The sequence below is a fragment of the Epinephelus lanceolatus genome, chromosome 5 (assembly GCF_041903045.1).
Source record: "Epinephelus lanceolatus isolate andai-2023 chromosome 5, ASM4190304v1, whole genome shotgun sequence".
In the NCBI taxonomy this organism is placed as follows: Eukaryota; Metazoa; Chordata; class Actinopteri; order Perciformes; family Serranidae; genus Epinephelus; species Epinephelus lanceolatus.
The window spans coordinates 46,655,185-46,777,080 of record NC_135738.1 but is presented as its reverse complement, the minus strand read 5'-3'; the positions used below and the strand labels follow the sequence as shown (position 1 = coordinate 46,777,080).

At 41.6% G+C, this 121,896-nt stretch overlaps 1 protein-coding gene and 1 long non-coding RNA gene across 2 annotated transcripts; both read right to left on the bottom strand.

The window, feature by feature from the left end:
* Window positions 1–3,411: 3,411 nt before the first annotated feature.
* smpd3 (sphingomyelin phosphodiesterase 3) lies at window positions 3,412–109,808 on the bottom strand. The gene is made up of 10 exons (XM_033634064.2): window positions 109,678–109,808; window positions 71,211–71,919; window positions 65,437–65,688; window positions 64,350–65,307; window positions 36,715–36,790; window positions 22,146–22,304; window positions 20,306–20,395; window positions 17,001–17,064; window positions 15,523–15,691; window positions 3,412–5,037 (listed from the first exon to the last, which is right to left on the bottom strand). Exons 2-10 carry the CDS (start codon window positions 71,510–71,512, stop codon window positions 4,936–4,938), a joined length of 2,172 nt encoding a protein of 723 aa, XP_033489955.1. The 5' UTR covers window positions 71,513–71,919; window positions 109,678–109,808; the 3' UTR covers window positions 3,412–4,935.
* A 4,919-nt stretch (window positions 109,809–114,727) lies between these two features.
* On the bottom strand, window positions 114,728–118,405 carry LOC117261584 (uncharacterized). Its single transcript, XR_004502058.2, has 3 exons — window positions 118,170–118,405; window positions 117,756–117,849; window positions 114,728–117,659 (listed from the first exon to the last, which is right to left on the bottom strand). It is a non-coding gene; the product is annotated as an uncharacterized LOC117261584 (long non-coding RNA).
* Window positions 118,406–121,896: the final 3,491 nt, after the last annotated feature.

Genomic DNA, 121,896 nt, shown 5'->3' with positions numbered 1-121,896 from the left:
GATTATGTGTGCAACTTCCGGTGAAATAGCGGAAGTAGCAGTAAGCTAGTTAGTCCCATAGACTGTCTGGGGTTAGTCCCAGTGGCTACTCTTGGTGGCTAACCGCCAACGCTGGTTCTCTTCAAAAGTAATTTGCCTTCAGTTAAGCAAATACTGATTTATTTTTTAACAAATGATTAAGTAATGTTAACTTAGCATTTTCTAAAATGTCTTTGCGGAGCTCTGGTACCTGTTGCACTGTCTGTGTCTGTAATGACTAGCAACCAGTCTAAGCTAAATCTTTGTCCTCAGCAACTGTGTGTTGAACATGTAACCAGAACAAAAAGGGATTGTTCCTGTTGCCAAAGGTACCATTAATATGAGAAATAAGACCACAAGAGTTTCATGAGACATAGCGGAAAAATTATTACATCAGAATTTGCAAAAGAGAATGACACCTAGACCTAGACAGGTCCGTCACTCAACGTCAGTGCGATATCCCTGTCTTTCCCCGTCTGACTTCATTCTCAAAATTGATAGTTATAAAATAAACTCAGCAACATATCTTGAAATATGTATTCAGTCATTATGGCTGAGAATATGTTACTTATTTACCATACTTCCTTTATATCATATTTAAAAAAATGAATGACCAAAGTTATTTCTTTTACTACTACTTTAGATTACTATTACTAAAGTCTGCTGCTAAATTCGGTATCATATTTCACTCAGAATACATTTCTTAATAAATCAGAAGTTACAAAAACATGTAAACTGCGTCATTAATGCAGACGAGCGGAGGATTAGCTGGGAAACATCATATTTATTCACTTTACATGGAGCTACAGTTAATACTGAATTATGTTAAATGTTTGCCGAATGTGTTAGTATCTTTTAATAAGTCATCAGAAATCAGAAATCATCTTTAGAAAGAGCAGATGTTTACCTTAAGCTAGCTCGGGCCATGTTAAAGTTAACAATATTTTAATGGAGCAAGGCAAGCTAATTGCTGGCGTGCTTGGTTGAAAAGAGGAAAAAAACAAAAAACAATGCTTTGAGATGTCTGTCAGAGATGGGAGGGATATAATCACATTATCCCATTTGAGCTATAACAGGTGGTGTGTTCCACATTTTATTTCCCAGTTGCGCTTGGAAAGAAGAATAGAGTACTGTAAACAAACTGTTACCATTGGAAATCGCTAGTTTCGGTTCAACACCAGAAGTTGCACCTGTAATTCACGCAAAGTATCATGGGGGCTAGGAATAAGGTGGATACACTTGTCCAACCAGCAGCAGAAGCAATGTGTCAGTAATGTCCTACATGGACAGGTAGACTGAATGTGGAGCACCTTTGTGCTATTTGTCTGAATTTGACTGCTGGACTGTTTGTGTTGTGCCTCAATCAGCCAATGTATGTACTGTACAGAAATGTTAGCTGAAGCTGGCTAGCCACATCTGTACAAAATATGACTTCTCTCAAAATCTCAGCCCCGGTTCTTTCCATTCTTTTTTTTTTCTTCTGTTTTTCTCATCTTCATATTCTTCTGAGTTGGAGTCATAAAGCCTTAAGATAAATGCAAAGTTTTTTGTTTTGTTTTTGAAACTTTTAGGTGGATACATCTGACTGCCCCAGTGCAAAATGACATTCACTTGTGTCTATGTAATTACTTTCTGTACAATTGCTCCACCTCTAAATATTGTTTTGCTTTTAGTCTGAACACACCATAAAGGGATAGTTCAGAGGTTTTTGAAGTGGGGCAGTATGAGGTACTTATCTATAGTCAGTATACATCATACAGTAGATGGTGGTTGGCGTGCTCCCTGTTTGGAGAAGAAGACGGGACTAGCACCTCAGAAGCTCAGCAGTGCATTACTATGAATGGGGGTTTTATATTTTCAGGGCTTTACCTTGCTGTCACACAGCACTTTCCATGGCACTACATTTTCTCAACCATAGAACTTCCATATTCCTACGCAAAAGTCTAACTGTTTCATATGCTAGCCCCTTTTACACTGGGTTTTCAAGGTATGAATTTTACTCCGTTATTCCGCCTTGCTTGTCTGTATAAACAGTGCAAACAGTGTTTTACTGAAAGCCCTAATCCACAGCAATGCACTGCTGAGCTTCTTCTCCAAACAGGGAGCACGCCAACCACCATCTACTGTATGTTGTATACTGACTATAGATAAGTACCTCATACAGCCCCACCTCAAAGACATCGGAACTATCCCTTTAAGGTGTGTTCAAAAAATTCTTTTTTTTTTTTTTTTTTTTTTTTAACGTTACTTTTTGGGGCTTTTCTAAGAGTACTTTTTGGGGCTTTTTTGCTGGTGGGGGGTGCCTTTGTGCAACTATCCCTTTAATTTGTATTCCTTTGTAGTGTTCCACTACTGTACTTATGTATTTCTGTAGGTTGTGTGTGTGTTTTCATTAGCATTTGCATTGCTTGAATTCTGCAAATCTGTTGTTGGGCTGTCTAAATCTTCTGGATTGTTACTTCACAATATGGCTGTCATCAGGGTGATCCATTGGACAACTGGCTGTGCTCAAACCAAAAATTGGGTTGCTCTCTCTCTCTCTCTCTATATATATATATATATATATGTATATATATATATATATATATATACATGTATATATGTATATATATGTATATATATCATTATTATCAAGCTGAAATTCCTTGAAAGTCAATGACACAAGTTGAACCTTTGACCCCATCGTCACATTTGTCACTGACGTGGAGGACTCCAGGGATGAAACTGAGGCCGGAGAATGAGGTGGCAGCCTACATTGAGTTCAAGACACTCAAGGAGTATCCTTCTGAGGTTTTATGGTGGTGGAAGGAGCATGCTAAAATGTTTCCTAACCTGGCAGTGATTGCACAGAATGTTTTCACCATTTGATCTTTTTTCTCTTTTTTTGTAATTCAAGAACGGAGAACTCAGCTTAATGTGAGTGACTGTAGCCTGTGTGTGTTAAATCACAGGTGCGGGTCAGGTTGCAAGACTTTTATTAACGGGTGCGAGTGTGGTTTTGACTTAGACATAATGACAGGTAACGGGTTGGTTCTGGTACTGAGCTTTACGGGTATGGGCAGGTTTTGAAAAATGGACCCATGCAGGACTCTGGTCACTGAAGGGTGTTGTGCAAAGTACAACAGATGTAAACAGTTGCAGGGCTGGAAATTAGCAGCAACCATCAGCAAAATGCTGGTAAAATATGCAAGTGGCTGCTAGATTTTCTTCACTCACCAGCCAAAAAGACAAATATAATCTACTGAGTGGCTGGTAGATTTGGAATCCACCAACCCCATTGGCAGGTGTACAAAAAATTTACATTTTACGTTCGATTACGTTTGTTCTATTATTACAGATGTTTTTACCCAAAAACAAGTATTGATCAACTGTTAATGAGGTCACTGGATGTTCTTTTGTCTGATGATTTCTCACTTGACATTGTTGCCTTCTCCATCCTTCTCTTTCCAACCTGTAGAATATGACATGCCCACTGATGTCATCACAATTCACACTTCAGGTCAAGAAAAACCTGCTATTTGTTGGTTAAAGCTAAGAACCAACTTTTCAGGTTCTGGACCAATATATCTTTGATTAAAGTGCTCTGAACGGTTCAAAATTAAAAGTGGGAACCTGAACAGAACCAGTTCCACATCGGTGGAAAAGGGGTTAAAGATAGCCAAGTCACATGTTTTCATTTGCAGACCTCCAATATGGTCATTTAAAATCCCCCTGTACATGATGAGTATGGTTGTGTGCCTGCTTTATGTGTCTGTGCATACCTTCATGTGTGTTCAGTGTCATCAGCAAGGTGGAGTCTCACATGCACAAATGTCACACTGGTGTACAGGAAGTGTGTGTTTCAGGGCAAAATGCTTCTTGACTCATCAAGCAGCCAGACTTAAGCAAGCAAGTGTATCAAGATGCTGTATTAATGTTGTAAACTGATACCGATTTCCATCATGCATTCCCAGTATTCCACCAAAAATGTCAAGACTAATTTTCACCAGTCATGGCTGGAAAACATGCTGTAAACATCGCAATGCATCTAACAAATCACTTTTCCCCCTCCAGTTTCATGTCCCTTTATATATCTTTTTAGAAACATACCATATAGTATTAAACAGGCTTGTAAAAAGTGGTGTGGTAACCATAGAAATTGTATCATATTTTAGAAAGACTAGTTCTGTTTTTTAGAAAAGAAAGACACTTGTTGAGGTTCCTGGGACTGACGTGGGAGTAGTAAGGTGAATGACTGACAGCAGAACTGACCAATAGCCATTCAGGGACGAGCGCGACACGAGAACACACATGGTCAGTGTAAAGGCCAGTCAGTAGTTGTACACTTCACTCTCATCACCTAAATGATGTTTTTCATTTTATACACAGTCACTAAAAGAAACCCAACTGTCCCTGAAGGTAGAATCATGAAAAATAATACTTAGACTTCAGCTAAAACAGATCCAATAAAAGAAGTGTGTGGCTACGTAAAACAACTGCCTGTAAATAAAACCCTCTGCACTCAGATCAGCAGGGAGTTATGGAGAAGAGTAGAGAGGCCAAGCAATATTTAACAGTCAAAATGTCCATCCAAAGTATTTGTGTGTTAGGTGCTGTACTCAGTGTGTGTGGGGGTGGTTTACCCAGGAAGATGAATGTCTTTCTGGCTTTCCAAACTGAATTCCCCTGCTTATCTCCCCCCTCCAGAGTCGTTCTCTTTCAGACTTCTCCTCTGCTGCCGCTCTCCTCTACCTTCTTTATATCCATTCATCCACTGAGCACTCATCCAGTCATTCATTCTTCTCTCCCTTTAATCAGTAAAACTGCATTTTATCTGTCAGGCAGCTCCATATCTGTAAACTGTTAATCTCCTCTTCTCTTCCTGGTCATCTGCCACTCTTCCATGGCAGTATTTTCAAAAAGTTCAGGGGGCTCACTCTAAGGCTCCTCTTCCCCGGTGGAAACAGCCAATCGCATGGCCACAGACAGGTGGTCGGTGAGGCCAGCCAACTGGGTGACGAAGCTGAACTCCTCGATTTCCTGCAGGAGGAGAAGAGAATGACATCAAGCCATAATGAGCTCACCTTTTTATTTTTCACAACTTTAAAGCTGCCCTTATTTATGTTTTGGCCACTTGAAGGCAACAGCTCAAATATCAGCATATAAAGCTGTTATAGTGAAGGTGTTAGCAAACAGTCATCTATTTACTCATCCAACAGACACACAGCAACATTAGCATTTGTTTTCTGTCATATGTCTGGTCACTCTACTGTCTCAAAGTGTTTGAGACCATAAATAAAGAGATTTTTAGCTTTTCAAACAATGATTAGTAAAGGCCGATTTATACTTGTGCATCTGCTGTATGCAGAGCCCACGCCATTGTGAGCATTTATACTTGTGTGGTGGTGTCAGTGTCATTCTGCAGTTATACCTTCACAACACTAGAAGGCCGTGGGGTTTCTATGAAGTGCTATAAAGTTTAGTTGATTCAAAACAAACCCAAAACACACATTAAACATGGCTTAATAGAGACAATTTAAAACACAAGAACACAAATCGGCATCATTATATCTCACAGGATTCACAGACAAAACACTTTGCAGGGAAAATGTGTCCAGCAAAAGACAACATGCTAACGTTATTAGCACAAGCCTATGGCATTTTACATTTTATAAATTAGCCTAGCAGCTATAAGACTTTTTGCTGTATTCATATAAAGCCAAGAACAATAGCAACATTTAACAAAGGTAAAGTTACAAAATTGGCCGCATCACAATTCACAAGATTCACAGACAAACCAACTTTCTTATACTAAACATATTTCCAAACAAATACAACATGCTAATATTTTTTTAGCACAAGCCTATGGCACTTTACATTGTAGTTATGCTATGTAGCGTGTGAAATAGAGTATGGTGAATGTGCTAGTAAAGGTAGTATCAGCATTGCTTCTGCCTGGAGCTCGCATAAATGGAGCCTGGGTTTGGTTGAAGGTGGCAGTGCTGTTTGGGCTGAGATCACTGTCTAGCCTCCTGGAGGTGTCATTGTTGTGAGGGCTCATCTTGGGGAGGTAGACTGTACAGCCTAACCCGGCGGGGGAGTGTGATAGCCTAACAAGGCTTCCTTCCCTGGGTCTACCTCCTCTGTGGTAGTATAGGTAAGGTAAAGGAGGTTGTTCGGTTAGTGTGGGGAGCAGTGAGACCTGGCATTAGGGGAGTGTCTCTGGGACGCCAGAGATCACTGTCTAGCCTCCTGGAGGTGTCGTGGGACCAACTAGACGAAACACCGGTGAAAGGAGGTTCCCACCCGATGACCCCAAAGACATGTTAGTTATCACTGCTCACTGGTCTGTATAGTTAAGCCTTGCCATAATAGCTTATCGTAGGGCTTAGGAGGTTATTCACTGAGTGCTGATCCTTTTTTTTTTTTTTTTAGAGCACAAACTTCTTGTGTTTATTTGAATTCAGAACTAGCCCAGCTAGTGACTGCTGTGAATAAGGCAGCTGACAACAAGGGAAAGACCATGTGACCGCTTGGAAAAACAGCTGACAGGAGGGAAAAGACCCCAACGGTGCTGGCATGGGTTAGCAACCCATGGTAGCAGTGGTGAGGCCTAGCAGCCTTATTACAACCAAAATTAGCTACAGCCAACATAGGAAAAATACCCCAAGAGTCAGCGAGAGCAGGGGTGGAAGATGACTCACAGATGGATTACACGGTAACAGACATTGGAACGGACACGACTATGACTTGGATCTGTGACTCAGTGAAGGATAGGGGCACGGACCTATCCACCAGGGCTAGAATTAGCAGCACTCAGGGCAAGGTGAGCGCATCTGTAGAGGATAAAAGAAGCACACTTGAGAACAAGATGCTTCAGGTTTGTCCTTGCAGCTGGCAGAAAGTAACATCAGTGAAAGGCCTCAGAACTCATCAGGGAAAGAAGAAGTGTGTGGCAAAGAAAGGGCAGAGTAGCCGCATTGATCAGTACTTCCTAAGAAGTCAGTCGAGTCAGTCGGATGAAGTCCAGCGGCAGGTAGAAAACCACAGTTCGCAGGATATCAGTAACACTGCCACTGAGGAGGAGGGGGTAGTAAGAGAGGATGCAGGTGACACTGAGGCCAGTATGCTAGCCAGAGAGAGAACCATGGAGCAAAAGGTTAGAGTTAGATGGCCTAGAGCAAATGACAGTAAAGAATGGGAGATAGTTAATAGAGATTTGTCAGTAATCTTGAGTAGGCTTAGAGGAAATGCAATAGAAAGGTTAGAAAAGATGGGAGATATAATGTATTCATATGGTGTAGAGAGGTTTGGGGTGCATGAGAGAAAGAGGAGTGAGAGGGTACAGTCAGGTAAGTCTAGGCGGCAGAGAGAAATAGAGAAGTTAGTCAAGGAAAGGAGACAGTTAAGAAAGCAGTGGAAAAAGGCTACAGAAGAAGAAAGGGAGGGAATTAAGGTGTTGCAAGAGGAGTTGAGAAGCAGGTTAGCAGTTCTTAGAAGGGCAGAGCATCTCAGGAAAAAGAGGAGGAAGAAGGAATATGCTAGGACAGGTTTTTTCAGGGACCCTTTTAAGTATGTTAAAGGATTGTTCAGCCAGGAAAAGGGAGGGCAGCTTAAAGCAGAAAGGTTAGAGGTTGAAGAATATTTGAGAAACACATATTCAGATTTAGAGAAGAATAAGATAGTAGGTTTCCCACCTGATATCCCTCCATTAGGAGGGATAGAGCATGAGATGGATGTCAGGCCACCTAGGTGGAAGGAAGTTCAGGAGGTGGTCAGGCGTGCAAAGGCTTCTTCGGCCCCAGGGCCTAATGGAGTCCCCTACCGGGTTTATAAAAGTGCGCCTGATACCCTTAAATTTTTGTGGAAACAGCTAAGAATAGTTTGGGAAAAACAAATTATACCAAGAGCATGGCGTAGGGCAGGGGGTGTCCTCATTCCTAAGGAGAAGGAGTCTGTGGACCTTAGCCAGTTCCGGATGATTTCTCTCTTGAATGTGGAGGGGAAGATTTTCTTTAGTGTAGTAGCGCAGAGACTAGCTAGCTACTTAGAAAGGAATAGCTTAATAGATACCATGGTGCAGAAGGCAGGAATACCAGGTTTTTCAGGGTGTTTAGAGCATACTAGCATGATCTGGCACCAGATTCAGGCAGCGAAAATTATCAAAAGGGACCTACATGTAATATTTTTAGATCTTACAAATGCGTTTGGTTCAGTACCGCACAGCCTCATTTGGAGTGCGTTTGACTACTTCAGAGTGCCACAGGTAGTTGTTAACTTAGTGAAAGCATATTTTCAGGATATTAGGTTGTGTCTAAGTACAGCAGGTTTCACAACAGGTTGGCAGAGGCTAGAAATAGGCATCATGGCAGGGTGTACAATTTCTCCATTAGCATTTACTATGGCAATGGAAGTAATCATCAGGGCTTCTAAGTGGGTGGTAGGTGGGGAGAGACAGCAGAATGGGTTGCATCTTCCACCAGTTAGGGCTTACATGGATGACATGACACTGGTGACCACAACAATGCCATGTACAAAGAGGCTACTAGAGAAGGTAAATAAGAACCTCAAGTGGGCCAGCATGAAAATCAAGCCTAGTAAATCTAGAAGCATCTCGATATGTAGAGGGAAGTTAAGTGATAGGAAGTTTGTCATAGATGATGAGGACATCCCAACAATTAGGGAAAAGTCAGTAAAGAGCTTAGGTAGGTTGTACAATGTAGAGTTGAATGATAAGGAACAGGTGGTGAAATTTAGAAAAGATGTGGCTGAAGGATTGGATAGAATAGATAAATCAGAACTTCCAGGAAAGTTGAAGTTGTGGTGTTTGCAATTTGGGCTATATCCTAGGTTAATGTGGCCACTGTCAATTTATGAAATTCCAATATTTGTTGTGGAGAGAATTGAAAGGTCGGTTAGCTCCTACATTAGGAAGTGGTTGGGCGCTCCTAGGTGCCTAGGTAGTGTTGCATTGTATGGAAAAGGGATACTTCAGCTGCCAGTATCTAGTTTAACAGAGGAATTTAAATGTACCAAGGTCAGGACAGAGCTCTTGTTATCTGGGAGTAAGGACGTGGTAGTTAGGAGTGTGGTTCCAAATCCAACCAAGGGGAGGAAGTGGAACCCAAGATCGGCAGTTCAGGAGGCAGAGACAGCTCTTAGACATGCAGAGATTGTAGGTAATGTTCAGTTTGGCCGGGGAGGCCTGGGGCTTGGCTCAGGTAAACCGGTATGGAACACAGCAGGCCTCAAAGATAAAAGAAAGCTGGTTGTAGAACAGATACGCAGACAGGAAGAGATAGTAAGGGGTGCAAAGGTAGTGGCCCAGGCTAAACAGGGACAGTGGTTGAATTGGGAAAGTGTAGAGAAGAGGAAGCTTAGTTGGAGGGACCTGTGGAGTATGGAGGAGAATCGTATTAGATTCCTGGTAGGGGCTACATACGATGTCTTACCAACCCCCCAGAACCTAAAACTGTGGGTAAATGAGGACCCATCATGCCCATTGTGTTCACGTACCGCAACTTTAAAGCATATTTTGTCAGGCTGTAAAGTTAGCTTGTCACAAGGCCGATATACATGGCGACATAATCAGGTGTTGAAATGTTTAGCTGCAGGCATCGAAGGGAAACGAAGACAGGTGAATTCAGAAGGTGTTAAGGATAGGAGCTTAGTAATTCAGTTTGTCCGTGAGGGAGAGAAATACAGAAGGGATAAGTTAGTGAGGAGGCAAGGGTGTGGCCGCCTAGAAGGTGCTTGTGATTGGGAAATGCAAGTAGATTTAGGGGGAAAGCTTGTTGTTCCTCAGGAAATAGTCTGTACCAGGCAGAGGCCTGACTTAGTGTTGTGGTCAGTGAGTCAACAGATAGTTTATTTCATTGAGCTGACAGTTCCTTGGGAAGACTCAGTGGAAGAAGCCTATGAAAGAAAAAAGCTTAGATATGCAGACTTAGGAGCAGGAGCTGAGCAGCGAGGATGGAAGACTAGGATTTGTCCAGTGGAAGTGGGGTGTAGGGGATTCATAGCAAGATCAACTGTCTCACTCCTGGGGGAACTCGGAGTGCGGGGACAGAGTTTGAGGAAGACAGTGAGGGAAATGTCAGATGAAGCAATTAAATGCAGCCAGTTTATCTATTACAGAAGAAATAATGTCAGCTGGGGGCCAGCAGGGGGAACTACTAAGCAGGGCACATAACTCCTTGAGATCAGGTGGAGAGATCCACTTCCTGTCAGGAGAAATCCAGGAAGAGGAAGTATTTAAGTGTGGGAGTGGCCTATTGGAATCCATTTTGTTTGAGGCCATGCAGCAAGGTGAGTGTGCTTGCTGATCCTGTAAGTCCAGTTAGCTCCTTTAACTTTAGCTTATATTGTAGTTATGCTATGTAGTGTGTGAAATAGAGTATGGTGAATGTGACAGGAAAGCTAGTATCAGCATTGCTTCTCCCTGGAGCTCGCATGTATGGAGCCTGGGTTTGGTTGAAGATGGCAGTGTTGTTTGGGCTGAGAAAGCCATGTGTAAGTAAGGAGGAAATCCAGGAAGAGGAAGGTTATTTAAGTGTGGGAGTGGCCTATTTGAATCCATTTTGTTTGAGACCATGCTGCAAAGTGAGTGTGTTTGCTGATCCTGTGAGTTCATTTATCTCCTTTAACTTTAGCTTACATTGTAGTTATGCTATGTAGCGTGTGAAATAGAGTATGGTGAATGTGCTAGTAAAGGTAGTATCAGCATTGCTTCTGCCTGGAGCTCGCATAAACGGAGCCTGGGTTTGGTTGAAGGTGGCAGTGCTGTTTGGGCTGAGATCACTGTCTAGCCTCCTGGAGGTGTCATTGTTGTGAGGGCTCGTCTTGGGGAGGTAGACTGTACAGCCTAACCCGGCGGGGGAATGTGATAGCCTAACAAGGCTTCCTTCCCTGGGTCTACCTCCTCTGTGGTAGTATAGGTAAGGTAAAGGAGGTTGTTCGGTTAGTGTGGGGAGCAGTGAGACCTGGCATTAGGGGAGTGTCTCTGGGACGCCAGAGATCACTGTCTAGCCTCCTGGAGGTGTCGTGGGACCAACTAGACGAAACACCGGTGAAAGGAGGTTCCCACCCGATGACCCCAAAGACATGTTAGTTATCACTGCTCACTGGTCTGTATAGTTAAGCCTTGCCATAATAGCTTATCGTAGGGCTTAGGAGGTTATTCACTGAGTGCTGATCCTTTTTTTTTTTTTTTTAGAGCACAAACTTCTTGTGTTTATTTGAATAAATTTAGCCTTGGGACTAGCAGAGATTTCCACTCTGAATGAATGAAGCTAGGATAAATCACACACAAGACTTAAAATGCTATTATGTGGGGGCTTTATTGTCTTCACAACCTATTGTTTCTTATCTGTGAACTCAAAAAATAAAAGCCTCATTTCCACTGAAGGAATGGTTTTCAGCTTACAAAAAAGGCAGGAGGTCTGCGTTGCTGCAACGGTGGTGTGCGTCAGGCTGTGGCATAGAGAGAAAGATGGCTGCAACAGGAGGCTCAGGTGTACTCCTGACACTTTTAGCTAACTGCCTTCTTTTAAAGTTTTTAGATACAGGGCCTAAACTTGTCGACACAGGGCCTTATTTTAATAAGTGTTTTTCTAGTGAACGGAGAAAAATCACCCTCAAACATTTTGGATATGGCAGTTTCGTGCTGCTGTCCACTTTCCTGTATCCAAACTGGCATATCTACTCGAAACGTCACGGAAAGGGAAATGTCAATGTGTTATGTAAAGGACACAGTTAGCTGTAATGAAATCAAATTCACAAACTGTGAACTGGAATATCTGGGTCTAAATATTGTACTCTCGCCAGAGATGTCTTTTACTCTAAATGTTAGCTTCTATGAATAATTTAGAGATCTATTGCAACAGTGTGATTTTAATAGAGAAGTGATAATGATTGGAGATGTGAATGTGAACTGGGAAGATAAGTCCTCAAGAAAGCAACTTAAACAAGTAACTGACAGCTTTAATCTAACACAAATAGTTAATGGGCCAACCAGAATTACCAATTCCTCTAGCACCCGGATTGATCTAATTTGTAGCAACATGTCAGACAGAATAATCAAATCGTATAACATGATAACTGGGCTGTCTGATCATAATTTGATCCTAATGGCTAGAAAAGTGAATGGAAAGAAATGTATTCCTGTTCAGAGTACAGACTTCATGAAGATACTTAAGAATAAAAAGGAAGACTTTAAAAATGCTGTCCAGAGTATTAAGTGGGACGACCTGATGAAATCAGATAATTTGGACTATACTAGTCAATGCTTTATGGACAAATTACACACAATTATTAAAGATTTTTTCCAAGAAGTTTAAAAATAAAAATAAAAGGGCCTCCCTTTCAGGGATAAATGAAACTATATTTCAAATCATGAAAGATCGTGATCAGACCCTAAAAACAACATTGAAGTCCAAACTGACAACTGACACAAATTTACATCATTAAGAAACAAAGTAACAAGAGAACTTAGGAAAGCCAAGGCAAACTACTTTCTTGAAATAATAGTAAATAATAAGGGAAACTCCAAAATTATATGGCAGCAAATAAAGAAATTAACTGGACAAAATAATGCTAGAAAACAGATTGAGCTGAGGATTAATGATACTTTGACAAATGAGCCGACGGATGTAGCTGAAGCCTGTGATGGAAAATTAGGGTATTTAAACATATTTAACCTATAATGTGTTGTATAAGATTACTTGTTTTGATGAAACTGAACTTCTAGCCTAATGATATGTGTTGCTCATTTAACCCCTACTGTGACAGCAGTGAGAGACACCAAGGTCACGAGCCAGGGAGGCTCAGACACCAAGATTATGAGCCAGGGAGGACAACAAGTGTCCTTGTTAGTCTCAAGAGATGTTGTGTTTTAGGAATGTCAAGGCGCCACATATTTTGACTGTTGATGTGCATGTGTTACGGGAACTATAAAGATAGCAGGGTGAGAGGACTTGCTAGGCATTCACTGACTAACTGTTCATGCTGTTGTATGTGTGAGTGTCTCCATTCATGAAAGCTTATTAAAACTCAAGAAAGACAGCCAACGTGTGAAGACTTTTCTTTAAACTGTTCATTAAATAGTAGTTTTGCCACCACAAGCCCTAAATGGTTATTTTGTAGAATCTGTAGCTACTATTACCAACAGTTTTCCCTTACACCAGCAGTACAGTGTCACGGCACCAAATCCTGCTGCGCCCATCTTCAATTTAGAAAGAGTGTCTGAAAGTCAAGTAGTGAAGGTGATTGACTCACTCAAACCCAAATGGTCAAAGGATGTATATGAGATGGACTCTGCTATGATCAAGGATCTTGCCTGTTTATTGACGAAACCTATTACACACATTGTTAACATTTCATTTACTCAGGGCCAGGGGAGTTTCCCTGAATACTGGAAACCTGCAGCTGTTGTTCCCATTTTTAAGAATGCTGACCCTTACTCTGTATCAAATTATAGACTAATTAGCATACTTCCTGTAATGTCCAAAGTTATTGAAAAATTGGCAGCAGAACAACTAATTGACCTATGACGTGTATTTCTGTTACTGTAATTTGTTTTGTTTTTTTACCAGGTCACTTAGCCGTGTTCCTTCTGGCAGGGGGACTGCCAATGGAAATTAGCCTTTTGGCTACAATTGGGTGCATTTACATTTTATTTTTAAAATGTTCATTAATGTACATTGTCCCTCTACAACAATTAAGGATAAATTAAATTAAATTCAATTCAATTAGGTTATGCCGTCGATTAAATGCAGAAATCCCGCTTCATTGTGTGCTCATGAATCACCCTTTAAACCTGTCAACAACTCTAATGGAGAAATGCAGGTTTGGATGTGTGTAGAAATTATTTGTGGCTGTAGTGAACACTTATGCCTGAATTAAATTTTCATACAACCTGTTACCTTGATATCTGACACCTGTATAAATCTAAATGAATTAGTTTAAAGAGAATAAAAAACATTTTTGACTAAGAGAAATGACTAAAAGTTGACTATAATTTGTCAATTGTAGTTAACTAAAACTAGACTAAAACTATGACTAAAATGTGATTATAACTTATATGTATTTTCATGTAAAGACTAAGACTAAATCTGAAATAGCTGCCAAAATTCACACTGTTAATCAGGTGACAAAATTACATTTAGTCTTTGCAGAGTGCCCTCAGGTGAATTAACAGATGGCCAATTCATGGGTAAAGAAATGGGATTTGAGGTTTGTTCTTGAGGAGGCAAAAAAAAAAACTATATATTGAATGATTTTCACGTGCCAATCAGTGTCAAGTCATCAGTCCAAGTGTTACAGTAACTCCATTCTAACACAAGGTGGCATAAGGTGGCTGTAGTTTGACAGACAGAGCAAGTCAGAGAGAGGACAGGAGACAGACATGCTCTATGGAAATGATGTGATTTGGTTTTCCAATCCTCTCCAATCCCTCACACAGACAGGCACCCATGACAGTGCTGCCCTCGTCCACCCCCCTGCAGTGTAGCTGTGTTTTATTATTCTCCTCTCTAACTGTAATATCTTTAAATCTTTTTATTCGTTTAATAAGTAAAACATTCTTCTGTTGTATGAGATCACTTCACTGGTGTGCAGTCATGTTTGACATGGCTCAGGAAAATGAGCGCTGACGAGTGTCCTGTCATCACAAAATTAACGGGGGCGGAATAAGGCAGATCACCGCCTTGCTGACAAGAAAATGGTACACAAAATTTAACACAGTTCCTGCATTAATTTTCTGTGAATGAAAACACAATATTTCACCCTTTTAGTTAAATTGATTGTTTTTTTAATACATATATGATGGTAAAATGGGAAATCTGATTCCAAACCAGTGTTAGGATCCCTTGTCTGCTGCTCCTGACTTGTCGCACACTATGCGCCTCATACTGCAAAATAGCTTCAAATTCCCAGTCTGGTCTCTTTGATGTGTATCTAAGGTTTTATATTCATTTTATCCACAAAGGAGGTCTTTCAACCCCTAGCTAGCTACTGCACAGAATGCAACCAATGTGCCATGTTTGATTTCAAAATCCATTTTGCTGTCTTCATGTTTCTGCCACATACTGTAGTACATGCACGGTAAGATTTTCACCAACTAACTGGAGTAGCCCTGCTGAAATTTTTGACATACATTGCCACTGGAGATACAGGCTATTTCAGTACACTAATATCAAATAGAGCAGTTGTTTTTTGGTTTAGAATAGTGGTTCCAATTCAAAGGGGGTAATGAGAACAATCTGAAGGGTTGTGAGATGATGTATAAGATGACAGATAAAAAAAAAACATGCCTGGTATTGTGCTTATTTTTTCAGGCATTGCTAATAAGGAACTATTCTTTACTTATCAGAGGAGGAGGGTAGCTGGTGTGTGACTTTAAAGTTCTTTAAAGCTTCTCAAGGGAAACAAAAGGGAAAAACTGAATGATTAAAGGTTAAATAAATTTTACATATTTGGTCTTAATGTTTTTATTTAATTTTCCCATCATCCTTCACCAAAACATACCAGTTTCCAGTCTTGCTGCAGGCCCTCATCGCTGTAGAGCATGTAGTCAATCCGGCGTCCGTTGCCCTTCAGTGGGATCTTCCTCCCCTTCTGACTGCTGGCAGGACACTGGCTCTTACTGGGAGGAAACACCAGGTACTCCTTTCTCCCCTCCTCGTTCTCCATCACTCTGACAGACACAAACAGAAATGGGAAGGGATCAGAAAACCGATGGTTTGACAAAGGATGTAGCCCTGGAATTGCACTGCAGTCAAAACACAGCTAGTAATAAAACAACAAGCGTTCAAAGGCAGTCAGATATATACTGTGACCATCTGTGGTAAAAAGAAGAGACCAGAAATAGTGGAGTGGAGTGCTTATGTCAAAGGTCAGCTATCGGCCAGGATGTAGAGTTGCAATGTTACATTCTTGTGGCATCCACAAACATCTTTTGCAAACTAGTGGAAGGCACTGTCAGTATAATCCCTACACATTCACTTCTGGTAGAATGCAGCTCCTGTAATACAGCATATACAGCATAATGTCAGAAATGGTTAGGCAATTCTGCAGCTTCTGAGTGACATCTCATTTCTGTCAAAGATATTACAATCTGTTAATATCATTACAATAATTGAGTTAGAGATGCTACTGTTGATGTTAAGTTAGAGAATGAATGAGGGACCCACTCTAAATCTAAATCTTAGGGTTAAGACATTTGAATTAGATAAGGGTTGGTCTAAAGCCTCCTACAGACTGTGAGATTGTAGCAATCTTATAAGTTTAGTGCAGCTACACTATGCGACATGGATCTAATACACTTGGGTATGACATCAAGTTTGATGTATGCAGACTGTATGACAACAGTGCCTACTGAATTCCATGCCAGGACGTACGTCCATGATCATCAATATGCAAGAACAGAACGTCATTGTTGTGCATCATCCATGTACGCTGCTGTAGTGGTAAGAGAAAAATAAAAACAAACATGAATGAAGCCCTTGCTATAGTGGCATTTATGTGTTGAAAAAGTCTGAAGAGGAAAAGGGGGAGGAGAATGTGGATGCGGTTGTGGTTGTGCAACAAGAGCTCAAAGTATGTATTTATTAGCATGTACTAGCATTTCGCGCTGTCATGATAATCAGTGCGTCATTTCATGCTGCATTTCTGTTGGTCAGTAGACATAGATTGTCACCATGAGATGGTCATTACAAATTTTCGACACTGTCAGAATTTTATCCCAGGCTGTCTTTGATTGCAAAACCATGACAACAGCCATCCTTGAACCTCTCTCACTGTGCGATGTAGGACCACTGTTTTAGAGCCACGACCAAAGATATCGCCACATTTCTTTGATGTTGGTCATCTTTTGTCTGGGACAGCCCAATATAAACAGTGTATACCGGGATTAAAGCATGTAGTGGTTGAATGTGAATGAGTGTAAGTCAGTGCATGTCAATGGTATTCTAAGTGAAGAAAACAAGTTAGTGTATGTGACTTACTTCTGTAAACTTTCAGGTGAACTGACCTCGTCGTCATAAAGGCCACTGGGATCCAGTAAAGTACCTGTTGAATGACACATTAAAATGCATCACAGTGCAGACAAACTCATGTTTCTTATCATTTTCACCGATTAGTCTCTGGCTCCACTTCTTTGTCATCGCCTTTGGTCGTAATTTGCTGTGCTACCTCCACGATCTCCGGTGGTGCTGCTCCATGTCATCCGTATCTGTAAGCTTTTAGAAAAGGTGCATAAATAGTCCAAGCGGAAGGCTCGGTTCATCTCTGTATTTGACATCGAGCATAAAAGAGCCCTTTCAATCAAGAGTCATTCTTACAGTCCTACACAGGTCCATTTTTAAAAATCCACGCCTGCCACACCTGAAGCTCAATACCAGAACTGACCCTTTACCCTTCATTATGTCTAAGTCAAAGCCATACCCACCTGCACCTGTTAATAAAAGTCCCAAGCCCCGACCTGCATCTGTGATTAAACACACACAGGCTATAGTCACTCACATTAAGCTGGATTCTCAGTTCTTGAATTACAAATCCAGCAGAGGAAAAGTCTGTTTCACTGGCTGCACTCGATGCCAGGATGGCAAAAACATTTTGCACATTTACTGCCAGGTTAGGAAACATTTTAGCATGCTCCTTCCACCGCATCAAACCTAAATAGGATCCTCCTTGGGTGTCTTGAACTCAATATAGGCTGCCACCTCATCCTCGGGCTGGAAAATTTAATAGCTGAAGTCCTCCATGTCGGTGATGAATGTGACTATGGAGTCAAAGGTTCAACTTGTTTCATTGACTTTCAAAATAAAAGGAATTGCGGCTTGATAATAGTGTACCCAACCCAGTGCAGGATTCTTATACCTCCTCTCATTTTACAGTACTAATACAGGTTGAATGAAGAACCAACTATATCTAACTAGTGTCAAGTGAGAACTTTCTTGAGTTCAGTGAAGGACACCCAAAGATAGAAGTGCTCTTCTGTCAGGCTGAGGGCTCATTTATGCTCGACGTTAGATAAAGAGACAGACAGAGCCTTCTGTCTGTACTCTGAGTTGATTTCATCAATATTTGTGCACCTTTTCTGAAAGCTTACAGATACGGACGAAACTGAGCAGTGCCACCGCAGATCATGGAGGCAATGTATCTTAGTTTAAGCGAGCTATGACTGTAGTAGGACAAAGAAATTTAAATAAAGGTGAAAGAGAACAAATTGGTAATATAGTGAAAAGAATTCACCAGCCACATGTTGGGATGGATTTAATGGCCTCACAGACCACTGCCTGCTAAATGCTACCTCTGTTAAAAGGTACAATATTATGTCCTCCTCCACCTTCACCTCATTTGTTGTTCCAGAAAACTTTTGAGTCCACCCTCTAATGCCATCTATTGGCTGTATCTCTACCATCATAAAGGAAGTATGGAAGGATGAGGGCAGTGACATCTACGTTTCAAACAGATCTATGGGAGTATTAATGAGCATTGAAAGTGGTGGGTGGGTCTTAATGTGACTATCCAACAATCATTAAAGATCTCTGCAGTGATTGGCCAGGTGAGTAAGTATAAAAATGGTCAGAGTTCACACTTCACCCATTGCCTGTTTTCACCACTGAAAAACACCAAACTTCTGAGCCATGCTTTCACAGAGATGGGAGGCATGTGACTGTAATCTGGGTCATCTTTTGAGCAATTGTTGGTACTAATATTCAGATAGATAACCTTATACTTCATCTCCATTACATGTTTTTTTACTTGCAGCAACACACCTGCTAATATAGCTATAGCTGTTTTACATTTCTGTATATTTAGTGATCTATCTTGTATGCTTTATGCTTTCCTCCTCCTCACTGTGACGACCAGCTTTGTCTTGAGGACAGCTGATCTAAAAGTACAGCTTAGCTTTTTTTTAGTGTGGCAAAGGAGGCGTGTGCACACTTTGTGGTAAGAGCATATACTGTACTGTATCTCTGTCTTAATGGTCCTCAAAACACAACTGTTAGCCAGTGAAATATAACAGCCAGAGAGAGATGGGCACTCAGAGATCCTTTTGACAAAGAGGATGTGAGGCTGTGGGCAGGATGTGTGTAAAATGCTCCATTTGAAGGAAGCAGCTCTCTGAAGTTACTGCAGCCAATTCACAATTGTTGGGAGCTCTTCTCTGGAAAAGTATAGGTATACATGAGATTCCACTTCCACCATCACCGACAAGCTGTAGCACATGTGTAGGCAAGAAGATAAATATTTCACACCAGCCACAGTTACTGCACTTGTTGGGTTTTTGGTTTGTGGTTGACATGTTTAATCTGCCATCAAACATGAACTCGAATGCATCACCAAAAGAGCTGTGTCAGTTATCAATGGGAGAGATGATCAATGGTGAGAGATTTTGACTGAAACCTTTAATTTTCACAGCTTCAAAGGTGCGATTTTAATTCCATCTCGCTGCTTTTTAACTATCAAGTGGCCCCAGGCTAGCCATAATTCCCACATGATTAAAATACAGCACAGGCCCTCAAGGTTGTCTGTGTGTTGGGCTGGCTGGGTGGTCAGCATTAGAAGATTCCCAGAGCTCTCAGAGTTCAGCAAATATCATGAAATGTATCCACACACTCCGAACAACATGTGACAGTTACTGGCAGCCTGGCTCTCTCCCTGCCTTTCTAAGCCTTGCTATTGTATTCATTTAGGTCTAATCTTCTTTGGATAAGCTTTATGAAATGGGATAATCTGTCTATCTTTTCTTTCATTGATCCATTCTTCTTTTCTTGCCTCCGTCTTCTCCTCCTGTCTAATAGCGACCAAATGGGAGGTGCAGACCTGTTCCCCTGGCTAGCCACGCAAAATGTCCCTGTCCAAATAAATAAGCCCTTCTCTCAGCCCTTTCACTCTGCCCTGCCCACTCTGTCCCCAAAATACCGCTGGCCTAAATAACGCCTCACATCCAGACGAAAACCCTCCAGTCTTTACGTCACTAATGCCCATGTATCAACATGCTGTACTAGGTGCATTTTAATTCATACAGTGGGTGCATCCTCATTTAGCCAGATCGAGCCAGATTAGTCTACTCTACTCTGTGTACACTGTATGGATCACCACTGAGCTTATGTGTGTAAAGCTTTTAGAACATAATGTAACAATACTTTTTGAGGATCAGTTTTGGTGTTGGTGTCTATGTTCCTAAAGTTTGATCTGTGAGGGCATGCATGTATTAGATAGATTAGAACTACAGGATATGTGATGTCCCTCTGTGTCCCTAGAGGAACATGTGACTGTGCTTGTGTGTGCGTATTGTTACCCAGAGCCCATGGTTTGTCCTCCCCTGGCCCCAGGCGACATGGGTCCTTGTAATGAGTAAAAAGTGCATGCTGCTGTTCCAGCTTGTCCTCTAGAAAAACATAAGAGAACACACACAGTAGAATCACAGCTTTAGTCTATACATTAGAAAAGCGATCCAAACATATCCCTGAGTCATCTTTCTCACTAATCACTGCCTGACAACAGCATGTAATACTAAAGCAAACACATTCCTCTCTGGATAAAATTAATATATACTTTCACTTCCAATATTATTCTCAGAAATGAAAAAATAAAATAAATTTCAGCAGAAAGCCAATATTGAATTTTTTGTTTTCTTTTTGACGTGCTATTGCTGATTTTACCTACAAACAAACTATGAAATGCATGATAATTTTACCTAAATGTGGTACTGTATGACAACATGGACAGTAAGAAGTCTCCTTCAGATTGTATTAGAAATACAAAATACAACTGTCATTCTCACTGGTAACTGAAAGGGAAATTAATAACCCTCCTAAAAAATGAACACTGACGGAATTCTAACATGGAGAAAAACAAAAAACAAACAAAAACAATCAAAATGCTAGATAATACTTAATCCACTTTAATCTTATACACTTAATTTCAAGTAACTGAAATTTGTCTTTTATCTAAAAAACATTTTCATTGATTAGTACTACAACTAATGAAGCCTCTTGGATGTAGGACAAATTTCAGGACTACAAGATATCCAGTGACTGGGACAAAAGATAACCTTTACAGAAGGTGATACATAATAATGGGTGATTCTTAGCATGTGAAATAATTGTTCCATAATTCCAGTGAATTTAAATGTTAGCTGATCCAAGCAGCAAACCATATTAGATAACAACTGACAAAACCCTGTCTCTCACTTTGGCCATTAGATGGCTCCTATCAGTGCTTGTGCATTTCATCCTGCCCAAGAGAGAAGTTCTACCTTGGGGCATTCCTGAAATAAACATTAGCCCCTAAGCAGCTGATGGCAAATTTAATCAGTTAAATTAAAAGTGTTTTGTCACTGGCAGTGAGTAAGAAAAAGCATAGTTTGTGTAAGAAAAATCAGTGATGTTGGAGAGACTGGTGCATTTATTAGTGGTAGCTAATGACATCAACTGTATTTCTCACAGAAAGGTTTATGCTGTTACCAGGCTGGCTGAAATATTAAAACAGTCATCACTGGAATCATACCATCATGCTTCTGTCAAAAACAGTATTACACTTTTCACTTTCAGATATATCAATGAATTATCTCCCTCACAGAAAGGTTAGCACACTTGTAGCTATGGTATTAATATGAACTATATTTCTACAAGACAGTTGTTTCAGTTATCAGTGGTTACTAAAGGGTAATACACACAGCAAACACACACAATTTTCAGACATGCACCACTATTTGCTCCTAAAGCCAGAAGCCCTCCAACCACTGATAAATGCACTGACACAAGCTATTGTAACCTAACATCACTCAGGTTTTTTTTTTTTTTTTACAAAAACATGGTTAATCTTACGAGCCACCAGCCATAAAACACTTTAACAACGGCAGACTAAATTTGCCTTCAACTGCAAGCAATTCTCAAGAAACACAGGCCAAGTAGTCGGCCGCTCTGAACAGGCATGTGTTTGAATGGGCGCTGCACTAATACTTTTATAAATGACACATTATAGACAGGTATTTACTGCTTCTTGGATTTCATATGTCATCAGGATGGAAGAGTTATTAAGAAACGAAACGTTCACCATGTTGGTGTTTGGACTCATCAGCATAAAATAAACCGTAACGTTTGGAAAATATTTATTAAGCCCAGACAACATCATACCTGAAGAGCAGTTATCAAAGTTGAGGTCTCCCAGGATGACATCAAAGGCAACCAGCTCTTCCTCCTTCTCTCCTTCAGGTGTTTGGGATGAGGATTGGCGAAACTCAGCCCCCCACTGGAGCAACAGGTCGAGCTGCTCACAACGCACAGATGCATCACCTGGTAGACAGTGCAGTGTGTGTAGTGGTAGAGAGAGGGTCAAAGCAGGGGAAAGGAGACAGAAAGCAAATGAACACAAAAAGTTTCCCATAAAGTCATTCAACCATGTCTGAATGAAACTGATGTACAAAGGAGGGAGAGGATAGAGTGCAAGCCTGGGTATTATTAAAAACTCAACTGCATGTTTCACTGTGTGAGAAACTGTGAAAATAACATATAATATGCTATGATATAACACCTCTGGATAGGATACAATATGGTATGACAGAGTATAGAAAGATATACTGTATAATACAATACAACAGGACACGTGTAATTTGAGAGGGGTCACTTGTAGCAACAAACCCCACAGAGAATTATCATCAACTCTGCAGATCCCTACTGTTTTGGTTTATTACACTCATCATTCTTATTTTCAGCAACACCAGGCAGCTGTTGGCAGTGAAAAGGCTTGGAAAGACTCACTGTCCACAGCAAACAGCAGACAGACGCAATCGGAGACTAGCTGGTGAACGTAATGAAGGATTAAGCAGCTAAAGGTGTGGCCAGAAACACAACCTCAAGTGAATGCTAATGTTGGTTTCTTGTCCACTGGATGTTTGAATTGCTGTTTGCCAACATGTTGATGGTTCACTTATTACCTGTAACTGCTTATCCTGATACAGGGTCACAGGTGGGCTGCAGCCTAAAGCGGGACAAATTAATGCTGTACCTACAGAGTAGGCTCTGTATAATTGCATACCCTATGGTGTAGCCTGATGTGCAACTCCCCAGAAATGTAACTACATGTCATGGCAACGCAGACCTCCTGTCTGTTTTTGAAGGCTGAAAATTATTTCCCTTAATGGAGATGAAGATTTTATTAAATTTTATTTCACAGATGAGAAACAATACATTGTGAAAACAATAAAGCCCCCAACAGAATTTTAAGTCCTGTGTGTGATTTATCCTGACCTCATATGGGTAGAGAAAAACTCTGCTAGCCACTGGGCTAATTTATGCAATGTAAAATTTCATAGTCTTATGCTAATAATGTTGGCGCTGGGATTTACGGGACTACAGATGATTTAGCATTTGTCAAGCTGTACATGTAAAGGTTTCTTCTCTGGGCCTTGCCATCAGAAAAGGTGGCCAAAACCGCATGTTCAGGATGGCACACATCTCCACAGGATGCCTCATTCTAACATTGAAAGCCCCTTTTACACTGCCAGATGGGCTGTTTTGCCAGCAAGCTGTGAGCGTTTATACACACAGAGCCGGATTGGTGAGTTGATCCGAGGTGCCCAATTTTCCGCCTCATAGGGTAGTCATATTGGCGGAACCCTTTTAGTTTAAACAGACCGAAGCAGCCCTCCGCAACGGGAGGGGCTGTTGAAGACTTGTGGGAGGAGCTGTTGATGACAGCGCACGTGCAACCCACTGCTGGTAGATAAAGAGGAAACAGGTGATAGCAGGAATTTGCGAGCAGCTAGTAGCAAGAGGAAAACGCAAACCTGACAGACACTGTAAAGATAGGCAACTGAGGAGACAAGGAATTGTGCGCTGTCCTTATCCTCGCAAACGAAGAGGCCATTAACCATCAGATGACAGGAACGGTAAAGAATGGTCCGACTTACGAGAGAATTGCCGAAGGACTGACCAGCTGCGGCTTCCCTCCCACGTCACTGTTTACGTCACATGCTGGGCTATACGTTTTGTTACTTGCTCACGCCCCCCATTGCCCCAAAAAAGGCACATTCTGTATAAACAAAAGTAGGTAGGCGGTATTTTGCTGCACTCCCCGATTTTGTTTTTATACTGCCAATGCTGAAAAAAGACTGATTGGGTTTTCCTGCAAATTTGCACAACTCCTATCTAAAAAGGGCTTAAAGAGGCAACAGATAGCATATTTTCCTAAATATATCATTATGAAAATAATGTGGGTTGCACAGGGTAGTGGCCACAGTAAAATCAGACTATCAGCGTTTACATTGGTTACTTAGTGGCTTTGCAGTCTTTGCAATAAGCTTCTGGTCAGCCAATCAGGGACTGGAGCTGGTCCTTATGAGGAGTTGGGCATGAGATAGTTCAGTCACGAGCACAATGGCAGACGGGCAAAGTTTGGAGACAAGTGAAAAACGGCCTAGCAAAAGAAAACAAGCTCCTCTGTCTGAGGAGGCAAAGAAGAGCAAAAAGGAGAGTGATAAAAGAAGAGGAAAAACAAGAGTAAACCTCAGTCAGGCGTTAAAGAGATGTAGGGAGCTCCGTGACCAAAGAGGCTTCAAAACGCCTATCGCAGCGGTGCCTGGACAGCGTGACGTGTGTGGTTGTGCTGCTGCCATGGTCCTGCCAGATGCCTCCTGCTGCTGCTGCCATCATTAGTCATTAGTCATACTTCTACTGTTATTATACATATATGACTATTGTCACACATGTATACTGCCAGATATTAATACATACTTTCAACATATTGTACCACAGTAGCCAGAACTATAACTATAATATTATTACTTTCAATAATGTTGTTGTAAGCTACTGTCATTACCTGCATCTCTCTCTTTCTCTCTCTCTCTCTCTCTCTCTCTCTCTCTCTCTGTCTCATTGTGTCATACGGATTACTGTTAATTTATTATGCTAATCTGTTCTGTACGACATCTATTGCACGGCTGTCCGTCCTGGAAGAGGGATCCCTCCTCAGTTGCTCTTCCTGAGGTTTCTACTGTTTTTTTTCCCCGTTAAAGGGGTTTTTTTGGGGAGTTTTTCCTTATCTGCTGCGAGGGTCATAAGGACAGAGGGATGTCGTATGCTGTAAAGCCCTGTGAGGCAAATTGTGATTTGTGATATTGGGCTTTATAAATAAAATTGATTGATTGATTGATTGAAAACCAATGTCCAGCTAGCTTTCCTTCTAGTGGATCAGTAAGTAATGGGAACTGCCCATTGTTCCGACCATATTAAACTCATTGTTCCGAAGTCCGTTCCGAAATCATCATCATGCCCTGTGGTTAAGGTCTGGTTAGGTTTAGGCACAAAAACCAATTGGTTAGGGTCAGGAAAAGATCATGGTGTGGGTTAAAATGAAAAAGAAAGTGACAAACACATAAGCCGTGAGCCTGCTCCGCCTCAAGCTGGTCACGGCGCACCATACGCCCGCCGCGAGCCGTTCAGCACCGCGGACAGTCGGACTAATGGGATGTTGGACCAATGGGCTGTCGAACCAATGACATGGACCCCAAGTAACACGGCTAAATGTTAGCTAGACGAGAGAGGACTGTACTGTACTGGCTGCTAGTTAATTCCTAGCTGGTCAGCATTGCAAATCGCCGCAACCAGGGACCGGGTAGCGAGTGTTGGTCGGCCGACATCCTCATTGCCATTCTACGGCAGCCCTCGGACAGTGGTACCCGCCTCCCTTCCTTCTGTTCTCTTCTCACGGAGGCAGCTATCAATGGACATCACCCAGGTAAGTGAACAGTAACACTGAACTGTTTTTCCCATTCAATTTGAGCTCCAACCGGCCACATCGTTTCCATACGGTACCGTTTATTCTAGAATCGGGACTGTTTACATGTGCATATTAATATAATTCCACTTTAGAACATGGCACTCATAAATACTTGATTCTGATTGGTCAATCAACAAAATTCTGCAATGTTTATTTCTTGAGATATCACCGCTGCTCTGCTGCTTTGTTGCTAGGGACGCCATAGCAACATGCATTCGCAGCTACTGGGCACCCAGCATCTCTGACCGGGAAAAGTGGAGTAAAATCCTCTCCTCTGCTCCAGAAAACGGCCGCAGTTTGTCTGGTGAATGCCTCTCCTGTGTCAGTACACTCTGCCAGCAATTTAATAATATTGATGCCAGCTGTAACATTTGAATGTTTTAGTAGTAAGCCATGTTCTAAGCGGGATAAATTATCATATGCTCCCTGGGATAAATTATCACATGATAAACTGTCGGGAGTTATTTTTCAACTGTCATCGGCTCACTATACATTATCCCTTACGTGTCTTCTGTTGTTTGTACTGATACTGTACACATTGGTATACTTTACTGTGAGTTGTTTATACTGGTACTGTGCATTCTGGTATAATTATTTGCATTACACACACCTTCTCATTCTACATATACATAAAGGTATACCGGTGGCTTTACAGCCTACATTTCATTGATTATCTCTGATCACCATGGCCAATTTGGTCGTTGCGACAGTGTGAGCAACACCGCTGACGCTAGGTGGCGCCAAGCTAAAAAAACCTGAATCCTATCTTTTGCCTCTTTAAGTGAGAGACCCAGCCTTCAAACCTGATTGGACACTACTGACAAAGTGACATGTCACTCTGTGATGTCACCAAGCAAACTTAAGGAGAAACTTCTACAATCTTGCAGCTTGAACCACTGAAGGGGGCACTTGCCTTTTTGTTGCTCTTTCTCCTGAGCCGCTGACCGACTCTCTTACTCAGATTCTTTGCTCTTTCTCCTTAGCTTCTAACCGGCTCTGACTCAGACTCTTGCTCTCTTTCTCCTGGACCACAACTGAGGTAGGATGGAAGCAGGAGGACCTGCTATGCCCTTCTCCCATTTTCACACCCCTGCATGCCCACAACAGGAGCAGAACCTGGCGACCAGAGAAGTTAGTGTGCCAAACACAAGGTTTGCAAATATCTTTCCAGCAACAAAGAGAACCAAGTTGAGTTAGCACCCCAACGTCTAACTCTGCAAGCACACCGAGTGACCGGCCTCTTTGGATCTGCACCTTTGGAAGAAGGACACAACAAAGCCCGCACCTGGAACCACAGCTCTTTCCAGCCTTCATGTGCTGGCTAACAAAAGCAGCACACCACAAAGCAACTCTTCCTTCCATCCATTCAAGGATTGGTAATGTAACAAGTTGGCATAGCATTATTGCAGCTGTACAGGTTAAGCAAGACTGTTAAACTTTGCCAATTGTGATTTAATGCTGGTTATTGAGTTATTGTTGTGATTGTTTGCAGTTAGGTTATTGGTTAGTTGGCTTAACCAAAGCTAAGTGATGTTAGTTACACCCAAAGAGGCAACTCAAAGTTCCCGCTTCTTTTCCTTTGACTTTGTCCTGACTACATGCTCAGACAAAACCTTCCCCGATCTAAAGTCATCTTTGATTTGGCCATCTTGTAGTTCTCCATTGTCAGCCATTTTGTTTTGTAGGCCAGACGGCCCTTTGTTTCACACACGCACCCTTTGTCTCTCTCTGTCTCTCTCTCTCTCACACACAGAGACATACACACACACACACACACACACACACACACACACATACACATATACACACCCATGCTTGTATATATATAGTTAGTTAGTTAGTTAGTTAGTTAGTTAGTTAGTTAGAATTTGTGTGTTTTGTTGCTCGTTTTCTTTGTGAATAAATATATTTGGAATGTAGGGAACATAAATTAGGGAGTCACACAGAGGCACCAATTATGTTGGGGAACAACAATATTAGGCCTCACCAAGGGGACACCATTAATGTTGTAATATGGTTATCGGAAATAATCAATAATTATTAATAATAATGAATAATTATGTTAAATAATGTGACTTAATTAACATTAAATCACCTCATGGGGCACCATTCCCGTAAGGGTAAAAATGATAGCCAGTTAAAGAAATCAGTCTCATCTCTAGAGCTGCTTTGCTCTGAAATGCAAGGGTGGTTTGCCTGTGGAAGATCAGAAGCAAGCATTTTAACAATGTACCATTGGATGCAGTCTGTGCATCACAGTGGTCACTGAATAGAGAGTTTATCCCTTTATTGCACTCACTGGGACTCAATCTGCTGATGAGTTCAGGACAGCCAGGGTTTAGGCTGTGTGCAATGGAAGAGATAAACTGGGGTTCTCCATTGTTAGTTCTTGAAAGGAGACTGAGGATAAAACAGGTTGTCTTAGTACAAAAATCAATGTGTAGTTGGCTATGGTGTTGCTTGGCAGGCATCTTTAAGTCTAACTTGTGAGTACACTAGCCTAACAAAAGAATGTGCTGGCCCTCACTGTGGGGGTAGCTTCCTGTAGAGGAGGGTAACTACAACACCAACAGGCACGAAAGATTAGGGCGGGAATTTACGACTGTAAATTTGCTCTGGAACGGTAGCGGAGCTGATACATTTCAATTGTAGTCAATGTGTGTGCTTCCACTGGCTGTGCTGTGTTCCGGCTCCGTCACAGCTGCGGCGTTCCAGAGCCCTCCACAACAGATACGCAGGACTTCTATTTTTTCCGGACGCCGGAGCAAATTGCAGCAATTCAGCACCGAGCACATTGTGTGGGGCAGGAAGTGGTGCACAGAAACAAAATAAAACATCCGGTTAATTTTCAAAATAAAATACACGGTGTTCACAGCAGATAATATTATTTTCAGATGTCATTTCACCCCGTTGACACCATGGACAAGGAGATGTTAATCATGGAGGTGCACCAATATGTCTTTTCTACTACTCCTCTGGTGTTGTGGTTCTGTTTATAGAAACTACATCTTGTTATATCACGCGATTATGCATGAATTCGCGAGATCTCGTGGGTCCTCGAGCTGCACCGCTCCACACAGCAAACGCAGCCGGTGGGTGTTGACGGACGGCGGAGCATGCAGCGGATAACCAGCGCAGCCGTTCCGCAACAGACATGCATCCAGTGGAATTCCGGCGTTAGCTGGCAGAGGAAGGCGGGAAAGAGCTGTGGTTCCAGATGCAGTCTTTGTTGTGTCCCTTGTTCCAAAGGTGAAGATCTGAGGAAGCTGGTCGCTCGGGGTCCTTGCAGAGTTAGACGCTGGGGTGCTAACTCAACTTGGTTCTCCTTGTTGCTGAAAAGTTGCTCGCAAACCTTGTGCTTGCACCTCTAACTTCATGGTTCAGATTAAGACAGTCTGTGAGCAATTGCCCTCCCTTTAGTGGTAAGGGCAGTGAGAAAGGGTCTGAGCTTGTTGGCAGCCTAGGAGAAAGAGAAGGCCTGTCTGGGCACCTCTGGGCTGGTCCACAGCTCAGGACGAAGAGGTGTGAGCTCAGCAGCTCCAGAGTAACTGAAAGACTGTCTGAAGGGAGCAGACAGACAGACAGTTTTGAGACTTGTGTTTCACTGAGGTGAGAAATAGATCTCTTTGTCTGAGGAACAAAGATCATGGAGAGAAGAGAAGCCTTCACATGTCCAGTTTAGATTTTAACAAATGACAAATCATCTTTGGTTCTGTGAATCCCAACAGGAATCATACCTGCTGTTTGTTTAATATTGCACAAGAGTGAATGAATAGTCAACCTCTGCTATGTCAAGAACTCTGAAATCCATCAGCCTTTACTATCAATATGGCAGTTGTTAAGGCTTAGGTCCCATCATTAGTGTTTTGTGGGGAAAATGTGTTTAGTATAAGACAGTTGTTTTGTTGGTGAACCTTGTGAGTTGTAATTGAACCAAATTTTGTGTTTCAATGCAAGCTGCTTATACTCCCAACCAACAGAGAAGGAGTGCAAATAATAATATTAAACAAGATAATTCTCCTTAAGCAGTATTTATACATATGCATCAAATCGACAATGTATCTTCAGCATAGGCTCTGGGTAGATGTGTACCCTATGTCATAGCCTGACCTGAGCCTGACGTGGACCTGCTCAGAAATGTAACCTCACGTCTCGGCAAAGCAGACCTCTTGTTTATTTTATAAGACAAAAAAGCCCCCACAAAATGGCATTTTAAGTCCTGTGTATGATTTATCCAGACTTTATATGAATAGAGAGTGTACTGCTAGCTGCTAGGCTAATTTATGCAATGTAAAATGTCATAGGCTTATGTTAATAACGTTAGCATGTTGTATTTGTGGGGACAACATATTTAGTATTAGACAGTTGTTTTGTCGGCAAACCTTGTGAGTTGTAATTGAGACGAATTTTATAACATTACCATTGTTAAATGTTGCTGTTGCCCTTGCTTCATATGAGGAAAGAAAAAACTCCACTAGCCGCTAGGCTAATTTTCTTCATCTTTCGGCTGCTCCCTTTAGGGGTCGCCAGAGCAGATCATCTTCCTCCATCTCAGCCCTACTCCCTTCATTGTACATCCTATCATCCTTCCATCTGTATCCTTTCATTCTCTAATCCCTTGGTCCTCACCCCTTCACACATTCCTCTGAACCCATAACCCATCATATGCAATAAACCTGTAGTTTTATAAACTAGGTTTGGGAACAAAGACCACACCCTGAATACATCCCATTTCTCCCCAGAAGTATTTAAGTATACCTGATGCATTCTCTTTCTCTTCTACGCATTTCTCATATCCCACCTGCCCAATCCCTTCTTGCATCCTACATTTTTGTTTCTGCTCCTTTCTGCATACAGGAACCAGTGGGGGCTCCATCCGAAGCAGAGTTCATGAAGAGACAACTCCCCCACTCTGTCTCACTCCCGGGATCCCTCCTGCATTCCTGCCTTCGACCAACACATTCATCATTGCACTCCCCCGCTACCCAGAAACCCAGCCATTGAACATTTCATTGAACTACAAAAATACACTGTGACAAGCTGAAGTTTCCTTATTGCAAGAATAAGGCAAAGAAATGAATTCTGAACCAGGTAGTGCCCTTTATTTTACCTAAATGACACTCTAATATCCACACAGGCCGAATGTCACCACCTGTGTATACGACTGTAACCCATTAGAAACATTATGAAAAACATAAACATTAATCACTGCATAATGGGTAACCTGAGTGATCTACCACACATTTAAACACAGTTTTCTTTTGCTTCTAGCCTTAAACATATTGGGCTCTAGTTTCCCGGCGCGGCGCAGGGTGGCGAACCCCGTGCAGAGCTAGTTTTGAGCAGCGCAACCCGAGGCGCGCTCAGTTTGGTAGTTTGGCAGCCCAAGGTGCACTGAGATGGGTGTGGCGGCGCAGCAGGGGGAGGTGTCGACAGATCCAGCTTGGCGCAGTGACAGTTTTGTGCCAAAAGGCTTCGCCAAAGGTGCGCTAAAAGCTCTCCAGCTGAAACCAGGTCTACTGTCAGTGCAGGCGGAGCGCAGCCGGTGTAAGCCGAAGTTTGGCTGACCGGCGGACAGTGCGCACACGACACCAAAACCTCACAGGCAGGTTTCCAGAATATCAGGCACATTAATGATGCAATAAATACCCAAAAAACCACTATTCAATGCAACTATCTGCAATCAGCACATAAATGTATCTCTATATCGACTGTCCCGTCACATCTGATGTCAGATCAAAGGGGACTGGCACCGTTTGGCATGTTTGGCACGCGTAATGGAAACCCAACCTGATTTGATTAACACAGCTGCAAACTAATGAGTTCACATCCCTCTCAGCCAACCACAAACAGCCACAGCATCAGATAGGGAGTATATATTCAGCATCTGCCATCTTAGAAAAGTCAAAAGAAAAGAAACAGAGTGAGACTGCGACAGAGAAAGAGAGAGCGTATGCGCGCACGAGAGAAACGCAACATTGATTTACAATTGTGGTGACCTCCTCTTTGCATCATCAACCCGTGGAGGTCTGCTCACAGTTCCATATATTCAGACACTGCGAGCTTGGACCTCCCGGACCAAAACATCAGTTTCCTCCTGGGAGAAGTTTGGCCGTCTGACGCTGCTGCTCTCTTCTGCCATGGCGAATTGAGTCAACTCTCATTACGCCTTCGCGCGGCGCATTTAAGGGTGAGGAGAGGGGCTCATTTGATTGGTGTGATGTGAATCGGCTGTGTAAAACCCACTCCACGCCTTCTCTCCTCCCTCTTTCCGACTTGCGCAGGTAGGAGGGACGCAGTTGGCGAAGCGCAGGTGCGCTGCGCCCCCGCCTCGCCCGGTCTGCGAAACCAGAGCCCATAGTCTGATGGCATGCTGGGAAACTCCACCCATTTAGCCCCAACATGCCACAATATGTTAAGTGCACTATGATGATGTTGTTCATTGGCCTTAAACTAATTATGTGAAACTGGCTTTATAAATTTTTGTCAAATTAACTAAAAACTCAAGTCGGCAAGTCAATTGTTGCCCTAACATAAAAAAATGATGTCAGGCTCACAAGGAATGAGTGTCATCTGTGTAGACTTCACATTAAAGTTTTGTGTCATGGATGGACTGGGGTTTACAGTGCAAACGACAAAAAAAAAGTAATGTAGGTTTACTATGCATTACAGTGAGAAAGAGTGAATTACTTATAGGAATAGAACTAATAAAACCCCCTAGTTTTCTCTGGACCCCTCCAAAATCTGACCACTGATGAGATGTTTAGCCGCATGTCATCATTCAATCGCTGGCTGTCCAGGTGGTGTCCAGCAAGTAATGTGAGCTTCGTAAATAATTGGCAGTCATAATAATACCCACATTCCTTGAGGCAGCGGCCGAGGAGGGGGTGTTGCAGCCATTTTCAGCTCTAGTTTATTAATCAGCCCTAAACCTAAACTAGATTATAATTCCTTTGAAAGCCTTGTCCTTAGTCTTTTACAACTGACCTGGAAAACCTCATAGCCACTTCTGTTTGTAATAGTGTTCAGTAGGGCTTTAACAGAAAAGTTGATTTGTCGATGTGTCGACGTCAGTGGCACAAGTCAACACCCCCCGGGAGGAGTCGATACCTTGTTGGGTTCTCTGGGGTTCGGGTTGCTTCCTGGGTTAGAGCGAGTTGTTTTGCCACCGCGCGGCGCAGACGCCATCCCTCCACCGCTTCCTCGTAGGCTACAAATGTGTGTTTTATTCAAATACGAGGCAGTTACAATTACACCAAAGGACTCGCTTGCTCCCCGTGCTGCTTAGTCTCTTATCACCCTTAGTCAAGCTTTTCAGAGGAATTACTAAGAACTTTTTGTCGAAGTAAATGTTAGCAACGCTCTGCTCCAGGCTCAAACCAGCCCGCCATCTTACTACGTCAGCATCTGTTTCAGCATCTGTTTTTGTCATACAGATTACTGTAAATTTATTATGTTGATCTGTTCTGTACGACATCTATTAGGTCTGTCCGTCCTGGAAGAGGGATCCCTCCTCTGTTGCTCTTCCTGAGGTTTGTGATATTGGGCTTTATATATAAAATTGAATTGAACTGAATTGAATTTCCTCATGTCAATTATTTACTGAGCTATGAACTGTATCTATTATGTTACTAAAGGCATCTTGTCAGTGGCATTATATCAAGTCACTTGTGGTGCTATTTCGCTTTGGCAGTGTTTTCCTCTGTCCAGCCCTGCCAGTACATCTGATAAATTGGACGTAGAGAGAGAAGGGGGAGGTGATTAGAAGGAGGCGGCAGGCAGGAGCGCGTGAGAGAGAAATAACAGCCACATAGTGTAAAGTGTGAGAAACAAAGAGGTGTCAAGATACTGGTGGGTGAGTAGGTGGCTTTGGCTTTGATTACTCTCAGCTCCAACTCAAATATGAAATGTAATGGTTTTTTTTTCTTTGTGTTACTGAATCATTTAGATGAAGCTGGGGGTTGTGGGGGTGTGTTTGCTGTACATTTGTCTGTGTGTGTGTGTGTGTGTTTCAGCTTGGCTTTGTGTGTGTCAAAACTTCTGAGTGAGGAAAACTTGCCTTGGATGATGTTTATTTAGAGCTAAATAACACAATATTTTTTACTTTTTAACTCAACAAAAAATCCTCGAGTGCCAAAGTAATAAGCATGATTAGTTATTTAGTCACTATACAGATGAATTATGGACTAACAGTCTTGTTCCACTAGCTTCTCCAAATGCAGATGAGCAATGCTGCCTTCTTTTATGGGACTTTGGAGGATGCTACCTGTGGATCAACTACTCTCAGCACCAGAAAACTTGTTACATGTTGCATAAAGCAAAGGTCCTTTCAGAGCCAGAGTCACTTTTGTTACTACCTGACAAACCGCTGTTTTGCTGATGTGTTCATTGTCTCTGATGTTATAAAGAAAACTGTCACTGCAGAAGAATCAAAGGGCAATGCATAAAATTTGCTCTGATGATAATGTAAATCCACGATGTGTAATATTTGATATAACAGTGGAACAGATTGTTAGATAAATGATAGAGTGTGAGGTGAAATTGTATCTTTTATAAAGACACTCTTTTGGGGAGAAATTCAAACTGGGGCTAAACACCTTCTCCTTATGCAACAGCCTCTGAATAAACTGTGCCTCAACGTCCACGACTTCAATCAGAAAAGGATACGCCATGTTTCTCCTTCCTGCCACACGCTCAGTGAGCGATTAGCCTCGGGCTTAGATGAAGCAAACCTGTGGAGTAAGTTGCCATAGTAACTGACTCAGGGTTACGCTAAACTGGCTTTGTGAAATGGAAAACTCAGAGTTTCCCTCATCTCAGGCTCAACATACTCAGAGTTTTCACTAATTTTGCTTTCTGAAATAGGGCCCTGTGCTGCCCATGATGCCGCCCTGCCAGTTGTTCTGTTTATACAAACATCATTTTATTGCTGGTATCACCTCTGATCAATCTTGTGTATCAGTCCGAGTTCCCTCTTTAAATTTGGAGGTTTTTGCGGGTCACTGAACGCAGCACAGGCGTAACTCTTCATAAGTTCTTTTTCATCTCAGCAGCAGTTTGTGGAGATTTGAGTCACAGGGGGACTGTCCCAATCAGAGCTGATCAGATCAATGGAAAAGAGAAGCAGGTGCTGCAGAGGCAAACTTTTAGACCGACCACAATAAATTGTTCAGTTTCACTTTCACTTTGCCTGATGTTCCGCTGCTCTGTCCGTGCCCAGACTATGCCCTGTGCTCCAAGAGTGTGGGGCAATAAATAACCAAATGGTATCCCAACAGTGCTAATGAATGGTCCAGCTCCAAAAACAGAAAATCATAACGCGGTAGCAGATGTTTTAATCGTGGCAGGCCATCTCAAATAAATGAATGTCAAGGAAACACTGGTATTAATGAGTAACATGTTTAAGTTGCTCAAACAGCATGGCCTCCATTAAATCGCATCAGGACTATTGACTTGTATTTGCAGCTGAGCAAATCTGGCATAGGACTGGACCTTTGTGCAAAGTTTGGTTATTTTTCGCACATGGAAAGTAGGATTTCCTCGGGAGAAGAAGAAGAAGAAGAAGAAGAAGAAGAAGAAGAAGAAGAAGAAGGAGCAGGAAAACAAGAGGGTCCTGGCAGGACTGCCTTCCTGGCCCCTAAGTAAGAATGGGCACGTCTTTTACTGTGCCAGAGCCAGAAATGTAGCCACACAAAAACTGCAACAATAAACTGCTGCTTGTTTATTTGTTATTTGTCTGACAGAAGTGTTTGCTGAACCTCCTGTGGTTGTTGTATCTTGAAATGGTCGGCATCAATCGAACCACAAGGAGCATAGCTTTTGAACAATATGTTGTATGAGTAAACCACTTAAACACAGCGAATACAGCAGTTGTTTACATTATCCTTATGAAAAATGTGTGTAAAGCCTTATGAGAACCCGCAGACAGGCCATGATATTTTTAAGTTAATGTGCAATTATTGACAGACTGAAATAAATTCTATTTAAAAGAAAACACTTTGATAAAACCCTTAGTACCGTGGTTGCTAGTACTGCCAAGGCTACTGGCAGCACACACTCAGTCAAAAACAGCACACAACAATACAGAAACATGTCACACACTGGACTTGCAAATCCAATCTTGTTGTTTACCACTGACAGTCAGTGTAGTTTTAACTTCTATATTTGTTCTGTGTATTGAACCAATCAATCAATCAATCAATTTTATTTATAAACCCCAATATCACAAATCACAATTTGCCTCAGAGGGCTTTACAGCATACGACATCAAGACTGCATCATGCATCTTCCCTTTAAGCAGTAAAGATTACAAATGAACAACTCCTTCCTCTCAGAAAAGAATCAGGTCTCTGTGCTCCTCCCCATTTTTTCTCCCTGTTTTACCCCCTCATCCCACTCCCCTCCCCCCAAAAAGTTTTATGTTTGATGTATCTTTAGAAACAGCCCTGGCACTGCTATATTTAGGCCTTAGAGAAGCGTAGGAAGAGCCCAGAATAGCAGGCAAAGGGGAGGAGACGTGTCTTTGACAAAAAAATGAGGGAGGCATTGACCAGATGCTATAAATAGGGCTGTGACGCCGTAAACAGCTTGAGCTAGTCGCCATGGGAACAGCAGGAGGAGGCACACAGAGGTTTTCATGCGCCCATTTATCCAGCTATCTGGACATACAAACACACACACACACAGGGCTGTGTGTGTGTGTAGCTAGGTGGTTGTACTATCTGGCTGTTGAAGTGAGACACACTCACACACACATTCATACACAGAGCTGAGATGTTCTCCGCTCTTAGTATAAAGCAGCCATGGAAAATGAAAAGCAATGTCATTGAAATCATATCAGAATATTCATGTGTGCATTTACTTGTGTATGTGTGTGTTTGGGAGACAGGAAAAGACAGAGAGAGAAAGAGGATCATGTAATGGTACCTTCTATGGCGTGGAGGTGGGTACACGTGATATATCCGACAACCCTTTGTTCCTGATGGGAGGTGCCCACGTGAACCTGCAGGGAGGCAGAGACGAACATGACACAATGTTACATCAAAGCCCACTGAATAAGTGTGTTTGTGCATATAAAGCTTGTCAGGTAACAACAGCAACAATTAGATCATACATGGCAAGGTGTAACTTTATTGATCCCTCTGGGCAAACAGAGTCATTACAGCAGAAATATATCTGTAGCAATTAGGCTGTGCTACACAGCAGCTAGGCAAGAAAATGAATGTAAACTATGTAGCATATGAAAATATAAAGAAGCAAATTGCATTTGCATTGCACTGCATTGCATTGTAGATCGTAATTATCTCATAATAAGGTCCATTGCAGTAATGATATCCCTATATTACATAAGTATATCATTATGTATATACATTATATTACCTCATAAACAGGGATGGGAAGTAACTTTCTAGTACTTAACTACAGTAAGTACATCTATTCATGTACTGTACTGTACTACTCATGTTCTGCTACTATACTCCCCTACATCTCAGAAAGAAATATTGCACTTTGTACTCCATTGCATTCATTTGATACCTTTAGTTACTTTGCAGATTCAGATTAATAATACAAAATATAATCAAGAATGATGTTTTCTTTTGCATAAAGACTGGACAAAGTTTTCTGTAATTATAAGATTTGTATCTCATATTACTAGATTGTCTTCATGATTGTGAGATCTCTTACCTATGAAAAAGATCTCCTTATTCTGTCAAAATTAAGCAATAATATTATTATTACGCATATTATGCCATAATTATGCATGATGAGAATTTTGGCATGATACAATCCATATCCTCTATATACCATAATCTATAACTCATAACAATAAGATAGTTATCCTGTAATAATGACTTAATAACTATGTAATGGCGTAACTATGAGATAAGTTTCCCGTCATTCAATACATTCTCACTCTGACCTTGTCACATATCGATGTTTGGTCATGGATTTTCCATGTCGAGATATGATGTGCATGATACCCTGGGTGCATTGGTTGTTGACGTTCTGGTCTACTGTCACATACATTGTGTTTTTAAAATACATTTCTGTTTTCACAGGAAATGTACAGTTTTCATCCAGTCTCTTTTAAGATAAACACACTACATTGGTATAACACCGCACATTGATGTTTTTGTCCTTCAACAACAAACGCACATAGTTTTGTTTAGCCAACGCATGCATGTGGTTGGGTGTAGGAAAAAAGAACAGGGTTTGGCTTTACAATCTTACAGGAAGTGAGCACCAGCCTCCTGGATGAAAGTTGGTAATTGTTGGTTGATGAGATATGGATCTCATAATTATAAAAGCTTTATTTTTATAATCATGAAATGTGGACGATAATAATGACATATTGCCTTCACTTAGTTTTTTTCTGGATGCAGTGTGCTGTAAAGCATATACAGTATCATAACTGAAAATAAGGGATGTCTGATCAGAGGGATATCAGGATGAAAAGGTGTGTAACATATATGTATTGGAAAAAACAATAAAAGTATTTTAAAATTAAAGATGTATACATGACACAAAACAAAAATTGGACTGCAAATTCTAGAATGCGGCCTGTGAAAAATATTGATGTGGCATCTTGTATGCATTTAAAATGTATATGTAATTTAAAAAAAATGTTTATGCATGTTCTCTGTTCTGATTTTGCTTTGACAGCTGACTGCAGCTGGAACATTAGCATGTATTTCTGATTGATGTTGCAAAACAACGACAACGACAACAACAACAACAACAACAACAACAACAAAAAGGCAAGATGCAGCGAGCATTGCTGAAAACCTGCTGTCTGCTGTGAACCCTGTTGTCATTACTGCAGCATTCAACATCCAAATACAGTATCTGCTTTCATTTGTATTCCTATATACACATTCTTTGGATTCCCTGTTGACTGAGTCAGAATTTATGACAATCTTTATGTTCAGCAATATTGTTAAACAACTCAATTGTGCTAGTGTGGACAAAACACAAGCACATCACTACAAGAGATGGCAATGTCAGCCCACCCACTTTGGACCACACTGATATACACTGAACAAAAATATAAACGCAACACTTTTGTTTTTGCTCCCATTTTTCATGAGCTGAACTCAAAGATCTAAAACATTTTTTATACACGCAAAAGACCATTTCCCTCAAATATTGTTCACAAATCTGTCTAAATCTGTGTTAGTGAGCACTTCTCCTTTGCCGAGATAATCCATCCCACCTCACAAGTGTGGCATATCAAGATGCTAATTAGACAGCATGAATATTGCACAGGTGTGCCTTAGGCTGGCCACAATAAAAGGCCACTCTAAAATGTTCAGTTTTATCACACAGCACGATGCCACAGATGTTGCAAGTTTTGAGGGAGCGTGAAATTGGCATGCTGACTGCAGGAATGTCCACCAGAGCTGTTGCCCATGAACTGAATGTTCATTTCTCTACCATAAGCCGTCTCCAAAGGTGTTTCAGACAATTTGGCAGTACATCCAACCGGCCTCACAACTGCAGACCACGTGTAACCACACCAGCCCAGGACCTTCACATCCAGCATGTTCACCTCCAAGATCGTCTGAGACCAGCCACCCAGACAGCTGCTGCAACAATCGGTTTGCATAACCAAAGAATTTCTGCACAAACTGTCAGAAACCGTCTCAGGAAAGCTCATCTGCATGCTCGTCATCCTCATCGGGGTCTCGACCTGACTGCAGTTCATCGTCGTAACCGACTTGAGTGGGCAAATGCTCACATTCGATGGTGTCTGGCACGTTGGAGAGGTGTTCTCTTCACAGATGAATCCTGGTTTTCACCGTTCAGGGGAGATGGCAGACAGCATGTGTGGCATCGTGTGGGTAAGCGGTTTGCTGATGTCAACGTTGTGGATCGAGTGGCCCATGGTGGCGAGGGGGTTATGGTATGGGCAGGCGTATGTTATGGACAGCGAACACAGGTGCATTTTATTGATGGCATTTTGAATGCACAGAGATACCGTGATGAGATCCTGAGGCCCATTGTTGTGCCATTCATCCACGACCATCACCTCATGTTGCAGCATGATAATGCACGGCCCCATGTTGCAAGGATCTGAACACAATTCCTGGAAGCTGAAAACATCCCAGTTCTTGCATGGCCAGCATACTCACTGGACATGTCACCCATTGAGCATGTTTGGGATGCTCTGGATCGGCATATACGACAGCGTGTTCCAGTTCCTGCCAATATCCAGCAACTTCGCACAGCCAGTGAAGGGGAGTGGACCAACATTCCACAGGCCACAATCAACAACCTGATCAACTCTATGCGAAGGAGATGTGTTGCACTGCATGAGGCAAATGGTGGTCACACCAGATACTGACTGGTTTTCTGACCCCCCCCAGACTCCCCCAATAAAGCAAAACTGAACATTTCAGAGTGGCCTTTTATTGTGGCCAGCCTAAGGCACACCTGTGCAATATTCATGCTGTCTAATCAGCATCTTGATATGCCACACTTGTGAGGTGGGATGGATTATCTCGGCAAAGGAGAAGTGCTCACTAACACAGATTTAGACAGATTTGTGAACAATATTTGTGAGAAATGGTCTTTTGTGTATATAGAAAATGTTTTAGATCTTTGAGTTCAGCTCATGAAAAATGGGAGCAAAAACAAAAGTGTTGCATTTATATTTTTGTTCAGTGTATTTCAACAACTCTAGATAAACTGCCACAAAATCTGGTACAGAAATGTAATAATAATCAATAAATATTTGGTAATTGGTATAATTACTCTTTTTATCTAATGTTTGCCTACTAAGCCACTAAACTAAGATGATGAACATGGTAACATTAAAACTGCTTAGCATCAGCATGTGAGCATGCTGAGGTTAGCGTATAGCTCAATCTCAATTCTCCCCAGGCCCCCAGGAAAGCAGCTCAGTCTTGCAGCCAATTTTTCCTAGTTACCACCCTGGGTACTGCATGAAAAAAAAAATCTTGCAGCCCAAAAAGCATGTTCCCCATAGACCATCACTAGAAAAGAGATGGCTGTAAAACTTTTGATAGGACTCCAACTGCAAACAAGGTTAAGTATGACTCTTTCTATTATGATTTTCTCTGATCTATGGAGGATTAATCCTTGAGCCAAGAAAAACAGTGATGTCACCACAATGTATAATCTATGAGCCGAGCTGTAAATCCTGGGCGGAGCCAGCGGGCAAGACACTATTGTGCATATTCAGTAGGTCGCATACCATGGAAAAAATGTTAAAATCCACTGAGATATTTTAGTTTGACAGATGCAAATGAATATGTAATTTAATTAACAAGCATTTTAGAAAAATTGCAAAAACTGCCTTGTCAGATGTTTCAACTGTTGAACTGTTACTTTCAGCTAACTAATCCAATGTTATTCATTACTTTTAGCTAACTAATACTATTTCAACAGCTAAGTTACTTTTATCTTATTGTTTCAACCTTTATCCATTACTTCAGGCTAACTAATGGTATTTCAATTGTTTATCACTTTTAACTGTTTCAACAGTAATTCATTACTTTTAGCTAACTAACGCTATTTTAACCATTTCTCAGTTACTTTTAGCTATTACAACAGTTTATTCATTACTTTTAAATAACTAATGTTACATCAACTGTTTACCTTGCTTCTTGTTTTTTTTCAATAGATTAATCTGTCTGGTCCTGCAAATTTTGTCAGATTTGTCACTATAATCCTTCATAATGATAGCAAGCAACAGATGATGATGTAACGAGTGGCGTTCCATTCCCAAGGTTAAGATTTCAAACCCTACCCCTTGCAGCTCCATTCTGAAGGGCCACTACTTAGTCGAGGACCCTCAAAAACTAGGCAAAGGGACCAAAGGGAAGAATTGGAAGTGCAGCCTCACAAAGCTGCTGGCATGGCTGCGATTACATTATGATATAGGCATAAATATGTAGGCATGGCATATTTTTTTGTTGACAGGAAAGAAATGCCAGCTATTGATCACTGTGAACAATTGAAATGAGTTAGCAATGGTAAAGCAAGGTAGCAATGTTCTGTAGGCCAACTCAATCACAGTGAGCTAAACACAGAACTTAAGATTTTTTTCCAACATGTCCTTGTATGTAAGCTTTATACATTTTTCAGTACTTCTTCATGACCTCAATCTCTTCATTCCCTGAGCTGCAGAGTGTGGGCAAAGCTGCAATAAATTGAACATCACTCGAGATTTAATCAGACACCTTTAGCATCAGTGTTGAGAAGTCCTTCAACAACACAGAAACAAGACACGGAGGACAGTGGAGGCTGGCAGCTCTGAAGTGCTGGTAGGTGGATGCAGACTGAGGAAGAGGAGGAGGAATAAAGGGCTGCAAAGAAAGGGAGATGGTGATTGTGGGGTGGTTAGTTTGAAGTGGGAAGGCATCTGGGTGGAGACAGAATACATCCTGTTAGAGACCAGCTTAGAGACAGCCTTGGACAACTCCATCCTCATGATCAAGGAGGGATTTTTGCAAAGCCATATAATTAGTATGACCAAATCTAAGCAACAATCCACTTGACTATTTTTTACACATATGTATAAAAGACTATTACCAGTTGCAACACAACAATAGTTTAACATGCTGTTTATCCAGTTAATGAAAGCTTTTACATTTGCTGCTCTAAAAGCTTGCATCTGGGGAGGTTTTTGCCAAGAGTAAGCCCTGACAATCTTTCACATTTCTGTTGTTTGATTTATTTTTGGTATTGAAGAACAGCTGGCCTTTTTGGGTAGACTTTGCATGTTCTTGCAGCCATGCAGGTTAGGTGAACTGGCAACACTACACTTCGCTTAAGTCATAATATGTGAATGGTTGTCTGTATAGTTGTATCAGCCCTGACCTGTCCAAAGTGTACCCAGCCTGAGACCTAAGATACCAGCTAGTACCCTGCAACCCTGAACAGAATGGAATACAGTGCATTCAGAAAGTATTCAGACCCCCTTCACCTTTGTCACTTTTGTTATGTTGCAGCCAGATGCTACAATCATTTAAATTATTTTTTTTCCCACATTAATCTACACGCAGTTCCCCATAATGACAAAGTGAAAATAGAATTTTAGAAATTTTTGCAAACTTATAAAAAAGGAAAAACTGAAATGTCACATTGGCATAAGTATTTAGACCCTTTACTCAGTACTTAGTTGAAGAACCTTTGGCAGCAATAACAGCCTTGAGCCTTTTTGGGTATGACGCAACAAGCTGTGCACACCTGGATTGGGGGATTTTCTGCCATTCTTCTTTGCACATCCTCTCAAGCCCAGTCAGATTGGATGGGGACCATCCAGAGATGTTCGATAGGGTTCAAGTCAGGGCTTTGGCTGGGCCACTCCAGAACATTCGCAGAGTTGTCCCTAAGCCACTCCTGTGTTGTCTTGGCTGTGTGCTTAGGGTCATTGTCATGTTGGAAGGTGAACCTTCGGCCCAGTCTGAGGTCCTGAGCACTGTGGAACAGATTTTCATTGAGGATCTCTCTGTACTTTGCTCCATTCACCTTTCCCTCAATCCCGACCAGTCTCCCATTCCCTGCTGCTGAATAACACCCCCACAGCATGATGCTGCCACCACCATGTTTCACCGTTGGGATGGTATTGGGCAGGCGATTGGTGGAGGGCTGCAGTGATGGTTGTCCTTCTGGAACTTTGTCCCATCTCCACACAGGATCTCTGGAGCTCAGTCAGAGTGATCATCAGGTTCTTGGTCACATCTCCTACTAAAGCCCTTCTCCCCGATTGCTCAGTTTTGCTGGGTGATCAGCTCTTGGTAGAGTCCTGGTTGTGCCAAACTTCTTCCATTTAAGAATTGTGGAGGCCACTGTGCTCTTGGGAATATTCAGTGCAGCAGAATTTTTTTTGTAGCCTTCCCCAGATTTGTGCCTTGCAACAATCCTGTCTCTGACCTCTGCAGGCAATTCCTTTGACCCCATGGCTTGGTTCTTGCTCTGATATGCATTGTCAAAAAAAGACTGATTGGGCTTTCCTGCAAATTTGCACAATTCCTGTTTAAAAAGGGCTATAGAGAGGTGTGTGCCTCTCTATAAAAGGCGCAAGGTGTAGAAACATCTCAGCAATGATCAAGGGGAATGAGAGGCACCTGAGCGGAATTTCAGGTGTTGTTGCAAAGGGTCTGGATACTTATGCCAATATGATATTTCAGTTTTTAATTTTTAATAAATTTGCAAAAAAATCTAAAATTCTATTTTCACTTTGTCATTATGGGGTACTGAGTGTAGATTAATGTAAAATAAAAAATGAATTTAAATGATTGTAGTATCTGGCTGCAACATAACAAAAGTGACAAAAGTGAAGGGGGTCTGAATACTTTCTGAGTGCACTGTAGATAATGAATGGATAGATGGATACAGAAGAAAAACAGGGGTAGCAAGTATGAGCAGTCAGAGCCACTAATGCTGAAAAGAGAAAACCACTTGCAGAAACCAACTAGAATTACCACCTTGCGGTTGTATGCCTCTGTGAACCCGTCAAGTTGCAGTTACAGTTTACATGCATGTCTATGAAAACACCAAGGCTTCACACCAAGGCTTCATACACATCTTCCCCCCGGCAGCACAGAAGATTTATACAATCAGCACAATTAAAAAAAAAGAAAAAAGAAAAAAGAAAAAAAAAGTATTCTCGCAGAACATTATGTCACAGTGAAGTTGACCTTTGACCTTTGTGTGAAATTTTGTCATGATTAGCATAAGAATTCCTGAGTTGGGGCCAAAAACATGTTTTGTGAGGTCAAAGTAACTTCCAAATTCTAATCAGTTCATTGAAAAATTCAGTTCATGGAAAAATTCCCTCAAGGCCTTCTTGAGATGTTACATTCCAATATGCGATGTACGAAAGGCCAGTGACCTTGCCCTTTGACCACTAAATTCTAATCAGTTCCTTCTTGAGTCCAAGTGGATATTTGTGCCAAATTTGAGGAAATTCCCTCAAGGATTATTATGAAATATCTTGTTCAAGAGTTAATGTTAAAATACTGCATTTATAGAATGAGATGGATGCAAGGTCACAATGATCTGACCACCAAAATCTAATCAGTTCATCCTTCAGTCCAAATGGACATGAATGCCTTTCTGTGTGTGTGTGTGTGTGTGTGTGTGTGTGTGTGTGTGTGTGTGCGTGCGTGTGTGTGTGTTTCTGGTTTGTCAAGTTCGACCACAAACCAGAAAACAGGTTAGCAAACAGCAGAAAGCAGCATGGAGGCCAGTAAAAAATGTTACGGTGGTTACTTCTTTTTATATATCTCTTCCTCATTTGGTCTCTCTTTCAAACTCAGTGCAGACTGAATATAAATTGATGTTTGAGTGCTGCTTGGGCGGAGACGAGCAGTATTTTGTAGTGGTGCGTTATTGCATTGCATCGCTAAAGGGGCTAAAATTAACGCATTTATTCGGGTGTTGTGTTTCCATCACTGCTGATCGGAGCCGGAGCCGATGAATACCTGTGACTACTGCATGTCATTTGACCCGGGTGTTAATAGAAATTGTAACCTTTCCTATTACATTAAGAAGCCAGATTTTAGTGGGTGTTGGCAGGATGTTTTGTGCAGTGGAACAGGGGCTAAAGATATGATAGGGTATAGTGTGATTTGCCCTGCTCGCCCCATTGACTCCAGTAGATGTGGTACCAAAGTCTGGCTCCAATGCAAAATTCGTACACTGTTACTGACGTCATGTCCTTTCATCCTTTTATAGTTTCCTTGAATCTAAATCACGTCATCTTTCAGCTCTGCTTTTTAGCCACTCACTAGTGTTCATCTACCCTGTTACCTCTACTGACTTCTTTCACAGTGCCTTTCAACATGCTTGTTGTGTAATACACTCATTCAGTCAAATCAATGTGCATAATTTACAATCAGTGACTGTAATTAAGAAAGAAGTCAGCATCTATCCCTCTGGTGAGTTAGCCATGGCGTTAAGGCACCTCACTGAGGAGGGGACTTAATTTAGACAGATGGAAACTGATTGCCAATAATGGGATGGCTGTTTTGGCTTGCTATCTGTGCAGAGCTCCCAAAGAAAAAACCTTAAAGCCATAATAAAGCATTAGCCTAATTTGCTTGTCTTTAATACCAAACACCAAGCTCACATTGTACACTGTAGACTAGAGAACAGTAAATACACCTTACAGCAAAAGGCTATACATTTCTCTCCAAAGATGAAGGCACTAATTAAATTTCTCTCAGTGAAATTAATATTTCGTGAGAATGGCTGGGCTAGAAGAGAGCTAGAAAAGACTCAAATACTTGTTAAATACACTTTGAGATGGTTTCATTTCCATACACAATAAATACCACAATAATAGTAAATTATAATAATTTATCTTTTTTTATTTGATAGGGATGATGCAATTTAATAAAGTTCCAACACAGAGTATGAGACTGATGTGTTTTCAACTCTTGTCCCAAGTTGGGCTTTTAGCTATAGGCCTACAATTATTAAGAATGTACAGTTTTAAACATCATTGACAAGGGGCATAAGTGTCCCTTGTGAATGATTCAGATTGCTGCCTCGGAAATACACCTGTGCTCAAAGAATAACTTGTTTTGGTAAAATAGTCTAGCAAAATTAAATACTTATCTTATTTTTGCCCAATGGTATTATTATTTTTTTTTAATTTTTGTCATATAGAGATATGCATTGATGACAGCTGGGTAATATTTATGTTGATGTTGCAGGAGGATACCTAACATGCAATGTAGATGTGAATGTCACTAACCAAGCAGCGATATGTGATGAGTTAGGATGAGAATGAGTTGGCTCTTCTGTCGGGAGATGCTATGACTAAAACCATACAGCGGTGAGTAATAGAACTTAGAAATAATATTTGTTGCAAGTAGGGCAAAAGTCTGCTGGTCGCTAGGTTAATTCATGCAATGAAGGTGCAGTGGGGTTTATGTTAAACCCATGGTCCATGGCATCAATTCTGTGCTTAACTGCTTAGCTGTTTAATTTAGCATAAAGAAATGAGTGGCATTGAGTTTCTCAACTAACACAGCAAGAAAGTGAAAAAGCGTATTTCCCAATCCATCAATGTTAGCAGGAGTCTCCCCACTCAATCCACTATGTGTTAAAATTGTAAAAGTAATATGTGTTAAAAGTGTAAAAGTAATACGAAAGCATATTTGTCTTGTTTATTTTGTTTACATACTTATTTTGCTTTTTATGTATCAGTTGGGTAAATCTCATTTTTTATATTTCCGTTCCCTTGCATCTCCCCGTCCTTATTCTTCCCTTTCTGTTGCTCCTTCTCTCCCTCTGCTCTTCTCTCTAAATGCATGCCCTGCTCTGTATTAATATTTCAGGGGCTTATCTATGCATCAATAGGTGTGTGTGCACCCTGAAACTGACAAGAGGCCTAAAGGGATTCTTCTGTGTGTGTATACACTCATGCATACAAGAATAAGCGGCCTTTCAATGTGTTCATATTTGTGTGTGCAGAGGATGAAGTTCAGATGATGCTAATGCTAACTGGAGTTGTGTGTAGTGACAGAAGAAAGCCTTGACTAGAAATTAATGCTGAAATGAGTTTAGAGTGCGTTTCCCATTCTGCTCGGAGTAAAAATAATATAAAATGAAATTATCTTAAAAATAAAACAGAATGCAGTATTTAAGATGTTAAAACTTCCAAAGACTTCATCTCTTTCCAAGGCATTGAGACAGAAGTGAGTGTAAGTGAGTGGCGATTTCCCACTGGAAGCCAACCAAAGTAAGCTGAGTTATAAAGGCCTAATTTTGAAACCTCCAAGGCTGCTGTAACTAATTACCTAAACTTTACCATCAGACAAGGGGTGAGCAGAGATTTCACCACACATTACTTGTATAAGTTTGATTGCTTTACTTGAAAACCACCCAGCCAAACTGTCATGATGAAAGACAGAACACAGAAAGCCGCATGGTGACAGATGAGCTGTGGTTTTGTTTGTCAGCACACAAAACCACAAACATTCCTATATTTCAGTCTTTTCAATGTAAGCTTGGCAGCAGTGTTATCTTTAGAGAATGTGGTGTAGTCAAAGGGTGTTTGCTGCTGTAAATCCTAGGCAGTGCTAAAGATTTACTGATGTCTAGATCAAATCCTGCCTGTAGCTGACAAAATTTCACTTCACTGTGTCAGACAAGAATGATAAGTCCAATAAATGTCTCAATTGTTCCTACAAGCTGCATCCATTTCTGTATATCATAGAGCTGTTCTTAACTGTTTTGAGCCAGCTTAAGTCCACTATCAAGTGGCTAATACTGGTCTTGATCAAGATGAGAAAACTGCTGTCCATGCAGGCATTTATTTGTCAACTAGGAAAGTTACCATGGCTTTTGCCCTGTAGGCCAGCATTATTGTTGGTTATGAAGGCTGACAATTACATGGTTTTTGCCACTGGCAGACAGATTACACTCCATTTAATTTGTTCTCCTGGCTTTCACCGTTGTGTGTTAAGCAGAGCACTGGTGTAATAAGATGGAGCGGACCCAATCTAATGTCATTTTAAGTCCACACTGATGCTTAGCTTACTATCATACCTGTTTTGCAGGGCCTTTAAGAGTGGAACAGAGCAAAGTAAAAACAAATTGCGATGTCAGACTATATTGAGAAGACATGTTGATTTAGGACAGTCTCGACAGCAGCGTCTGTCTTGCCTATGGCATTCGCCGTTGTTGAGGAACACATTTATTAATAATAAATTGAATAAACTTTGATGATCCATAGAGGTCCTTTTGGCCATTAAAGGTCAAGAGACGGTCTGGGAAATTCTGCCACTGATTTCTGTTCTATTCATTCTAGATTTGAGTGTGTTCCTGTTTTGAAATCTAATCTGTATGTATGTAATGCACACAAACTTTGTATTTACACACAGGCAAACACGCACGCACGCACGCACGCACGCACGCACGCACGCACGCACGCACGCACTCACACACACACACACAGTCTTCAACCATGCACTTAAATAATTATAAGAGGGGATAAATGTTGAGACTGAAAAGCTTTAATTACGCAGAGCCAGCGCTGGCTCTCTCTTTAGGGAAACATTTTTAATGAATATTCTATCTTTGCCTCTCTCCCTCTCTCTCTCTCTTTCTAGTGCGTCACTTCCCCACAAGAGACTATTCGGATTTCTGTTGCTGATCTGCTGCTGCTCAACAGGTTAATACTTTTGTGGGGAAATTATGAGAATATGTGTGTGCCCTGACTAAGATTTACTGGAGACTAAATTTATATAAAAAAGAACAGCTTTCAAATGTCTTCTAATTGAAATAAGCCAGTGTTGCAACAATAGCAGAGGGTAGCTGGAGACAGATTTTTGACATGGGATTATTGGTTAACAACTCAGTTCATTGTTATAATAAACATAAATGTTGTACTAGATGCTTAAGCCCAAAGTAACATAAAGAGTAATAAAGAAATTAATAAAATGACTCAATGTAATACATTGCCAGAATTAGAACATTAACAGACCAAATCTACTACCTGACAAAATCATCAATTTGATTGAATATGCAAAACCCTCAATAATGTGCAATAATGTAATATTAAAATTTCCACTTTCTACATGTAGGTGCTTGGTTACTTAGATATGATCATGATTATTGAAAGGTGAAGGCAGGAGTCAGAGTATTCAAGAAATGTTGAAGTGACCTCTCATCTGCATGTCAAATTATCTTTCTTACGGCCATTGTTATCACAGCCAAATGCATTCCACAAAGAGCCGCCCTACTCTGCCTCTGACTGGAGAGTACTTGTTGCCTTCTTTGCAGAATAGCACTAATGCTGCCAGAGTATGCTTGGTAGACAATGTCAGATCTGCTAGCTAAGAAAGCTTAAGTAAAGGTTCGGGCATTCTAGCTAAAATTGTGCCAAATGTCAAGTGCTAAATAACATTTTGAGACCAAACACAAGAAAACTTTCAGGACAACCCATCAAACATGTTATGTCCAGGTATGGAAAGCAGGCAAACACCTTAAAAGTCTTGGCCACTGTTAAAAATCCTACTACCGAAACAAATTATGGCATTACTCACTACATTGCAAAATGTTGAAAGTCATTCACTTACTGAGAACATAGTAGGCTTTCCTTAAGGGAGGAGCTCTGCTACCTCGAGCAATTAAAGACTGGGACATAGTCAAAGTTTTAGCAGTACATTTTGAGGAGCAAGGGTTTGACACTGAGGGATTGACATTATATTGATGTTTTTGATATTGACCCTGACAAGCACACCCTTTTTCCCCTTGCTCCACAATGACACGCTACTGTCTGCACTGGAACCAAACAGTGGCATTAGACAAGAATCTTAAGGTGTGGAATTACCCAATGTGGACAGAATTTCTGGGGATAAGATGCTTAGATGTTTTAATACTAACTAATGGTTGATCTCTTTAAAATAAATAATTTTACTTTCCCACACAATAAATATCAGTATTGATGTTGAAGTTTAAGTAAATGTTTGATTTAGTCAATGGGACATTTTGTAACTCCATGATAAGTCACAATAGTCTTTCGTTTCAATATAATTCTAAGTCATTCAAAAGATATAAATTGGAATAGGCATATCTAGGTTTCTGTGCAATGTACATTTATACATTAGGCTCCTGGTCCTTGATAGCTCTGTATTGTCGGTCAGGAAATTTTATGATGTGATTGCAGTAAATAGAAGAACTGAGTAGTTAGCATTAACATTGATAGCAATAATTGCTGAACAAAGAAAAGAGAAGAGAAAATCCATGGCAGATGATTACAGTACCACCCACAATGTTTTGACTGACAGCTGATGTCTGGGAAAGTGCAAAAGCACCCGAGTCATGGGTGCACACGACACTAAACTGAAAAAGGAAGAATTTGATGGGTTATCACTCAACAGTGATTTCTGACTGTGCATCCTTGTTTGTGTTTGATTTGAAAGAATGAAAACAGTATCTGGTAGCTCTGAAGAGAAACTCAGCATGAACATCAGGTACATCAATTGAACTGCATTTAATGAGATATATCCCAGCTGGCAGCCAAGTGAGCTGGACTGCCATGTAGTAATGAGTGAGACTGACCAAAGGGGAAGTGATGGTTCACAACAAGATGCTGTCTTGGAAGGCTGCCAAGACGTGTGGAGGATAGAGAGGGGCAAGGAATGAACAGCAGGCACATCAAAGCCTGCAGCTGGCTCAGAGACATGGGTCACAAGGAACTGCTTGGAAAAACATTGATGAAAACAACATGTTGTCAGAGCAGAATATACAATCATGGGAAATAAAAAGTGTGTCTCTAAAAGCTCCTTTAACATTGAAGGGTGAGAGCATGGCACACAAAATGATTAGTATTGGGGGTGGGGTCAGGCATGTCAATCAAGGTCAATTGTGAGACACATGGGGCTACCTGCAGTCTGAATAAGCATTCCCAGGAAGAAGAAGAAGAATAAGAATAAGTACGTGTGTACATACAAGGAATTTGACTCCAGTAGACTTGCTCTCAATGTACTAGAATTGACAGAAATACTCAAATTTAGGCAAGTTAGGCAGATTTCTTATTGTCTGTCAGCTCTATGCAGAGTCTAAACACTAGCCTATATATGTGGCCGACGGTGTTGGGAGCATTTATACTTGTCATTCTGCAGATACACCTCCCGAAGACAATTTGGTGGTGGGGTTTCTGTGAAGTGCTGTAAAGTTTGACCAATTCAAACACACCCAAAAGACACATTTAACGTGGCTTAATAGTGACAATTTCAAACACAAATACACAAATCGGTTTCACTATAATTTGCACAGACAAAACATTTTTCTTTTGCTAGACACATTTTCCCCATAAACTCAACATGCTAATGTTATTAGCACAAGCTTGTGGCATATTACATTGTGTAAATTAACCTAGCAGCTAGCAGAATTTTTCCTCTCCTCATATGAAGCCAAGGAGAACAGCAACATTTAACAAAGGTAATGTATTAAAATTTGTCGGAATTACAACTCACAAGGTTCACCAACAAAACAACTTTCTCATACTAAACACATTTTTCCCACAATACAGCATGCTAACATTATTAGCACAAGCCTATGACATTTTACAATGTGTAAATTAGCCTAGCAGCTAGTGGATTTTTTCTCTCCTCATATGAAGCCAGGGACAACAGCAACATTTAACAAAGGTAACGTTATAAAATTCATCAGTTACAACTGACAAGGTTCGCCAAGAACAACTGTCTAACATTAATTACCTTTTCCCCACAAATACAACATGTTATTGTTAGCACAAGCCTATGACATTTTACAATGCATTAGCCTTGCAACTAGCATATAGTCTGGATAAATCACACATAAATCACACACAGGACCTAAAATGCTATTTTGTGGGGACTTTATTGTCTTATAAAATAAACAAGAGGTTTGCATCGCCAAGAAGTGCGGTTACATTTTTGAGCAGGTGCATCTCAGGCTCAAGTCAGGCTATGCAATAGGGTTCACATCTATGCTCAGCCTATGCTGAGGGTACGCTGTCGATTTGACGCAGAAGTATAAATACTGCTTAAGGAGAATTACCTTGTATTATATTATTTGCTTTCCTTCTCTGTTGGTTGGGAATATAAGCAGCTTGCACTGAGACATGTACCTGCCACCTTGCTGACAGCCAGCTTGTCAGGGGGACCTAAAATGCCCTCATATGCAAGAAGGTGGTGAGACAGAGAAGTGAGACCAGCTTGTAAGCTGCAGTGACAGTCAGCAGGTAGCAGTGCAAACAGGATGAGACTGTCAGCATGCAAGCATGTGATGGAGTGTGTCTTTATTAGAGCTAATACACGTAAGGGCATGTATGGCCACAAACAAATAGATTTACTCACACATACAGGTACTTGTCATCAGCATCAGGTCACATAAAGCCAATCTGTCCAAGCAGGAACTGGATCCCATCCAGACTCACATCCTGACAGTCACAGTGCGTGGCTGATAAATGAACTTGCAGACTGTCAACACTCATCATGTGGCACACACGCGCGCGCGCGCACGCACACACACACACACATCCACTTCTCACTTTATCACTGATTCATTGCACATTGCACAGGAAACTTAACAGAATGTCCCACTGATAGGAGGCAGAGCGGCAGGAAAAATTCCACAAATTATACTTTTATGATATTTTCAGTGTTCCGAAGTATAAAGACGGTCACCACTGGAACAACAAATACTTCCACAAAACTAATGGCATGCCCATCACCCTCAGCTGTATTTCAGTGTTTTGTGCTGATTAGCATATGTTAGCATGCTAACACACTGAACTAAGGGCTCATTTATGCTCAACATTACAAATGGAGATGGGCACGCTCAGAGCCTTCTGTCCGTACTCTGCATTCTTTTCATTTGTATTTGTGCATGTTTTCTGAAAGCTTACAGGTACAGACAAAACAAAGCAGTACCACCAGAGATCATGGAATCAGTGTAGCATAGTCCAAGCAAGATCCAAACGTAGGAGACAACAAAGAAATTCAAATAATGGCAGAATGGAATGAATTGGTAATAAAGTGAAAAGAATTCTCTGTCCATGTCAGGATGTGTAAAATGGCTGCACAGATCACTGCTGTCTACAATGGTGCCTCTATTTATAGGTACAATATTACAACCTCCTCCATTGCTGTCTCATTTGTTGTGTCAAAACTTGACTTCGCCCTCTCTTGTCATCTATTTGCTGTATCTATGCCATCATAAAGGACACATGGAAGTATGAGGGCAGTGACATTTACGTTTGAAGCAAATCTATTTTCGAACAAAAAGGAGTAAATGAGCCTTAAGATGGTTAACGCAGTGAATTTTGTAAACAGCAGTGTTGCTGCCTAGTCTGTACCAGAAACCCCGATCTGTTCAAGATCTGATGTAGATTATTTTGAGCTTTTGCTGGACGTGCTGACATACGTGATCAGCGTGTTGTGTCATTTCCGGTGTTTCTGTGAGAGCGTCCCTTTGCTGCTCTAGCGAACTCCTATCAGCTTGTTTTCTGTTTTTCCTCACTTCAGTTGCTTAACATTTACTTCACCCACACTAGTTCTGTTTAAGCACTTATAGCTCTCCTCTTTCTAACAACTTTCTTTTTAATCTTAGCTGTTGTTTGCACGTTATTAGCCTTGTTAGCTACATTAGCTTAACACTTAGCGATGGCTTCTCCTTCTCCTTCTCCTCTTTCTTGCTCGGTGTGCCAGATGTTCAGTTATGCGTCTGCCTCCTTTAGCGACAGTGGTAAATGTAACAAGTGTAGTTTATTTGCTGCGTTGGAGGCGAGGCTTAGTGAATTGGAAGCGCGACTCTGCACCATGGAAAATCACTCGATAGCTGCGGTAATTAGCCAGCCTCCTGTAGCCAGTGCGGAGCCACATAGCATAGCCTCTGCTAGCAGTCCCCCAGTAACCCCCGTGCAGCCGGGAGAAGCGTAGTACCAAGCCGAAGCCCACGGTTCACCACCAGCCTGTTCATGTTTCCAACTGTTTTTCCCCACTCAGCGACACACCCGCTAGGGAGGAAACTCTGATCATTGGCAGCTCTATTTTGAGAAACGTGAAGTTAGCAACACCAGTGGCCATAGTCAAATGTATCCCTGGGGCCAGAGCAGGCGACATTGAGTCAAATTGGCTGGCTAAGGCTAAACTTAGATTTAATAAGATTGTTATTCACGTCGGTGGCAATGACACCCGGTTAGGCCAACTGGAGGTCACAAAAATTAATGTTACGGTGTGTGAATATGCCAAAACTATGTCCGACTCCGTAGTTTTCTCTGGACCCCTCCCAAATCTGACCTCTGATGAGATGTTTAGCCGCTAGTCATCATTTAATCGCTGGCTGTCCAGTTGGTGTCCAGCAAACAATGTGGGTTTCATTAATCATTGGCAAACTTTCCGGGGAAAACCAGGTCTCATTAGGAGAGACGGCATTCATCCCACTTTGGATAGAGCTGCTCTCATATCAAGAAACCTGGCCACATTTATTAGTAATTCAAAACCCTGACAACCCAGAGTTGAGACCAGGAATCAGATTGACAGTCCTACATGCTTCTCTGAGCTTTTACTGCAGTTACCCACCCACAGTTTTATACAAACGGTGTCTGTCCCCCAACCACCTAAATGATCTAAATCTAAAATTAAACAAAGAGGAGTTGTGCATAACAACCTAATAACAATAAAAATGAAAACCTCTTCTGTGACAGAAGTCCTAAACCTAAACTAGATTATAATTCCTTTGAAAGCCTTGTTCTTAGTCTTTTATTTGTTATAGTGTACTGGGCTCCTGGCCCGTATTCTGAATTTGTATCTGAATTCTCAGAGTTTTTATCCATTTCCTGATAGTTTTTTACTAGCCCACCCTGGATTCAGAGGTGTTAGCCAACTATAGACCAATATCTAATCTTCCCTTTATGTCAAAGATCCTTGAGAAAGTAGTCGCAGACCAGCTGTGTGATTTTCTCCATGATAATAATTTATTTGAGGAATTTCAGTCAGGATTTAGAGTGCATCATAGCACTGAGACAGTGCTAGTTAAAATTACAAATGACCTTCTGATTGCTTCAGACAAAGGACTTGTCTCTGTACTTGTTTTATTAGATCTTAGTGCGGCATTTGACACAATTGACCATCAAATTCTACTGCAGAGACTGGATCACTTAATTGGCCTAAAAGGTTCTGCACTAAGCTGGTTTAAATCTTATTTATCTGATCGTTTTCAGTTTGTTGACGTTCATAATGAATCATCCTTACGTACCAAAGTTTGTTTTGGAGTTCCACAAGGTTCTGTGCTTGGACCAATCCTATTTACTCTATATATGCTTCCTTTAGGTTACATCATTAGAAATAACTCTATAAATTTCCATTGTTATGCGGATGATACTGAGTTGTATTTATCAATGAAGCCAGAAGAAAGTAATCAATTAACTAAACTCCATAACTGCCTTAAAGACATAAAAACTTGGATGAGCACCAATTTCCTGATGTTAAATTCAGACAAAACTGAAGTTATTGTTCTTGGCCCCAAACAACTCAGAGACTCTTTATCTGATGACATAGTTTCTCTAGATGGCATTGCTCTGGCCTCTAGCACTACCGTAAGAAACCTTGGACTAATATTTGATCAAGATTTGTCTTTTAATTCTCATTTAAAACAAACCTCACGGACTGCATTTTTTCATCTGCGTAATATTGCGAAAATTAGGCCTATCCTGACCCGAAAAGATGCAGAAAAATTGGTCCATGCTTTTGTTACCTCAAGGCTGGATTACTGTTACTCTCTATTATCATTTAGCTCTAGCAAGTCCTTAAAAACTCTCCAGCTAATTCAGAATGCAGCAGCACGTGTACTAACAGGAACTAAGAAACGAGATCATATTTCTCCTGTTTAAGCTTCTCTGCACTGGCTCCCTGTAAAATCCAGAATTGAATTTAAAATCCTACTGTTAACTTATAAAGCTCTAAATGGTCAAGCTCCGTCATATCTTAGAGAGCTCATAGTGCCATATTATCCCACCAAAACACTGCGCTCTGAGAACGCAGGGTTACTCGTGGTCCCTAAAGTCTCCAAAAGTAGATCAGGAGCCAGAGCCTTCAGCTATCAGGCTCCTCTCCTGTGGAATCATCTTCCTGTTATGGTCTGGGAGGCAGACACCGTCTCCACATTTAAGACTAGACTTAAGACTTTCCTCTTTGATAAAGCTTATAGTTAGGGCTGGCTCAGGCTTGCCCTGTACCAGCCCCTAGTTAGGCTAACTTAGGCCTAGTCTGCCGGAGGACCGCCCTATAATACACCGGGCACCTTCTCTCTCTCTCTCTCTCTCTCTCTCTCTCTCTCTCTCTCTCTCTCTCGTATTCTAATACTGCATCTTGCTAACCCGGCCATTCTGGATGTCACTAACTCGGCTTCTTCTCCGGAGCCTTTGTGCTCCACTGTCTCTCAGATTAATTCATATCGCAGCAGTGCCTGGACAGCGTGACGTGTGTGGTTGTGCTGCTGCCGTGGTCCTGCCAGATGCCTCCTGCTGCTGCTGCCATCATTAGTCATTAGTCATACTTCTACTGTTATTATACACATATGACTATTGTCACACATGTATACTGCCAGATATTAATACATACTTTCAACATATTGTACCACAGTAGCCAGAACTATAACTATAATATTATTACTTTCAATAATGTTGTTGTAAGCTACTGTCATTACCTGCATCTCTCTCTCTCTCTCTCTCTCTCTCCCTCTCTCTCTCTCTCTCTCTCTGTCTCATTGTGTCATACGGATTACTGTTAATTTATTATGCTGATCTGTTCTGTACGACATCTATTGCACGTCTGTCTGTCCTGGAAGAGGGATCCCTCCTCAGTTGCTCTTCCTGAGGTTTCTACCATTTTTTTTCCCCGTTAAAGGGGTGTTTTTTGGGGAGTTTTTCCTTATCCGCTGCGAGGGTCATAAGGACAGAGGGATGTCATATGCTGTAAAGCCCTGTGAGGCAAATTGTGATATTGGGCTTTATAAATAAAATTGAAATTGAATACTAACCTATATACTACAGTATAATAAAATCCTGAAATTATGGCTTATAGTTTTGGTGTGCCACCCCAAGATTTTAAGTGGCCCCATCTGGCCACAACTATGAAAAATTTCTGGAGGCGTCCCTGGTCGTATGCTGTAAAGCCCTTCTCTGCTGCTAACGCTGCTGCCGGGATACAGCGGAGGAGGAGCCGGCTGCTAATGCTATGTACATAGCATGTAACGTTTGTTTTTCAAAAAAATCAGTTGCCCACCTGCACATGGGCTACAATGTATGATCAAAAATGAATAACAGTTAAAAGTATTCGAAATGTCCATCCCCGTCTAGCTATGATGCTAGTTAGCCAACTTTGGCTAAAGCTTACCTGTTGAGGAGAAGAGTAGCCACTTCGACATCCGATTTCAAATTCTTCTCTGCTTTCAACCGTCTCCACCGTTCAAAAGCATCTCCTATATAGACCCTCGCTTTGCCTCGAGTTTTGTCTTGGGGATTTTGGGAATCATAACAAGGTCGTTTGGGTTTAGTTACACCGTCAGCCATTGTAGCTCAGTTGTAACTGTAACTGATGCTGAGACTCTACTGACTGCATGACTGGTAGACGGCGGTGGGTGGCGCAACAGGCCAAAACACAAATTCAAAACATAAACATGATTTGCAGACTGTAAAAAAATTTTTTAAATGCTAATATTCTGGCTGTACTATTGTTGTCGGTGACATCAGTAGTATTATATTAACATTATTCCTTAGTCTCTGTGAGATATTAGGATGATTTTATGACTATTTGCTTTAGATTTCTTACATATAGCTCCTTTAATGCAAGGGAACATCTTGTCCACAACAGTCTTTTGGTCTGTGTTGCATCTGAATAATTACTTCTAAAAATCTATCCAAATGACAAAAATATAATTACGTCTGATGAATGTAAGCAGTAAACTTAAATTTTTAGCTGCAAATAATCCTATAAACCATGTTATTGTGTTTATCATCACTGTGTTTTCAATATGATATATAAGCACATATGTGGAATTATGCTAACTTTTCAGCAACATGGAATGTTAGAAAATGACAACATGTATTTTTTGCTCTTTCCACACAGTGGGAGATGTGGAATGGAATATCAACAAAACGTGTCACATTTATGAAACAGGCATTTGGGAAAAAAATGAATGGCATAGTGGCACAAATGTTCATGTCCCCAGTGATATGCTAAGGAGGTTGGATGACAATTGCTTTTATGTTAAGGAGGGGACTGCCCACTGCTCTGAAGGGCTGTCTCTCCAATGGCACTGTGCCAAACAGAAGACACATGGCTAATAATTATACAGAGTGACATCATCAGACCTTCATTTGTTTTCGGGATACTGAGCTGTTGTGAAATGGGGCATTGTTTGGACTAAGGCCTCAGGATTAAGAGCCGTCAGAACAATGGCATGATGGTGAGATGACAAAGGAACGCAAAAGCTATAGCTCCATTAGCAGCTAATGCTGGTAGTTCAGTGGGTGCAGGAGGAGCCAAGAGTGGTGAGGCCGTGATGTGGAGGGTTTCATAGAAGAACAGTTCCTCCAAACTTCATATGTCAAGAGCTACAGTCCAATGTCTTTGTTGACACCTGAGGATAACAGCACGTAGGCAAGCTGTCCTCATCCAACATGTTTACATCCCAAGTTGTCACATTATATCATGCTTCCATCACAGATGCTGTCCGGCCGACCAGTGGTGTATCATAACTCTGCAAAGGATTTCGTCTGGCCATGTTACAAACTGATGCCAGCTGGCGTTGTATCATACTTCTGCAAAAGGTGGCCTTTTGCATCTGTGTCTGACGCCTAAATCACTTGCAAAGTGACGGTATTAGACGACTCTGGAATGAGAATGGGCTGCCTGATCAGAAAGCATCTGACATTTGGGCTCCATTGGCTAGCGACTAGGGCAGCCTAACGCAGCAGCCTTCAGTGGTTTCAATGGACTTCTCTAACACTGTATGGTGAGTGATTTGCAGCTGTGTAATGAAGTATGATGTGAAAAAACAATGACTGTATGGAAAAAGCACACATAACCTCCAATATGACCGTTCATGGTCAGTGATTGGGTATGTATCAGATTTATGACCGCATATCTGATTGAAAAAAAAAAAAATCAGATTTCTGTGTCCACACTACCCTGAAAAAATTTGATCTGTGTAACATGAGAGCAAAAAAAAAAAAAGCTTTTTGTTCTTGCAGTAGGAAGAACGTGTTTTGCAATATGAAGACTTAGCCATAGTACGGTAATTAATGCTGACAGCTTGCAGATCATTTCAACTCTGACTATCTGTCCCTCTTTCACCTTCTCGATTCACATTCACACTCTCTCACAAATGTATAATAGGCTAATTTGGTATAAATAGACTTATTGGGCAGATTAAATTACCACCTTGAGGAAAGTTACAGACACTGGCATCAGAGATGACACGATTAGCTTGCAGCTCATACAGCACCTAGCAGCGATTAGAGCTGAAACACATTTCTGCTGCAAGAAAAGCAGAAAGTTAGGTCCATGGTGACGTTTACATCTGATTCAGCTCAGTTTGAAATAAATGGACAAAAAAGATATTTTCCTTATTACAACCGCAATGTGAATAGGAAGACAAAGTCTCAAAAACTACTCCAGTTGGTGTGGGAATCTCCAGGCACCACTAGATTTGATTTGATTACGAATCAGAGAGTACTGCTTCGATAATAAAACGAGTATCGATGCATCACAATGCATCAAAATATTTGATTTCAACACATGATTTATTTTTCTCTCTTTTTTAAATAGGCTATAGCATATTGTATTTTAGGTGATCCATAATTAAATAAACACATTATTTTACTTGCATACAGTGTGGCTCTTGTTCAGGTCCCTTTCCCCTTCAACCTGCCTCCATACCCTTACTTTTGAACCAGGGGGTGCCAGATGGATTGTATCCATCTCCAGATGCCATCGCTTGTCCATTGTGGGATATAACCACAGTTTTATTTCTCAAAAAAAACCCCAAAACATTAAGTGCAATCCCTGCTGCTGGAATCTCATCCTCATACTTACAGCGTGAGATACAATTAACAATGCGAACATGGCGTCCCTAAACGAAAGCAATTCTTAAAACGACAGCATCCTGCCAGGCACCAACAGTGAGAAATGCTACTTTTTTTTTTTTTTGCAAAATAGACAGCGCAACAGCACCTTCTACTGCCTTAAATAGGTATCTGCCTTACATAACATATGGGATATACACACGCGTAGGCTCCAGTGTTTACATAGCCTACTGTAATATTTCCCCAGAAACGGTATGCATTTCACATTCTATTCAGTGATATATGGTCCACATCCTTTTTATTAAAAAAAAGTTAACTGCATTTATGAATTAATTAATTAAGTTGAAAGCACCTTACAGTCTCCTGTGTGTATAAGAAAAACATGAGGGGGCCACTGTGTTGTTATTTACGTAATGCCAGCAGAGGAGCTGCGAGCAGCCTCTCTTTCCGTTAGCGCTGGTGAAAGCCAGGAAACTGGGCAGGCCAGGCACTGGATTTTTAAGGTAAAACAGACTGAGCAGAAAGTTATTTTCTTCACCACAGAGGTGTTTTTATTTGGTAAATGCTGCAGCATGTGTTGTTCAGCTGGTTTACATGCTGATAGCTGCTTCTCTCATTATTTTAGTCTCTGGTTGATGGCGTAGGTAAGTATTTACAATATACCTCATGTTTGCCGCTGCAACTGGTGTCTTTTGTAAGGATGAACTTGCACATGTTAACTTAGGCTCATCTGTACCGTAGACTGTCCTGGTGCTACACTGACTTCGCAGTTGAGTCTTGCCTCTTTTGTTCCATCAGCATCATGTTATGGAAAACATTTACATAATCAATGATTGACATTTGTGAATCGATGCCAAATTGTTCATGTCCACATTGCGATGCATCTAAGAATCGATTTTTCCCCCACCCCTAGAAAACAGTGAGGAGAAAATTCATGTTGTCTAATTCTTTTGACTCAAAATCATTGTCCCGCATGCCAAAAGCTGGCTGTCTAAATATAGACTGGGATATTAGTTATGGCATTTGTTGAGCTGGTCTCTGCACTGACCTCTCAGCAACTCTGAAACTAATTTGTGAAACCACAGCAGAACGACAAAAGGGCTGTCTGTTTCAACACCTTTTACAGAAGTTGTTGGAGCAGTCACATTTTGTCATGGTAGAATTTGATTGAACATATTACTTTAGAGCACCTATGCAGGCTATTGAGACAATTTTTTTGTATGTTTTTCTATGAAAAGCAGTGCAGCCAAATTCATATATATCCCTCGTATTTTGAAAGGCTGTGATCACATGACCAATGCGCTGATGGCATTAAACAAGGAAGCAGTCCCGGGCACTTGTAAGGAGGTAGGTCAGGGGGGTGGATGGGTCACAAAAAAAACACTTTCGCCCGGGACTTTCCCCTGGAATTACTTTTTTGGATCCATGTGAACTTTGAGTCTTTTTAAGGTACTTCCTCACCATGTTACCTAGCCACAGTAACCTTTATTGCCTAAACCTGACCTCTGTAACTTTATATTAATTACATAACTTTACATAAAGGACATAACATCATTTGTGGGGCGCAAAAAATAAAAGAAAGTTTACTATTGTTTAAATTTCTTATATTTTCACATATCTTTCCTCTCTTGCAAAGAGCACCTGTAACATAAATAATTTCCCCTCAGGGATCAATAAAGTATTTCTGATTCTGATTCAAATCCGTAGGATAGCCTATATGAACTGTTATGCATGCATTCTTCATAGGATATCATATGAACCATACTATGACAAAACGTTGACCTATGTGTACTTGCAGGGGAAAAAAATTATTTATTGCTTTACTGATTATGTAGTAGTCATTCTTTAAAGGAATATGTCAACATTTTGGGAAATGCACTAAATTGATTTCTTGCAATATGAGCCTGGATTCTGCAGATGGCTAGCTTAGCTTAGCATAAGGCTTAGAAGCGTGGGAAACTACTGGCCTGGCTCTGTCCATAGGTTTAAAAAAAACCCAAAACATTAAAGGGGATCTGCGGACATTTTTGAAACATTGATATTATTCTTGGGGCTATGTAACATGATGTACAAAATACTGCAACCTGCTTATGTATGCACACTTTGTGAGTGTGTGCTGGGAAAACCTAGGTAGCAGCTTCATCACTGTAAATACTAACTGCCTGCTTGTGGCGATATGAATGGAGTGTAGACTTTCAACATTTGCAATATATCTACTTTGTGTTAACACTTAACACTTAGCCTATCAGACAGGGTAATTGTGTTATACCTTCCTGACTTCTTTTGTCTTCTAGTAATTATAATTTATGCAAGTGCTGTCCATTGGAAGGAATCCATGACAGGATTTCAGGGCATGTTGTGACAGCTAGCTAGTTGTAATGTCATAAATATCATTGGAATCGCAGAGTCCTTTTACCTTCTTGTTGTGGTTTTGTTGTTTGTTATTTTTTCATAAATTCTGATTTCATTTACCGTTCCAAGTCTTTATCAGTATAATTTCTCTATTATTCCCATCTGTGCTTGGTCATAAAAAAGCCAGCCGCTGCTTGGATTTGATGCTTGTCTGTTCCTGGTATTAAGGCACAGATGCAATTTGAAACTTCACATTTTATTTTAATTGGATTTCAGAAAATGCGCAATATTACATGTTTTACTTGGTACTTGGTCAAATGTTATAAGTTATTGCCCATTTTGTATTTTTTGACCGCTCTAAGCACCTATACCATCAAAATCCAAGCGGTGGTGGCTAACTTGACAGGTTTTCATTTTACTAACTAGCTAGCTACCAAACACAAAATATGCTTTGACTGAGTAGGATGACTGTCTCAACATGCCCTTAAATCCTGTCCAGGATTTCTCTGTTCCAATGGACAGCGCTTGCTTAAATCATAACTACTGGAAGATAAAAGAAGTCAGAAAGGCATGACACAGTTTCCATGTCTAATAACTGTTATTTTAAATGGATTCAGAAAGTAACAGTATGTTTATTTAATATTGTTGAAATTCTATACTCCATTCATATCACCACTGACAGGCAGTTACTGTTGAACCAAAGGATGTACTAAGACAACTGGATACAGCATTTAACACATGGCCCTGTTTATTCCTATGAAAGTTACCCAGTGGCACATGAAGCCAAAATGGTTTAAGTGCCACATAATGACCCGAATGATCTGAGGATGACTGCCACTACTTCTGCACTATGCGGCCCACAGAGCAAGCACACCAGAGACTTACAGAGGCTGAGTGCAGAGTGCGGCCAAGAAATTAACGCTGCCAGCCTAATGGCTAACTTCTGGTTTAGCGCTCCCCTACCTTGAATAGGGATAAAATTATTTTAATTTTGTGGCTCTTCAAGACTTTCCAATGCTATCAGACCGAATGGATCAAATCCTGATAGTGGAACGAGTTGTTTTGTGTGCGTTGTGATGCTCTGTTTTGCTACTATGAAAATGGGCTTCAACGCACAGCGAACTTCCTGGGAGCCTGGTTGAACCTGATGACAATGCTACTAAGTGGTATCCTGGAACACTCTCGCAATATGCACATACATGAGGAGGTGTCAGTATTTTTTCCATTATGATATACAGCCTCTAGAATAATACCAAAGTTTTAAAAATGACCACTTTTCCCCCTTAACTCATTATATTTGGCTTAATTTGGTATGTACAAAAAGGTTGAAAACGTAGAGTTATTGTTTTAGCAGGGTTATGTGCTTGTTGGCTGGGCATAGAGACTTCCTGGATGTTTGTTGTCAGTGTGAGATTATCTCAACAAGTTGTTTGGGACAGAGCCAGGGTAGCTGTTTCCTTGTTTACAGTTTTTATGCTAAGCTAAGATAATCATCCTCTGCCTCTAGTTCCTTATTGAGCGGATATGAGAGGGATATCAATACTGTCATCCAAGTCTTGGCAAGAAAGCAAACAAAAAATGTCAAACTATTTGTTTATGACAAGGATTTTGCATTATGAAGTAGAGAAAGTAGAGTAAAAATTCTGACCTTGGCAAACAGTGCCCCCTTAGCTGCCAGTGCGTCCTCCCCCTTCCCGTTGGGGTAGCTCTCGAACCGTGCATCCAGGATAGGGTAGCGGCTGGCCAGCAGTAGCCCACTGTTCAGGAATTTAAACCTTGAGCAGCAGCCTTTCCAGCCATACTGGCCAACATCACTTAACACATAGGGGAAGTAGCGATGCAACTGTCGCCGCAGTCTAGTCGTCGATCCGTGGTCAAAAACTTCTTGCAGAGCCAGGAAATCCAAGTTGGCAGGGAAAAAGGCAGAGATCTCGTGGTCAAATGTTTCATCTCCATGGCGGCGTTTTCGTCCAGGCCGTTTAAAGACTGATGTTCGAGGGACGTGAGAGAGAGTGTTATTGGAGGATATCCCTACACCACCGTCACCACCATGGTAACGAGTGAGGGATTCCCTGGAGGCAGTCATGCTTCCTGTGTCTCCCCCTGCCAGCTCCCCAGGCCGATGGTTCCCTGTTTCGGCCTCCTCTTCCTGTGGGTCTGGCTCTGGGGCGCTGATGCTGATTTGAACCCCTGAGGTGTGAAGTGGACAGTCTGGGGATGTTTTTGTCTGGGTCCCTTCTCCATGCATGGGACAGTCATAATAGCCTTGGCCACTCTGAGCCCCCGTGGAATGCATGGGGCAGTCTGGAGCCTCTCCTGAGCTGTGAACAGGACAGTCTGAGCTGCTGTTAGTCCCTGCAGGGTGAAGGGGGCAGTCTGCTGTTGCGTCTGCTCCATTTGGGTGGAGGGGGCAGTCAGAGGAGCCCTGGTCTCCTGCAGAGGGGTGAACAGGGCAGTCGGTGGCACCTGAGGGGTGAATTGGGCACTCGGTGAGGGGTTCAGTTTCAGTGTCAGCTGGGCCGTTGGTGGTGTGTGTTAGGTCTGGACGCTGGTCCAGAGAGGAGGTACGACGGAAACCTGTGGCAAGGCTGCTGAAGGATGCCGCACTGATGAATGAAACAGGAAGAAAGTAAATAAAGTATTCAAAATGTATTTAATTGATATACACAACAATAACAAGGTTTTTACTACTGCTGGATAAAGCTGATTAAAGCCCAAGAGCAAGATCTCTTTACCTTATGGAAGTGTTGGTAGGTGAGTCAATGTAGATTTTAATCTGAGGCCGACTTGCGCCATTGCGGATCCTCTTCCCCACCTCCCTGGCTCTCCTGTGTGTGTCTGACAGGTTGTTGAACCTGGCCAGGGAGTCTGGCAGCAGACATACGTTGGCACTGCAGAAGCAGAAACTTCTGCCCTGTGGCCTCCATTCCCCAACGCCAAAAGCCCCTGGTCCAGCCTGGCCCTGCTCAGCCTGGTGTTTGTCTGGTCTGCACAAGGGAAGCAATAAAATACTATATCAACTCAAACAGAAGCTCTGAAGTACCCAAATAGCCCCCCATAATGTATGAAAAGAATAATTTGGTTTAAGGAAATGCATTTATTCACTTTATGATTGAGAAGATAAATACCACTCTCATGTCTGTATGCTAAATATGAAGGTAAAGCAAGCAGTCAATTAGCTTAGAAACAGTTCAGTGGCACACACAGTGAGAAAATAAATTGAAGGAGAGTAATTATATGCACATCACGTAGGTGCAAGGTTATCAAATATCAGCTTCAGACTTATTCCATGCTATAGAATTTTAATAAAGACAGCGTTTTCATCCTACTTGTGTGCAGGCATTTCCTTATCTTCATATGAGAAAATAAAAAAAAGAAACAAAAACTCGAATCGAGTAAATGATTTCTGTTGACCTGTACTGGTGATCAGTAATAACAACAAAACTTTGTTTTATACAAGTCCTCTGTACCCCAATCTCCTTGATCTACAGTAGCCTGCATGTGACATAAACATGGCAGTATAAAACCCTGCCTTGTGCATGAAAAGGTGTATGCTTGACCCTTAAATGGGATCAAGTACAACAATTTACTTACTGACTTAAATCACTGACTGAGCAAGTTATATGTATTTACATGATAACGAAAGGTAATTTTATAATTAAAACACATTTCAACATGCCATCTGCCACCCTCCACAGATATTGTGAAATAGTGCAGTTTATCTGACAAGGGTCAGGTGTGAGATACTCAGAACTCAGTGCCGTTAATGTTAAAGTGTGAGGCGGACTGCAGCCTGATTAGCTAAGTCAGAATACCTCAGTACAAAAAGAGCAAGAAAATGACAGGAGCAGAGAGGTGATGGACAAATACCTGATGAAAAAATGTGATGAAGTAGCAGGTATGACAGGCAGAGCTTAAGGTGAGAAGTGAGGCGTAGTACAAAGTTACAGTGAAGTCATTAAACTAGAGGACATAAGGCGGTCACAGGTTGCCACTCCGAAATATCGCCATTCCGAAGGGTTGCCACTGCGAAATGTCGCCATTCCGACGGTTCGCCATCCTGAAGGTCCGCCATTCCGATTTCCAAAGGGTCCGCCATTCCGAATTCTGGTCCCTAAGTCCTGACAGTAAGCTATGGCGAGCCTGTAGAAGCCGTATTTCCCATGCATGTCAGCGATTTTCACCAGTGATGCACGCGAGTAATTCAGGCTGACATTACTACCTGTTTTTCAGCTAACTCCTCTGGTAATTTTATTAAAAAGCATAGCATATATGCCCACAGTAAGTTATTATTATTATTATTATTATTATTATTATTATTGGCTCTTATAAGAGTGGGCTACAATGAGTACCGGTCCATCAAATCACAGCATCCGCGGTAAGAGGACACGGAATTGTGTGCGCTTTTACGCATGGGTCTGGGCGATCATGGATATTTGATGTGGGAAAGATGTAGCCAATGTATTACTTGTTTTTAAGTGGCACTAAGATACGTGGCTCATCTGTCCGTCCGTCTGTAGCATGAGTCATGTGCGCCACTTCACCACCAAGGTGTGATTTTTCAGCAAACTCCAGGGACGCACGCGAGTAATTCTGGCGAACTCCAAGGTCCTCTGGTAATTTTTAAGCTCATATCACAGTCATTATAAAGGCTACATACACATGCTATATCTTGTTTTTTTTCGGGACAATCTGGGCTAACCAGATTTGCCATTATTACATGTCCTTCTATGTGCCTGTATTTTATATTAATTTTCATATCAATGAAATGAATGTCCCCCTCAATGTATATGGTGACTACTGCCCTGTCATGCATGCATAATTAGGCTACAGTTGTCTGGGTGCACAATGGTGAAGTGCGCTGGTCTTGTCATACAAAGTTTGAGTGTCAACTGGACCGGACTACAAATGTGGATAGACAGGGAGAAACACACGCAAGTCTGAGACGTGGTAAGATACGATATTCCTCACTATATGAAGTGACTGATAACAAGATCTCTATAATGGGTTGTAAAGAAATTCGTCAGGTTTTTATTTTGTAGACAATTTATCTGTATTTATAGCATGATGGGATGACAGCACAATGATGTGTGTGGTATCATTGGGAAGCTCTAGTCCTGCACTTTCATGTGATACGCGTGGCATTTCTGTGCGAGCCTGCATTTGCGAGTAATCCATCCAAGAGTAATGTGTGTGCAGAGCTGTATGAAAGTTCTGTTATACATCATTTTAGAGTAATTTTATCTTTGTTTTTCGCTGTGAAAACATTGCACTACCGACAAGTGCTTGGTTTTGTCGGAAAGGTACGGTTCCGCTGTTTCATGTGATATGCGTGGTTTCTCACTATGACACACGTCAGAAAGAAGAAGAAAGAAGAAAATCAATAGAGAAGAACAGGTGTGAATTTGGACGCACTATGTGTCGTTCGGGCCCATAGGGTTAAAAAGCATATCATATAGGCCACAGTAAGTTCTTCTTCTCCTTCTTCTTCTTCTTATTAGGATATTATTATTATTAGTAATAATATTAGTAATAATGTATAAGGACCCCCCTGCTGGGTGTGGATGAAGGGCCTACCTTTGAAAATGTTGTCCGCCTGCCCGTAATCCCTAATGGCTGGCCTGCCCATAACATTTAATAAGCCCTTATTGCACTGTAGGCCACTAAGAAATCTGAGTAACAGGGAGAGAGTGCTGCTGTTTCACATCAAACAGAGCTGAATTCAGTACTTCAAAGTTTGTGGTAACGGTGGGTAGCCACTTTTGACTGATTGAGCCTGGCAGCTAGAAGCCAGACCAATGAGCAAAATTATTAATGGTAGACAAGTAGAAAAGTATACTCAGGAGAAATCTGCCAAGTGACCAAGTGGCTGCCCAGGCAGATCGACGCCACTTTTCTATATATCAGCAGGTGTAATGCTGTGCATTTCAGAAGCATCCAAGACTCTTTCTTTAACAGAGTCACGGAATGTTGCACAGAGCAGAGCGAATTTATGTACTAATGTGCACTGTATGTGAAATATGGATACAATCTAATTATGAGGAAAACACAAATCTTTGATCAATGTCAGACATAACAGGACTTCAAGGGTAGCACAAAACAGACAAAAAATTAACCACTTAACTGGCTACTGATAGAAATATCAAGGAAAATATCCAAATCAACAAAATCTGCAAGTCTACAAAATCAGGTAGGTAAACGTTATGCTCCTGAAACATTCCCTGCGTGGTAGGACCATTCAGTAAACAGAACCATGTGGCAGCTATGGCAGCTGGTACATGTAACTTTGCCTGGTGGAATTGTCCCTTCAGGGTCGCTTACAGTTAAGATGGCGGCAAATATCACAAAAATGGGGATTTATTAATCTCTTATTGTGCCTTACTTTAGCTGATGATAAAATATCAGGTATGGAATTAATGAGAAGGAGGAGCTGGCGCAGCAGTGGACACGACAGAGGTCACAGCGAGAGATGAGAGACTTTGTTTTTTGATTGGGGGTACCGACTACATAGTCAGTTTCACTCACTTTATCCCTCACACCATACAGCCCACAAAGCTTTGCCTGAAGAGCGGCACCAGGGATTGGAAAGAGAGTCAAAACTTGTCACCAACTTTGAACTCTCTTTTTACAGATTTTTTTGTCAAATTTCTTTTTATCTTTTTCTGTGATGCAACAAGGGCGCAGTGAGGGCTGTCACACGCTTTATGCAAGCACTCCCTAAAGGAGCTCACACAGTCTAACACATTTGGAGCACATTTAGAGCTAACAGTGTCTGAAATATATTTTTCTTTGACCAACTGCAAAGACCGTGCATGGTGTCCCCAAACACAAGCTCTGCTGGACTGAAACCTGTGGATTCCTGCATGCTTTCTCGCGCAGCCAAGAGGAGGAGTAGTAACCCTTCATCCCACTGTTTCCCTGACACGAGACAGTATTTCTTCAGCATGGATTTTAATGTTTGATGGAAGCGTTCGAGTGCGCCCTGACACTGAGGATGAAATGCACTGGATTTTTGGTGTGTTATGGACAGGAAGACAATGACCTGGGCAAATAATTTGACATGAAATTGGAATCTTGGTCTGTCTGGATGGATATTGGCAACCAAAACTGGAGAAAAACTGTACAAGGGCTTTCACTGGAATTGGCTGCAGCAGAGCAGGGGGAATCACCTGGTTCAGTTTACCGCTAACCTCACAGACATGGCAGGAGTGACAGTACTTTTTCACATCGGCTCATAAACCTGGCCAAAAGAAGTAACACAAGATGCAATGGTAAGTCTTTTAATTCCTAAATGAAATTGACTTAAAAAGGACTTGAGGGCGAAATCTCTGGGGCACAACCACCTGTTGGAATGAGTTCCAGCCAAGATCCCCCAACAATTTTCTCTGGGAAGACATCTCTTGAATTCTTACGGCAACATCAACTCCCATAGTTGTGAAAAATGTATCGTTTTGCTTGCTGAGCACCATTTGTTGAATAAGACAGTTTTATCTCTCGCAAACTCGACATAGGTTTGGTTGGCAGATTTTTCACAGGATCTGAAGTTTTGGTGATATGCCTCAGGAACCAACTCATATGCAAGGATCACAGTGGCTTTAACATCATAATCCAAACTCTCTTCAATAGACAAACTTGTGCACACTTCCTGGGCTTTTCCCACTAATTTACACTGCAGGAGCAACCTCCACACATCTTTTGGCCACCCCAAAGTTGCAGCAATGTGCTCAAAAGCGTTCAAGTAAGAGTCGACTTCACTGTCCCTAAAAGGAGGAACTAAGGCAATATGCCTACTAATGTCGAATTGTTCAGCAGAAGCAGTGGAGGAATGCGTCCTAACAGGGGTAGGTGTGCTTTGTACTGAGGCTTTTTCAAGCTCTAGGGCTCTTATTTTGAGGTGCATGAGCTCAACCTCACAGGACCTAGTTTGTAGGTCCAACTCTTTAAGACCGAGAGCCAGCTTAAGGTCCTCAGTATCTACCCCAGCCTGCAACAGACTTACTGGGTCTACGCTCTGAGTTAGAGTGACAGTGGGAGCGGACTGGCTGCTAAGGGCATGGCAGCCTCCGCCTCCACTCTCACATGCACACCCTTAGGGGCATGACCAGTCTGAGGCCGAAATTTTTCACCAACTTCTCTGATAACAAACTTTTATCTGTGCTTTGCGTATGTTCAGTGGGACAGAGACATCAAAGGATTTTGCAATCAAAAAACAAATCAGTCCAATTTAGAGAGGGGACATAGAATGATAGGGACACAGGCATTTGAAAGACCCCACCAAAACCACCCCAAACCATACATACACTCTCATTCTGTGGGAAACACTGTGGTGTGTCTGGGTGCCACGGCAGATACATAGGTAACAAAATAAGCAAGACATCAAAATTTTCAGAAAACTAGCACTAGCAACACCGGGAGCATGAGATGGAGCTACTAAATCTGTCATTGGTTAAATGACATGAAAACAAGAAGTAGAAAAAAAAAAAAAAACTTCACCAAGGTCCACACTAACCTGCAATAGGTGTACAAGTAGGGCTGGCGGACCACCTGCAGGGGAGCCCAGATGATGAAGCCCAGCAGTGCAAAGGGCAAGGAGGCAAGGAGGAGGAGCAGGTAAAGGGGTGCGGAGATCAGGACACACAAGGTAAGGAAGGAGCAGGGGTCCTGGGAGCGTTGGTGCTTTTCCAATGAGGTGGCCACGCAGGAGGCCAGGAGCCGGTCCAGGAGCCAGTAGCAGGGAAACACCAGGCTCCACGACAAGCCATCCAAGAAGTGCAGACAGGCACTGGAGTAAGGGGTGGTGTGGAGGACCATCTCTTTTCTTTTGCTATCTTTCTTCTTCTCTGTCACTTTCTCCTCACCTCACGCTACACCCACATACACTACTTAAACAAGCAAACACAAATCTGTTCTAAAGATTACATAAACAGAAATAAATCAAAAATAAATCAGACTCAAATATAGACCCTCCCCCCTCCTTGGAGAGAGGTACACTACATGTTTTGGATGATTTTTATCTTCACAGACAACCTTGTCTCAGTATCACTACCCCTCCCTCAGCAATCACACCCTCTACAGGGGGGGGCAAGGAGCGCAGTCTGCAGGTAGGGGGTTTCCATGATGAGACGGTTTCCGTTGATGATGGATCTATGATTGCAAGGACTCCAACGACCTTGGGAGGGGGCAGCCATTAAACACCCTCAGGACCTGAAGAAAGTGAGCTGATCGATAGATCGGGGGGTGGGGGGGGGGGGGGGGGGGGGGGGTGAAGGAAAAGAGGCAGAAGATCAGTGACTGACTTGCTCTGATGTACTGTAAGCATGCTGGGAGCAAAATGAACCTTGTACATTTCCTAATGTTTGTCAACGTATAATGCATATACTGTGTGTTCCAAACAGGCAAAAACAAGACAATTCTGTTCATTGAGCGTTTTGGTATTTTTGAAGGCATCCAGCGCTGCTATGGCCTATTAAACCTTTATCAATCAATCAATTTTATTTATAAAGCCCAATATCACAAATCACAATTTGCCTCACAGGGCTTTACAGCATACGACATCCCTCATCCTTAGGACCCTCGCAGCGGATAAGGAAAAACTCCCCCAAAAAAACCCTTTAACGGGGGAAAAAAAAAACGGTAGAAACCTCAGTAAAAGCAACTGAGGAGGGATCCCTCTTCCAGGACGGACAGACGTGCAATAGATGTCGTACAGAGCAGATCAACATAATAAATTAACAGTAATTCCGTAAGTCTGTCCTTTAAAGTATTAAATCAGATCTTATCCAAATAAGGAGAAATAAAGTACATTACTCTGAATCTATTGAGTTAAACAAGCACTGATATTCACTGGCAATTAGTCCACTAAGATACAATGTATGCCTAAATACTGAATTAAATAGCTAAATCTACCTACTGACTTTTTCACCCAAAAAATTGAGTCTTTTTAAATTTTCACGCTGGTTAAGTTTTCTGCTCTTTGGTCTTCAGGTATAAGAACAACAGACTGAAATATGTTCACATAATAATTTTCTGTGGCCACAGCTTTAAATTAAAACTGGAAGGAGTACCAAACAACTGTCCCGTAACCACACTTTGACTTTACTGGAAAGAGAATTTAATTAATTTTATAGATTTATTTTATGAAGCATTTGCATGACTGTGTTGTTGACGATGCAGTGGCTTGCATGGCTCCATACATGAGGGGAGTACCAGCTTTTAATTTTGGAAATATTATAGTTATAGCAGCAAGCAGCTTTGCAGCAGTGCTGCAGTAGCTGTCTGTGTAAACACTGCACATGCACAAGCCACAGCAGATCATCAAGGTGCTCACAGTCCAGGGTGGCCTGGGCACACGCACTGCACACTTAGGCAGTGTGGTCCAGGTGTTGTGGAACCACTTGTACTTTTTTTTTTTGATGGCTGTCATAACTGATTAGAGCAGCCACACTGTCCACGTGAGCAATACTGCTCTGACATGGCTCAGCTGCTGCTTAGCTGTCGCACATCTAGAGAATAGCAGTCCTGTCTATTTTTTCTGCATCACGTGCACAGTTTTCTGCAAAAATAGACAGTAAAAATTGTGTTTTGATAATCATATTGGCATGGCCGGCTGTGGCTCAGAGGTAGAACGGGTCATCCACCAATCGGAAGATCAGCAATTTGATCCCCGGCTCCTCCTGTCTGCATGTCTAAGTATCCTTGAGCAAGATACTGAACCCCAAATTGCTCCCGATGATGGTGTGTGAGTGAATTAAAAACTGAGTAGCAGGTGGCACCTTGTATGGTAGTCTTGGCCACCAGTGTATGAATGTGTGTGAATGGGTGAATGTAACTCGTAGTGTAAAAAGTGCTTTGAGTAGTCGGATGACTAGAAAGGCGCAATGCAAGTGCAGGTCCATTTACCATTTACCATTAGGCCTATACCACCTTTCACTACATTTTCAATGTCTACATCTGTCACAGACATGAACAAATATAAATATTTCTTTTAAACTCAACACTGCCTCTCCCTGTTTCAAATTAAAGGTCCCCTGACAACGTGTCTATGGACAGGATCCCTTCATTTGTTAACACAAGGCTTTTTATTGTGAAATATTTGCAGGGCCATGTTCTTGACAATGCAGTGACTTGCACGGCTCCGTGAATGAGTGGAGGACTGTCTTTTAATTGTGGAAATACTGCAGCAACAATGCTGAATTATATTAACTGAATGTTGTAATACAAAGCCTGTACTCCAATTGGTGCAGTTAATAAATAATTGTAAATAAACAGCTAGATTAATGTAGTGTTATAAACTAGAATATTAATATTGATGTTTAGCTAATTTAAGTACATGTACTAATAAAAGGTGTTCCACTTCAGACACATTTGAATAATTTAGGGTCCCTTTTTTAAGGGGAAATTGGCTGTGGACATATATCTACAAGTAATAAGAGAACAAGTGATCACAAAAGAAAGACAATCAAAATAGTATAGCCCAAACACTGGCCTACTGTTTAAAATATCTTATTTTCTTTGGTCAACAGATGAATAAACTAGGAATTACAGTCCTGTAATAACTGTACTGAAACCCAACTGTAGTACCAACACAAGCCACAGAGGGAAGAATCAATTCCACCATCATGAATAAATAATGAATTGATTAATTCATCCATGTCAACAAGCAGGGGTTTATAAGGATACACAGAGATTGTTGACCTCAGTGTAATTTTATATACCCCACAGGGACCACCAGAACAACAGCACAATAACCTCAAACATTTGAGCTCACACAGTGTCACATCTAAAGCAAGGCAATATCACCCCATAATCCATTAAACTGCACAGCTAAAACTCACCATCTGTTGTACATGTTATGCCAACACGTAACATGCACATTCCATATTAAAAAAGCAGTGGGCAAAGGTAATGTCTGCAACTGTTAAGCAACTGCATTCACATAACAACTTTCAGATAATATGATTGTAATGTAGTCTTCATCTAACTGACTCAAAAACGCGGTAAAACCTGTTAAGTCAAAAGAGCAAGATAATAATGTTATACTTAATGACATTATTCCAATCAAAAAAGAGAAATGCCACATGGTCTGTCATATTCTCATTTTGCATCCAGGGTATGTTTGTTTATCTTTTCAATACTTTAGAACACTTTTCAACAAACAGTATATGATTGTCATAACAGTCTACTTTTTCCTCCCAAGTTGAGACTCTTTTGTTAGACAGGCTCATCTTCTGAATAGCACTTATACAGTGATCAGCCAAAACATTAAGACAGCTGATGGGTGAATAAAATAACATTGATCATCTTGCTACAATGCAATGTTCTGCCAGGAAACCTTTGGTCCTGACTTTCCCCCCAACAGGACAATACACCATGCCACACCAAACAAACTGCTCAGGGATGGTCCAAGGAACATGACAAAAAGCTCAATGCGTCAACTCCCTCTGAATTCCACAGATCCCATTCTGATTGAGAATCCATGGGACATGCCAGTATAGGACTCAAAGGACACCCCTAGAGGTTCTGTGTCCATCCCTTGACATGTCAGAGCCAAGTTCAATCCAAGATGGCTCCAGCATAGATCAGGGGTACCCCTGGGGTACCGGCACACCCCATGAATATTTGATCAGATTGGAATGTGAGGAATTTTGAGGCCAGGTCTATGTCTTTAGCTCTTTGTCACATTCCTCTGGCCATTCTTAAACATTTCTTGCAGTGTGGCATGGTGCATTGTCCTACTGAGGAAGCCACATGCCACCAGGCAGTGCCTTTGCCTTGAGAGGGTTTACCTTGTCTGCAGTGGTGTTTGGGTGAGTGAAGCTCATCAAGTGGCAGCCACATGAATACCAGGACACAAGATTTTCTATCAGGACATTGCGTTATAACAAAATGATCAGTGTCCATCATTCACTTCACCTGTCAGTAGTTTGAATGTTTTGGCTTGTTGTTTGTTTACATCAGAATAAAAATACTGACTTTGTCCTCCATCCTGGTAATCTTCTTCTGTATAGTTAAAACCTTTGTGTTGATTCATGTCAAGACAGAACACTGACTTGCTGCCTTCTATTGATTGACTTTTTATTGTGCTGGCTGACTGGGTGACAAATGAAGAGATGACCTGTTGACTTACCAGTAAGCCTAACTGTCATAATTGCTGTGCTTCTAGCTGATCGTCTGACTGACGGACTGTTTAACTGTCTGAAAGAGTTAATGACTCGAGGTTTCATTGTCCATTAGATTAGCAGGTTGACTTTTAAATTCAACCTCCTGGCACTGTGTAATGTTGTTCTTAGGACTCAGGTTACTGTACTCTGTAGCTACTGAATATAAATGTGATGGTATGGTTGAAGCACACTTTAACCCACTTAATGAAACTCTGGTATCCATTTAGCATAAGCAGAGGACTGAGTAGGCAGAAAGAAAGTCAGTGACTTAATGAGAGCAAGTAAACAGAAGGCTAATCCCCCTACATAAACTCTAATCCAGACAAATTCCTCTTTTGCACTGTTGACTGGCAGAAAGATCGAACTTGCAGCCTTTCCTCGTTAAATTATCTGTGAGTGGGATCAACTGGGCTTGAACTCTTGGCAAGAAAGCAAAAAGTGTATTTGTGGAGCTATTCTTTTAAGATATTCGTGCCTGCCTGTGTGTGTGTGTGTGTGTGTGTGTGTGTGTGTGAAACAAACATTTTCAATGTCAAAAATTAACTTTCACAGTGTGAAAGTCTTAACAGCTGTTGTGTAGTTATTTTATGTTGTGGGTCAGAAAGGTACCTTCAGGCCTTAATTTGAGCTAAACTTACCCTGTGATTTTTTTTTTTTTGGATCCAATGAAACTACTGTCATAGTTACTTCAAACTTAGTTATAGCATTCACTGATTTTTTTGGCCACTTGGGGGCAGCAGACCACGAACAAAACACATCACTGGCATTTTAGCACCTTACAAAGATGTATTCATGAATGTGTTATCAAATAGTTGTCTATTTACATACAGAGCAACATTGGCATTCTAAGCATAGCATTCTTAACTGACAATGAGAAACCATTTTAGCTAAAAACATATTCTCACTCCGACCTCATCACATATCGACATTTGGTCATGGACTTTCGACATCAACATATGATGTCCAAGGTACAAAAATACACTTCCATTTTCACAGGCAATGTACAGTTTGCATATATATAAACACACTACAACAAACACAGTACAACACTGCAAATTCATGTTTTTCATTCAACAACAAATGCATGTGGTTACATTTAACCAACACACACACACATGGTTAGGTTTGGGAAAAAAAGAACAGAGTTTGACTCTGACACCGACCTCCCAGGTGAAAGTCGATGGTTGTTGAACCCATCCACCACCCCTTCCAGCCACGCTACTCTGACTTTCGCCCCCTTGTGTGACGTGTTTCCCCCTGATGTCACCAGGCACCTTTAAACAAAAGGCGACCAGCTGCGTATCATACCGACGTGAAAGGATGGCTTTTTTTTGTTGGTGTCTGACACCGGAAGTCACTGACTTCTTTTTAAGATTATTTCACTAAAAAGGATCAATCAATCAATCAATCAATCAATCAGTTTTATTTATAAAGCCCAATATCACAAATCACAATTTGCCTCACAGGGCTTTACAGCATACGACATCCCTCTGTCCTTAGGACCCTCAAAGCGGATAAGGAAAAACTCCCCCCAAAAAAAACCCTTTAACAGAGAAAAAAAACAGTAGAAACCTCAGGAAGAGCAACTGAGGAGGGATCCCTCTTCCAGGATGGACAGAACCTTTTAGGCCAATTAAGTGTTCCAGTCTCTGTAGCAGAATTTGATGGTCAATAGCGTCAAATGCCGCACTAAGATCTAATAAAACAAGTACAGATACAAGTCCTTTGTCTGAAGCAATCAGAAGGTCATTTGTAATTTTAACTAGTGCTGTCTCAGTGCTGTGATGCACTCTAAATCCTGACTGTAATTCTATAGTTGGCTAACACCTCTGGATCCAGGGTGGGCTTTTTTAGTAGAGGTTTAATTACAGCTACCTTAAAAGACTGTGGTACATAGCCTATTAATAAGGATATATTGATCATATTTAATATATGAGTGTTAACTAAAGGTAAGACCTCCTTAAGTAGCCTAGTTGGGATGGGGTCTAAGAGACACGTTGATGATTTAGATGAAGAAATCACTGTGGTCAATTCTTGAAGAGAAATTGGGGAGAAGCAATCTAAATCTATATTAGGTCTTACAGCTGTGTTTGAGGTTAGATAGGTAGGCCTACTATCTGAGGACAGGAGGTCAAGAATTTTGCCTCTAATAGTTAGAATTTTGTCATTAAAAAAGCTCATAAAATCATTACTGCTAAGGGCTAAAGCAATACAAGGCTCAATAGAGCTCTGACTCTCAGTCAGCCTGGCTACAGCGCTGAAAAGAAACCTGGGGTTGTTCTTATTGTCTTCTATTAAAGCTGAGTAATGGTTTGCTCTGGCATTGCGGAGGCCCCTCTTTTAAGTTTTGAGACTGTCTGCCCAGATTAAACGAGATTCTTCCAGTTTGGTTAATCGCCAATTCCTTTCAAACTTTCGCGATATTTGTTTTAACTTACGGGTTTGAGAGTTATACCAAGGAGCGAACCTTCTTGGCTTTGTTAACTTCTTTTTAAGAGGAGCTACAGAGTCGAGTGTTGTTCGCAGCGAGCTTACGGCGTTATCAACAAAATGATACTGAAGGACTTGGTATTGAATTTAACAACGGAGTAATGATTTCCTTAAATTTTGCGACAGCACTATCTGATAAACATCTAGTATAGTAACTGTTGCTGAGTGGTGTGTAATCGAGTAAAAAGAAAACAAAAGTAATCAAATAATGATAGCGATAGCGAAGGATTCTGTGGAAATACTGTTAGGTTATCAATTTTAATTCCATACGTCAGAACTAGATCGAGTGTATGGTTAAAACAGTGAGTGGGTTCATGTACACCCTGACTGAAGCCAATGGAGTCTAATAATGAGATAAACGCGGTAGCCAGGGAGTCATTATCAACGTCGACATGAATGTTAAAATCACCTACAATAATAACTTTATCTGATTTAAGAACTAGACTGGATAAAAACTCTGAGAATTCAGATACAAATTCAGAATATGGGCCAGGAGCACATTACACTGTAACAAATAAAAGTGGCTGCGAGGTTTTCCAGGTCAGATGTAAAAGACTATGAATGAGGCTTTCAAATGAATGTATGAATGTGTGAAGGATGTTCACTAAAAAAGATGTGTCCTATCTGTGATGCAATAAAAATATTTGTTTCTTAACAAAATGTAAGGTAAGGTAATTCCAATATATTTTAGTGCCATTTCAAGAGCACAGAGAGTACAACAGAGTAGTGTTGTCTCAAATCACACACTGCCAATTTGCCAACTTACCGCAAGTGTTGATGTTTTTTTTTTTTTTAACCACCTCTCCTTCCTCTGCACCTACTTTTGAAACTGTGAATTGGAAACGGATGTTGGAGCATTGTGGCCAACATTTGACCTCTATCGCCGTTCACAAATAAACCAAACTTACACCACAGCGTAAATGTTGATTAAAATGTGCTGCCATAACTAGGTGCAAGTTAGCTAGCTAGTGAATGCTAACTTTAGCTAGCAAGCTAACTCGCATTATTGTTCGCAGTACCAAATTATTACAGACTCAACTAACATTACTAACGGCTTTTACTCGACAAAGTGGAAAAAACTAAGTCGTACTAAGTGGAAAAAACATGTACAACTAACAGGCTCCTTGTTATCTCCAGCTGCCGTGTCAAAAGTTGAGAAGTTTGCTCCAGAAAGATGGGTACCGTTGAGGGTGAGAAGTCCTTCATTCCACACTCAACCTTTGGACTGTCTTGAGTGCACCAGCAGTGTTTAGTACAGAAGTATGCCATTTGAGACACTGTATAATTAGGACATACAGATCGACAACCAGGAAGTGAGTGATGAATAACAATGTCAGCTGGAAAACTGTGGTTTGTAAGGGTTTTCCAACAGATCTGTTATGGATCATTTCCACTTTAGCCCCAGTCAATACTGTCTGTCTGGATAAACAGTAGAAAAATTGTGTGTGGGAGTGCTTGCAGCTTGTGTATGCATGTGAGTACGGAAAGCAAAGGGTCATATTTACTTGCCCGTGTCTGAGCCCATCACTAGCAGTGTGTATGATGTCTGTGTACGCGTGCATGTACCCTGCCGGAGGCATAAACCATTGTGTGTGTTCATGTGCATGTACTGTATGTCAGTGTGTTTGTCAGTACAATGTGGTGCATTGGCTGAACAAAGCATAGCAGTGACAAATGCCCTAATTTTATTATGTAGGAATGAGAAAAGAGCATTAAGTGACACACACACACACACGCACACACACCGCTCAGAAATCTATGATAAGGGAATAGTGATAAGACAAATAAGACCATCTGGAAGAAACTAAAATAGTGTTGGAGTGCACATCAGAGTAATTATGCCCTGTCTGCATCTAATGCATCTTCAAATTTTCCTCACTATCAGACTTTTGTCTCCTCTCGTCTTTGTTTCGGCTTAACTTATTCTCTCAGCCTCCCTTTCTTCTTCCTCTTGTTTCATTTCCTATCCTGTTTCTCACACACTGCGTACTCCAGCAGCTACTGCAAGACCAGCAGCTAATTCAGCAACTGACACATGTACTGGGCACACATGAACACACATACACACGCAAAGACCAGTGACATCACTCTGCTCTCAGCATGCTCCAGGAAGTTCTGTTCTCATGGTGACCTAGTCACAGACACTTGGTAACTGTACTAGTCTGGCTGGAATATTTAGACCTTCACAGTTGTATTATAGCATGTCTCAGGAGGTTGTACATGTGTATGTTTGTGTGCAGCAACACAGAGTACTTCTGAAAAAAAACAAAACAAAAAGAAAACAATGTGTGTGTTTGTTTGTGTATATGTTGCTATATTTGCTGTGTGCTCACTGTGTTTTTCTTGTTGTGTCCACGTTTTTTCTTTCATGATAACCTGTTGTGCATACAGTAACACAAACTAAACAACTCCACAGCCTGTACATATGTGCAAAAATACAGCTACTATCAGTGTCAATATAGGTAGCTATTTTAGATTTAGTCTTAACCTTTAGACAAAAAAATGATTATTAGTTGAAGTCAAATTTATGTCATGTTTAACCTTCATAGTTTTAGTTGACGACATCTCAGAACATTTCAGTCAATGAAAAGTCTGACTAATGACTAAAAGACATTTTGAAAAAAGCTGTCCTTTATGTCGGCATGATACGCAGCTAGTCACAGCTAAACACAGCAACAACGTTTTGCTGCCTTCCAAGTAGGGCGAGTGAGAGGGATGGTGGATGAGTCCAACCCTGCTCTTTTTTCCCAAACCCAACCAAAAGCTTTTGTTGCCTAAATGCAACCATGTGCACATGTTAGCTTAATGTAACGAAACAGTGCTCCTCTGTGTCTGTTTCTCTGTCTCCTTTGTCTGTGTAATTATGGTTGTATAACATGGTTAGTGGAAGCATATAATACCATCACTATGAGACACAATGCGGTAATTTAATCAGGACCTGCCACCACCTGCTTCTGAACAACATTGCTGCTATTACCACAATAAATGAACTGGTGATAAGAAAAAAGAGCAGAGGAGTGCAATTATTTGAAATCTCTGCTGCTGCTTCAAAACATCAGCTTCTTGCATTGAGAAGGCCATAAAAATGACACAAGATATATAAGGAATTTTACTGATTCATACAAAAGCACATCAAAGCACCAGTCCTCACTATTAAACTCAGAAAAGGTCTTCTCACTTTCAACTGTGTTAAATTGCGGCTAGCTTTGACAAAAATAAAAGACATAAAAAACAAGATACATTAAAATAGTGTGACTTTGGTTTTGGGAATAGTCTGCGGTAACATGAACTACTGGAGTTAATGGGTTAGAACATCATAGCAGTGTACCTTTAACTGAGTGACATTTTATTCTTACTCATGACCTTTTGTTTCATGTCATCCTCTCCTTCATGTCTCAGTCTGGCTCTCTGGCTGTCTCTCCTACATTTAGCATCTCCCTTTTTCACTACATTATCTAATAAATTGCCATACAGAGCAGCACAGCATCATCTCTGGACTTTTACTTTAACACAAAGGCTGCTGATGGAGCCTTCCTACCATTCACCTGCTTTTGATTTAGGGCCCACTTTGTCATTGGCTGCATGTGACTACCACAGTGACTTGATAGTACTAATAATAATAATGGACTACCTTTAGTTAATGCAGTAAAGCTTTAGGAAAGTGCCCTCTTGGATGCCCCTATGTAGATAAAACATCAAATATCGCCGCTGGTCAGTGGACTTTCACATCTTCATATGACGAGCTAGAATTCCTCCTGCGTCTGTTGTTGACGCCATGTCAATTTACTTTTGTTACATGCATCATGTCTTTTCAAAATATATTTCTTATACTTTTACAGGATATATACAGTTTCTGCTTGTTAGATGTATACAATCTTTTAAAATATACTCACTATGGTAAAAAAAAACACTTTTTTTTGTACATTTATTTCTTTGTGCAACAAAAGCACGTGGTTAGGTTTAGACAATAAAGGTATGTGGTCAGGTTTAGACAACAAAAGCATGTAGTTAGATTTAGAAAAAAGCATCACAGTTTAGCTCAACATTCACACGGTAGCAAAGAGCGAGCTCTTAGGTGAAAGTCGGGGGTTGTTGGACCCAATCACTGCCACTCCCACATACCCTAAAAAGACTTTCCAGCTCTTTACATTACTTAATTGAAAGTGATATTATCAATCAATCAATCAATCAATCAATCAATTTTATTTACAAAGCCCAATATCACAAATCACAATTTGCCTCACAGGGCTTTACAGCATTCGACATCCCTCTGTCCTTAGGACCCTCGCAGGAAAAACTCCCCCCAAAAAAAACCCTTTAACAGGGGAAAGAAAATGGTAGAAACCTCAGGAAGAGCAACTGAGAAGGGATCCCTCCTCCAGGACGGACAGACGTGCAATAGATGTCGTACAGAACAGATCAACATGATAAATTAACAGTAATCCGTATGACACGATGAAACAGAATATGACACAGTGAGACAGAAACCTGAAGCCACCTGGCAGCATTAAAACTAACGCTGCCCGCTGGCGTTACAGACTGACAGCACTGATGGTGTTACAAACTGATGCCACCTGGTGGCGTTATAAACAGACACTGCCCAGCAGTGTTATAAAACTCATGCTTCAGGAAAAGAACAACAAAAACTCCTAAGTGGATTGGTAAAAGTTTTACAAAGACACATAATCTTATGAGGACAAGGGAAAACTAGCATTACTGCCCTGCAGTTGTATGCCTCCGCACACTGGTCAAGTTTCTCTTACAGTTTACGTCCATCCATCTGTGAATACCTGAATGCTTCACACACATCTTCCTCCTTACAGCTAAGAGCCATACAGTCAGCACAGTTTCAAGGTGGGAACCAAAGATCAGTGTCACCAGTTTAGTATCTGACCAAATGTCTCCCCTTCTGTTCCTGATATTATGATATTGAGTAATGACCAGAAAATCATTTTTGCTGAACATTATTTTGTAACAGTGAAGTTGACCTTTGACCTTTTGGATATAAAATGTCAGTGATTTATTGTTTTATGCTATAAGTCATCATAATTAAGATAAGAATTCTTGAGCTTTAGCCAAAAACATGTTTTGTGAGGTCACACTGACCTCCATCTTTGACCACCAAAATCTAATCAGATCATCACTGAGTCCAAGTGGACGTTTGGTTCTGGTTCTGGTTCTGGTTCTCTCAAGGTGTTCTTGAGATATGGCATTCACAAGAATGACACAGACAAGCTCACAGTGACCTTGACCTTTGACCACCGATATCTAATGGACTGCACTTGTGCAGCGCTTTTATAGTCTTCCAACCATACAAAGTACTTTTTACTCTACAAGTCACATTCACCCATTCACACACAATGCCTGTGGCTATAGCTATCACCTGTACAGAGGCATAAAAAAGAGAAAGTAAAGCCAAATCAATAATGATCTGGCCTTCTTTGTGCTTTGCTCCTCTGTTCTCTACCTACTGACTATTCACCACTAATTGGCATTAAAATCGGACAGAGAGACAATTACACTTACAAGACTTACTAATGTCTTCCTTCCTTGCTTTTACAAGTCATTATTGCTCTCTCATCAATCACAGCTGCATGAACACTTGATAGCTATTATACAATTGTACCCATTCAGACCGGCCTACTGCAAAGCACAGGCTTATTTGCTACATTCACATTCTGTGGATTAAATCATGACTCACATTTACCCAGCAGCCCTTTGGGAAGCCATCCATATAGGCTCAGAGCAGGCAGCAGAGCTCAGATGAGCAATGTGTGTCTGTATTTGTTCTTGTGCACATGCCCTCTGCCTGTGTGTACATTTGCATGAATGTGTGTGGAGGTGTTGCTGTGTTTGCTCAGAGCAGCCAGTTTGTTGTGGGTCAATACCTCAGAATGATGGGCATCAGTGCAGTGGCAACTTGCTCAATATTACACAAGGTACTCCTCTGGCTGGTTGTCTAATGCATATGGGAAGAGGCACTGTATCAAGTGCAAATCCTCTATGCCAGCATGTGCAATTGCAAAAGGTAATGACAATAAAAACAAAAAATCACGGAGTCACATAAACAGTACTGCAGAGGAACAGCAGATGGACAAATATAAGGAAAAACAACCACACATATGAACCTCCACACACATTATTGTGTGTTTTTCTTTTCCCTTATAACCACTCACTCCAACCTCTTCATCCGCCATTTTTTCTCTTTTTCTCCTTGTTTTTCATTCATGCTTCCGAGTCCTACTGAGCTCTGACCTTTGTCCCCTCCCCCATGTGAGTCAAATAGCCCTTACACACACACACACACTCACACACACACACACACACACACACACACAACCAATAACAAGCATGGAGAAGGCAGACAGACATGAGTTTTCACTTTCGGTACATTAAGTCATCAATACTTGACCAGGGCATTAAGCTGCATTATCTGTGCACACAAAGACAAACACAAACACACACTCAGCCAGCCCAAAAACACACTCACATATACATAAGTTATAAACACACTCCACACTGTGCTCTGCTTCCTAGCCTAGCAGCAGACGGATCAGTATGTATTGCCCAGCATTGATTTGCTCTACATTTGTTACAGCTAACAGCTGCATGCTAATCCGCTGTCACAATACAATCACATGAGAAAAATTTCACTCCCAGTCAGGCCATGAAAATAAACTCTATATCCGTTTGCCACATGGAATACTGCACTCTCACATTCACAGGCCGCATTCATTATTTTACCAACTTGACATTTCTGATGACCTAGGACTTTAATCATGTTTGGCGTCCTGCCCAAAAATCAGAGAAACCTATCATCATGTGGCCTAAATTAGAGGACATACTGCTTGTGGTCACTTCCCAACATGCTCCCAGTAGCAAGGTCATATATATTTTTTGATGTCAGATGAAAACCCAGTACATCAGCTTTGACAGTTGAAAAATGCAGTGGGAAATTCACTATGAAAGTCACTTTTTTGAAACTCCACCGACAGGGTGTGAATGCTGAAATTTCAAGTGAATACTGTGAAAAAGCTGAAGATGAGTTCCTGGAATCGTGTTGCTAACCCCTCTCCCCTGGGATCTCTGCAAGGGATGTGAGGACTCTAAAACTTCACCTGAGCCTCCCTCTGCATATAGGTGAGTAGATAATGGCTGAATTTTCATTTTTGGGTGCACTATCCCTTTAATGGCCTCTTCATTTGCGAGGACCAGGAGGGCGCGCAATTCCTTGTCTCCCCAGTTGCTCATCTTTACAGTGTCTGTCAGGTTTGCGTTTCTAAGAGGGAAACGCAAACCTGACAGACACTGACACTACGAGCTGCTCACTAATTCCTGCTATCAGCTGTTTCCTGTTTATCCACCACCAGTGGGTCGCACGTGCAGCGTAATCAACAGCTCCTCCCACAAGTCATCAGCAGCCCCTCCTGTTGCAGAAGGCCGCCTCGGTCTTTTTAAACTAAAAAGGTTCCGCCAATATCATTACTCTACAAGGTGGAAAATTGGGCACCTCGGATCAACTCGCCAGTCTGGCCCTGTGTGTTGAAACGCTCATAGCTTGCCAGCAAAACGGCCCAACTTTCGCAGAAAATCTGGCAGTGTAAAAGGGGCTACTAAATAGAAAAGATGTGCATTAGCTGAAATTTGGTGCTTGACATTTGTCCCTACTGTCCTAGAAAGCAGACTGTGATCAGGTTTCACATCATGTCTGTATTAAAACACACACACACACACAAAAAAGTAAGGTTTTTTTCAATGGTATCAATGGTATTGTGATGGTATTGTGACCATTATGACAATAGCTCATGCTAATAGGTTATTGGGGTTTGGGAAATCCATAACCCCAAAATAACGTAAACTGGGGCAAGCAGTGCCAGTATCCTGACACATTTCATATAAACTTCAATTTTAAATAAATCATGTGAAGTTTCTCAGTCTGACTGAAAACAAAGCACCCTGGATAGCTAACTGGATTAACTACTATAGCTAACCGGTCAGCAAGCAAATTGCTATGGAAGCAGAACCCTACATAGTTAACAATAATGATGAATCCACAGGGCTAATTTCTGAGTTTACTTTTCGTCAGACTTAGAGAAAAGTGTAAAAATGCAATTAACATAATCAGAGTGCCCACAATTATGAGAGTGAGACCTTGGTTGTAAAATGCTGGTGTTTAACTTTAACTCAATTTTATTTTTTCCTGTATAAAAGCCCCAAGGTCTACAATGACTCAACACTTAGTTTTTGCTGCCTCTTTTTCCAATTTCTTCTGACAAAAATGTGACTGAACAGTAAAGCTGAATGCACCTCTGACATTTCAGGGCTAAACAGACCTGCTGACTGTTGCCTAACATGCCATTGAAGTGAGGAACTTGAGCAAAGGTGCAGTATTTCTATTCTGATTGCTTCGTAAACTAGTACATAGGTCACTGTGTAGGAGTGTTGCCTTTTCTAAACACGACTTCCTCCACACATATTCACACACACATGAACACATACATACAGGAATAGGAAAATTCTATATTTAAAAAGCAGAACCAAAGCAGAGGTTAACTCACCTTTTTAAACCCTTCAGAAACTGCACACCCACATTATGGTGTAGTTGGATGAGCACTCGGTGCTCTATTAAGTTCAACTCTTCGTGTTGCTCTTGGATAGATTGCTAAAACCTAGCCAGTAGGGCTGCAAAACTATTTAATTAATTTTAAGTACAGTCACAATTTTGGCATCCCACAATAAAATTAACATTGACGTTTAAATGTGTGCTCTGCTCATAGAAAACAAATCAAACGCTTCCTAAACTAAAGCAACCTCCACTCTCGTGAGCTGTATGTAACACATGCACCTTGCAGCAGCAGCAGCAGCCTGTGAAAAACTATGCTAAATGTTGCGACTGCAGACGGGCTAAATGGAAATCATGTGTGCAACAACCACCATCATCCATTGTTTGGAAGTATTTCAGATTTAGGAGAGAACAAATTATATTCAAAGAATGCAACACAACTAACTTGTGAAAACCACCTGAAAAATCCTCTACAAACTGCAGAATGATGAATGCACAAAGGCCGAGAAGAATGTTATTACTAACATTAACTTGCTGAATACCCAATCATGTCCAGTATCAACTTGGACATCCATGACAGTGATGCTGTACAACACATCACGGCACTGATGAACCTTATTTTAAGTCCTATTTTGATTACAAGGATTTGTGAATTAGCAGAGATGTGGCACAAGGTAAACGTGCTCTGTTGATTTAACTTTTGGAAAAAGCACAATTTTATGAATATTTTGGCTTTATTTATATTCAGCCTTTGGGATTGCTTCCTTGTTTACTGCAATCAGCACATTGGTCAAATGTAACAGTCTTTCAAAATATGTGGGATATGTACGTATTTGGGTGCATTTCATGATTTTTGTAAGAAAACATACAAAAAAATTTTAAGAACAGCCTGAGAAAAGTGTCAAGTGATGAGCTAACTGACGATTAACTACATCATGCACCAATGGCTAGTGGAATATGGAGCAGTTAAAGCAACGGCTTTGGTATCATTATTGGATTCAGTTTCAGTAAGACAAAATAAATCAATATTCCCTGGCACACTGCATCTTCAGCAAATGTGTGAACGCAGTGCTTTAGCTGCTGCAAAACTGTGGCATGAGGGTCTTTTATCTCAATGACTTCATTGGCATAGCCAGTTTCAAGGAACGGGCTATGTTCCGCACAGCCCAGTTGATCTTACACCTAACCTGGAGTTCATGATCAATTGGAAGAAGAGCAGCCCCCTACCACATCAATAGATGGAGAATCTGGGGATTGTGCTCAATGCAAATGCTGTGGTTTATGGCATCTGCTCCTCCAGTGGTATTGCTGGAGCTACCACACATGTTGCAGCTGATGTTTCTGTTTTGGTGACAGACCAGTCTTAGCCCACCCTCTTGTGAAGTGCTTCTTGCGTTGGGTCAGGAGACAACGTCCAATTATGCGTGCCTCCTCCCTGTAATGGGACCTGCCATTGGAGCTGGAGGCCTTGTGAAGGATCTATTAGAACCCCTAGGGCACTCCCCTCTGGAGCCGTTGTCATTGTTTTTTTTCCATCCCAAGGAACAGGGAGGCAAAACTGCACATGCTCTGCCCAGTTTGTCTGTTGGCATGTTATGCTGAACCCATGGCCCCCATCAGACACACTGAGCAGCTCTTTGTGTGCTTTGGGGATGGTTCTGCTAGTAAGGCCCTATCCAAGAAATGCCTTGCAGGATGGCTTTGTGAATGCATCTGTGCACGCTCTACATGTGGTGTGGCAGCGTCGACTGCCTTGTTCGTTGGGGTGAGTGTCAAGAACACTATCTCTTGGACATGCTGGATTATTTTCAGGGTCTGTGCTCACTAGAACAAACAGGACTGGTGAAAGGGGTTGGATGTGTGTCTGTTGTGTCTGACTCCCCTCTGGACATAAGACACCATAATACAACATGGTTTGATGCTCATTGATGACAAAGGACATGTGATGTGCAGGGTGTCTATTGCCTGTCTTCCAACCCCTGCAGGGTTTCACCCAGTTTGGTTGCATAGCCACTGGGTTGGCTGGGGCTCCCTACATCTCCACTGCAGCTGTCAAGGTGATGAAGAAATATGCGGGCTGTGGCAACTCCACACATATTTAGGGAGGCATGTCCTGACTGGCTGGCTCCATTTATGCAAACTTCAGTGGGCGAATGTATTCCTGTGATTAGAGGAAAGTATTAGCTCTAGTGTCCAGAAGAGGGCTCTGCCTGTGCTAATAGAACTAGAGTTACAATGTCCTAACCTTCGTTTATTCCTACCCCAAAAGATACATGTATGTTATGTTTGAGCAATGTGCCTGCCTGGAGCAAGGCGCTGGCCTCAGAACTGAAGAACCAGCACCACCGTACCTCTTCCTCCTCCCTGCATGCAGTGGTTACTGTCTGTGCTGATCTTTTTCTTGACAACCAGAGCGTTTTCCTGATCTCTTTATCATACTTTTGAAAGCACTTCCTACCTTGTACATTCAGTCATACAGGAATGTAGGACTCTTTTTTTTCTCACATCAAGAGGGCATTCTGTTTCTTCCTCAACAATCCTTCTGGACAAAACCATAAAGCTGTCAGCTTGGAGGGAACTCTAGGTCCTTAATAATTCACAATGTGTTTATAATTAATCATAAACAATCTTCATTTGACTTTTTTCCTTTTCATTATCTTGAAAAACCCTAACCCAACAAATGTGGAATTACTTAAGGTAAGGAATGAAAACCTGTCACCTTGTCAAGCATTATGGATGCTCAGGAAAAAGATGATGGAAATAACAAATGGAAAAGGAGGGATATAGAGAGGAAGACATAACTGCTAAATGTAGAGGGAAGACAAGTGCAAATAACTACTGGCTGGCTGTTGCTGTCACAAGTGTGGTGAATGTTGCTATGGCAATGGCCCAAAGTTCAGGCCATGACAAACACAGGTAAGTGTTTAGGTGAGAGAGAGTAAGAGACTGAAAATTACATCTCCATACAGCAGAAATCATTTGAAAATTATTATTATTATTATTTTAGTTTCAAAGAAAGACTACACTGTTATGCTTCATGCATGAAAACCAAATAGAAATGTTCATGTTATACAATATGAATAAAGACAGCAACATTACCATCTGAGAAAGAAAGTGACAGAATGGAAAATGAAAAGAATTTGATTATATGTAGAAAAATAAAACATACAGTGAACACATATAATTAGTGTATGCTACATTTTCTGGGCTAAAAAGTAAAACCATGCTAAGACCTACCTTCCTGTATTGTCTGAAGAATTGTTTTTTTTATTTACCTCTAGAAGATTACACTGTTATGTGTCATGCATGAAAACCAATTAGAAATGTACATTTTATAAAATATGAATAAAGACAGCAACCTATCCATCTGAGAAAGAAAGTGACAGTATGGAAAATGAAGTGTTAGAAAGCCCACGTTGTTTATATGTTGTTTGCCTGTTCATAGTTATCATTCGTTTATTATATCATTCATTGATAGCTTGTTCTTCATAGTGATTTGTAATGTCCCACATCATTTAACACATCAGAGCTGTACTAATGCTCCTTGAATGCACCACACCTGTTGTGTGCGATGCAGTGCCGTGAAAGCTAGTTAGCTTCTCACTCCGTGCAGCTGCTGATAGCTGGTGTTTTTTCCTTTGCCTGTTTAACCATCTACTGGGAGTTCTTTGGTTTATTGCTGTGTGTAAGTGCCAAAGCTGAATAAATCAGTCATAACTGAACTCGAAGTTTGTTTCCGTGTTCTTTAACTGGGACACACATCTGAACCTTGCCACTCTAAACCAGCTGATTTCCTGGAGACCCCCAATCTCCCTTTTATGATCCTTCGAGCCGGATCAGAGCATCAACCAAGGTATGGAACCTACAGATATGAATGCCCAGGCTCAATCTGCACCCCAACGTGCTTCACAGAGGGAACGACGCCCTCCAGCGTACCTGGCTGACTATGTGGTTGCAACTCTCCCTCCTGAGGGACAACCCCAAACCACACAACTGGCTCCCTCTTCCCAGCATTCACGCAGTGAGTGAACACACTCATCCCGGAGGAGCTCCAGTTCCAGGTCCACACACTCAACACGCTCATCCGTGGGCAGATTCCCTTCTAATGTTCTCTCAGAGCTGGAAACAACCCAGCTCGAAGAGCGACTGAAGCAGATGGAGCTTGAGGAGTTGCAGCAGCAGCTGGAAGAGAACCAACACGCTGAATTTGAATGTCAGTGACTCCAAGCTCAAGCCAGAGAGGCCCAACAGCTACAGGAGGAAGCCCTCAGAGCCCGAAAGTCATTAACCAGACAACTGGAACAACGGTGATGACTAAAGAAGAGAGAGAATGAGCTGGAGTTAGCCCAGATGGTCACTTCTCTCCTTAAAGAGTACAGGAACCTGAGGGCACCAGAGCCTCACCTTCTCCATCAGATGACGGAAAGGCAGACAACCATCCAGCTCTTCCTCCAGCGTCCTTGGCTCCGCCTACAGCGCTCCCCCAGGCTTCGCCTCCGGCGCTGATTGCGGTCCGCCTTTAGCGTTACTGGCACAGCCTCCAGCACAACACACAGCTCCACCTCCAGTGCAACATGTGGCTCCGCCTCCAGCGCTCACCCAGGCTCCACCTCCGGCGCTCATCGCAGCCCTGCCTTTAGCAGTACTGGCTCTGCCTCCAGCACAACACGTGGCCTTGCATCCAGTGTCTTCAGCCCCACTTCCGCTACAACACGCAGCTACACCTCCAGTGCTATATTCAGCTCTCCCTTCTGCATCCCTGCCTGCTAGTCTAGCACCTGTGAGTTACCACCCCGCTCCTTTACCTGCTACATCATATCAGGCACTTCATCCTACTTCATATCCAGCTCAACCACCGCAGCATTACCAATCCAATGCAGCCTTCGCCTACCCTGTCCAAGCAGCGTCGTACACCACTCCAGCCTCGACTGAGTCCAATCCACATCAACCACAGGCAGCTGATATGTATCCATTCCTTGCATCGTCCTACGGTGCTCCAAAACTGATGGTCCCCATCTTCGACAGTGGTAAAGAGAGTGACTTTGCCTTACTGAAGATGGCCCTTGACAACTTGTTAAACAGTCATCAGCACCTGAACGAGCAGTACAAGTATCAAGTGCTCCTTGGACATCTGAAACTACCGAGTGCACTGCAGCTTGCCAAGGCCTACATGCACGACCTGAGGCCATACACGATGGCCATGCAAGCTCTACAGGACAAGTCCGGGCAACCCCATCAGCTCGTCCAAAGTGAACTGGGCGCCATTCTGAACACTCTAGCCCTCATGTTCAGAGACTCCGAAGCATTTGATGCCTTTGCCTTGTCTATCAAATTGCTAGTAGGCATGCTTAGGACTCTGGAGGGGTGAATTAAGATGTGGATCTCATGTTGACCGACTACTGAGTGAAATGCTGCCAAGCTATCGCGATGGGTTTGTGGAACACTGCCTGAACCAAGGTATTCTTAGGACAGGTACCGACTAAAACCTATACCTTACCTGACTTGGGGCAAAGCGCATAGCAGGGAGAGCTGCCGCACTCTACAACCATGATGCTCCCAAGCCAACAAAGAAAGACCAACATCCATTCAATAAACCAAAGGAGAAATCCACAGCATTTTTCCTCACTGCCAGTGATGATCAAGGCTCCAAAGGACAGTCTGCTCAACCTAAGTCCCCGCCAAACCTAAACCACACTGTCCCCACTGTGACGAGCATTTCCTGAATGCTTGCACCGAGTTCAAGAAACTAAATACAGGACACACTGTGAAGTGGCTAACTGATGGACAGCGGTGTTGGAAGTGCGGACGATCTCACAAGCCAGACATTTGCACCCTCAGGCGACCTTGCAGTACCTGCAAAGAGCAACATCTGACGGTACTGCACGATGCAGTCCTGCAAACCCAGAAGAGTGTGCTCATGGTGACTGCTACCACTATGAAGGTGTACTTAGATCGACTGAACAGGTCCCCCAAGGTGATGTTGAAGGTTGTGAAAGTCCTACTTCACAATGGAGATCGAGTACTGGAGATTTATGCGGTACTTGACGACGGCTCAGAACGAAGCATCGTCTTGCCACAAGTCATGCAATGCCTGAACCTCACCTCGCAGCCTGAAACGCTCACCCTGCGGACCGTTCACCAAGAGGTAGTGCAGCTTCACGGTGCTTCAGTTGCCGTTCATGTGTCCTCCCTGCCTAAACCTGGGGAGAAGTATCATATACATCAGGCATTCACATCCGACAACCTGGGTCTCTCTGAACATTCCTATCCAGTGACAACTCTCCAATGGAGATATAAGCACCTCCGCAACTTACCTTTGCCTGCTGTGGACCACGCTCAACCTCTGTTGCTTATTGGATCCGACATGCCCCATCTCCTGACACCTATAGAGCCGGTGCATTTGGGCCCACCAGGAGGACCTATTGCAGTCCACACCAAACTTGGTTGGTCGCTACAAGGTCCCACCAGCATCGACCAAGGTTCTGCATCTGAGCAGCAGTGCCTGTTCACTGTAACAGTCTCACTGATCTGCGAGCTCTTCAAGAACATCAAGCGTCTCTGGCAGATTGATACACTGCCTTACATGAGTGAAAAGTAGGTAACCCGATCAAAGGAAGATCAGCAAGCCTTAAACCTACTCCAGACATCCACCGTAAGGGTTACTGTTGATGGCATACAGAGATACACTACACCGCTGCTTCGTCAAGCCAACTCCGCGACCCTTCAGACTCCTATGGAAGCAGTGTTGCCGAGTCTTTGACGCACCGAGCGGAGACTTGCCAAAGACCCAGATCATGCCAAGGTGTACTGTCAGGAGATGCAGAAGTTGGAGAAGATGGGCTATGTAGCAGTGGCGCCACCTGAGGTAGCTACATCAACCCCAGAATCCTGGTTTATACCTCACCATATGGTGCGGCACAACAACAAGGACAGGATTGTCTTTAATTGCTCTTTCCACTACAAAGGGGAGTCCCTCAGTGACCTTCTCCTTCCTGGACCTGCAATAGGTCCATTGCTGCTGGGAGTCCTCATTCGGTTCCGGCAATATCCAGTTGTGGTGAGCGGTGACATCAAGAGAGTTCTGCATGTCATCTGGCAGGACATGCAGAGGACTGAGGAGCCAAGGATTTATGAATGGCAGGTTCTGCCATTTGGCACTATGTGCAGCCCTTGCTGTGCTATCTATTCCCAGTGGCACGTCCAGGACTCAGGTGAATCCAACAGCGACCTTGTTAAGTGTGTTGAGCAGTCATTCTATGTGGATAACTGCCTCCACAGCACCCATTCAGAGGAGGAAGCTAAGGACCTTGATGGCCTGTGCCAGCTGCTCCACACGGGGGGCTTTGAGATACGCCAGTGGGCCAGCAACATTCCGGCTGTCATTGAACATCTTTCATCTGATGCCACATCTGAGAGCAGTGAGCTATGGCTTTCCCAATCCAGTATGGACCTTCAGGAGCCAACTCTTGGATACGTTGGGACTGCCTCCATCACTCCCTGAAGTACAAACACAGAACGGTGGAGAGAACTGAACCCACATTGAGGAGCGTCTATAAGGTACTGGCCTGTCAATATGATCCACTAGGTTACATTGTACCGTTTACAACGAGAGGCAAGATTCTTGTCCAGGATCTTTGGAAGGAGCAAATTGGCTGGGATGACCTGCTCTAGCCACAGAGCCTGCGAGACAGATGGTTTGCCTGGGAACAGGAGATTCCTGACTTGATCCAGATGGAAATCCCCAGATGTTAAGCACCAGCCTCCGCAGACTCACCGACATCGAATAGAGATCTTCACATTTTCTGCGACACTTCTGAGAGAGCTTACTTATGGACCGAAGATCCCCAGAAGGAAGTCCATGTCTCCTTTGTCCTGGCCAGATCCCCTGTGGTGCCAAAGAAGCAGCTCTCCATGCCTCGGCTGGCGATGAGTGCTGCTCTCACTGGTGCTCAACTAGCCAGTGTCCTTCAAGTTGAGCTCACCTTACACATCAGAAGGGTCATCCTCTGGTCGGACTCTACTATCATCCTTCACTGGATCAAATCAGAATCTTGCCACTACAAGGTTTTCGTTGGCACACGTGTGGCAGAGATTCAGAGCCTTACCAGTGTGAGCAGCTGGAGGTATGTGGATAGCGTGAACAACCCTGCTGATGGTAAGACCTTGAAGGAGCTGTCCTAACCTCACTGTTGGCACCAAGGCCCTGACTTCCTGCGTTACAGTGAGGATCACTGGCTGACCAGCCCTTCAGCCTATCCAGAGCTAGAGGATAGCGAACTGAAGAAATCCTCTTTCTGTGGACATGTGACTGTCAACCCCTGTCCTCAACTCCCTGACGTCAACATGTTCTCCACATTGAAGGACCTCATGCAGGCGACAGCATGATCCCTACATGGGGCAGCCAATCCGAGCTCTAGCTCGCCTAGGGAAGCAGCTGATTATATCAAAGCAGAGAATCTCCTCCTAAAGCAGAGAGGGGAGGTTGGAGATGGGTCGGAAGTTGGTCATGATGTCGGGATTGAGTCCGGGTTTTTTGAGGATGGGGTGACAGCGGCGAGTTTCAGAGGATCTAGGACTAAGCCAGAGCTGAGGGAGGCATTGATGATTCTGGAGATGAGTGGGGAGATAGAAGGGAGACAGGACTTCACAAGTGAGGAAGGGATTGGGTCGTGAACTGATGTAGAGTTAATCATACCTGTAGTGGCTTTTGTGAGGTCCAGAGGGATCAGTGGGGGGAAGTGTGACAATGGCGGAAGGGAGGTGGGGGGAAGAGCAGGTGGAGGGGTTGGGAAGGGAGGGGATGTGGTCAGGTTGTTGTAGATGGTTGTAATTTGGTAATTTTTGTTTGGAAGAATGACAAGAATGAGTTCCACTTGTCGAAGGATGTAGAGGTGTTGTCGATGGGTTTGAGAAGTTTGTTTATTGTGGAGAAAAGAGTTTTGGGGTTGTTGGAGGCAGAGTGTGGAGGTTGATGTTGGAGGTTGATGCTGGAGAAGTGATGTAATGTTAGACCAGTTGAGCAGACCAGATCCAGGATGTGTCCATGTGAGTGAGTGGGGAAGTTAACATGTGATGGCAGAGACCAAGGGAGTCGGACCAGAGAGTTTGAAGACAAGATGTTCAAATGAGTTAACTGAGGGATGGGAATGGTGGTTATTTTGATGTCCTTCCGATGAATAGCAACAACACCACCTCCACGGTTCTCAGGGCAAGGTTTGTCAGTGTATGTGAATCCGGTGGGTGTGATCTGATTAGGTGAAAAATAGTCCAGGGGTTTGTGCCATATTTCAGTGATGCAAAGAAAATCCAGGTTATTCAAAGTTGAAAGTTGAAAGTTGAAAGTTGTCAATGATTAATTCATTCAGGATAAGGCTTTTGTTGTTCAGAGATCATGTGTTGAGTAGAGCCAGTTTCAGATGACGTTGCTTTAGGACAGTCTGAGAGGACTGAGGAATAATAATGGATAGTAAATTCTGGGCACATCTGTGAGCAAAGTGAGGCTTGATTGAGTAGGGTCTTTCAGTGATGATTACAGGAATGTTTGTGGGAGAGAGAACATAATCGGTGGAAACATATTGAGAAGGGCTGGGAACTGTAGGATGTTTGGGATTTGACCTGGAGCTGGCTGTAGAGGTTAGTGGCAGTTGCAGTTGGAGCCTGTAGGGGGAGAGGTTGTGGGAGTCAGTACTTGCAGAATGATCCATAAAGGAAGAAGAGGAACGCACTGAGGAGGGGGTGTGGCATGTAAACAATCACGGACGTGTGTTTTCCGTGGTGTATACATATATATACACACACCGGTATTATTTAATACAGGCAGAGACTACTATATGATCCTAATCTGGTATGACTGCTCCCTTTATAAATAAATAAATTCAATCAAACACATAGCAAAGACATAATGTTTAGATTGTACCTGTATTTTGTGTAGCATGTTGCACTCTGTACTGTGCTGTGACTGTAAAACACTGAAGCGAAGCTGTCTTGTTTTTATGTGCATGCTTTATGTCCAGTACTAATTTCCCTCTGGGACCAATGAAGTCATCTTGAATCATGAATCTTGGGACGCTCTGTAATCCATACTTTGATCTGTAATTATTGCACTGTTAGGAGCACACAACTGAGGAGAACAGTACTATGTCACTATGAGTGACACCTATCACACTGCACAACGGATCCAGTGGTCATTTGATGCATTCTTCATATGGAAATATTGATTAATGAAGCCTTACAAAATAGTGTCAAAACTTTAACAGTTCACCATATGTGTGGCTTGACCTCCCTTGTTTTGTCTGTAAGTTGCATTTATTGGTAGACTGGGTGCATCTGAGAGGCCCCAACAAGGCAGCATCTGTAGCCTGGCAGAGCGAGCACCAGGCACGCTGTGGCCAAATGACACCAGGTCCTGTTCCAAACTGTCCCTGTTCCTTCCACTGTTTGCAAAAGAAGCTGTGCTTTCCCAATCTAATCAACACAGCCAGCTGCACCAGTTGCATGCCATCAGCATTTTGAATCTACACAGCCATAAAAGCAGTTTGAATTCACCATACTGAAGACTGAGAATAGACAGAAAAAAAGGACATTGAAAATCAAGTTACCATGCAGCAAACTAGAACTAGAATTACCGCTCTGCAGTTGTATGCCTACACGCAGTCAAGTTTCTCTTACAGTTTACATCCATGTCTGTGAAAATATGGATGCCTCAGACCCATTGTCCCCCCCAGCAGCATATAAGCTCTATACAATCAGCAAAGTTTCAAGGTGGACACCTAAGATTATTGTCACCAATTCAGTATCTGACCAGATATTTCCCCTTCTGTTCCTGAGATATGACATTGAGTAAGTGTTTTATGCAGAACATTATGATGTCACAGTGAAGCTGACCTTTGACCTTTTGGATATAAAATGTCATCACTTCATCATTTTATCCTATTAGACATTTGTGTCAAGTTTTGTTGTAATTAGCATATGAATTCTTGAGTTATGGCCAAAAACATATTTTGTGAGGTCACACTGACCTTCGACCACAAAAAAGTAATTAGTTTATCCTTTAGTCCAAGTGAATATGTGTGCCAAATTTGAAGAAATTCACTTGAGGCGTTCTTGAGATATTGTGCTCACAAGGATGAGACGGACAGACGGACAACTTGAAAACATAATGCCTGGCCACAGCTATTGCCGCAAGGCATTCAAAAGAGGCATAAGAAAAAAGGGGAAAAAAAAGGAAAAAAAAATACTGAAACTTATAAAAAAATAAAACAAATCATTTTTAAACAATAAAACTAACCTAAAATGAGCAAACTCCATGAACAAACAAAAGCTGAAAACACGCACCTTTTGAATTTTTTCTGATGCATAGTTTTCTTTCTTTCTTTCTTTCTTTCTTTCTTTCTTTCTTTCTTTCTTTCGTTTCTTAATTGGAATTCCAATTTCCCATTTTTTTTGGGAAAGACATGACAGTGTATGGTCATGTTCTAGCAGCATAAGCAGTCACTTGCTCAGCTTGGTTTAGAGACAAATCCTTGCGCAGGAGTGGACTAAAACATTTTGAGCCTTTAAGGGGTGACAGGGGCCTCAAAGAGCTTTCGCTATTTTTTTTTTTCATACACAGTTCAATCTTTCAAACAATTTATTCAGCCACAATGCAAAAAAAAGGGCAAACTTTTCACTGTAGGTTTTTCACGGGCCCCGTTCAACTTGACCATCAAGAGACCACGTGTGGAGCACCAGATGGATACTGTGTGGTCCTCACATGTACTCATTTGTTTGGGTTTTCTCCCCTTTATCAGTGTGTGGCCAGTTCTCCATGAATTTCTGAAGCCATGTGGTTCAACCACATCAGCCACATCTGACACACACATGACTCCACCCAAAGCACCTCTTTCCGACCTCACACAAGAAATAGATTAGGGCCTTTGGAAGACATAACAGGAGGGCACCTCTGGGGCAGACAGAGTGGCAACACAGCCACAGCTGCAACTTAAGAAGAAACAGAATTGTTTAAGTTGCAGAATACATGCAAAGGAATATAGCCAAGTATCAGTCAATATAGGCAATAGTCTGAATTATGTGGGTGTCCATGATTTAATTAACAGGGTAAATGACTGACAGCACAAACACACACACACACACACACACACACACACACAGACACACAGACACACACAGACACACACAGACACAGACACAGACACACACACACACACACACGCACAGTTTCCAAATATAAACCTCAGACTGGAAGATTAACTCAACCAAACCCAAATCCTGCTCTCTGTGTCCTCTCAGCAGAGGTAAAGATAGGACCAGTGGTTGAAACATAATCTCTCCATGTTCATACAGTTGGTTCACACTGACCTGCCAACAGCAGCAGGCAGGCAGGCAACCAACCCCCTCTTCAACCCCAAACACACACACACACACTCACTATCCTCTGCACAGCTGTCCACCCTAAATGTAGCTTTAGTGAGATGCACATATTTCAATTAAATGTAGCTTTAGTGAGATGTAAAATAAGTACAATCCTGAGTAAATATCGTTCAGCCAATCTCATTCAGATCGATTACAAAGAGGAACCATTCCCTTACTAACTCCCCCTGCAAAAAACCCCAATGTGAACATGCTGATTTTATAATCTTGGGCTATTCAGTTAACATTAGCAAAAATAAAGTTGTCGCTTATCAAAGCCAGTGGTTAAAGATTAACATCTTAAAAAAGTCTATGTAAAAAAGTGGGTTAAGTTGGGCACTTGTGTATTTACACGGAGAGTAATTTAGATCCGAGTTCAACATTGTTGACAGTGTTACGCCACTGTATTGTAGTGAACCTAACCGGGAATTCTGTGAACCATGACACCCCTATATTTTAAGGGAACAGTGAAATGAAATCTAAATAAGGGGTATGAAAACAAACCCCCCTTCAGCAAAAATCAAATCTAAATATCATCCTGTCCCTTCTCTGACCCCCCAAATACACCAGTAAAAAAACAAAAAAAAAAAAACCCCAGAAAGGCTTGCTCATCTTCTGCAGGGCTGTGTACACAGTTGTTGGTTTCTGGCAATGGGAAAGGAGGCTTTTGCCTATTTTTAGTGGGTTTACCCGTATTTAGAAAGCCTGCATACATGTGCTGATTTTAGCTTCACTGATAATATGAAGTGTATGTGAATCCGGTGGGTGTGATCTGATTAGATGAAACATAGTTTAGTGGAGACTAAAGAGAGCATTTGGTTGTGACATTGTAAATGTGAGCGTTGATGCAACTTTCACATAACCCATTACCAGCAAGTACATGTGTTGCCTCACAAAACAGTGAGACATTCAATACCAGTCTGGTGCTATAGACCCTTTTAGGGCGGACGTCACAATGATGTCATTTTATCAGCTTGAGGCAAAACATGACTCACCACCACAGGGCTGTAGGCTACATTGGAGTCTTAAAATGTCATCTTGTTGTGTTATTGGATGCCAGAATTGAAGGAGTCATGGCTGAAAACTTAAATTTCATCACATCCAGCCACCATGGCTTGTCAACAAAAACAAAACAACTATGGCTAAATGTAATCAGATGAAAGTGCTTGCATGTTTTTTTTCCTTCAGCAACAATGGGGTTACGTTTAGCCAGGACACGCATGTGGTTAGGTTTAGGCAACAAAAGCACATGGTTGGGTTTAAACAACAAAAGCACGTGGTTGGGTTTAGGAAAAAAGAACAGGGTTGGCTTTACAATCATACGGGAAGCAAACACCGGCCTCCTGGGTGAAAGTCAGTGGTTGTTGGAATTCACAGAGCACAGGTGAAGTTAACATGTATCCACTGTGTTAGAATGTGTTGTGTCTGTGTCCCTGCAGTGGACAGTTGACCCTGGGTTATCTGCCTGCCTTCTGTGCTTTAGATCCTGTAACTTCTAATGATATGGAGGCCACAGTGATGACCACTGATTGAAGAAAGGGGGATTACATGGATAAAAAATGTCTCTATGCATCAGGAGCCTTTCATAAAATGAGAGTGCTTTGCAGAGTGGGAGTCCTCTTGTCCAGACTGCTTTGAGCTTTCACCTATCACTGTATATCAGTGTGAATTACATTTTGAGAGCTGTTTTACAGCTCCCACCCAGAGCCATCCTGGATGTCTGCTGCCCTCTGTCATGTTTGAGAAGCTATTGGAGAAAAAGATTAAAGAGCTATAAACCAATAAAGACCCAAGACGAGTATTTATTGGCTTCGGCTCCAATCGGCAGTGATGGAAACACAACACCTGGGTGAACACGCTACTTTTAGCTCCTTTACTGGCAAGATGCAATAACACGCCACCACAAAATACTAATTAATTTAATTACTCTAATTTATTAACCACCCTGTCCACAGTAAACCTGCTGAGTGGAGATTTTCTGTTGTCTTTTGTTACAAACTGGATAATTAATTAATGCACCAAATTAATGTAAACAAAAAAGACATCTGCATACAAATAGGCTACAGTAGAGAGAAATGTCCTGGTAGAATAGACTGGATCAGGGTCACGTTCACATCTTGCAGAGAGCGACCTCCATTTTCTTTGAGGCTTTAGCCCAAACTAAATACACTCAAACTACACAACATGGGAACAGGGTTTAAGGCTGTGTTCATCTCTCAGCATAAAGCCCTGCTCTTCTTTGGACAATGCATAACCAAAAGGAACAGAGTTGAGCAGACATCCACCCATGCTGCCATGCTGGCAGGTTCATGTGCTGACATGGCAGCGTGGATGGATATAGGGAACAAGATAGACAGATGGAGAATACAGAGAAGACGGGAGGATGGCAGACATGCAAGATTGGTGGAGGAGGAGAGAGCGTGAGATGAGAAATGTAAAGGACACACGCCTACATGAAGGCAGGATGAAAAGATGAAGCCCATACTGTCTGAGTAGAAATGAAAGAGAGTAGAGTGAAGAGGCTGGAGGAGAGATTGTTACGTGAATGTTGATACATAGTCTGCTCTCTAATCAGTTTTACAGGGTCTAATTAGGGCTAAAGTAGTCCCATGCTGTAATCATATAGTCCTTCATATGTGTATATATATATATATATATATATATACATATATACATATATAGGCTGTGTTTAACAGGCAGCCTGCCTGTTAAACACAGCCTATATTCTGGTTTATGGCGGGTACACTCCCTCACCCTGAGGTCCACTTGAGGGGTAGAGTTATTTCTACATCAGTGCAAAATGGTTTTACTATTTCTACACAAGTGTCTCTATCTCGAAGGCTGAGATTAACAACTATGGGCAAAACAGGCGACTTTAAAATAATAAAAAAATAAAATCAAGTGCTACTATACTATAAAAGAAAAAGGAAATCTCTATAGCAATAACTCCATATTTTTAACAAACATGCAGCTTTATTTAGAATTTCTATCCTGTCCAGACAGACCTCACAAACCATTCATTTTATACAGATTTAATGACTTCTGCAAATGGACTGCTTTTGGTACTTTTCTAGTCTTAGCAACCACTCAAAGCGCTTTACAGCATAAGCACCATTCATACCATCAGGGGTCTTCACCACAGCCACATCTCAAGTAGGCCAGCATAACACACACATTCATACCCTGCAAGGTGCCACTTGGTTATCAATACGCTCACACTCACACACCAGTGGTGCAGCCATTGCTATGAGTATCTTGCCCAACAACATTTTGACATGTAGACTGCAGGGACGGGATCGAACCATCGACCTTATGGTTGGTAGACAGCCACTCCACCTTAAGAGCCACAGCTGCCACCACCGTGGTTTTCACCACAGTCACACCTGTGGCCTTTATAACAAAACATGGAGGATCAGGGTAACAATCCGGTGAAATACCTAATCCCTAAGGCTCTCAGTGAGTGGCTGCCTGTCTGATCTGCTCCGCACTGGAGCTGACAAGACACCATATCACCCATCCATGTGTGCTGTGTTTGGCAGGCAGTGAAAAATCGTCTTCTGGGAGTCTGCAACTTGAACATTTGGCAGATATTTTCTTGCTCACCATAAGGTGTCTTCTGGGATTCATGTGGTAAGCAGTAACACCTAACTTCACAACTTTTTTCTGATTCGTATTTAGCTTCTGTCATTACATTTGAATAAGAATGAGAGGCAGAGGAAATATGTCCTATTAATAGATCCAGCCTAGAGACACTGTTCCATTCTGTTTTTTTCTGTAGTAACAGGTCAGTTCTCACAGTCTTTCAGTAGTGAACATTTAAACAACTGCAGTGGATTCCATACAAATAGTTTTCTTGCCTTTGCACATGTATGGCTTGGTGTGTGTTTGCATATGCATGCATGCCTACTGTTAGGTAAAGCTAAAAGCTTTAATTCAACAAAGAGCCAGAGACGTCTCTACAGGCAAGGTCACACTAAATGACCTTTATGCTGATACAAAGCTTGACTCAACTGTCCAAACCATCTGACACCTGATGGTGATCGCTGTGTCTGCCAATGGAATGTTAGCTTGGAGAGGAGAAAAAGAGACTGAAGCAGCAGAGGTCAATGGCGTTCCAAGAACATGAACTACACACAGCAATAAACATGGACAGGGTTTGTGCAATTCAATGATGTCCTCTACCCCCTGTCGCTGCCATTTCAAGCTAGCTAGCATTAAAGCAGATCTGACGGTGTGCTTATTGACAGCTTTTTTTCCCTAGTTGGAGAAATCGACAATCTTCAGGATGTCTTTGTCATGACAACTTGTCATGACAAAAACCAAATGACACTTAATGATAGCAGTCATAAACGTTTATGACATGTACATAAAGTTTATGACAAGTTCATGACAGTGTCATGTCATAGTTATGACAGTGTCATGTCACCCTTATGTAGATACCTTCAAGTAAAGTGTTACCCCATTTCCATTGAATGCTCCACCCAGGAGTTAAATGGTATTTCCTGTTTGGAGTGCCGGCACTGGAAATGACCTTTTGCAAATTTTATGCAAAATTTATTGAAATTTTATTCTATGTGTCCCTCCCTGTTTCATGGCGAATAATGGGTCACAATGGCAACGGCATTCAATGAAAAATCACAACTTCACAAGAAAGCATCAACAAGGGCTTTTCTGGCAACTTGATCTGTTCAAGGTGCAAGGTACAAAACATGTCATTCCTTGTTGCCAGTAGGTGGTGAAATAACTCTAACTAAATATTGTCATGTAGACGTTTTCAGGCTGGTACTATCTTTAAACATGTGAAGTTTGGGGCAAAGTTGACCATGTACAGTCAAGTTACAAACAACTTCCTGTTTCATGGAGAAACATGGAAATTTGATGCCTAGCCACAGTCAAACCGTTCAGCAAAAACTCAAGCTTTTAAAAACTGTTTATCTCAAATGCCTTTTGATGGCAGACCAAATTTAAAGTCAATGGGATTAAATCTCTAGGAGGAGTTCATTAATGTATGAGCCATGTAAATGCCAAAAAAAGCACTACAATTATATAGTTAATCCAAAATGACTGACTTCCTGTTGGATTTAGGGTATGGCTCCATGAGACTTTTTTTTTAAGTCTTGGGTTGTTACATGTGCCTCCAAGTTTTCGTACATTTTGATGATACGTACCACAGGGGCTAGTTTGTTGAAGTGATGAAGGTTTTTTTAGGGTCCTTGCACCATTTGGTTGTCAGAGCCTAATAAACAAACTTCTTTTCACATTGACCGAACTTTATTGACCCTCTTTTACCGTGCTTTTATCAAATCTATTTTATCCTTCTGCTTGGTGTCTTGGTTTAGCAACCTTTCCCTAAAAAACAAGAACTCCCTAAATCAAATAGTCAGATGGTCCAGTAGGCTGATAGGAGAACCTCAGCTTAACCCAGAATCCTTATATACCAGGCAGTTACAGAGGATGGCTGGTTCCATCCTGCAAGATGGCTCTCACCCACTACATGGGGAACTTCAGCCCCTCCCATCAGGCCGCAGATACAAACTCCCAGCCTGCAAAACAAAGCGATATAAAGACAGCTTTGTCCCATCAGCCATTAGAGCAGATAAACAAAAACTCACTCCAAACTAAACTGAATTAATGACAGTACAGTTTTTATTTATTTATTCATTTATTTGGTATTGTTTTTAAATTCATATTTTGGGTGTTATAATGGTTTTACATGCCCTTTTTAATCCTGCACTTTGAATTGACGCACTGATGACACTTTACCTTTTTATTGTTACTATGTTACTGTGTCTGACCTGTTTGTCTGTTTTGTGAGGATGAAGCCAAATCATCACTTAAACTGTGAACCAAATCTACCTTCGGGTACAAATAAAGTTACCTTACCTTACCTTACCTTAAACGTTAACTTGAGCATTTATTATTGTCTTAGCCACAGCTAGTCTTTCTTTTTCAGCACAGTACACAGCTGAGTATCACTAACAAGCATTACTGATGTCTCTCCACCTGCACATAGGCAGAGAAACCAGATCATGTGCTATCAGGTGTCACTGAACTCCAAGGTCTGTTGGAGAATCCCACCAAACCCCCAACCCTTCTCTCTATTGACCTGCCAGCTCCACTCAACCACCTGCCTGCACTGTCATGAACAGAAACCCAGTCTGCTGTACACACAGGGACCCATACAGGGTTGGAATAACTGACATTTTCTGAGCTCCAATTAAACCGTTCATCTGCCTTCAGGGTTGTTCTAAGATATTGAGCATCAAAGCTCTAAACCCCTTTATTTGAGAAATTACAGATCTAAAACTCACGCTTCAAAAAACACACTCAAACATTAAAATAATAATCTTGAAGATTTTCATTTATAAAATGTCTGTTGAGTCTGCATCTATTACCAAATGCAGTAACGTAACAGTGACTGAGCCTGTGGCCCGCTGATGAAAGCTCTTGTATTTGCAGTACTACAGACTGGGTGTCAATGATGACATTCCAGGGAAAAATCACAAGCAGACCACAGGTAGTGACATGTTTTCCATCACCCAGCAGTGGTTGGTCAGCCAGAGAGGGTAGGTGGAGCTAATGCAACAATCCTGCTATTCAACTCACTTAAGTGTGAAGCAATGAACTGCTTTTTCTGGTCTCTGCTAGCGTTGTCAAAGGGTTTAGCCAGATTATACCTCTGTGCTGAATTGATGCCGTACCTACAGCACCTTAGATACACCTCCCTAGAAATGTAACTGCATGTTGATGTGACGAAGACCTCCTGTTTATTTTTGTAAATTGAAAATCATTACCCTCAGTGAAAACAAAGCCTCTATTTCCTGTAACTTCACAGATAAGAAACAATAAATTGTGAAGACAGTAACTCTCAAACCACAGCATTTTAAGTCCTGTGCGATTTATCCTGGCTTCACACAAGTAGAGAAAAACTCACAATCAAAGTTTACAGCCCCTCACAGAAACCCCACCGCCAACTAGCTTGCTGGAGATGTAACTGCAGAGTGACACAGACACACCACCACACAAGTATAAATGCTCACATCGGTGTAGGGGAGCATGTGAAACCTCCTAACGTGGGGTAAACTGTAACACAGACTTTTTGAGTGGTTACGAGTCAATCCTTTCGTGCTTCTGGCCAATTGACAGCAATACCTCCAAACAGTGACCGGTCACATTCTGCAGAAACTGGACGTGTTTTAGCGGAGTTCAGTGACAAAGAGTCTTTTTGGCCAACATTTTTTGATTACTGAGCTGTGTATGTAAGTCACAGAATCTAACCATATATCATCTTAATAACTGTCTTGTTGCCTAAAACATAGCACCATTTCGAACTATGTAACCAACTCCCAGCAGGTCTTAGCTAGGCTTGATAAAATTTCTATACAGCGGGGTTAGTAGTAACGCAGTATTTGCATGTCACACTTATGTTCAGTTTGAACTAATGTCCTTAATTAAATGAGATATACTTTGTATTTTTAATTTGTCAGGTATCTTATTGACACAGTTTCACAGTGTTGTCAATATTCATACATTCAGTACTCAAATTTTGACATGTGGATCTAGGTTACCAATTCGATGTACATCAATCGGTCCAACCATTGAATATGGATGATAGACTAACAGATGAATATCTGTATGGATACTTATCCTTCCCCTGATGTAGATGAACAAATAGGTATCTACATACATCTGTCTATCAATCTGTGACAGCTGAAAAGAGAAAATTATATAATATTGACATATATTATGTATCTGTCTATGTGTTGATGCCTTCGTCTATGTGTTGATCTTTCCATTCATAAAGCACTGGTGGTTATATGAGAGATGGATAGGTGTTTGGATATTTGTCATAGATAGATCCATAAACAGACTTTTCCAGTAAGCATTACAACTAACTCTCTGCCTGTTACAATTAACCCAACCCATGGGGTACGATTTAACATTTCACTTCTGACACTCCTTGGTGCGTTGTAGAGGAAAGGTAAGTTCTGGAAAAAACAAACAAAAAACAACTGTTAATTTGTAGCAGAGATGTGCATGTTGTTAGAATAAAACAAATCAAAGCAATTTTTAAAAAAAATCTCAAACAATTTTAATAACATTTAGCCAAAACTAAAATTAGGTTGTGTCCTGGTCTCTGGCATGCAAGGCAGAGTCGAAAGGTTAGGCTAAAGATAATGTTCAAAGATGTCGACATATTGTATTGGGTCGTGGTCTAAAGCCGAGAACTGTCTAAATAACTGACAGAATCAAAGGCAAACATGGTGTTTATGGCACAGAAATGTGAGACAAGTTAAGACTACAGGCCCAGATCTAACTCCACAGGGAGAAGAATTAAACTAAGTATAGATACACAAAAAACTGAGTTAAACTGCTCTCTTCATGCATCTATATTTAGATGCTCCATGAACACCCTAAATGTATCCCACTTTTGCAGCCCTGTCATGATGTCAGCAATGTCACCTTTCACATATCTGCCTGTGTGCTAAAATGTCAAGATGTGTTCACTTCAGGAAACACAGAGAGCTAAGGCTGCACCCTGCAAGCACACAGAAGGCCTGTATGCATGTTGTGGAAGCTAAACAAAAAGTTCAAAAAGTTCAAAAAGACTTTTACATAATGTTGAGCATAACAAACACCTTTTTCAGCCTGGAAACACAACCATAATGTCTTACCAACAAGAACCAGGAGCGTTACAACCAAATCATGTTGAAATTCTGTCATTTTAAAACGTTGGCTTTGTATAGTCATACCACTGTAGTTGGTGGAGGTGGTTTTCAAACACCAGGAAACAAAAGTAAGTAAGTTAGTTTTATCTGATGTACAAGAAAATAAGACAATTTGTACATCTTTGACACTGTAAGGGCACTTAACTGATTTTACAGACAAAGCTCAATTTACTTACCATAAGATGGACTGTAAAAACAGATGCGTAATGTCTTTTGTGGCTTTGAAGGGAGTTTTCCAAAGTTAAAAAATATAACCCTGCTGATGTCACAGTGATGTCATCAGGGTTATTTGATTTTAAATTTGTAACAAATAATTTTCATTATAAACTGGGAGGCAAAGAGGGTCTTATGAAAGGTGCAATTAAGTTGCAATATAGGAGTCTGACCCATAAAAGTCAGAATATCTCAGCCTGTGCTGCTTTGATTTTGACCATTATAGTATTGTTAATTAGAGTCCCAAACCTTATAGAACTACATACTGAATAGCTGGACTATGCCTTCTGATGTCTTAAATACAAGAAAATAAGAACATTTGTACATTTTTACACTTTTTGGTGAAAAATTAGGAAAGTGGATGGAAAAAAAGTATTTTAAAACACATCATTTGGTTATTGGTTATTGCTTGGATAAGCAAAACTGAAGAGACAATAACATTGTGTCTAACGATGTCTGTATATGTCTTTAGGTATGTGTAGATAAAGGAAAGAGACCGTTTTGCAGCACCTCCTTGACTCCTTTTCACTACATTGGCCAAGACAATGAAACTAAGACAAGAAAGGGACTGGAGAGGACAGGATAGGAGGATAGGATAGGAGGGAGAAAAGAAAAGTGAGGAGAATAGTGGATGAAACAAGAAATAAGCAATGAGAGAGGAGAGGAGAGGAGCGGAGGAGAGGAGAGGAGAGGAGAGCCCAGCCGGGCCACACCTAAATGTACTCTGGATTCATAAAAAGCAACACCTCTTGACAGATTCCCTGGCTCCTGTACTTTCTCCCACCAGCTGTGATGCCATATCAGCTATATACACAATAGCAGCCTGACCACTAGCTAACCAGTCCCTGTATGTCTCCTGCTGTAAACCAGTAAAACCATAAAGCCATTACATGTAGGCAGTGGGCCAGGAAACATCACAACTGAATGACTAGACACCACAGAATTTAATAAATTAATTTTGGTTCACACAGTTATAGTATAAATTAGTGGTGTTCAGTGAAACATCCCTGTGTAACCTGTGTGTCTGTGGAAAGGGGAGGGGGGGGGGGGGGGTTATTCAGTGGCAATGAGTTGCTTTCCATTCGTGTGCGTATGTGCGAGAGAGAGGGGGGGAGGAAGAGAAAGCATCTCTGACCATTGGATCATGCAAATCTGAGTCAAATGTTTTACCCCAGGCAGGCACAGGGTAAGATGTAGGCGCGGCTGGAAGACTTGCCTCAGTGGACATGCACACGGGCTGACAATTACATGGACAATCAGGGATGGATCTCCAGCCTACTATTACATAACCAAGAGCCAAATGATCTAACTTATGACTTATTCGCGTTTATAACCCAGTAAAGGTGCAGTCTATCACCCCCGATGCTTTCCGACACATAACACAGAGAAATAGAGAGAAAAGAGGCGACTTACTTGTTGGAAATCTCTTCCACATGGGCTTCAGGTGATACGGAGACGGTGCTACGGTCCAAATTGTTCTTTTTTGGTCTTGTGTGGGTGCTGAGCGCCAATAATGGATCTTTCCGGCGGTGAAATCCAGCGTCCACGGACCAGCTGATGGCTGCAGGACCAACCGAGAGAGCGAGCGAGCGACTGGCTGTCTGACTGAGCGGAAAGGAGAGGAGAGTTGTCTCTTCAGCACCACACCACTTTGAACAGCTCCCGATGACGTCACTGCCTGACTACGACGCCGCGCCCACTTCCCTGGTAACCGCCTCCGGAGAAGGGGACAGGGAGAGAGACACATCAAACTGTGAATTGACTGGAATAGGATTCTGAAGCCTTTAAGTAGAAGGCAGGGACCCTCTTGAGACGGAAAAGGGAAAAAAGAGGCAGAAAGTCATGGTCAGTGTGAGTGCTGAGTGTGCCAGACTTTTTTTTGTCAACACCCGAGAAAGAAAGCACATAGGCTACAGTGTGATAAATTCAGTTTATTGACTCCCACTGGCTCTTAGTTAGGAACATGAGGAAGATCACAATCATTTTTTTCTATTTGTATGACATGATATGCTGTTTACAAGGATGTCTTATATAAAACCATTAAATAATAAAATTGATTTGAAAAAAAAAAATAATAATACTCAACGTTCCAACATAGAAACCAAGAAGGTCTACAATTTATAACTGTGCTGTGGTCTACACAATAATTCAATAACCACCCCTGGTCAAAATTTGGTTTACTGTGAATAGCTGAGCCAATTAAAGATGACCTGATTTCAAAAAGGCAAAAGGTTAAAGATGACACATTTCTTCAATATTTTAAGCAAGATTACTTTTTAATTTCAATCATTTACAGCCTCAAAATAACAAAAAATGAAAAGGGCCTGAGGCAAAAGTTTGGGCACCCTACATAGTCAGCACTTAGTAGCACCCCCCTTCGAGTATCACAACTTAGTGTATAAACACTTTTTGTAACTAGCTAAGAGTCTTTCAGTTCTTGTTTGGGGGGTTTTTACCCATTCTACATTGCAAAAGGTTTCTAGCTCTGTGAGATTCTTGGCCATCTTGCATGTGCTACTCTTATGGGGCTGCAACACAAACCCAAAGCACAGAGCCGGCCCAAGGCATAAGCGAACTAAGCACCTGCTTAGGGCCCCGTGACCACTAGGGGGCCCCCAACAGCAAAAAGGAAAAAAGAAAACATTTATTATTTTTTTCCATGTGTGAGTGATGATGATTCATATATTATCAAATGTACATTGTTGTACAAAAAGACAATATTATGTTAACAGAGTGTAGTTTCCCACTGCCTCTCTGCTCTAAATGTCAGAGCTCCACTAATGTTAGTAAGATGAGCATCCAGCTGTGCTAGGAGGTAGGAGCAGGTGGAAGGCCTAATAATGTCGCAACAAAGGACATACCCTTCAGCGGCAGAAGAAAGAAAAGGAAGAAAGAGGAAGAGGAGAAAAAACGACAAGATAAAGGTATGTTTGCATGTCTTGGTAATGTAACGTTTGGTGTCAAGGAGATTTTGAAAAGTTTCCTCAAATTAGGAAAGTCCCTAATTGTTGATATTTTGTTCCAACTACGTTAGTCTATAATAGCAAATTAGCTAGCTAACGTTAATTCAAAACTAGAAAAATTTCTCTTGTAACTGGTAGGTTTGATAGCTTACTATTCAGGCTAATGTTTTTGTGTTCGTGTAATACTTTGAATAAGTTTATTCTCGGTGTATATATTCTGGGTCGCTTTTGGGCATCAAAACAACGTTTTTGATAACAACGTTTGATAGCAAATGTTTAATAACAACTAACATTAATTACAGATGCGGTGACATTTGCTAGCAATATGTTTTTGCATTAATGAATTAACTTAGTTAACTTATAGTTTGAGATATGTTGTTTGCTGCAGAGCATAGTAATTTATGTGAGTAAATAAACATATTGCTTTTGGTGCCGTAGCATTGTTCCGACCTCTCATTAGTCCAACGTCCCATTGTTCCGATATGTGATTATACTAGGCTATGCTGTATTTGTGTACCATAGAGGATCAGCAACACAACAAAAGTAGGCTACTGGTCGAGATACAAGTGTCATAGAGAGGAGAGAATGAAACACCATAACCTCCTGTTATTAACTCTGAGGTCAGGGGTTGTGTGGGGAGCTTTCCGCGGTGCTGAATGGCTCCCGGCGGGCGTATTTCTGCCTTGATGGTGCGCCGCGACTGGCTCTGGGTCACCTGGGAAAGGCTTGAGGCGAAGCAGGCTCACGGCTTATGTGTTTGCCACTTTCTTTTTCATTTTAACCCACACCATGATCTTTTCCTAACCCTAATCAAGTGTTTTTTGTGCCTAAACCTAACCAGACCTTAACCACAGGGCATCATGATGATTTCGGAACAATGGGACTTCGGAACAATGGGTTTAATATGGTCGGAACAATGGGATGTTGGACCAATGGGCTGTCGGACCAATGGGCAGACCCCTTCCTTTTACATCAACTCCCTAATATGCTCATAAGTTATATGAAAACTATCACCATAAATATTTAATTTCTAGTCAAATTATTTCATTAAAATATACTAATATAAGATAATCATATGATAAGGGACATGTTCTTAATCTTAGGTCCATCTCCATCCTCTGCTCCATCCACTGTGCCCACTGTCTCCTCTGTGTCTGCTGCAACCTCAGCTCTACCTGGTAAGTTAACAACAAAACAACCTTTGTAATTGCTCAGTGTACTGCAGAACATTCTGAGATGAATAATTTTTAATATAAGACATAATCATATGAAAAGGGACATGTCTTAGACAAATGGATATTATTTCAAAACTTTTCAAGCAATTTTCAGTTGTTCCACTGGCAGACTGTTTTCTTATTACAAGCTATAGCTGTACTATTTTACTTATTTCCATGTGTAATATGACATCTAACATGACTAGCTTTTGTTGTTGTTTTTCATCTTAGGTCCATCTCCATCCTTTGCTCCATCCACTGTGCCCACTGTACCCTCTGTGTTGCAGTTTATTTAAAACAAAAAATAATAAAGCAGATTGTGTTTACAGTAAATGACTGGTTAATTTTGTTACTTTTAGTTGGCCTAGATGACATTTGGTATCCCACTTAGTACTATAACACTTTGAATATTAAGTGTAAATCAACCCCAGGCTGCTCTTGTAGCTGAATTTGCTACCATTTCAGATTAAAAACCATAAAAGGGTAAAACATGCCAGGCTGCTCTTTGAGGTTTTTTTTGTATTGATTCTCTGTGTGGTCAGTAGGGGGAGTTGCTGACTTTGCCAAATATTAATTGAAAGATTTTCCAGGAAGTTTGCAAATCTGTTGTCTGCTTCCATGGCCTTAATCACTGTGGATTACAATCTAACTACAACAAAAAGTTCTCACATCTAGTTTCACAAGTGATGACAGAGTAGAACATGAAATAACTTACAGTAGGTGTGTGAATGATCAATAATCAGTATTACTGGCAGTAATAGAGGGCCCCAATATCAAATTTTGCTTAGGGTCCCATGGAGGCTTGGGCCGGCCCTGCCAAAGCATGATCGATCCACCCCTGTGTTTATCAGTGAGACAGGTGTTCTTTTAATGAAATTCTATAGCTTTTTTCCTCCAAACATGCCTTTGGTCATTGTGTCCAGAATATTCTATTTCAACTTCATCAGTTCACAGGACTTGTTTCCAAAAAGCATCAGGCCTGTTTCTTCTGATGAGTTTTGCATGAAGGTCATATCTGAAGGTCTTCTGCAGTCAACAGCTGTTTTGATTTGCCTTTCTAGCAATCCTACAAGCAACTCTCTCAGAAAGTTTTCATGGTCTTCCAGACCCAAACTTTGCCCAAACTTTTGCATGCCATTGTATGTATGTATTGCATATATGTTACACTACAGTATAACGATAGAACAGGCATTTTTCAGCAGTTACAGGAGGCTCTACAGAGGCACACACATCTGCATTACCTGGCTGCGAGGGCCTTAACTGGGAGAATTCATGTAATATGTGTGATTATGATTGATGATGATCATATTGGGCTGTTTTGGTGTCCCCTCCAGCACTGATGCCCTACCCACAGCACTGACTATGGTGGCAACACTGCTGCTACAGGCTGCAGTGCTACAGCAGCCACCATTTGTCTGGATAAACCATGATGCTCACTGTCAATGGTTTTCCTTGGAACTACTTAGAATATATTCTAAATTCCACAATTATGTCCATGAGTATCACTGAGAAAATCTCAAGATCCATTTGGTAACTGATCTGGAGCTTTCAGCTGGGTCACATGGTCCTCATTACCCAGTTGAACGGCCTCAATTGCCAGGGGACTGTAGATGTTCAAGACTTCTATGATTCTGAGTATCTCTAGAGCTGTGTCCAAAGGGCCCAGAGACAGAGGGATGTCACATGCTGTAAAGCTCTCTGAGGCAAATTGTGATTTGTGATATTGGGCTTTATAAATAAAATTTAATTGAACTGAATTAAAATTGAATTGAACCTCCATCGCTATAAAATTAAGCCAACACTGAAGTGCTACAAACTGCAGTTCCTTTAATGGCCACTTGAGGCTGGCTCCAAAACAGAGTTAATCCCTAGAGATCCCCATGTAATAATACACATGTGATCAAATATCGACTTGATATTGGACAATATCAACATATGCATTACCCAGCAATCACTGTTGCAAATCTGTATAGTACAAAAAACAGCTAAAAGATATGCATATATATATATATATATATATATATATATATATATATACATCGTTTTTGTAGTTTAGACATAATATGTTATAGATTCTGAGTATATCGTGAAAAAAGAAGGGAAAAAAAACATGATGGAGATGGGTTTGCCTTTTCGAGGGCATATGTAGCACATTGCACCATTTTTATTTTAACACAAGTTCTTATTTGAAAATAGGCATATTTCTGATTGGTCTAAATCACTCACAAGGGCCCCCCATCCCATGAACCCTAGTGCAACCACACTGCCTACACTGTCTATATTTAAACCTCTGCCTTCGGGTCTCAGTCAGATCCACCCCTCACTCCTCCATAGCTCCAGCCTCATGTCTAAATATGGTCACTTGTAGCTCCAAAAATCCAAGATTGCAACAGCTGAAATGCCGAACTTAGGGCTTCAAAATGGAGACCACAAGCAAATGGGTCATGTCACAATGACTGAAACTATTATTTCCATTGTGTCTTCTTACTCTGTTACTCATCCACTACTCCTTTCAGGATAGCCAATCAATGGTTCAGCAGCATATTTGAGCTGTAAATTGTGATTATGAATCTTCATTATAACGGTTTATAACACTAAAGGTGGGAGACAATTTTTTTTTTCAATTTGGATACCAAATCGGTACGAAAAACAAAAACAAATTGATTATCTGCATCGGAACATTGATCACTCTGAACAAATACCAGTAATAAGCTGTTTTCTGTCATCAGTCATGGTTCCTCTCTGTTTAGAGCTCAGTCTTACAGTGAAGTCACTCCCCTGTAAGGTTTTGACTGTTTTAATGAAATCCAACACAGTCTGCAAACATTCACAAAGCAATATTGACTCATCTTTGTGATGTATTTAATCTTAAGACAGACACTCCAACAGATGCATCACAACCTCAGAGAGCAAATGTATAATTCCCTGTATGCCAGATAGCTGTTTTTGAGCCAACATGTGTTAGCGATAGATAAACATCTTGTCAGTCATAAGCTTATGCTCCACTTTGATCCTTGAATTAAGTCTATTTATAGAAGTGGATTTAGACCTGTTAGTGAACTGATAAAACAACAGTGAAAAACTAAATGTAAAGTAATGTAAAATGTAAAATATTTGGCTTTTGCTGATGGAAATAAAATCTAAACCCTTCACTTGTTGGCTATAGACAGAAAATATGATGTAGGAGAAACTGTCTCAGCAAAAGACAACTCAACAAAGTAACAAAGAGAAAAAATTGGCAGTTAAATCAGGGATGCAGAAGGACTGTTACCTAAAAAAAACCCTAGACTGTATCTCTGTGAAATGAGCCTTGTTAAATTACATGTTGCATATTACATGTCTCCAGAGCTCACAGCATGCTGTTTATAAACCAGTTCACCAGTTTAATTGCAGGAAATGTTTATCTCACTGCTGGTAAAAAAAAAAAACGAAAAAAACAAACAAAACAGTTTGCTACTGCAGCCAGCCAAAGACGGATCCATTCCACACACCTGAGCCAGAGCAAAAAAAGGGAGAGAAGGAGAGAGATCGAGTTTCGGTCTTTGATGAATGAAGCCTTATTGTTTTGCTGCTATTAAACAATGAGAGACATGTTTTCTCCGTTTACTTAATAGCATAAATATTCACACTACTGCGCACGGGGAGACGGAGACCCGCTCTGCTCCAGACACACTCAGCACCTTGGACAGCACGGCGCACCTGACTGTTGTCATTGTGTACATGTTAATTTGATTTCAATCATTTTGTTTTAAATCTGGACATGTGCAGGTGGACTCAGCCAGTGCTAAGAAAGGTCCTATGCCTGCCTGTTGGAGAGATAGAGAAAAGATTAAAGTGTCAAATTGCGGTAAAAGATGTTGTATAAAAGACAGGCTACAACTTTTTTTCCTTGTCCCCCCTGGAATTATTCTCTAAAATTTTACTGTTTATTGTCCCCCCCCCAACTATGAAATGGGATTTTCGCCCCTGCCTTCAGCTATCAGGCTCCCCTTGTGGAATCATCTTCCTGTTACGGTCCGGGAGGCAGACACCATCTCCACATTTAAGACTAGACTTAAGACTTTCCTCTTTGATAAAGCTTATAGTTAGGGCCGGCTCAGGCTTGCCTTGTACCAGCCCCTAGTTAGGCTGACTTAGGCCTAGTCTGTCGGGGGGACCTTTTTTTTTTTTTTTTTTTCTTTTTTCTCTCTTTCTCTCTTTCTCTCAGCCAGAATTATAACTATAATATTATTACTTTCATTAATGAAAGTAATAATATTACTTGTTGTAAGCTACTGTCATTACCGTCTGTCCTGCATCTCTCTCTCTCTCTGTCTCTGTCTCTCTTTCTGTCTCATTGTGTTGTACAGATTACTGTTAATTTATTATGTTGATCTGTTCTGTACAATATCTATTGCACATCTGTCCATCCTGGAAGAGGGATCCCTCCTCAGTTGCTCTTCCTGAGGTTTCTACCGTTTTTTTCCCCCCGTTAAAGGGTAAAGCCCTGTAAGGCAAATTGTGATTTGTGATACTGGGCTTTATAAATAAAACTGAAAATTGAAATTGAATTATACTCATTGACACTTTTCCCTGCCCTGGCTCAGACTTTTTTTTAAGAGAAATGTGCACAGTCCTCATTCATACATTAATATCTCTGTGTCCACTGGATTAAAATGGAGGCTCTGCGTTTTACTGACCTGCTGCCATGGTGAATCATCGTATTGGAGCGCCATTGATGAGGGCTTTTTTAATTCAACATGCACGAGCTTCACTCAGAGTAACCATTCTCAGAGTTTATTAAACTGACTCTGATCAGCTGTTTTCCATCTCACAGCTCATCAATTTTGTTGGGAATTTGTTAAACCTGCTTTCTGAAACAGCCTCCTGTCATGACATCAGGGACCATGTTTGAAATAAGAGTTTACTCTTTGTTCTGTGTTATCTCTGTGTCCTCTATATCCATATAATCAGTCAATCAATCAATGAGTGAACAATCAGAATGTTCTGAATGACTGCAGTAAACCTAATTTTTACCGTTCATCAGCATTCTCCAATTTTAAATGATCTAACTCAGACAGCATCCTTGTATCATTAGTTTGACCAGGCAGCATAATATGAAGTGAATAAAGTTAAGCTATACTGATCAAACAGAGAGGGGAGGACAGATGTCTTGAGAGTTTGTTGCCATTTGATATTTAAGCCAAGAGCCTGGAGGCTACCTCAGTCCTCAGCAGCCCTGCAAACAGAAACAGGGGAGGTTAAAGAGGGTGGAGAGACACAGGACGAAAGCTGAAACAATAAATTTGAGACCTAAGGGATTGTGGGGGCTTACCTAATGGTGGTTGGATGATCTGTGAGTCAGATAGTGTCAAAGGGGATTTGCCATAAAGTACAGTATATGAGCAGCACCTGGCTTCAGTGAAAGGCTGAGGGGATAATCGTTCACAGCAGAATCAACTTTGTCAATGAAAATCCTGTGAATTCTTAAAACTCTGAATTACGAAAATGTAAAAAGGAGGTGGCTGTAATTAAGTAACTATAACTGTATAATAATCACAAATCACCAATGAGGTAACCTGAATTCTTACGAGGGTGAGCAGTACTTAATAAACCACAATTACAGAGGCTGCAACAATAAACATTTATTGTGCAAAGACATGCATATAGGCTAAAAATGATGGTAGAAAAGGTCTTAAAAAGGGCAAGATAAAACAGTCTTAAAATTAATCAGTCCAAGAGGGCTTACTGTCGTGCTCCAAGTCCTTGCTTTAGCGCCCTCTTTCCAGTCAACATCGGTCAGGCCCACACCACCGAGGGTCCCTCTTTTCTACTCCTAGAACCAAGAAAAATAGCCAGCAGTCTGCACTTCATAGACAGGGTTATGTCAATTGCGAGCAGCTTCACCAACAGACAGTGAACTGGTTATGAAGAACTCACAGCTTTGGGCAGAAGCTCCTGCTTCTGCCAGTTGTGTTCAAAGGCCTCCAGTACACTGCTGGTTTCAGTCGTCTGGCCTGCTCTCACCCCTCACCAAGGCCTCCTCTGCTTGCAAGGTGTGTAGGTCCTGTCAGCAACAATGAGTCCAACCTGCCGCTCTGTCTATATAGGTGGAGAGGAAACCCTCCCCTGAGTCATCATTGGCCAGTGTGGCCAGCCTGCAGCATTTGATTGGCTGATGCAGCTGTCAGTCCATGTCTGCAATCACTGCCTCCATTGTGTTCAGCTGTGTCCAGTTAACTCAAGCATGCATGCAAATATATTCAAACCAAGAAAATGCTGCACTCAAAACAACAATAACTAAAGACAGCAACTAAACAGAAACATGCAAATAAAATGCTAAACATACATGTAGATAAACAAAATATTCAAACACAGCAAACGATGGTTTCAACTGAAGACAGCAACAAAACACAGCATAGTACTCGGTACTCAGCATGACATCCCCCCACAGTTTACCATTCGCAGTCCCTGCCAATGACTACTGCCTATAGCGGGCAGGCGGTTGACCTAAATTTGCACGGGCTGATCGCAGTGGCAAATCCTGTGGGCAGGCTGGCTCAGCCGGTTCCCTGAAGCCTGGTGGGAAGTATAAGATAGGGGTTGGGGCTCTAAGCTCTGTATCCTGAATGGGATCTTCTTTGTGTTGGGGTCAAGACATTAGGCTTCACACGGAGGCACCAAAAATGTTGGGAACATAAATTCGGGCTTCACACGGAGGCACCGAATATGTTGGGATTTAATTGGCTATCGGAAATAATTAATAATTATTATTAATAATTAATAATTATGTTAAATAATGTGACTTAATTAACATTAAATCACCTTGTGGGGCACCATTCCCATAAAGGGAAAAATGGTAGCCAGTTAAAGATATCAGTTTCATAAAATACGCTAAACTATTAATTTGGAGTTTGATTAATAATTAAATTAATGACAACAACCAAAATTAACGGTATACCTGAAGGATTTCGGAGTTCTTGACGCAGCAGAGGTTGACTATTCATTCACTCTTGTGCAACATTAAACAGACAGCAGGTATGATTCCAAAGAATTATATTTATTCACAAACTAGCAAAGCAAGTCAAAACACACAAATTCTAAGTAACTATGTACAAGCTTGGTGTGTATATGGGTGTTGTGTGTGTGAGAGAGAAAAAGAAGAGAAAGAAAGACAAAGGCGGGTGTGGTGGTCAAGGAGCCGTTTGGCCTACAAAACAAAATGGCTGACAACAGAGAACTACCAAAATGGCCGAATCAAGGCTTGCTTCAGGGGGAGGTGTTTGTCTGACCGTGTGGTCAGGACAAAGACAAAAGAAAAGAAGTGGGAACTTTGAGATGCCTGTTTGGGTGTAGCTCTGTTGAAAGCCTATTTGTTCATGAGTCTGTGTGAATGTGATTTGTGTTACAAACGGTCTGGATTAGTGCAGAGATTGTTTAGTTGTGTGCAAGAATCTGCCTGTGAACAGTATTAGCAAAGTAAACACTTAGCTTTGACGAAGCCAACTAATCAATGACCTAACTGCAATCTATCACAACAATAACTCAGTAAACAGCATCAAATCACATACAACAAGTTAAACAGTCTTGCTTAGCCTGTAAAGCTGTGATAAGCTATGCCCAGTTGTTACGTTATCGATCCTTGAATGGATGGGAGAAAGAGTCACTTGGTGGTGTGCTGCTTTAATAGCCAGCAGAAGAAGGCTGGGAAGATGGTTCCAGGTGCAGTCTTTGTTGGGTCCTTTGTTCCAAAGGTGAAACTCCAAGGAAGCTGGTTTTTCAGGGTTTAGCAGAGTTAGACGCTGGGTGCTAACTCACTTAGTTCCTTGTTGCTGGAAAGCTAGTTGCAAACCTTGTGTTTGCAAGAGAGTCTGTGATGAATTGCCCTCCCTTTAGTGGTTGGGGCAAGGAGCAAGGGTCTGGGTCTCTGCTGTTCCAGGCCCAGCCGGAGAGAGGTGTGAGTTGTTGAAGCTCCAGAGCAAGAAAGAGATCTGTGGAACGGGAGCACAGATCTACAGATGCCTGTGACATCAGAGTCACATGTCACTGTAAAGGTCTTGTCCAATCAAGTTTTGGGACTTGAGTCTCACTGAGGTGTGAGGTCAGATCTCCTGTGGAGATGGGTGTCACATAGCTCTCTTTGTTTGGATAACAAAGAGCATGCAGAGGAAAAAGCCTTTAAATCAGTGATGATTTTACCAAATGATAAATCATCTGTGGTCCTGTGAATCGCAACATTTGGGTGCCTCATCCATAGGGCCAACACAAGTTTTAAGGGCGTTCCTGTGAAGGGTCTTTTCCCTACCTCCCCTCTCTGACCTAGCCCTATAAACCAGTCCTGTATCCCCCACTGTTCCAACCACCACAGGAGGTTCTGGATCCCACCAACTGTGCAGCTTCCCATGACCTTCTCGATTCCTACCTCGCACCCATACTCGATCTCCTGGCAGAAGTAAGGGAGCATGGGCCTTCTCTCTTCTGGCTGTAACCCCCATTTTCCTATGGGCCAAATCATAAGCAAAATTGAGCCTTTTCTGGTGCTCATTGACCCAAGTTGCTACATTCTGGCGAAGCTCAGTGGGGGCAACCTCTAAACTAACCTCCACTGGGAGCCTAAGGTGACAGCCAAACATCAGATATGCAGGGGCAAAACCTGTTGCCCCTAACCTATGGTTGCTAGCATCAGTATAAACAATGAGTGACAAAGTGAAATCTGCATATGCTAATACTGGTGCCTGGGTTAGTACAGTTTTAAGAGGATCAAGGGAAGATTGGCACTCCTCTGTCCATTCCACTTTACGTCCATTGGATCGTTTGTCATTGGAGATGCCGGTTAGTAATGCATTCATAGGACGGGCAATTTTGGTAAAGTTTGGGACAAAGCGTCTGTAACACCCAGCCAAAACAAGGAACGCTTTTACTTTTCTGACAGTGGAAGGTGTGGGCCAGTCAACCACAGCAGAAATCTTTGGTGAGTCTGGACAAACTCCATGCTTATCTACTATATGACCAAGGAACTTCACCTGTCATTGTAGTAAGTTGCACTTGATGGGTCTTAATTTCAGTCCATGTTGCAATAATTGCAGTTATGCAATCTGGCAAAGACTTCCTCTAGGTGTTGAAGGTGTGTTGCAAAATCTGGAGAGTACACTATGATGTCATCTAAATATACAAGCAAAGACTCCGCAATTTGGCTGCAAAGACACTGTTGCATTAAGCGTTGGAAGGTGGCAGGGGCATTGCAAAGACCAAAAGGCATCCACTGAAACTCAAACAAACCCAGTGGTGTGGTAAAGGCAGTTTTCTCTTGGTCCTCAGAATCCATCACTCCTTTTTCAAGCATGTCAGACAGAAGTGCCTTATACACTTCCTTATACATCATTGGTGGTAATGGTCTGAAATGCTCTCTAATAGGGTTAGCTTCACCAGTGGGTATCTTATGTTTTACAGTACATGTTCTCCCAGAGTCTTCCTCA

Bases quoted from the DNA above. Each gene is read 5' to 3' on its own strand.
- smpd3 (XM_033634064.2), bottom strand. From the start codon at position 71,512: ATGGTCCTCCACACCACCCCTTACTCCAGTGCCTGTCTGCACTTCTTG. The intron at 65,689-71,210 runs GTTAGTGTGGAC...TCCCTTGTGCAG, and splicing joins TACTTGTACACCTATTGCAG to ACCAGACAAACACCAGGCTG. The intron at 20,396-22,145 runs GTATGATGTTGT...ATGTTTTTCTAG, and splicing joins CTTTGATAACTGCTCTTCAG to AGGACAAGCTGGAACAGCAG.